Source organism: Sebastes fasciatus, chromosome 12, assembly GCF_043250625.1.
Source record: "Sebastes fasciatus isolate fSebFas1 chromosome 12, fSebFas1.pri, whole genome shotgun sequence".
Lineage (NCBI taxonomy): Eukaryota > Metazoa > Chordata > Actinopteri > Perciformes > Sebastidae > Sebastes > Sebastes fasciatus.
In genome coordinates, this window is record NC_133806.1 from 14,624,878 (window position 1) to 14,751,255 (window position 126,378).

Consider the following 126,378-nt stretch of genomic DNA (forward strand, 5'->3'; position numbering starts at 1 on the left):
TCCGCTCCTCCCTCTCCACCTCCCACTGCTCATATGAGTCACTACCTGCCTCATAATACCTCACAGTTAATATCCTGATCTTGGATCATGTCCGACTCTCTCTCTCTCTCTCTCTCTCTCTCTCTCTCTCTCTGGACACACTCATTTTCTCAACAAAGAAAAGTGGGAAGCCATTTGTACGCAAGGTAATGTTTTTAATTGCCCAAGTAAAAGCATTTTAAAGGCATAGATAACATGAGCATGGCAGAGTAGACTGTATAAAACAAATTGTTTGTGTTCTATCTGAGTAGTTAGAAATAATAACTTTGTATTGCTTTCCACTTTTCCTCTGTTGATATAATATGTTGCACCCACAAATCTTTTAACAATAAACAAAAAAATAAACACACACTGCTCCAGTCCCTTCCCATCCCAAACCTCCCATACACAAGGGTAACAAGAAAAGACACCACAAAGAACTACAAACTGAGGTTTTTCCAAGTTAAACAAAGATGGTTACATTTTTAAAGGTACAGTGTTTAGGATTTTGGCGGCATCTAGTGGTGTGGTTGCAGATGACAACCAACCGTGTACCCCTCCGCTCACTCCTTTACTTTCCAAGACTGTGGTAATGTGAGCCGCCGAGTGCAAAACTGTGGTAACGGCGTTCGTCTCGCTCAGAGGCCATCCTTACCATAATAACACTACTTTATCCATCCATCCATTATCTGTAATCGCATATCCTATTCAGGGTCGCAGGGGGCAGGAGCCGATCCCAGTTGACATTGAGTGAATACGGGGTACAGGACGCCATACTATCACAGGGCTGACACATAGAGACAGACAACCAGTCAACCTCACATTCACACCTACGGGCAATGTAGAGTCAACAATTAACCTGCATGTCTTTGGAAGCCGGAGAACCCGGAGAAATCCCTCTCCCTATGTAGATATGAAGGGCTCATTCTGAACTAACAAAAACACAATAATTCTTAGCTTCAGGTGATTATACACTAAAGAAAACATAGTGATGAATATTATATTCCTTTTCTGCTAATAGATCCCCTGAAGTGTTACACACTGTTAAACAAAGTCAAAAAACAATTCCAACACCGATACAGGGTTATATAAGGTCTTATATCCCTTTCTAAGACTGATTGTGATCTTTTCAAGGGAAACCCAGCTGTTCTTTTAGAAAATCATTTACAGAGAGGGGAGTCAGACTTCATCTCATTACTATATACATCCTGGTAACGCATACAGCTATTTAAAAAAAACTTTCTTGGATATTCTTTTAGATATAACCAAAATTCCCTCATCAACAAAGTTCTGCCTACATTCCTATGATTTTTGTGTGTTTTTCCATAAAGTGTGAACTTCAATACACCATCCAGGTGTGCAAGAAAGAGCTGTCGACAATTCCACATCTAAAAAACATATCTCTGATCATTTATGTTTAGGATGTGAGAATAAGGTTGATGAAGGAAGTTGTAATGTAACATGCACAAATCCTCTCCCACGTAGTATAAACATGATAAAATGTAGAAGGTGCAAAGGTAGATAGCGGTGCCCAGAAAGCAAAAACCATTAAGCCATCAAGAAGAAATTCCTGGCATACTTAAGACAGGATGAGCACCTGCATACTTGAGACAGAACATGGTCTCTTCACTCACTCAGCACCCTGAGGAAAAACCTCTCTGCTGCCAAACTGGCTCCCATTCAAAGCCAGTGTGAGACTGCAGTGCCCCACTTCCCCCAGCAGGTGTCAGGCTGATACACATTACTGTGGCAGTGCACGGCCAGACTTTAAAATGCCTCGAGGGAAGAAGATTCCCTCAGAATCTCTTGACAGCAATCAGCTAGAGATGTAATAAAGGACAGCAGGCTGTGTAGATAGTGACATGACTCTTAAAGAGACGGATAGGCTTGTTGAGGAGAATGGACACATGAGAAGCTGGACACAGCAGCATCACTGGGGATAAACAGAGCATCAGCAGCAGCGACGGGGGTGGTGATGGTGGTGGTCTAGACGAGGAGGGCTGTAGCGAGAGAGAATGTGGGGTGATGGCAGGAGAGCAGGAAGGAGAATTGTAAATAATAGAGGAGAGTTGGGAACTCCTCGTACGTAAGCTTTTGCCTTGTGTAAGAGCTGGAGTGCACAAACACACACACACACACACAGAGCACAGAGACTCCAGACCACCCACACACAAACACACAGATATATAACTGTGTGTGCTGAAGAGCTAGAAACAGTGAACTGCCAGCCCAAAGCATCAACTAATAATATACATAAACTCCATCTCCCACCGGCTAAAACAAAGGTAATCACATAAGCACGGTCATTAGAGAACACCTTATTAGAGGCTGCCTCTTTTTATAACAACATTTATGTCTCTCCCTCCTCCCGACCCGCCTCCTACGCCCCATCCCTCCTCAAAAACAAACCAGAGAGAATTCCCCTCGTCTTTCTCTCCATCCCTTCATCTTTTCCTCTCCTTTTCTCCCCCCCTAACCCCTTCAGTTCTCCGTCCCCACACATATTATCTCTCCTTCTTCATACATGAAACCCAATGCAGGCTGCCCGTCAGATACACACCCTCCCTTCCTCCTCGACACACACATACACACATTCTCGACTAACTAACTCGGTGGCTCCTTGAGGGCAGATGTGTTAACATGTGGTTCCAATTAACACATATAGTAACACATATAGTAACACACACCAACAGCAGTTAGGTTCAGCAGAGCTAGGAATGCACCGATCCGATTTTTTCAGTCCCGATACCTGAGCTTTGTGTATCAGCCGATACCGAGTACCGATCTGATACCAGTGTTTAATTAATAGGCTGTATGCCTCACTGTGTGGAAGTGACTGATCATTCCTTTAAGGCAACATCAGGCTTGACTTAAACATTGTATTCCTAACTTTGTAAAACAAAATGTGACCAATAAATACATAGATATAAATTTATCTTGTTCTTTATTATTAAAACAATAAATCTACACCACCAACTTGGTAAAAAATCTTCACAACTAACAGGAATTACAGTTGAAATGTAAACCTTTTTAATGCAGCAACAAATTGGTCAAAACTGAAACAGGAATTAAAATGACAGTATATAATGTATATAGTTTATAAACAGAAACTTGAATTAAATAAATATCCGATCCAGCTATTTCAATCAGTAGCGGCCCGATATCAGAGCCAGTATTGGTATCGGTGCATCCCTAAGCACAGCACAGAATAAAGATATAGAGAGGCAAACTGCATCTTTTAGATCAGCAGTGTTTCCCAAACTTTTTTCTGGGGATCCACTTTTTAAAAATGACAAACCATCACGACCCAATTCACAATAGTCTATAAATCAAATTTGTAAATGAATGTTCTTCACCGTTTCTACCGCCGTTTCCACATCAGCTTATATTATCTTGAGTAGGTAAACCAGCCATGTCGAAGAGATACGTTTGATAAATGAAATAAATGCATTTAGGTGGACTTAACAGGGTCTCGTGTTTTTCCTCTCATCAGTAAAACAAACAGTACATACACCAGCCTTTCATATTAGATTCAATGTTATAAGTAGGCTACAATTATCAGAACAATACGAACACTCAGGCTCCCTCATGTGGCTCATGTACTGCAGATAATATAAATCTTAAATGAAAGACTATGGAAGAAATTTTGCAAATTTATTGGGCGACCGTAATAAAATCTCCAGGGAAAGACTGTTTTAGGCCGTTGGAATGACTTTGTTAACGGGCTTTTCCATTCATCAGCACAGAACACGACTTGAAAGAGACAGTATCGAGGCTGTTATTCATTATCCTTGAAGTGCAACCTACAGAACAGCCAGGAGCTGATAGACAGATAGTGACAGGTACATGAAAGTCACTGATTACAGGAATGAGGTGTGTGTGTGGGTCCCCGAGATAATATTAAACAGGGACTGCCGCATTGGAATTCAGCGCAGCTTCATCACCCTAGATAGGAAAACAAGAGACGCGCTGACGGGAACACGATAGAAGTCGTCTGTGTCATGTGTTGCAAGGCGGTTTCATGTAGTTGCACATGCTTTGTTAGTGTAGAAATGTGTGTCTGTCAGAGTTAAAAAGGAGCAGACAAAGACGGTGACTGGCAGGCATCTTTGCGGACGGCCCATGTATCATGAGTGAGATTAGTGTCAAGAATGTCTTCCTCTCTGTGGTTGACCTTGTCCCGCATTGACGGTCCGTATCATAGATCACCACGTTGTCACAGGTGTTCTGTGTATGTATATATATACAGGATATGTGTGTGTGTGAAGCATGTGAGTGTGTGTGATCGGGCTACAACTAAGGTTTATTTTCATTATCTATTAATCCAAAGATTATGTCCTCAGTTAATCGACTAATGGCTTGGTCTATAAAACATCTGATAAACAGTGGGGTCATAAAAAAACACTGCTAAATAGAGCTGCAGTGATTAATCGATTAGTTGTCAACTATTAAATTAATCGGCAACTATTGTGATAATCAATTCAACAGTTTGAGTAATTTGAAAGAAAAGTCAATATTCTCTGATTCCAGCTTCTTAAATATGAATATTTTCTGGTTTCTTTACTCCTCTATGACAGTAAACTGAATATCTTTGAGTTGTGGACAAAACAAGACATTTGAGGACGTCATCTTGGGCTTTGGGAAACACTGATCGACATTTTTCAACATTTTCCGGGTCTATAGACCCAACAACTAGTTAAGTTAATCGAGAAAATAATCGCTAGATTAATCGTCAGTTGCAACGCTACTAGAGATCAAGATTACATCATAAAGTGTCTTGTATTGTTTGACCAACAGTCCAAAACCAAAAGATATTCAATTTATTGTGATGCAAAAGAAGGAAAAGCAGCAAAGTCTTCCATTTCAGAAGCTGAAGCTTGCTTACAAATTGACTTATACAGTTAATCGATTATCAAAATACTAGGGCTGTCCTCAAACAGAAATTCTTAGTCGACTAACACTCATACGATTTAAAAAAAATAATTACTGAATAAAATATACTGCCCACTGCCACTTTAATGAGTATTATACTGTATTGAACAAAGTCATTGATAAACTTGCATCATTTAATGGATCTGTTCAGTTGTACAGACTCTTTTTTGAAGGGCTGTCCTTGACCAAAGAAAATCGTGGTCGACTAACACTCATACGATTGTGTTGACTAATGATTCGTTGATTTAATCGACAGATCAGTGAAACTGAGTTTCTCCACAAAGAATCACACCAAAGCACCACTTTAAATCTTGTGTTTACCAGAGATGTGCTCATAAGTTTAAGAAATCTTAGTTGACTAAAACCAAAACAACCGATTAATTGACTAATCAACTAAGAGGGGGCAGTCGATTGACTAATCGATTAACTGACTAACTGTTGCAGCTCTGGCGTGCGAGTGTGTTTGGGTCTCAGAAGTCTGTCCCAGCTTGTGCACAGGGTGAAATACATCCTACCTTTGATAGAGAAGAATGTGCAAAGAAAACAAGCAAAAATCAGGATTTCCGCAAAAAGCAGGAATTGCCATGATGCGGTGCGAAGAGAGAGACTGATTGAAGGATTAGAGAGACTTGCAGACAGTGATTTACGCAGTGATGGGCAGATGGACGGGGAATCGAGAGCCAGAGAGGGAGACGGGGGTCGTAGACAATTTACTCAGTATACACCTTTTTTTTCTCCCCAACCAGGTTCAGCGTATGTGAACCAGCAGCCCTGAGTGAAGCTGACCCCTGCAGCAGCCTCATCTCCTCCGCTCCTGTGGGACACCAACACACATCTATATATAAACCCACAGTGCGGGGATTGGCTGGATTATGTATGATTTATTACGTCTGGCTTTACCTTTTATTGCTACATCACATCCGAGCCTCTGCATCTCCCTTTTTGCATCCTCTTAAACTGATTAGATAGTTGTCTTATTCCTCCGTCCACTCTGGAGTGCTAATTTATTTATTTTTATTTCACACAGCATCGTCTCCACACCTCTCCCTGCACATGACTCAACTGTTCTTTGCTTTCCGTCCCATCACTCCCCCCATCTGCCCATGTCTTTGTCTCTCTGTCCTTCCATCTGTCGTGCTCTCTTCCCTCTCTGTCTTCTTCGCCAAAGTCAACAAAACATGAGTGACCACGCATGCAGTCCCCCCCTACCCTCCACACACACACACACACACACACACACACACACACACACACACACACACACCTCTTCACTGTCCAGACTGCTCCTGCGTCATTTGCTGGACAAACACTTACAGAAACAGCACATATGAATTTGTAATGAGCAAAAAGAGAGAGAGGGGCAGGGGGGCTTCCCAGACAGAAGTAGAGGACGAAGAAGAAAGATAGGGAGGTAGGATAGAAAAGGAAAGTAAAGAAGAGAGCAAGTGTTGATATGAAACTGAAGCGAGACAAGGGGATTTAGAGCGAAGGTGTGGTGGTGTTACAGATATAGATGCAACTCAAATGAGAGCTGTAGATAAAAGGAGCCACTCCTCTCATTTGTTTCTCCAGGGAAAAGGGGGATTTGGGGGGGAGGAAATGAGGCAAGGGGAGCAAACACAAAAAGAGGGAATAGAGGAAGATGTTGGGATGTGAGTCAGAGTGAACAGAAATAGGAAGAAATAGGTGCAGAGATGACTGAGGGGCGGATCAATACAGAGAGACGACATAGAAAGAGGTGGAGACTCAGCAGCAGCGGCTCGACTGCGAAGGAAAACCCTCAGCTGTTTTTTCTTCTTCTCCAGGATTGTTTAATATCGGTGTACGTGCGATTGTGTGGTGTGCATTTTTTGTGTGATCAGTGTGAGGGAGGTAGGAGGAGGAGGAGGAAGAGGAGGAGGAGGTGATTGAGATGGAGATGGAGAGAGGAGAGAGGGAACCGCTGCAGTGCATTGTTAGGCTGAGTGCACACAGGAGAGGGAGACAGAGAGAGAATCCCCCATTTTAGCTCAACAATATTACGGCAGTGCAGAGATATCTACAACAATGGCAGCCCGGCCCTCTCGGCACACTGCTATTGATCTCATAGTGGCAACCCAATACACACACTGTCAATCTAATTGTTGTTTTAACCTCTCATTAGATTATGGTTGTTCTGATCTTTCTCGGTTACAAATTATCCAATCACATTGTCTTTGTCGGTCCCAATAACTTAGGTAAATGGGATAATGGCTGCAAATTGGATTGGATATCTCATATTAAAGGTAACATATTGGTGATATTGATACTTATTATTATTATTAAAAAAAAATCTGTTTAAATAATGCTAATAATGCCTCTTCTCATCTTTATTTAGTCCTAATCTATTTCCCTCAGGCATACTGACTTACTAACTGGATCTCTTCTAAGACACTGCACCGGAGAGAGAGAGAGCAGAAGAGAGAGAGAGCGAGAGAGAGAGGGAGAGAGAGAGAGAGAGAGAGAGGGAGAGAGAGAGGGAGAGAGAGAGTGATCGAGCAAGCGCAGGAGGGAGAGAGGAAAAAAGAGAGAGCACAGGAGAGCAAGAAAAAGAAGCGCTAGAGCCGAGAGAACGAGAGAGTCGCAGGAGGAAGAGGGAGAATGCACGGCGTCTGGGTAACACTTCCACGCTTGTATCCAGGGCCTTTGTGAATACACCATGGGATGCATCGGCTCCAGGACACTGAGTAAGCCCCGCTTCTCTTCCCTCTCTCGCTGCGGACTACAGGGGGGTTTGGGGGGGAGGAGGATGAGGAGGAGGAGGAGGAGGATGGGGGTCTTGCAGGAGCGAGGGAGACTATGTATAGACAGGCTTTGTATATGTGTGTGTGTGTGTGTGTGTGTGTGTGTGTGTGTGTGAGAGGTGTTTGCTTCTCTCTCTGTGCAGTGTAAGTTTTATGGTCACAGAAGCTGTGTAGGCTACACAGTATACAGGCAAGATGTCAGAGACAATATGTGTTAAAATGTGCTACTGTGTGTGTGTGGTTGCATCCCCCCCCACCTCCCTCCATCCCTTGATTTATGATGCTGTTTGGCAGTATGTGTATGTGTGTGAGTAGGAGGCAGAGAGGGATGGAGAGGAGAGAGAGGCGGGAGAGGGAAGCGCTGTGATAGTGCTTGTTTATAGGGCGGTATGGCTTTGGAGAAAGAGGAGAAAGAAACAAGGGATAATGCCATTGTCAGGGGCGTTTGTTATTATTTGCATGAGTAATAGGGATAGAGGGGGATAAATGAACGAGCAGCAAAGGAAGGATTTCAGTGCAGGCGGGCAGGGAGGGAGGAGGGGAGACGGACGGATGGTGATGGAGAGAGAGGGGGAGAGGGAGGGGCGAATACGTGCAGGCGAGGGTGTGTGGGATTGATGGTAGTTTCCAGGTGAGGACCCTCCTGGATAAACCCAGAGATGATATGTTAAGGACTGCTGCTAAGTGGGGAAAGACTGGGAGGGGTTGTATAAATTGTCTTTTTCTGCACGAGTATAGTTCAAATATGTTGCAGTGCAAAGTCAGGTCCCTTATGTCTTAGTATGTAGCATGACTCATGCTCAAAAGGTAAAAATAAACATTTCCTTTGGTGTTTAAATATGAATGAAGCACTAAGCACATCAGGCTCCTAAACATATTCGTGGTGAAGCATCGGTCTGAACGCATATTTTACTCTGAAAAGTGCATAACCTTTCCAGGGGTCATGAATGTCAAAGGCAGGTTACACACAGGAACTCCAGTGTGCTTGTGCACGTTTCCCCCCTTTTATTCAGGGATGTCCTCGACCAAAGCAATTCTTTGTCGAGGGATGCAATTAACGATTATTTTCATAGTCTATTAATCTGTCGATTATTTTCTCAGTTAGTTGTTTGGTCTATAAAATGTCAGAAAATGGGGGAAAATGTCGATCAGTGTTTCCTAAAGCCCAAGACGACGTCCTCAAACGTCTTGTTTTGTCCACAACTCAAAGATATTCAGTTTACTGTCATAGAGGAATAAAGAAACCAGAACATATTCACATTTAAGGAGCTGGAATCAGAGAATTTTGACTCTTTTTTCTTTTAAAAAAAATACTCAAACTGATTAATAAATTATCAAAATAGTTGGCGATTAATTTAATAGTTAACAACTAATCTATTAATCGTTGCAGCTCTATAGTCGACTAATCAATTAGTAGATGTAATCTCCACAACGTCTCACACAAAAGCACCACTTTAAATCTTGTGTTTAGCAGAGATGTGCTCATAAGTTTCTTGGAAATAAGTCATTCAGCATGAAAAAAGCATAAAAAACGACTAGTCGAATAAAGAAATCTTAGTCGACTAAGAGCAAAAAACGACCGATTAGTCGAATTCTAATTCTTGATGAAGAGGATTTAAAATATATCCAGAATAATGCAAGTGCAGAAGAAGGAGTACTACAGTATGTGACACAGTTAGGGATGCAGGTGTGAACTAAATACAGCAGGAACAGTGTTTTACAGCAGCTCAGGTCGTCCAGGTTACAGTATTTGACACAGTGCAGAGCAAGAGAGGAGGTTCGGATCCTCTGTCAACACTCAGGTCAAGACAGGAGACCTTACAAAGCCCAGAGACTCCAGCTGTTATAAGTAATGTGATTGAGGAGGGCAGAAGGCTTTGGAAAGGTGCCACATTAATCTGATTGTGAGCCACTTGAATACTGATGCTCCTTTTTTATACGAGTAATCACAGAAGCTTAAGATTTCAATAAGGCCGGTCCAGTAAAAGCAGTTTCTAATCAGGGATAAGTGATGAAGAGCTGTGATAAAGCAGAAGTACACTGTAGCCTGTCAGTCACATGTAATAGAGCTTGTACATCTACTTAAGGGAATACAAATGTTATGCTAAACTGTGTGCACTGTAATCTGACATGAATGTTTAAATAAACAGTACTTAAGAGAAGGGAAATCAGGCGTTTTCAAGCAGCTTGTGTGCCCGAGTCTGTGATTCTCTTGTAAGCATCCGAATCAGCAGCAGACTACAGGCGTGGTTGTGTTTATCCTAGGTGAGAATGGCTTTAGTATGCGTTATTGATCGGGCTTCTCAACTGCAGTCCACGCTGCCAAGCAGAGATCAACAGGAGGAGCAGTAGGACTGGATCTGTCTCTGTACGGGAGTAGCCCTGATGTATTCTGTCTGCCCTCCGGTAACACTATCTCTCCCAGCTCCATCATATCGGGGAGTGTGCTCCATGGTCGGGCCGTGATATCAGCTTGTACCCACACACTGGTGTAGTATGGCAAACATCATGCCTCTGTGTAATACGTCTGTACCCAGCAGGTTGAGGAAGTACTGCATAGTTTACTTTAGTTTGGATTAGGGGTGGTGAAAAGATCGATACAGCATAGTATCACTATATTTTTTATATAATTTTTTATATAATATTGTATCGATACAAGGACATCAAGTATCAATCTTTTATAGAGTGCTTTTTGTAGGCCAACCACGAAGTTAGCATTGCCCTGGTTCCCTCGACAAAAAGCCAATGGGATTTTTGAAGTGTGAATGCAATCGTCAGAAGTAAAAAGCTAACGTCAGGCTATAAACGACCTACACCACGGTCGCATGAGCGCGAGTATAAACAACAAGGATGTGAAGGCGGACGAGTTGACATTTAGTCTCATTTAGCCACTTGTTAGCAACCGCCATTTTTAAGACACGTAAAAGCTTCAAAATTCATGAGTGGGATTTAATGATGTATTTTATATAGTAGAACAAAACATTAAATTCTCTGCAGCTTGTGTTAACCACAGACCTTATTTCAGGCCTCTAACTAAAAACCCATTCAAAAAACCCATTGTCCTCCAGACAAGGGACCTGGAAGTGCTAAAATGATAACTCATGTCTTGATTTTAGGCCACATTCCTGTAACACTCTATTATATAAACTATTAATATTGCAAATACAAATTAAACTTTTTGCTAACAATTGCCTTTTCAGTCCAATAGATGGTGCTGTTTTTTCTTTCTGGTGCGGTCATGGGTAAAGTCAGCGGGATTGGCAGGAAGTTAATCAAAACAAAGATGGAGACTTCGGAGAGAGAAATCAGAAATGTGCCATCCGCGTTTCAATCAAATCTCTGGACTTATTTTGGATGTTTTAACAAGGAAGGGAAGATGGACATGGACATAACACATGCGATTTGCAAGGAGTGTAGTATGAAAATAAAATACTCTATGAATAAGAGGGCTCACCTCACACGTCACCATCCAGATAGCATTAACCGTTGACGGCTAAGCCAATGTTGACTGAACACACTTTGCTTGACAAAGCTAACTTCCAATTCTGTGCGAGAAAAGAAAATAATACAATCCATCACACTTCATGATCTGCGTCCATACAATGTTGTGGAAAACGAAGGCTTTTGTAACATAAATCACAATATATTTTATCGCAAAACGCATATCGCAAAATGTTTAAAATTGCAATGAGATCGTATCGTGACTTAAGTGTCGTGATAATATTGTATTGTGGGGCCTCGGGTGAATCCCACCCTATTTTGGATGTCATAGGGGATGTGACACATAAGAATCTATAATGGCATCTTTTTAGTAGTAGCAATACTCATAGAAACCTGCATTATCCCCTGTAGGGACAACTCTTTACCCTACATATCACTTGTTATTAGAGGTCTGGTGGTTTGAATTGATTTAAACAGAAAGCCCCAGACATAAAAAACTCTAGGCCAAAAAAGCAGCATCATGGCAAAATGTTGCAGACAGTGATACATGTAGGCAGTGAGGATTCATACTGTAGGTGTGTGTGAGTTTGCAGCTGTTAATTCAGACCCAGTTGGAAAATGAGGGCTGACATAAATACCAGGGTTGTTCACTTTCACCTTCAGCAGTATAAATCGGTTTCTCTGCCAATAAAAAGGTTCAGTCTACAAAGAATCAACTGAAAATACCTTCCTTATCATTTTGGGTTAAGTTTTAAAGTAGAGCTGTCCTCGACCAAAGAAATACTTCCTACGTCTAACACTCATACGATTTTGTCGACTAATCAATTAGTTCATTTAATCGACACCGAGACCAATATGGCCAAAATCTTCTATCACGATATATGTCATTTCATATCTTGATAACAATATATATCACAATATAGCATGTTGTTCTGGTAATTCAATAACAGTTTATATGACATAACCACATGGTAAAGCTTATTTTTGTATACTCCTGTGTGAATTAAATACTTAATAAATGAAAAGTACTGAGTATTTTCTAATTTTAAGAACTTGAGTGCCCAATGAACAAAACAATTTTACGTGAAATTATAGAGAAAAAACAAATAACTACAGGCCTATAATACAACAGACATATTTATATAGTTTTGACGATATATATCGTCATATTGCCCAGCCTCAATCAACAGATCTGTAAAACTGAGTTTCTCCACAAAGAATCACACAAAAGCACCACTTTAGATATTTTGTGTACTGGAAATGTGCTCATATGTTTCTTGGAAATAAGTCATTCAGCATGAAAAAAGCATAAAAAAATGACTAATTGACTGAAGAAATCTTAGTCGATGAAGACCAAAACGACTGATTAGTCGACTAAGCGACTAAAGGGTGCATCCCTGCTTTAAACTGACCGGTTTAACATTATGCTCTAGCCGAGCTGCCCCTCACCACCACTGTTACCAGTTCAGGTGAAGACACACAGTGATGTACAGCAGATGAGATGTCTGCATCCATCATCCCTTTCAGAGAGCAAAAGGCCTTGAGAGGCCGTCGATGGGGAGGTGCACATTATTCTTCTTCACGTCATCAGCGAGGAGAAGGCAGTGAGATCTACTGCAAAATAACTATAGACTGTATTTCTGTCAGTGACTCAGCTCGTGTGTATGCAGTACACAGCTTATGTATGCTTCACTGAGAGCAAATTTCCACCGCTGCACAGCTGTGTTGTTAAGTGTCAAACACAGTGTTCGTAATTCTGTTACAGAGACCATGATGCCGATCACATTTGTAGATGTAGTGTTGATAATGCTATTACCTATAATTGTGCTAAAAGCATACCTATCAGAAGCATTTTCTCTGTATCCAGTTACCAGGTCACACTTTACCTGCGAGTGCTGCTGGAATCATTAATCACTCTATAATTTAGGGCATTGTGTGCAGTGTGAAGATAACGGCTATGGGTCAGGCTGCAGTGGTGAAATTATAGATATGAATGTGGGACATCATGACAACTCTCACCTGTCTGTGCTGCCTCTAAGCAAACTCTCTTTTCACTTTCTTCAATTTAGATTTAAGTTTTAAGATGCCACACCACTGACTGGTTCAATAAGCACTATTATGTTTGTGTGTTTATGTGTTTACGTGTATCTACTGACTGAAATGTGTTTGTAGTACAGAGTATCTAAAGTATCTAGTGCTGAAAGCTGGCATCAAATGTTTGCTCATATTCATAATCTTGTTTGCTTGTTATTTGATCAGATAGTTCCTGACTTCAATCAAAATGTTGCCCATTAGGCTATGTAATATAGGTAATGTTATTGTAATTGTTAAATGAAAAAAGGGATTGTAGTAAATCATTATTTGAAGCAAATCATGTTTCTATTTCTCACAATATTGTAAAAAAAAAAAAAAAGGATCATTGTGGTATCATACAACTCATTTCAAAAGATCTCAAACAGTACCCAGCTTGAGTGTCTGTGTGTGTGTCTGTAGGCTCACGCTTGTATGTATGTGTTCATGCATGGATCTGTGAATGACCTCAAGTTTACATCCGCCTCTTATATGATCGCGCTCTTGCTGCTATATTTATATGTGCGTAGGCCCATGTGTGGGTGTGAATATAGGCTCATTCCAGATGAGCCAGGCTTCCGCAGAATCGATCACCAGCGATTAGTATCATGTTGTGCAATGAAGGTTTAATCTGTTGATAAACATATCTTGTGTGGTTGCAAAAAATTAGGGCTGTCGACGAAATCTTAGTCGACTAACACTCATACGATTTTATAAACTAATCGATTAGGTGATTTAATCGACAGATCTGTAAAACTGAGTTTCTCCATAAACAATCACACAAAAGCACCACTTTAAATCTGGTGTTTACCAGAGATGTGCTCATAAGTTTCTTGGAAATAAGTCATTCAGCAAGAAAAAAGCAAAAAAAAACAGACTGAAGAAATCTTAGTCGACTAAAGCTGGGGACACACCAACCAGACATCAGAGAACTAGCGGCAATGAAGGCCGCCTGTTGAGTCGCCTCACGTCGCCTTTGTTTTGGCCGACAAGCTGCATTTGAACACACCGCAAAGACTACAGCTGACGGCCAGTTAGCACGGATGTTCTGCGCCTGCGTGAGAGGAAATAACTCTCCACACCGGCAGGTGGCGGTAGTCTGTATTCGTCGATCAAAAAAGGAAACTAGAAGACTGAAGACTGAGGACGGTGGATATACAAGCTGTTGTTATGATACGTACATGAAACAAATCAGCGTTTGCCGACCGTTTTCACACCACTCTCACTCACCACTTAGCTTCATGCCAGATGGCCATGTCTTTGTTAAAACATCCGTGTATTTGAACGATCAGATGAGATGAAATGCAAAATGAAAAGAGCCTTCTGTGTTTTTCCTCTTGACTTTACTGTTGGTTTGCTTTCTTCACTTCTATTTCTCTTCTCGTGCACTGATTCGTTTAAGCTGAACAGCCAATCAGAGTGATTTCTCTCACAGACGGGTGCCGCTGCCGATTCAACATGCTGAATCGGCCGAAAAAACTAGGCAGACAAACGCTCACCGACGGCCCCAAACTGTCCGCCGGCCGACTGCCAGCTTGGTGTGTCACGGCCTTTAGTTTTGACAACAACCACCATGTTTTGCAGAAAATCCTAATTATCTGTGTAACAAATATAATTAATCTGAATGTGGTCCGCAAACTACAGGTAGCCTGAAGATGGATCTAACAGGATGTAACTATTTCTGTGACTTCCTGTGTATTCTTTCCCCGGCTGCTGCCGCCTGATCTCGTCTACTCTCCAGGCGCAGCCTGTAATACAGGCACCACTGTTGCTTCACCACTTTGGCCCATCACTCTGTTTTTGCTACTGCATTACAGAGAGGGATTACCCTGTCATTAAATTTAAAACATCCTACCCGCTAACACCATACAGACATTCAGCACACAACTGACATCGTGTCCTGCGTTTGCCAGTTTGCAGTGTGCCTGTAAACTGGTAAACCTGGCGGACTGAGGTGGAGGCTGATTGATTGGCTTCTGTCCAAGCTGAAAAGCCTTGCATACATGAACACATTCAAGGTGAATGACTCAGTGATGTAGTGCCTCAGAGACAAGGGTGGACCTGATGACCCTTACCTGTGTGGGTGTGTGTCAGCATATAGGCCTATGTGTGTAATATACACCCAAGGACTCCCATGTAGCATATATAGCAGCATAGGGTCTTTTAACTACAGATTTATGGGAGTGCCTCTCTCTACTGTGTGCTATTATGGTTTGCCTTGTCACTGGATGCCTGGTTACAAGCCATATGGGAGGGGAATTGATTAAAATGCATGTGTGTGTGTGTGTGTATACGTGTGTTCGCCCTTGTACATATCATTTTCAACCTGTACGTGAATGTGGCAGATCAGAAATCAGAGGCGTGTGTGTGGGCACATGATGGCAGGCGTTTCTGCAAACAATGTGACTCAGCCACAGTGTGTGTTATGAAATTGAAACATAATGCTGTGAAAGAGAGAATCTCATCTTTACAATTTGATCCATGTGTGTTTGTGTGAATTTATGTGCATTTTGTGGATGCACTCAGCATTAGTGCGCAACCACTAGCGCTGGTTGTCTCGGTGTTATCTGCAGCATGCTACTAACCACTTCAGTGCTGATAAAGAAATAAAGGCCATGTTCTCAAAGAGGGGAAGACTCCTTTGAATACCAAGGAGCAAGAAAATAAAGATGTCCTGCTGTATGCATAACTGGTTGATTACCTCCGCCTCTGCAGGTTTTCTTCCTTTCATCTAAACAGATTCGGATGACAGCATGTTTTCCGTTTCAGGTCCAAATATTCATTATATATTTAGCAGGCCATTAGGATGTTTATGGAAGTGATCAAGTTGATGATGCTGGGCTGCAGCTGCCTGTGCAAAGACGCTGTTGATTTTTTAGGTACCACAGTCAGAGCACCAATGACTGCTGTAACCTATTTACCCTGTATCAGTGATGGAGATCTGCACAGGATGGCAGCCACATTCATGCTTTAACAGATTAATGAGGCGTGCCGATGACAGGGGCATGTAGATCGGGAATGCCATTTCACCAGGCTAATAGCAGTAACTCATGCTGTGCTCGAGTGCCTGTTTAAGTGTATGTCAGAGCGCCTGCATGTGTGTGAAGATTACGTCCTAAGTAGTGCTTCGAAGCTTCGACCATTGCCATGGTATTCAACCTCTAAATCCGTATTTGAATATTTTGTTTTTTTTATTATACAAGTATGTAATAATAATGTATGAATCCCAAAATAGCCCATGAAATAATGAATAATCTCACAACATTATTCATTATTCATATTATTCATATATTATTCTCAGACGGATATCGCTAGTTGTGTGTAGAGGTGCATGTGTGTACAGTAGCGCGGCGGCAGCACTGTCCCGGGCACTGAAACAGGGGAGACGGAGACGGACAGACAGACAGACAGACAGACAGACAGACAGACAGAAGAACATGTCAGCCTGCTGAGCTGTGCCACGAAGCTTCGAATACCATCGAATATTTCTCACCGAAGCTTTGAAGCCCAAAAAATCGTATTCGGGACAGCCCTGGTCGTGAGACACACTCAGCTCAATTTTCCTCGACCAAGCTCTCCCAACCATCTGGGCTCTGGTGCTCAGCTGTGTTCCTGCTGAACTCTGAAGCTCAGTAACCCGACATCTGCACGTATCGCTGCAAGAGGGCTGCCATCCAAGCCGGTGCCCCATCGTGGCAACCAGCCCTACTGCAGCTGTCATGGTAAACAAGCACCAAGCCCCCCTGGTTCCTCTGCGTTATTGCCGCAGGGCACTGGGAGTACAAAAAAGACAGATGACTCTCAAATGCTTCCCCACTTCAGCGGGAGCCGTCAAGCCACTCCAGTCAGAGCTGGAGTTGACAGTGCAGCCGCTGCAGATCTGTGGTCGTTCGTTACGCACGGCCGGCAGCGCTGCTCCCTCTTTTTTTCTCCTCCATCTCCCCGCCCTTCCTCCCTCCCTGACTCCTTCTCGCTCCTTCTCCTCGGCTGAGCTAAGCCCGGCTCCCCTATGACCGCAGGGGGGTATCCAGCGCTGCACCGCTGTGTGTGTGCGGGGGAGGAGGGAGAGAGCCAGGGGAAGAAAAGCTGGCTCAGAGCTCTGGTCATGTGCTCTGTTGTTGTTGCTGCTTCCTCAAGGAGGGATCCTGCCTGCTTTCTCGCAAGCAGAATTACGCATTCGCTTACTGCGCTGCTGAGAGCTCAAGAGCATCACCTACCCGGGTGCAGAAACACACAGCATGCCATGGCTTAAGAAACCACTGAGATCCTGGCTAATGACCACTGACCCATCATCTATACACATATTCTGAGACCTATAAACAACTCTGACTAATATAGACATCCAAACCCTCGTGGCTCACTTCACAAATAGCACATGCTTTGATGTAATCTCATATGAGGCACTATTATATATACATACAGCTACGAAGGTACACACACTGTGCTGAATGTTTCTGGTCCATTGCTGTGTAAAGGCTGGAGGGCTTCCCAGTGGTAGTTTACTGCTGCAGTCCAGAAAACTCTTGAGCCATATTGTGATTGATGTGTGAGTGTGTGTGTGTGTGGGTGGGGGACTGCTAATCTACTGATTGGCCAAAGGAGGCTGAAGGATGCAGAGGGGAGAAAGCTAAAGAAAGCGAGAGAAACAGAGGAAGAGAGGGAGTGTCATTGTGTGTGTCCCTATTATACTGTATATGTTGCTGTAGGCCTGATGGATGTGTGTGTGCATATGTGATCATGTACAGTTTGTGTATGCAGGGCAGATTTTTAACCCAGATGGGGAAAGAAATCTGGGACACTCCCTCCCGCCCAGGCAGAAAACGAGACATCTCTCTGTCTAACTGATATCAGCCCATAAGTAACCACCTCACACCGCACTCCTCAGTGCCAAAAAATCAACCTCGCCTGACTAAATCCTTCTGAGGTCACACAGAGTTCATTTTTAATAGTGAAAGTAACGCTTGAATATAAATGTGTCCACCCTCTCTGACAATGACAAGTCCTGATGCAAAGTAGTTTCTTTATTTCTACAGTTTGGGTAAGGTGACCACCAGCTGATCCAGAGTAGTTCTGCTGCTTTCTTTTACAGGAACACTTTGTTCACGCTTATACAGTTTAATATCAAAAAGGTGGATTTGCAGCAGAGCAGGATGTACCGTCAACAGCTGCTGTTTGTGCCCTTAAACACCGCTTAGACTGTAAAAACAATAAATGGCAGTGTGGCTGGCATTTGTTGGAACTGGGGCTGTGATTTGCCCTTCAATGGTAGGTTGCTTGAAGTAAAGTAGCCTATATTATGTTTCCTAAATTGAATTTCACAGGAAGAAATATATTCAATATGAAACGCTGTTATTCTTTTGGTGCTTTCAAATGGGGTCGTGTTTACCGTGTTCACGAGAAGAGTTCATATGAACGCCCCCCTCTCGTGGTATTCACGACCTCGTAAGTGGAATGTTTCTGAAAGCTCAGAGTTCACGAGTTGTGAAGTGTTTGTTGACGATGTCAGAAATGGTTAAAAGTAAATTCTTCAGTGCATAATAAGTGAATATATTGTAATTTTAGTCATTTATTGTTTTTCTTCGTAATTGTATAATATGTCTGAGGAAAATGTTGATATTCCCAACAGCCTCATCTTTTTCCTCTGTCATTATGCCTTTGCATTTACCGCATTAGTTACCCACCTGACAGTAACGTTAATATTGTCTCTGCTTAGCAGCGGTGTTCTCATGACTTAACCACTTGAATGCCAAACATATTGAGTACACGACTTCCCATGTTGTAAACACAAACTCACGAGTTTCATTTGAAGGCCCATTTGCATATTTACCTGCATAGAAACCAGCTGTTTGCTCCTCCAATATCAATGGAAAAGACCCCAAATGCTAGTAGGCCTATGTGTAATGTTTTACTGTCAGGCCCTCAACATCAGGTTGGCTCACTATTTTACATCAGTCGAGCACTGAAAAACTGACACCTCTTGAAGCTGAGCGTCCCCGGGTAACGTTACCCGCAACGTTAACGTTAATGTGCAACAAACATGTTTAACATGTAGCAACATATACATCCTGCATATCCACATAACGGGAAGAGGCTCGGCTAAAAGCTCATGATAACCATTTTTATCCAAATGAAACACAATTCCAACACTAAGCAACAAACTGCAAAAACACGCCAACAGTGCATGCGCGCCTAGTGGTGCTAGAATAGCACTGCTAGTGAAGAAGAGAAAAAATAAACATCACTTTTTACAACCATAACCATAAGCTATGTCTTACGTTTGCTGTTTCGTGATCAAAAGTTGTATTCAAGGGCATTTCACTGCTACTCCAATGTCTCTGGATCATTTTTGTGTCGATTCCAGTCAGCCGTCTTCATGTATTCTAACATGGGGTCTATGGGGATTGACTCGCTTTTGGAGCCAGCCTCAAGTGGCCATTTGAGGAACTGCAGTTTTAGGCACCTCCGCGTTTGCCGCTTGGTGAAAACACAATCTATGTCTCCACCTGGTGGATGAATCGGGGTACTGTACTCATCTTCAAAGCAAAGCCAAAAACAGCTGTAGGCCGGCCTATTTAGATGGAATTAATACCTATGTGACATGTAAATGAAATGAAATGCTGAGAAAAATCCAAATGGCGCAGACTCTTCCTGTAAACGGTCATGTCTTAAACTCAACGGCAGTTACGCCACCAATTTGTAAGACAAGTTTTGTGTCTGTGACTAGGAAATTGACTTTGACATATAAAAACGGTGGAGTGTCCCTTTAAGGTAAATTTACCCTGCTGGTAATGTACAGCTATTTATACATGCAGGAACTTCATGTGCCTTCTGTGTGTGTCCAGAGGTATTTAGGGAAAAACAAGGAACACTAACTATAGTCGGACTACACAAAGTGGGTTGAGGGAAACTGGGTCGAGCTAACCAGGAAATAAAACACTCGATCACTCCTGGACGTTAACGCCAGATGTGTTAAAGATCACAGACTGATGATATATAATGGTACTTGTACAATCTTTACAACACTGAAATGAGGCGAGCCCTGGTTTAGGTACTCTATTAACTGTACAAATGAAGCGAGGTGGTCCTGATTTGTAGTTGGCACACCCTTCTCTGCATGCAAGTAAAGAGGGTCAATTTCTGGAATGAAGTCTGTCCCTCGTCTCCTGCCCTCGCAGTGATCTGATGCGACTGGATGGAGTTCAGAGGGAAGGGTAATATCTGAGAGCCCAACAGAGACAGAGTGGAGCTGATGTTTCTGAATCACTGGGTCAGTGGGTCACAGACATCACTGGACATCCAGAGAGCCAACAACTCTCTGTGTTTCCTCAGAGCTGCCGAGGAATCGCTCATGATTGCCAAATGCAGCTGTGAAAAACGTGATTGGCTCAGCAGCACCCATGCAAACACACAGAGACACGCAGAGTGCTGATGCAGGAGTGAGCCCCTCTGAGAGTTGCTCACTCAGACCCTCTGATACAGAGAGCAGGCACCTAGAGACCAAAGCTGTGTTTAAACTCCATTACCAGTACAGTCTCTCTAATTAAACCAGTGTTGTAATTAGGATTTGGACGGCCAGGAAAGAGGAGGGATAATAACGTTCATTTATCCAACAGAGAGCGTCTATTTCGGATGACTCCCATCTACAGCGTGCTGGCTGGATGGGTTCGTGTATGATCTGCCACTGACTCTTTGTAGTGCTTTATTAAGTGAAATGCAAGCGTCATTTACATGTAGAAGATGTTCATTAAGGAGAGAAAGACTTGAACTAGAGAACTAGACTCCATCGGAGAGATAGTAAAGCCTGCAGGTAGTTGATGGAAACTCTTTTGAATCTCCTGGACATCCTAGAGGTCATGGTGGTGATGGGGAAGTGGTGGGTTGGTGACCTTAGAACTGTGAATGTAAATAAATCAGAGTTAAAGCTGCAGTGGGTAGAATTGTTTTTATAAAACGGTTACGGGTAACTTGCTAGATTTAAAAAACCTGACCCAGTTTGGTCATTAGTTTGGTGTTTTTATTTTATTATTTTAGTTTTTATGCTGTTTTGTGTTTTTAGAGTGTGTTTACTGTTGTTGATGTATTTTTTTTAAATTTTTATTATGACTCGGCTACCCTATGAAACTATCTTAGTATAAATTATTGTTAAGGGGAGAGATAGTTTGTGTGTGTGTGTGTGTGTTTGCTGTTGTTTTCATGGGGAGTGTTGTTGAAATGTTTTTCAAAATAAAAGGGAAAAAAACAATCATGAATGTAGAGACTTTGACATTACGGGAAACGGAAAGTGCCACAAATGATGCACCTGTAGAAGACTACACATGAGAAAAGATCTTCCTGATTGAACTTTAGCCAAAGCTTTATGGATGATATGAATACTTAGTGAAGATTTAATGGAGTTAAATTAATTCCCCTCCTCTCTTCTCTCTCTCTCTGTTCTCTCTTCCTTTACCCTGCTCTCAGCGGGAGACGGTGGTGTGCCAATCCAGAAGGATGGCGAGCAGGTATGTCTCCAGCTGGCTCACCCCTCTAGTTGACTTCCTCTGACAGTGGACTGTTGCCACTCCACCTGAGGAACCAACATGGCTGCTGATATAAAAACCAGTTTCACAGGCAGCTACATGATGAGCTGCAGCAGCTCACCCCACTGGCTCTCTGTAACTCAAGGTGCTTCTGCTAGTAGATTTAGTTAAGTAGCCCACACACGTCAATGTCAGTCGCTGAACTTCTTCCACTACACCTCCCCGGCCATGAGACGGAGCGGCGTAGCTGGAAGACTGAACAATCATTGCTGTTGCTATATGACGTCTGTTGCTTGATGTCCATCAGACAGAGTCACTGCTCAGTGCTGGTTCAAAGCAAAACAGCAGAAGCATCACTCTCTCTTTCCCTGACTTCTTACACACCATTATGATATCCTTTTACCGCTCCTCTCCTGCTGCTTTACTGATCCCGTGCTCTAAAACTGATCCCTCTGAGACGGGACACAGCAGTGGGAACCATTTTGGACTAAAATGTGGAGAACTCTACTTCTTCACCAAATGCACTGTGGACTGATTCCATCATTTATTTATGCATCGAGACCCAGAATGCCCTTCAGTCCTACGGAGAGGAAAATAACAACCACCCTCCCCCTCACGCACGCACGCACGCACGCACACACACACACACACACACACACACACACACACACACACACACACACATCAGCGTTGTCAGGGCTATTGGAAGCAACATAGGGAAAGCTGCTTCTAGGGGCCCGGCTCTACCACTCAAGTGTGTTAAATCTCTCATCAGACCCAGATCCTGTGGAGGGAGAGGAAGCGAAAAGAGAAGGAGCAAAAGATAGAATTACAAGAAAAAGAAGGAGTGAAAAGAGGCTGATATCGATTAACATGAGCTATCTGGATACACGCTGCTGCATGATGGAGATAGTGAACACCACCCTGGTTGTCGCTTCCTCATTATGTCATTAAGCATTAAATATCCTGGTCTTTACATTCAACAGTCTGCTGACCAGCGGTGATAAGTAGGCTACATTGTTTTGAGGCACTGGTACTAATGTAGGGAGAGAAGGCATGAAGCTAGAGGAATAGTTTGACATTTTGGACAATACATTTATTCGCTTTATGCAAAGAATTAGATGGGAGAATTGATAGGTTACCACTCTCCGGTGAGCTAAGCTCAGCATAAAGACTGGAAACAGGGGGAAACAGCTAGCCTGGCTCTGTCCAAAGCGTGCAAAATCTGCCAACTATCTAAAGCTCACTAATTAACATGCTACAGTATATCTTGTTTGTTTAATCTGTACAAAAACTGAAGTGGAAAAACATTATGGTTTTACAGGGTTTAAATGCCAGACTTTTTGTGTTACACCGAAATCTCACCATTTCTGACGGCTGTTGTCAGAAAATGTGACCCCACTGTACCTGTGTAATAAATGAGGACAATACGTGACAGAAAACACATAAAACTAAATTGTTAAAAAACATAAATATATTTTAATATTGTTACTTTAAAGATATATTCACAAAACTCTAAAAGAAAAGCAAAAGATACAGTTTACAGTGGGATCACATCTCCTGACGACAGCCATCAGAAACGGTGACCTTGGGTGTTGCTGGCTCTCTGATGGGAGGCGGATTTTGTTAACTTTGGAGAGTCAGGCTAGCTGTTTCCCCCTGTTTCTAGTGTTTGTGCTGAGCTAAGCTAGCCAGCTGCTGGTTCCAGCTTTAAATTACAAACTAGAGTGATATATCATCCGATTCTAAGCAAGAAAGTAAATTAGCATATCTCCCAAAATGTCAAACTATTCCTTTATCGGAGTACTTCTTCCATCACTGCTGTTTACAATGCAGGGTTTCAAATACATAAGAATGGAGACGCAGCTAGGAAATATGATGAATTAATTCTAAGAAAAATAAAATTGGAAAGGATATCTGTGTTATAAATGTTTGAGACCAGTGAGATTTTTCCAGTTTTGTTTATTTACTAATTTATCTCTGCTCAACCTCGACTGTGCAGATGATCGACAGGAAGGTGAAAACATTTCAGCACAGCCACTAACCCACCAGTGTCTAGTTAGTGTCTGATAGAGAGGAATGGTGTGCTGCTTATCTGCTTTGTCCCCAGCATCTGCCCACACACACACACGCACACACACACACACACACCCTCCCCTCCCTCCCGATAGCCCCCCAGTCCCCTGTCTATCTGCAGCATCAGATACCGTTCTGACATCTCACTCACACTCCGCTGGCTTTCACTGTTTTTGGCAGCACATGTAACCAGAGAGGAGACCCATTCATCCGTAGCGTATTCACTCTGCTATACATAACTAAACAAATATACTGATCCCTGTTTAATCCCCTCCCTTCTCCCTGTCATTCCGGTCCTTGACTTTTTGCCTTCTTTGGAAAATCCTGTGTATCTGTCTCTCCCATCCCGTCTCTTAATTTCTCTTCCTCTGCATGTCCGATGTGCAATCCCTCCCTCTGTCTCTCCGTCTCTCCCATTTCCCCTCCCATGCACGTCAATGTTCCCTCTGTCCTGTCACTCTCTTACTCTTTCCCGCTCCTTCTTTCCCCATCTCTCCCTCCTCCTATTTCTCTTCCTCAGCATGGACCTTCAGAATTTTCATGGGAAGGAATCAATGTAAGTGTTGTGACACCATTCCTTCGTCTATACTACTTTTCTTCTTCCTCTATCTATTTGTTTCTTTCACCTGATTTGATTTAACTCACCCTTTAGCCATGAGCTCCTCACGACCCCCCTCCTCCACCTTCGGCCTGACAGTTGGTCTCTTTCGGTTTATGGTGCACGGTAGTGAGCACAAGCAGACCTATCGGTGCAGAATAATAAAAGTATACTTGGAATCAGGATGAATGCAGATTGTATTGTTTTGTATTAACCCAACATCTCCATCACTTCTCTCTACTCACCCCTCTCCAACACACACTGTCTCGGTGTCTTTGTGTGTCACACTTCCCATACTCCACCCTTTTTTCCTTCCTCCTCCATCCATCCCTCTTCTCCCCCTCTAGTTGTCTATGGAAGACACCACGTCAATCCTGCCTAGGCTCAAGAGGAACTCAAACGCCTACGGCATCGGGGCTCTGGCTAAGTCTTCTCTGTCAGGTGTGTCAGGTGTGTGTCTGTGCTGTAAAAACTGGTAAACCGACCCCATGTTGGCTCGGCCCTCAGCGGGCGCTGGAGTCAGCATGGTACCCGAAGCGGGTTCCCATGTATCACTTCCTTTCCACGCTGTGATAACACCCGTCAATGGCTCCTCCTGAGTCATTGATGGAATGAATTCAGCTGAACACACACAGACACACGCTCACATAGTGCATCATCACACAGCTTGTTGCTCTAAGAAAAGGTGAGTGGGAAGTGTAGTTTTCTGTGTTAAGTGTTGTCTTAAATAAGTATTAGTATGGATGGTTTAATCCAGCTGCAGTTTATTTGAGTGCAATGAGATGTAATACAGGGCAGTGAAGTGCAGTGCAGCAGTGGTACAGATTTGTCCTGTAATATATTCCTATAATTTATTCATTAATCTCATCTCCATGCGCCACCATCAGAGAGAATCAAACAACCAGGGATTTACAGTACGTGTCATCATGTGTGGGTCACATGAAATACGGAGCGCAGATATCAGCTGGTGTCAGCATGGTATAGCAGGAAATGAGGTTCTTCTTTAAAAGATGCTCTGCAAGTTCTCAGACAGACAGCGAAAGGAGAAAGAGAGCAGCTTTCTGCTTAGCCAGCGCAGCTTAGCAGAGGTGTGAAAGCTATTATGTCAACAAGCCAACCTCTCATTACTCATGCCACACAGCCACGTCACCCCTATTAACCTATTCCATCCCATGATGCACCTGTGTCAGATGAGACACATCCATTCCCTCCTCTCCTTCTCGTAGCCCGTACAGATGATGGCTTAGTCTCATTAAACACTTGAATGTCACCCCCACAACCCTTCGTCATTTAGCTATTCTCATAATCCATGTTCATGAAGACCCTCATTAAATTACAGGCATTTCCATAGTAGGATTGGACTGACAATGTGTTTCTATACTGGTGTGTCTTTGTTGAAGCTGCCAATATTCAATATTTTCAAAAAATGACCAATTCTGTGCTCCAAACATCCCAGAGATATTCGACAAAACTATCATCATAAATATTTATACAGTATATACTTAAAAGGTGCTAACTTCGATATCCAGAGCATTAATATAGCAGCAAACAACTATTTGCTATGTAAAGATATAGAGGAGTAATGTCTACCTGAGCAGAGAATGAAGCCCTCCCTCTGTGTGTGTTGTAATCTGAGCTTCTCTGTCCTTAGTTGACAGCCGTGGTGGCTGTGCGTGCTTTTAGTGCATGTTTGCGTATGTGAGCATGCCTCACTTGCTAACTCATGGGCCGCTGCTCTGTACTGCTCTCATTCGGCGGTCACAGCTGATAACGCCGTCACGACCGGCATCGTCATCGCAGAAGTGTAGCGCCCGGCTTCTGGTTCCCCCTCAGATAAACACTGTTAGCTCTGTCAGCACTTTTGCCGTTGTTTGCACTTTTAGCACTGCTAGCCACCGGCTCGTCGTCACCATATAGAGAGCCGTTGAGAGGCAATAGAAACGCTCCCAGTCCCGTATTCAGCACCTTTATTATTATTTAGCCAAATGCAAGAGTGGGAGCATTTTTATTGTGACGGCTAACACTGAAAACAACCTCAACACTAATGAAAGAGGTAACAGTGTTAACCTGGGGGGGAACCGGAGGGTGGGTGCTACGCTTCCACAGTGGGGCCGTTGGTCGGGATGGCGTCATCAGCTGTAACCACCGTAGAGCAGTGCAGGATGCAGCCGTGAGTTAGCCAATGGGGCACACACATATGCACAAACATGCACTAAAAGCACGTGCGGTCTGCCGGGGGATGTCAACACAGCAAGTAGAAGCTCCGATTACAAAATACACAGAGGGAGAGAGACTTCATCCTCTGCTCAGGTAGACATTACTCCTCTATATCTTTACATAGCAAATAGTTGTTTGCTGCTATATTAATGCTTTGAATATCTTATAGAGCATCTTTAACCACTTCCAGTCAGCCTCTATGGTAATTATCAATCATACAGTATAGATGAAATGAATACAATTTAAATATGATGATGAAATATTAAATAAATGGCATAATATTTGAGGAGACTGTCCAGTTACATCCTCCCACTCCAGTTCAGTCTAACCCTACTGGATATCCATAGTTTCATCAGTCATCACAGCATCCCTGACCATACAACAATAACACACTTGATGATAACACTGTTACCTTCTGTCTTTCTCTCCCCTTTCTTTCCGTTTGTCCATCTACCACTTCACCTCCAAACAACACACCTGCTGCTTCACTTCCTTCTCCAACTCCCCTCAACCCCTCTGCATCAACCTCCAATCCCATCCTCCCTCCCGCCTCTCTCCACTTCACAACAAGCAGTTAGTCGCACCATGAAGGAAAGAGTGACCAAACCAACAGGCATGGCCCAGGGTCGGGTCGCTCACATGATCGAATGGCAGAACTGGGGCATGACGACGGTGGGTTCGGGGGGACCCCAGCCCCGCATCACTACCCAGGAGCGGGAGAAGGAGCGGCGGCTGGAGAGCGACGCATACAGTGACCTTAGTGAGGGAGAGAAGGAGGCTCGTTTCACTGCAGGTTGGCAACACACACAGAGCCTGATAAACTGTCATCAGCAGAATTATTGTGGGATTTCGGGATATTCAGATAATGAAATATAATGCAGGTCCTCACAGTGATCCTGGCTTGTCCTTTGAATCCTGACCTCAGGTCTCCTGCAGCAGTTTGCGATCTCAGAGGCAACACTTATGGCCTGGACATCACTGGATGGAGATAGTCCGCGGTCGGGATCAAACATGGGCAGTGTGGCTCATCTGAGTGAGGTCAACCAGGAGAGCATCACCAGTCGAGGTAAAGGACTACAAAGGACTACAAATATGACTGCAGCTGAAACTCAAAGTAGCTTGTGTTGCAGAACAATCTCACATAAAAGCAAAGCTTGTGTGTAAGCTAGATGTTATTTTAAAAAAGGATTAACAATATATTACAAGAAAATTTGTCATACAGCAGTTGTGAAGGACGTATTAAGATGTTACTAAAGTAATTGTAACGGTGGTGAGCACTGTCGCCTCACAGCAAGAAGGTCACAGTTCGATCTCTGGTTTGGGCAGGGCCTTTCTGTGCGGAGTTTGCATGTTCTCCCTGGGTTCGGGTTTCCTCCGGGTTCTCGAGTTTCCTCCCACCACAAAAACATATATCCCCACTCCGGGTCCTGTGAATGGGAGGCTTGCATCAGGAAGGGAATCCAGCGTAAATCTATGCCAAATCAAATATGCGAATCATAAAATCAGATCTCAGATGACCCGCTGTGGCGACCCCTAACGGCAGCAGCTGAAAGACGAACACCAACAACTTAAAGGGACTGTTTGTAACGTCTTACACGTATATCCGGGTCGGTGTCCCATGCGCGCTCGCGTGTGGTTATGCTGTGCTTGCTCACATTCACGTAGCGCGTGCACACTGGCGAGCGCAAGCAACAAGACACTGACTTTCGTTGACTTAACGGCCACATGTGTCGCTGTTACAACCAATTTCTGATTCTTACAAACAGTCCCTTTAAGTAATTGTAAAAAATAATCAATTAAAAGTTAAAGTAAAGCAGTTTTATCAGCAAATGGTACTTAAAGTTCAAAGTATAGGTTGTGCTGCAGAATGACCCGTGTCAGTGTTATTATATTATATAAATATCACTTATGTACAGTGCTTGAGTAAATGTACTTACTTACTTTCCACCACTGGCATACAGGATATAATGTATATATTTAATGAAATAATGCATAATAGTGTATATTTAATATAGGTTATAATATAAGTCAGCAGGCAGCATTAAAACAGATGTGTGTCGATGTGAGTGTTTGTGTGGATGCAGGTAAGCAGCTCGCTGTATAACATGTGTCATGTTGCTTAGTAATGAGAACATACTGTTCGCTCTCCTCTCTCCAGGCTGGAGGGGAAGCTCATTATTAATTTCACATTTCCATCATGGACTGTTGGAAGGTAAACTCAGACACGCTGCATCTGTATAAATAAGGATTTAGGACATTTTATTCCACTTCTCATGAAGTGAGAGGTGCATTATAATGAGTGCGTTGTTGTTGTAAGATAAACCTCCTTAAGGATATGACGCTTCATTAATGCATTTGCATCAAATTGTCTATTTTTTTAGTCAAATAAACTCTTAGCACACGGTGAAAATGTGTTGCTGTGTTTACTCTTGGGCCCAATTTATAGCTTTCCTCTTGAGAGATAGATAAACTGCACAAAATCAAGAGTGCGTCTGCATTATACAGTTTGACACAAGCGATGAATCAACCGTGGACGGTGTGCCAGTGTTCAAACTGTATTCAGTACATCTAGGAGAGCTTCTGTCATAACACTTATTCAGCCAATGTGGAGATTTGTTCTGCAGTGAGTGAGTTTTTTTTATTTAGCTCCCAGTCAAACCTCCTTTTTCTGTTCAGCAGGCCAAATCAAAGCCAGAAAGCAAACTGATTTAGTCTGCTGCACTTCAAACTCTTCTTAATTGTATGATAACAGCTGGAACCAGATTACCGAAACTCAATTAAAGGTCCAATTGTTGTTCACTAGAGGAGGGATTTTTAGCAACTTAAGCTGAAATAAATGCTGATGTTTTACTATGATTTGTTTGGGGGTTAGTTCTTGCAAAGTTCCGAGTTAAAACCAAACAATCAGCAGCACATTTCTTGATGTTATGAAGATTATATGATCAGGATGATTCAGTCTATTGTGCTTTTTGCAACTATAAAATGTGACCAAAAACATGTCAAATGTTACCATTACCTCTAATAACAGCTGCTGCCTTTTTCATCCTTTCCAGATCAGATATTGCACCACTCCTCAGCAGAGGTGTGGCCTCACACATATGTCGCTCAGGGCCACTACTGCCTCTCCTCCTCTGATGCCTGGGAGCCCATCAACAACGATCTCTCCGGCGTGGCGTCTCCCCCTGCTGGCTCCTACATTATGGGGTCTGCTGATGGGTACGACGGACAGGCTCGCTTCCTGTCACAGCCGCAGCCGCAGCAGTACACTCTCCAGCAGCAGAATCAGCTACAGCAGCTGCAGCAGATCCAACAGATCCAGCACTACCAGCAACAGCAGCTCCTGCAGTATCAGCAGCAACAGGTGGAGTGACACTTCTGTGGGTGTAGCCCCTGTGAGATAGTAGATGGAGTTGAAGTTTAGTATGTGAGCATGTTTACTATTGCTCTAAGTCACTCCAATAATGCACAAACCTGAGCAGACCCAAAGAATCAGGAGTTTGTGTCAAAATATGGTCACTGTCAAATTTGGGTTATTTTCATTTTGCAACACATGATACTTTTTGTAAGATACGATACGACACGACACGACACGACACGACAAGATTGCGATATGATATGATATAAGATAAGATAAGGATACGATAACATTACGATATGATGCGATACGATACGATATGATACGATACGATAAGATAAGGATATGATAAAATTCCGATAAGATTACGATACGATACGATACGATACGATACGATACGATACGATACGATACGATCCAGGTCCATATTTTCTTATAATTTAATAGAAAGAAAGAAAATGTTACTCTAAACTAAAGGTGCTGTGTGTAGGATTCGGTGGCATCTAGTGGTGAGGTTGCCAATTGCAACCAACTGAAACCTCTCCATTGTGCCAAGCGTGTAGGACAACTACTGTGGCCGACGCTAAAATATGAATGTCCCTATCTAGAGCCAGTGTTTGGTTTGTCATTACTGCCAAGCAGGTGAAATATAGAGTGATATTGTGGTTTTAGCTGACGTGTGTTGAGCGATGCTCGTTCATGTCTATGTAGAGCGAGCACAAGCGCGAGCGCGAGCACAAGCGCGAGCGCGAGCGCGAGCAACAGGATGCTGACTTCGTTGACTTAACGGCCACAGGTGTTGCTGTAACAAGCATTTCTGATTCTAACAAACAGTCCCTTTAAATGGAGCATTGCTTTCCAGTAATTGATTTCGAGAGTAAATTATTTTTAGAAATCATAACTTCAGCACAACTATCAAAAACACTAGTTCTTGCTTTAAACTGCAAGTCGGAGGCAGAATGAAATGATAGGCCTGAATCTCTGTGCACAAAGAAAAGCAGTATTGATCCCTGTCATAGTCAGAAAGAGGAATACTGTAAACCGTTTGCTGTCTCGTCTTCCTAAACTATTTTCTTGGCTTTGTATATTTTCTCAAACTGCTCGATGCTGTGTCACCTCTGACATGGAGAGATCTCATCTCTGCCTCTAACTCTTCCCCCTCACCCTGTCTCTAGTCTCTGGAGCAACGGCTGCACAGCGCCAACCAGTCTTTGCATTCGACGCCCAACAGCACCATCCACAGCCTGGTCCATCCCGCTCACCCGCCGCTGGTGGATCTGTGGAACACGGGGCAGATGGAGGTCTATCAGACGGACATCGGAGGCTACATGGGTGTGGCGGCGGTGGTGGAGCCGAGCCTCTGTGTTCCCTCTGGAGAAGAGATGGGAACGGAGCACTCCCCGCTGCTGGAGCAGCAGGAGGAGGACGAGGTCAAGGTGAGGTGAACGCAGGGTTAGATTACATAAAATTATATCCTCAGGGTTTAATATTTGAAGCACTGTAAAAGATCAGTGCTTTTATTCTATTAACTACAAATCATGAATCATTCTTTATTTTTCAAATGACCTCACAAGTTTTACAGATTTATTTCTAATCATCGAAGCATGATTAGTTGATTAATTAATTAGTCAATCTCTATTTTCAGCTTCTCAAATGTGAGGAATTGGTGCTTTTTTCACACATTAATCACATAATCAAAGAGAGTACTAGATAAATCCATAATGTAAAAAGGTCGTTAGCTGCAGCAGTAGTAAGTGAGCAATCAGTCACCTTTACCTTTTGCGAAAAGTGACGTAATTGTCACGTAATAACAGGGACTGGTTTGAAAATCCTGTTTAATTGGTGTCTTGCAGGGAACTCTTGCTTCCAGAAACCTCTTTAAAGGGGCGCTCACTGTGTTATAACAGTTGGATAATGTCTTTTGTGGCTCTGGAGGGAGCTTTCCAAAGTACAGGAAATATAACCCAATTGTTAGCAGAAAGCCTGCTACAGGGTTTGAAAGAACAGGACATTTATGATAAATGCATTGCATTATGGGTATTGTAGGATAAAGAGTTTTTGGAGCTCGACCCGTACTAGGAACTAAACATCCAGCCCATTCTCGTTCCCAGGGAGTCAAATACAGACGCTTTGTCACGGCCATCAGCGTTCGATACCGCTGCACAAGGCACCCTATAGCGCCGGTATGAGACGCACAGGGTGTTCCATAAACTACAATATAAACCCATCCACGGCAACAGTAAACGCTCAGAGAAAGTGCTGTGGTGACGTAGTATAACGAGCGAAAGAGACACAACGGGCAGGTGGGAGGGGAGATGGACGGGTCCAACAACACAAAGCTTTCATCCAGGAGAACGCTGTTTGTTTCACTTTACAATCAGCTGTTCGTTGGTGTCCCGTGTTCACAACGTTAAGTTTCATTTTCGCTGTACAAACGTAGTCATTTTAAGTCCAACCATGTTGTTTTTTCCTAAACCTAACTGAGTGGTTTTGTTGCCTAAACCTAAGCAAGTGTTTTTGTTTAATTCACAACATTAATGGTATAATATGTAACCGTTGTCGGTTGCTGTTTGTCAACACACCGCATTCAAAGTTGGCCACCCCTATAGAGTGACTGAACAGAGAGAGCGGTGATAGTGAGAAAAAAGCTGCAAATCGGAGAAATGAAACGTTAAATTTTTTGATTGTTTCCCGCTGGCTACGTTCTAAAACACACAACTAACTGCACAACCCTGCGGGAAGGTGCCACGTTGTTGGAAATTGAATGAAAGCATGCAGGCTTCCTGGCTGTGGCTCAGTGATGCTCTCATCAAACTACAGACACACACTGATCATAGCTGCACTCACAGCCCAGAGAGGAGCAGGGGGAGCACTGTAACACATGCACATAATAACACAACCCATTCTCATCTGTGAAATAGGTCCGCTTTGTATCTAACAGATTAAAGGGGGAGGTTGTGCTTTGGTATCAGAAGCCGAGGAGCGTGACAAAGCAGCGATATTTGACCACCTGAACGGGCTGCATACCCTGCAGGCTGTTATTGGCTGGGGGTTTCACCCCCGCGTGGGGCCTAAAGGCTGTTTGCAGACGCCCAGCAGCGTCCAGAGTAGAGCAAAATAATAAGAAAAGAGAAAATACAGGCAGAGAGCAGGGTCTCTGCAGAAGCAGACACCGCCACACACTCCTAGTGGGGCCTGAGTGATGATTGAGAGGGATTATTTTTCTATCATTCTATACATTGATTTTAGTTAATTCTTGCATATTATACCTTTAAGCATGTGTTTACTGCAACAGTCAAGCATAGGGGTCTGACAAAGTGTCAGTATGTGACGAGTTGGGATGAGAACGTGTTGAAAAATCAGGATGTCTCAGACGTCTGTTGCTTCGATTATGACTGCTGTGATTGTGACTTTCTTTTTTTTTTTTAAACCTGTTTCTTGCGAGTCCCCCAACTTTATGGAAATGCATAAAGCTTTTAAACAGCTGGCTCAGCATCTTGAACGCTGAAGCTTCCTGCACGCACCAACAAGAAACAGTTTGTGACTATTTAACAACCCACAATAATAGCCTAAATTTCCATCATGGTCAACTAAATGTCCACTGTGACGGATTTACCATTTCAAGCAAATCTTTCACAGTTGGTCTTTATACTCTGCTGGTTGCCTGAAAGATGGGAAATCAGTCTTTAAATTGTTGGAAGTCAGTTGGCAGTAATATAAATCATATAAAACTTGCAGTTAATGGTAAAAATGTATGGACCATTACTGTTTACTGAACCTTCTGTGTGTCTCCGTCTGTCCTGGTCAGGAGGACGAGATGACACTGTGCATGGAGCCAGAGTTCGCCTCGTTGACTCCGCCCACGCAACAAGGGGATGCCTCTGGTGGCAGTAGTCCGGGGCAACCGCCGGCTGAGCCAATCACAGAGCGGAAGTCCTCCGATGTCACCTCCAGCTTCGTGCAGACGAGAGAGGAGAAGGAGGAGGAGGAGGGGCAGGGGCAGGGGCCAGCCGCTTCCATGGCAACCAACTGAGTACCTGGATGTCAAGAGACTCCTTATTACAAACTGACTGGGGAGTCAGCGAGGAAAGAACATAATAATACAATATATATCTATTAATCTGTTCCTTTTCAGGTATCAAAAACTTTTTGGTTGAGAGATGAACTCTACAAAAATGGTGAAAAACAGATTTGGAGGTGGACTCACAATGAGCTGATGCAACAAAGGACACCTATTTCTTTGTAAGCCTTACATCCCAAAGGTAACTGAAGAGGAGTGAGGACGGAGAAGCTGAAGAAGAGGAGGAGAAGGAGGAGACACTTTCACCAGGAAAATGACAACCACGTTGACATGAAGAGGAGGGGAAAGGAAACATGCATGCTTTTTATGAAGACAAGCAACTCGACCCTGTCATCGTCTTACAATAATAATGAAAATCTATCATAATAAAACATTATAATAAGAATAATTTTGTAATAAAGCAAAAAAAGGAACAAATCTATGTATAAGTGTATGATAAGATATAATGGTTTTCCTGTGGGAGAACTACTCTGTTTACAGCTGTTACTCAACATGTTAGATAGCGTTTAATCAGATTAATTTCCCTGTTGCATCAAACACATGCAGTAAACTTTAGGAAATGGCAACCCAGATAATTTCACGTGTAATTAAAAGTCAGCGTTTCAGTGAAATGCAGATTAACCCTCTAAAATAATGACGTTGTGGCACCAGGGTGCCCGAGGCACAACCCAGGGACAGGCCTGTCCTGCTGACTGCACACACTTCAAACTGCACAGATAAGGATTGTACTGTAAGATAGTGTGCTTCCTACTGTTTCTCTGTATGCATGTTTCTTCAGAGCACTATGGAGTACCTGTATCATACAGCACTGTATAGACTTTGCACTGAACCAGAGTATCCCAGGTGGGGCCGCAGTGGGCCTGCGGTGAGAGGAATAAAAGACAGAGCTGCATAAGCGAATCTCTTTTTGCACTGATGCAATCCAACAGATCAGAGGTTGCCTTTGAACTGTTGACGTTCCCACTCTGACAACCAAAACCGAGCCACTTGACAACACAAACCCTCAACTGCTTTTTTTTTTTTTTTTCATAGACGTAGTCGAGGATGATAACCACTATTTAAATGTACTGGAAGACGGATGGCAGTACATGAGCGTTTGTTTTGTTTTTGATGTGTCCTCGCGGTCCACGTGGAGAGAGAGTCTTTCTTAAGAAACAAAAGATAAACAAGTCTTTCAAAACGTGTGGGATGAAGCTGTTGGAAATGGATTCACTGCTGGCTCCACCACTACACACACATACACACACACACAGAAAACACACACACCCACACACAGAAAACACACAGATATCTAAATTGTAACCAGCAATAGACAGACAAAACACTGGCGTCCCAACAGACCAGTGTCCGCTCTGTCGTATAGATGTAAATAGTCTTGAGTATATATAAAAAAAATCGCCTCTCACTTACAGTCACAACTGTTCTAGTACAGTATGATTTCTTTATTTTTTTACACCTCTCAGTCCCACTTTATTTTGGGAAGCTTACAATTTTAGGCCTGAATTTAGTTTTTCGTACCGCTACACAAAGACAAATGAAACGGAGGAATGTTTGTGTTGTAAATAGAGCGATCACTCAAACTGGAGTGTTTTATCAGCGGGGGGAAAACGAAGACGAACAGTAGTAGGTCCGAGTTCAACGGGGGGGAAATTACAACCCGTGTGCTGCTCAATCAGCCAATCAGGGAATAGAACAGAAGACGAGGAGTGAACACTTGAGCCGACTAGATCAGTGTCTTCCTGCTCATCGTGATTACTGTGAAGCAGCTGCCTGGAGTGTGATAGTGAATCTAATGATGTTTGAGGAAGCATGTTTTCATTTGTTTTTTTCCCTTTCTTTCGCCTGAGGAAGAAGGAGTGTTTTCCAGTGAAGAGGTTAAACAGACAGTGAAGACTTTCTGTGCATGACGGACTTTACAACAACACACTGTTTCCATCTCTTTTCTCTCTGTTGGGGAGCACCTTCTCTCACTTTGATGATTGTGTGAGAAACTTTTAAGATAAACAACAACAACAAAAAACGGCGGTTTATTGACTTGAATGAGTTTATTTAACGATTGCTTCTTTATGCAATGTTGGGGACAATGTTTATTTTTCTACGGACTTGTTGAAATCCCTCCCAGTATAAGTTAGAATAGTTGTCATGGCTGTAAAGCCGTCCTGTTTCACTCTGGTTTTGAGCACTTTACACCAAGAAAAACACACCTTGTTATTAAGAGATTAGAGATGGATAGTTTGGCAGCTCTCAATTATTTTAACAAATCATTTTATTTCACTACAAGAATCCCTGTTTAGTGACTCGTAACAACAAGAGGGCTCAAAACTGCAAACAGAATGTCTTTACACAGTGGCACATATTCATTTATTTATTGAACAATTACTTGGTGGGGAGGAATAATGTGACAGCTTGTACAGAGTCTATGATTTCCATGTAGGCAACAACCCTTCTGGGAGCAGTATCTTTTTCTTTACGAGTCAGTTTTAAAGACATCACGTGGTGGAAAGACTATTGCTTTATATTTGTGCACCCGATTCGACTGTTACCGGGCCATTAAAATGCGTTATCGGTCGCTATAACCATCCAGCCCAGTCGCACAGGAGTTTCTGAAATACGCCCAAAATTTAATGATTTGTGTCTACACACACATTTGAACTGGGAAGTCGGAATTTCTGAGTTCGCAGTCGGAAATTTCAACTGGAACGCCTCCTGAAGTCGTACAAACCTCATCAACCCCAACCTCAAAATCCAAGATGGCACACAAAACAGTAAAAAAAGCTGTAGTAATATACAGTTTATAGCACTTATGTCTTACTTGTGTCTCATTAAATCAGCCGTACACACAGTACTGTTCAACTTCTATCTGTGAACATGTTGCTATGGTGTTTGTATGCACAAAATACCGGAGTAATGCATTGTTATCAACTGGTATAGCTAACAATGGCTAACCAAGCTGGAGCAAACCGCATTACATTTTCTAACTTGTACTGGAATGTGGTCGACTCTGGTGTGACATCATTCCCGGCTCTGACTTCCGATTTCCGAGGTAAATGGAACGCAGTATTAACCGCAGCGCCTGACTTCCGCTTCTGCTCCTGTCAGTATTACTACGGTCACTAGAGGTCGCTGTCGTGTTCTTTTATACCTTCTTTTGGAGATCTACCATGTGAATAGACAATAGAACCTACTAGTGGGTGTAGTTGGCCCCTATTGATCCACACCTATGGCGCTTATAGTGAATGCTAACGCTTATTTATTGGCCTGACAACAGTCTAATAGGCTGGTTTGTTGATGGCGAGAACTGAGAGGCTAATTTGGGTTTGACTATTTAAAAAAAGAGATATTAGTTTGTAATGCGTGGACTTGATGAAAAGACACTGCTTCAATTTGGGTTATTTTATTGCTTTTTTCTTTTTGTTTATCAAAATCTCAATGAATGATTAAACTAATAACAAGAAGCCAAATATATTTCTGTGGATGTTAAGGTTTACTGATCACATCTTTGTTAACCGACCGGTTTGCAATTGAGTTCCTCTTTTTGTATAATCCTACTGCCATCTTCCAAGAGTTTCAGTACCTTGTCTTCAGGCACGACGCTCAACATCTGCTTCTGGTCCTCTGCCTTTCTCCTTTTCTCTCTCTCTTTCTATCTCTTTGTATCTGTTCTGTATATTTGTGTCTGTCTGTATGTCTGTCTGTCTGTCTGTCTGTCTGTCTGTCTGTCTGTCGGTGTACAGTAAGTTGTCTTGTTGGAAGAATCACTGCCTGAAAAAAAAAGAAGAAAAAGAAGTTTTCACATCAACCAAAGGGGATTTGAGGCAATCAGACATGTAACATAGATATGATTTGGAAATGTGTGGCAAAAAAAGGTAACTGCTGTAAAAAACGCTGTAAAAAATTGGATGGCTTCTGTATAAAATTGGATTTATTTGTTTGAAATGAGGCAGTGTGATACCAGTGTACACTCACACCTATGCATGCTTGCTGGACGGTTGTCACAGGATGGTTCTTCCACGTGGTGCCCCTCTCTCTCTCTCTCTCTCTTTCTCTCTCTTTCTCTCTCTCTCTCTCTCTCCTCTTCTGTCAACAACTCTGTTTCTTCCTGTCTCTCTTCCTTTTTCCTCCACGACAGAACCTCCTACACCCCCTCCAGCTCCTCTACCTGTCTCCTCTTCTTTTCCTCTGGTGGAGAAAGAACAAATAAACAAACCAACAAATGGCTTTTCCTGTGCTCGTGTGTGGATATCTTTTCCAGGGTGTAAATAATTAGATTCTCACACTTTCACCTCATGTGATACGTCTTTTTTTATAACCACTTTTGGCAGCGGCCGGTGTCTCTGGCCAGCTCCTTGGTGCTTGTCAGACAAAACAGCAATCACCAAGGAAGTGGCAGCAGTGTAATCCAGCCTGTCATGCTTTTCCAAACACATTCCTCTCCAGTCCTTATCAGGGATTTTATGCCAGGAGAATATGAATGACAAATTCTCAGAGACAGGCCTCTGTGGGGACGAGCTGCTTATTTGTTCAAGCTCACATAGGAGACTGAAACACACTGTTGACCTTCACAGCACAAAGATGTTTGTATGCTCAGAGATATTCTCTTTACAAGCCTGAATGCTGCAATGCTGATAGTGATTTTTCCACCCACGCGGTCGGTCCACCACTTTGATCCAGACTGAAATATCTCAGCATGAATGGATTGAAATTTGGTGCACACATCGGACTTAAAACAGCCGTGCATTAAAACAAGGCAAGGGGCTGCATGGGTGAGGGGTGTTGCTTCACGCACAGGTGAGATATCTTTGATTAACAGATACGTGAGTCTGAAGACTCAGCAGACGCCAGTTGCTAATCTTTTGCCTCGAGCTAAACAGCAGATATAGAGCGTTCATGTTAGAAATTAATCTACAAGGAATGTGTGCTTGCATGTATTTGATTGGCCACTAAAAAGCCTTGCCGGATGACGTTGAGGTCACGCAATCGAGCCAGGTTAAACTTTTTTGACTCTGTGTTGTGTTTTTTTGCTGGAGCCCGGTGTTTGTACCCTCACTGCGTCGCCGGACTCATTTTTCGTTTTGTCTGAACACAGCTACTTGCAAAACTCACATTCCCATCAGTCTCAGCTGTGTTGTGCTAATTAGCAAATGTTAGGATGCTAATATGCTAAACTTTAATTGTGAACATGGTAAACATTATACCTACTAAACATCGGCATGTTTTTAGCATGCAGAGTCGCTAACGTGACTGTAGTTTTTCTTCTAATCGCCATTTTTATTGTTGTAGATACGTAAAATATGCTAGTAGGCAATTTTAAAATTTATTATCTTTAAAAATTACAGACTGGTAATAATGATTTGAGTATTTACAATACAGCAAATATCTGATTAATTTAAAATTAACCTCAATCAGTAAACTTTAAATGCATGATCTCTTTGACCTCTGGGTCAAATTCATTAAGTCTTCATCAATATAATATGTCATTATCATACAGTTCATTGCTGTCAGTTAATGTTTGTTCAAAGGTGAAATTAACAGACACCGATATATGATGTGCAGCTGCATTCAACATTTCTAAGATATGGATGGACATTGATCATTCATGATATGTCGGACTGAGCGTGTTTGTCCGTCTGCAGTTCAAAAGACACAGGAAGGCACCTGAGTGAAAAAGTGAGACTGTTGTAAGAGTAGAAAAAAGAGTTCCAGGAGCTTTGTATGCACAAGCTTGTCCTGCTCGCTGAGAGCTGAATGTCTATAGTATAGTTTATAAGGCTACAGGTGAGCCTGACTCCTCCACCCAGACAGCAGCTCTGTCTCTGGGGGGAAAGGAGTGAAATCAAAGGAAGGTAAAAGTCTCTTCTCTTAAGCCCAGTCTATATGGGCTCATCTGACTCCTCGCTCTCCCGGTCCTCCTCCTGCAGGGAGGATAGTGTGTGGACGGGGCTGGTGGGTGACACAGGGGAGGCAGGAGGTGAAGGTGAGGTAGGGGACGAGGTAGAAGGGGACGTTGGCTCCTGTGTAGCACCGTCAGCTCCTCCCGTGGGGGCAGAGCTGCTGCTGGTGCTCCCCACGCCGCCAGGGGACGAAGGATCAGTGTCACAACCGGGAGCGTCCCTGGAGGACGACGCCTTCTCTTGGGAATCCTCCTTGGACTCCTTCCTCACCGGTTCACCCTCCATCCTGCTACCCTCCCCCCACAGGTCTTTGTCCCGAGTGGGGGAGGACGGGGTGGATGAGGGAGGTTGATGCTTCTTGGCTTTCCTGCTGGCGTCTCTGAAGCTGGCCAGAGGGGGACGAAGCCTCACCCCGCTGCGAGTCGAGCCCTCTATAGCTTTCTGTAACTGTTAGAGGAGAGAAAGAGGTTTAAACACATAAAGCAAAGAAAACGTGTGTTGAAATGACAATTACTGAAGTGAACATCCGGGGAGATGAGTTGAGTGAATCAGAGCGTAAAGCATGATGCACCCTGTGACAGAACAACTGCCCACAACATCACAGCTCGCTGTCCTGCTGCGTTACAGGATCAAACCAAGAGAGGTGACAGAAAACGTGCAGATAAAGAAAAAAATGGATAGAAAAAATATGACTTTACCTCTTTCAGTGCTACGACACCGACCAGCTTTCCAATACTGGTGACATAGGCATGACTGAGACCCAGCAGAGAGAACAGAGTGTGGGTCTGAGTAATGAGAGAGAGGAGGACATGATCCAGTCAGTGTTACATGTGTTGTTGTGTAGCAGTGCTCTGCTTGCATGGCTGCACTGTTCCTCGTAAACAACTTGTCCCACAAGTTAAAGAGAAAATATCTATAGAAATATAGCACAGGTTACAGCATAAAATTCAAGATTCAGGATTCAAAGGACATAAACAAAAAAAACTTAAATGAGTGCTCTAGCAATTTAGTACTGCATTTCCATAAGTTGGGGGATTCACGAGAGACAGAATTAAAAAAAATGGTCAAAATCGCTGCAGCAGAGGCTGAAACATCCTGACTTTTACTGTCTAGTATGGATCAAGTTCCAAAATCACTGGATCCTACATTTCCCATGATGCACATCTTTCATAATATGTATTAATTTTGTCATATGAATTGTCTATGTTGTAATTTCATTATGTCGTTACTCTGAACACACAACATTTATTGCACGTCTGTCTGTCCTTGGAGAGGAAAGAGGAATCCCTCCTCAGTTGCTCTTCCTCCATTTTTTTCCCCCATTAAAGGTTACCTTTTTTTTGGTTAAGTTGTTCCTCCACTGCGAGGGTCATAAAGAACAGAGGGTGTCGTATGCTGTGCAGATTGTAAAGCCCCCTGAGGTAAATTTGTGATATTGGACCATATAAACAAAATTGACTTGACTTGACATTAAGACCCTCACTGCACAAACTCCCTCTAGAGCCATACAAGATATTATTCAACTGTTTCAACAGGCTGAACTTGATAATATAATAATACAAACAGAACAAAGAAGTAATGAGACACTTTAGGAATAACTAGAATTACTGCCTTGCGGTTGTATGGCTCTGCCAACCAGTCAAAATGCAGTTTACATCCATGTCTGTCCAGATGTCATCACTTAATTTGTGGGAAATTGTCATAATTATACATTCTTGAGTTAAGGCCAAAAACGTGTTTCGTGAGGTCCTGGTGACCTTTGACCTTTGACCACCTAATTATAATCAGTTCATCTTTGAGTCCAAGTGGACGTTCATGTCAAATTTGAAGAAATTCGTGCGTAAGGACAACCCGCAAAAATAATGCCTCCGACCACGGCTGTCGACGGCGGAGGCATAAAAATAAACAAGTATAAAAGTGAAGATTGACTTGTGTTTTAATGGAATAGTTTGACATTTTGGGAGATACTTTTATTCGCCATCTTGCCGGGAGTTTGATGAAAAGATTGAGACCACTCTCATGCCTGTATGCTGAATATGAAACGATACGAAAAGGCCAGGAGCCACTTAGCTTAGCTTAGCATAAAGAATTGAAATAGGGGGAAACAGCTGTCCAAAGCTATTCAAATCCACCTATCAGCACCTCTAAGTAGGGATTCAGACCAAAAGTAGCGCAGGGGGCTGCGTTTGTGGGAAAGTGTTGTGAAACAATGAAATACAATCCACGAAATCAAGCTGGAGTAACTGATTAGTGCGTTGAAAGGCTTATCAGATGCCAAAACATTGCATACGTACGGTTTGTAATACTCAGAGACAAGATTTTATAACTCCTGTTTGTTTAAACTGTAGTATAAAACATAAAGTATTTCCCAAAATGTCAAAGTATTCCTTTAAAATCAGCTGCTTTGAAATATGAAATGGTAATTGTCCGTGACTGCATAATCAGTGTCTGTACATGAGACAAAATGTCACGCAGGTGTTGCTGTGGTCACCTTGTGAAGAGAAGTCCTTTCCACCAGCTGAAACGGGGAGGGGTCTATACGTATCTGCTCCATATCGATTGGTTTATCCAGCTCTTCCTCTTCCCAGGCTTTGATCTGCATCAGCCAATCATAAGGCAGAGAGATAGACTCAGAGTACACAGAGTGTCTAATTATTGATTTGGATGGTTTGGTTGTCTCACTGTTGAATGAGTGGACGGTGAATCAATAAGGTACAGTACCTCCTCTGGGGACATGGTGTCCGTCAGCGGAGGAGGTGTGGTCTCCTGAGGAAAGAGCGAGGCACAGACGGATGGGCTGTCAGTTTGAAAAGCTACACAGATGAAGATAAGACGACCCCTGGTGGTTTTACGGCATCACCCACTGCACAACATGTCAACTCCTTTATGTATGCATCATGTCATTCCCCTCCCGTCACATTAGTGATGTTGGCTGGAGCTGCCATGTTGGACTGATGCCCCTTTGTCTAAGCCGTCGCTGCCAACTGGACAGCAGATCAGTGATGCGCAGCTCCTTTGAGCTTCAGGGGTCAAACATGAGGAGTATGTGAAGTTGATCTTACCTGAGTTTCAATCTGGCCCGACAAAGACGTAGAGGAGAAGAGTCTCTGAAGGGCCCCCCTGACAGATGGCAGCTTGCGCTTGTCTGTGGATGGTATGGCAACACATGTGAGAGGAGAGAGGAAGCAACATTTGATGGATGGACTTGTCTTTATGTACAGAGGAAACGCCATGTTACCTGAGCCTGTGTGGTTGATGGAGGGCTCCTGAGGTCTGGGGGACGGGATGGGCCCGTTACATTCTTCCTGTACCGGAGCAGTCTGCGGGCAGAACATGGTTAGTAACGGCATCATCATTTTATTTAAAGCTAAACTACTTCATGCAAGTTAATTTATGGTGAGTTTTTTCCACCATGTCTGCGCTCTCCTCTCCGCCCTCCTCGTCTACGAAGCCGAAGGACTCCCAGCTGACTTTGGAGCCCTGGCCTGGCGAGATCTGACCTTGTTCAAAGACTCGCCTCTCTGGTGAGAGCCACCAGTCAAAGACGGCTTGAAGCTCCGTCCTCTCGATGGAGCCCAGAAGAATCATGGATTCTGCAGAGAGAAGTGTTAAAGGAAGAGTTCAACATTTTGGGAATGTTAATTACTCATTTGCTTTCTTGCTGGGAGTTAGATAAGAAGATTGATACCACTCACGTGTCTGTACGCTGAATAAGAAGCTACGGCCAACAGGGGTTTAGCTTAGCATAAAGTGGGAACAGGGGGAAGGACTCGGCCCTGTCCAAAACCTACCAGCACCACTGAAGCTCACTAAGGCCTAGTCCACACTTACAGGACACAGGTATTTTTGTCAACGGCATTTTTCCTCCTTCGTTCTCAAAAAAAATCTCCGTCCACACAAGCAGGGTCTGTTTCGTGTCATGTTGCATTGGATAAGTAGAAGTGACCTCTGTAGCTCATTCTGACGCCTCTGTTCCTCAATATAGTTTTTACACCTGTACATTATGAGGCCACGTCTGCCACGCATCGTCTCATTAGTGACACCTCACAAAGGAGATAACGGGTACACTCTAACGTTACAAGCCAGAAACACTGTTTTCCCAGTCTACACATCAACACTGAAAACAGAGTTTCTGAAAATCTTCACCCTGTTTTACAAAAACTTCTCAAAAACTTCTCAGTAATCTAAAAGGCTGTTTGGGTTGGGACGAAAGCCCAAAACGCATAGAGAAATCTGTTTACAAAAATACGTGTGGACAGGTGATCTCCTTTGTTACATCCGTACAAAAACAGAAGTTAAAAAAACGACAATTTGTGGTTTGATATTCTTTCAATATTTTCTTGTGTGAGACTATTTCTTGGCTGAGAGCAGTGATTTCCTGGAGTCCTTAATGTGTTAATCAGTGAGCTTTAGTGGTGGTGGTGACAATATTGAACTATTCCTTTAACACTAAGCATCTATAGCACAAGATAGAAGTATTAAGTCTCAATATGATGATGTGAGTCACTCCACCTCTAGAGTCGACCAGAGGGATGGTTTTCAGACTTGAGGTCTCCAGCAGATTGTTCAGTTCCCGATAGGTGGAATGAGAAGACAGGAACTTCACTCTGCGCACCATGATGTCCTCCACAAAGATGTTATACTTGCTGGGGACGCACAGATACTACAATAAATACCCTTTGTCTAACAATGACAGCTGTATGGAAAACATAAACACACAAAAAAAAGGTGTCTTTAACTTTACCTGATGTGCCCGAGGGCCAGCTCAGGCAGGTAGGGCAGCTTCTTCACCTGGATGATGGAGTCGTAGAGAGAAGGCTGCAGACCCTGAGCCACCATGTTGGCTAGGATGACCGCCACCATCATGGGCAGGATGTGCGAGATTTGACCGGTCAGCTCGAAGCAGATTACTGCAGTGGAAACCGTGTGAGTGACGGCTCCCGTCATCGCTGCCGCACCTGGTAGAAAGCAGAGGAGAGGATATGTGGTAGGGGTGAAGTATTATCCCTCTATTATTATTCCAACATCTGATTCCTCTGTACCTGACAAACATCCAATTTGGGCTTGAAACGCTATACTTTTTATAATGTGGTAAAATATCAATTTTAAAGGGAGAGTTTAATAATGTTGGGAGTCCTTGGAAGGCAGAAATCAAAGTGTTAAGTATTAAAAATATCCATCTATCACATCCATTTATTTCTAACCTGAGTTGGACATCAAATTCAAGAGTTTTTCAATGACTTTAAAGGTTTAATTTGTGGAAATTCAGATGTTTTTGGGTAAGATTAAAGAAGTCACATTCAAGATTACACAATATAGAGGCCTCATTTTGACCGAAGTTGCTACCAAGTCAAGTGAAAATGGTGAAATTGTTTCTAAACGGATGCTAAATCAACATTTTTGAACTGGAGGATGTTTAAATGTCAGGACAGACGGAGGTCCAGAACGGTAAATTTGGGTGCCATATTTAAAGGTCCTGACACACGAGTCGACAGTCGGCCGCCGGCCAATTTCGAGCCAAGTTTTTTCGGTGTGTCCCCCACCTTCAGCTCTATCTGCCCGTATCGGTGGCATTTTGGCTGATTCAGCACGTTGAATCGCCAGTGGAGCCGATCGGTGAGAGAAATCTCTCTTATTGGCTGTTCAGCTTAAGCGAATCAGTGCACGAGAAAGTGGAAACGGAAGTGTGGAAAGCAAGCCAATGAGAAGTAAATAGTAAGTCAAGAGGACACACACATTTTCATCTTCATCACATCTGATCATTCCATACACAGACATTTTCACAGCGACATGGCCAACTAGAATGAAGCTAAGTGGTGAGTGATGTGAAAATGTTCGGCAAACGCTGCTTTATTTCATGTACGTATCATAACAACGGCTTGTATATCCGCCGTCCTCGGTCTTCCTGTTTCCTTTTTTGAATGAAAAATACAGACTACAGCTCCCTGCTGGTAGGGAGAGTTATATCATCTCACGGAGGTGCAGGACGTAGGTGGTAGTCGGCCGTTGGCTTTAGTCTTTGCGGTGTGTTTGAGTGCAACTTTTTGGCCAAGACACAGGCGACGTGAGGCGACGCAACAGTCGGCCTTCATCGCCACTAGTTCTTTGATGTTGGTTTTGTGTGTCCGGGCCTTAAATGTTTAAAAACAGCACTTTCAAAGTCATTCATTCAAAGTCAAAGTCATTCATTCAAGGTCTTCAATAAGTCTCAAGGTCTATGGGACCCTGAGCACAGCACTAAGGTTAGCAGACTGACCAATGACGGCGTAACCTCCCGGCAGGATGCGGTAGACTATCCCATCAAACAGGATTCCATTTGGGAAAAGAGTGGCCATGATCTCCCCTACGAGGCGGCCGAAAGCAGCTCCTTGAGGAGAGAGATAAGACACGCTGGTAAAGACAAATTGAACTGAAGCTCAGAAGGCGATACTGCGCTCGCATTACAAAATCCTCTTACCTAATATGAACACTGGCATAAAGGCGCCCGAGGGGATGGGCATCGTGGTGGAAACTGCTGACATCCAGAACTGCCACACAAAAACAGGATCAAGGTGGGATCGAGACCAGTCCCAGAGGTTTTCCATGCTATCACATCACATACACAGTATATTCAAAGGGAAAGATACCTTCATGACGCAGAAGAGGAGGAGGATGACAAAGACGCTAACGTGAGGATGAATCCACGCAGACGAGCTACCCAGGCCGGGCGGAAGAGTGTCTGAGATTTTGGTCCAGGTGAAATTATCAAACAGGGAGTTGATGCACTCTCTGGGCATCAGCTGCCAGAAGGGACAGACACAGATTTTCCCATTATTGTTTTCAAAAATGCAGCTGTGTGCACATCACATCCTATAATAAAACATAAATCAAGTAAAACCACACAGCCAAAACAATGAATAAAAGTCAGACTCAAACCCAAAGAGCGTCTATTTGCACCCAGGTGAGAATAGTTACGCGGCAGCTATTCGGCTATTTACATCCGCTAAGAGTAGTAGTAATATAAAGAGGAGTACAAAGTACATGAGAGGAGTAGGTTTTGGTGGATGAATGGGTCAAACTCAGGATTACCACCCTAGAAACCAGGGTTCGAGTCACGTGAGACCTATTATTTTCTGTTTTCTAAATTATTATTTTCAGTTTTCAGTTGCAGTTTGGTTAGGTTTAGGCACCAAAACTATTTGGTTAGGTTTAGGAAAAATATACATACAGTAAATATACACATACAGTATATAATGTATGCCCGGGTCGGGTGCAAAAAGCATTGTTGGCTTCTGACAACTGGTTGCTCATAGCATCTGCATAAATAAAATTTGCTCTTGGGCTCTGTTAACAAAAACGTGCAATGTCTGCACAATGCCCACGTCTTATAATGGTAGCGAATAGCCTGATATTTATTCTGGCATCATGTTGCCGAAAATGTTGTCTTACGTAAACAAACACGTACATAAACATGACAGGCAATGTCGAGGTCAGCAAAAATTATTGGGGTCATGTCTATATATTGTACGATAAGTCGATAAAAATATATCATAAATATTAATGAACACATGAAAAAGAAGTCAGAGAGTGTGAGAGTGATGCGGTCTAACCTCTCCAGCCATAAACTGTCCAAATCCGGGTGGAAATGTTAAGGTGGCGATAATCAGCGTCACTGCACCTGGATAGATCAACCGACTGAGCGTAAACACAAACACAAACACAAACAAACACAGTCATTAGCAGGAATGTATTCTTAGACACTAACAACATGGCAAAATAAGTGATGCTTGTAACAGAAACTGAGGGTGTACCGCCACTGATTGTACGGCTCTCCTGGCGCCGCTGCTCGCCTCTCTCTAATGGCGGAGAGTAATGTTCCCTGACTGTTGAGTCTCAGAGGATAAGTGAATCTCCACATTGAGTGAATAACTGGCTGAAAGGTTGTTAAGGCTTTGCTGCTGTCCTGGCCAGTGTTGTGAGACTGATGAGTTCGGAGAGTGGAGCTGAGATACATTAAGAGGAATTGGATTTGAATGCGCAAATGGTTTGAGTTCATGGGAACAGTGTCTGCTACCAGAATCACTGTGGTTTAAGAGGCGAGTGCCACATTAATCCACAGCAGCAGGGAGCGCATGGCCCTGTTTGTGTGTGTGTGTGTGTGTGTGTGTGTGTGTTGGGATCTCACTGTTTGGTTAGGAAGCGTGTGAGCGCTGTCGGTCTCCTCATGAAGAGAACCACCTGTCTGTTCAGGTAGACGAAGAACGCCCCCATGAAGCCACACGAGATCCTGAAACATGAGAAAAAACATATTCTTCCTGTTCCCCTGCACATCAACCATTAGATACTCTACTAATACTACTACTATGGATATGCACTGGGGAGAATACATGATTGGTATGACTATTTCTATATACACACTCTTGTATTCACCCTATTATTGCAAATGCAGGCAGCTCCTGCAGGTCAAAGGGGAAGTCCATCCGGAAGTTCGTTTTGAAGAGAGCTGTGATTGTGACTGAGAGAAAAATAAATGCAACAAAGAAAAATTATAAACATCAAACAAACACGTGATCCCAATCTCCTATTTCTGTGCTCAGTATCTAAAGTTTTAGTTTAATTTATCTGCACAAGAAGAGGAAAAATTACTTTTACCTAAATATTATTAAACAATATTCACAATGTCAAAACATGAAAATAATATAATTATAGGTTTAAATATTTTTAAAATCATGTTTTGTTTGAACCGGAAAATATTAATATAAGAAGATGAACTTGATAATGGACCTCTGCTTGAAAGACGTTTGGGAAGATGAATATTAAATGACTCTCTGGTTTGAGTGAGAGTTGTGGATTTGTTTTAATATAAAACATCTGAAAGACTTCTCTCTTTGAGTTGAATCTGGTATATAAAACTTAATATTCAGAAAACATTATTATAAACTGTAAGAAGTTGACATAATAAAAGGAAATAAAGGCAGAGATAGGGTGCAGGGATTTAAATGCAAGTTGTGAGTTTTTAATTCTATGGTGCTGCTGGATTGTGAATATACTGCAGGTGATGACTTGAAACATTTCTGGTTTATCTAAAGAAGCAAATATTACTTAGCTGTCATATTCAGCTACTTTCCATAAAATGCCAGCTCAGCAGTCTTTTACAAAAGTGTGTGTGTGTGTGTGTGTGTGTGTGTGTGTGTATGTATGTGTGTGTGTGTGTGTGTGTGTGTGTGTCTGTGTGTGTGTGTGTTCTGCTTCTCACCAGCATCCTTGTTCCAGACAGAGAGCACCCTGAATATGAAGGCGCTGAATGTGGCGGCAAAATATCCTCGCCAGTAATTCCTCACCGCAAAGTAGGTAGACGTGACCTCAATACTGAACAACACCCCTGGTGGTGGTGAGGGGGGAGAGAGAGAGAGGGGAGGAAGGACAGAGGGAGAGGAGGGTTTAAAAGAGGAGAGGAAAAATGAGGATGGATAGTGTGAGAAATGAGAGAAACAAGGAAGAGGGAGACAGAAATTAGTTAAATAAGCAGAATGAGTCCAAAAACACTTAAAGCCGAGGGTGTAATTATACACAACAGGAGAACCACAGGGAGCGAACACACACACACACACACACACACACACACACACACACACACACTCCGACACACACACAGGGACATAATCAGCGTGACAAGTAATAAAATAAACATCAGAAACATAATTGTGAGCAAGACGAAAATAGCTGAACGGAAGACGAGCGTGGAAATAATTATATTTAAGGCCTAACAATATGTCATTAGTGTATTTGTTCTTTCTATGGCGATTAAAAACTAGGTTAATAATACTATTTTTTGGCTTATGTTTGTATATTGAAGGATATTTTGTAGACTTTTGTGCATTGACAGATTTTGAGTAGAGCTGCAACTAACAATTATTATCAATTAATCTGCCAATTCTTTTCAGGATTAATCAATTAACCCCTCATTCTACCAACGGGGGACCCCGCAGACCCCAGAGGTCTACTTTTGTCATATATCTCACATGTGCTTTATTCTATCATTGCAATTTTTCATGACTTTGTCAATCAATTTGTTCGATTTCATATTGTTTTCTGTTTCTGTTTTATTGTTTTCTGTCTGTTCTGTAATTAGTGCTTTCTGAAAACACCAATGTATTGCGGTCCTAGGGGACCCCAGTCTAAAGCATCCAGTCTATGCAGTTTCAATATATAAAATAGAATACATAGATAACATATTTGCCATGGGTCCTAATTGAAAGTATCACACACTATCAGGATGGTAGGGGCACTCTGTCAGTCATTTTGAAGGAGACAAAAAACGATTTCCTCATGAGCTCTGTCTATATTCGTTTTACTCAATATGCAAAATTAAGGGGCTGCACGGTGTTGCAGTTGTTAGCACTGTCGCCTCACAGCAAGAAGGTCGCAGGTTCAAACCAGGGGCCCTTCTGTATGGCGTTAACATGTTCTCCCCGTGTTAGCGGGGGTTTTCTCCGGGTTCTCCGGTTTCCTCCCACAGTCCAAAGACATGCAGGTTCATTGTTGACTCTAAATAGCCCGTAGGTGTGAATGGTTGTCTGTCTCTACGTGTCAGCCCTGTGACAGTCTGGCGACCTGTCCACCAAGTAGGGGTTAGATTAATAGTTGTAAACTGTTATAATTTTCCTATAGTAGGGATTAAATGCACCTGCTGCTAATTAATGTGATGCTCAGTCGAGGCTCGTTATTGTTGTTTGATTAGTACAAATATTGAACAAATACTGTTTTCAACACCTAATTTATGTTATTTTTTGCCCTTATCTTAAATAGACCCAGCTGATATATTGATGACTTACTTTGGACATTCTGGTATCAGAGTAAATGTCAGCAAATAAGTGACAAGAAATTGCATTACAGAAATACAGAATATATGTGTGAAGTAATTTATAAAGCATAAGTATCGCCATTAGAGTTTTCTCCACCAGAGAGCACTAACAAATTATTTTTCAACTGTAAAACGTCTTGGTTCAGTATTTATCTTGGTCACAAAGGAACGAATAATTAAAAATGTATGGGATGCTCATCAAAAAAGTTTGTCTATGTTATGCCTTTATGTAAATAAATGATTATTAGCTGATATAACCTTATGAATTGGGCCGCATGTTGTCTTGAGATAAGCAGCTACACAAGATCTTTGCCTCAATAAAATACAAAATTCTAAATTAAATTAGGAAATATCTTAACAAAGAATTAGTACACAAGACTAAGAATCTGCCAACTTTTGATACTGGCTTGTGTTGGATACCCTGTGCTACTGACACATTTCAGTACAGTATTGATTAGTAGTACAAGGGGATGTTAGGTGCATTAGATTTGGTTGTATGAGGCAGTGTGCAAGTTGTACAGTACCTCCAAGTGGAGTGCCGAAACAGCATCCCACCCCCACGGCACAGCCAACAGTCAGAATATCTGTGTAACCATAAGGGTTCTACTGACACAGAAAACAGAGAGGGAGAAAACAAGAGGGAAATAAAGAGTTGAGAGAGACAATGAGGGATGAAAGGCGTAAGATGATGAAGGGGGAAAGTGAAAATGACGAGGAACGAGAGCGCAGACAGAAAGACAGGAGAGTGAGTTGGAGAAAGAGAGAATAAATGATCAAGGTGGAGAGGACAGCACGGGGAGCCACGGGGGGAGAATTGACAGAGGGGAGGCAAAATGGAATAAAGTGAATAAATAATGCTCCCTGGAGTGTGGTTAAAAAAAAGTGATAAAGAAGAGGAAGAAAACACATCAAGAGAATATAAAGCAGAGGACGCACATGCCATCAAGAGTAATCAGACTTAGAGGACGCAATTAAGCAATCAGGAAACAAACCAAGTGGTCACATCATCCTTAGAGACAAATCCCTGCAACTGATTGCAGACCACAAATCAATGGCAGCAGGAATGAAATATTTCCATTGATTATTTATGACCTTGACTTATTAGGTTCTATGTAACTTTTTTAAAAAATCACAATTTGAGTTAGAGAGTGTCTTTTATGATCAATTTTTTTAGAAGAATATACATATTTTTAATCTGTGATTTACCGAAAAGGGGTTGGGACGCAGAAAAATCCTGATGACAGAAAGAACCGTATGATTCAAGACTCACGTTGGACGCTGGCCTGAGGTCAGTTTCAAGGGAATAGTTTGGGAAATACATTTATTTGTTTTCCTGTCAAGAATTAGATGACAAGATTGATAGGCCCAATGTCACAATATTTAGCTATCGCCAGGAGTAACACTTTATAGCACCCCTCATTAATAAATGGTAAATTGATAGTTTGTTAAACTTCATTTAATAGTTATTTTACTGTTAATTTAACGAACAATTAAATGATAATTAATAATGTTTACTAATTATTAGTAATGCTATAATTTACGTCATTTTAACAGTTTATTGTTGCACACATTATAAAATTGTATTTGTTATATTAAGTATTTTTTAACGATTACCAAATGATTTTTAAACCTTTAAGAAATTGTTTGTAAAAAACACTTTGTTAATGGTTAATATTTGGTTTGTAAACTACCTATAAATATTATTTGGATGGCTATTATAAAGTAGCATTTGATGATTATAATACCTTGTTAAATGGTTAATAAATACTTTGAAAAGCATCTATAAACATTATTTAGATAGATAGTTAATAGTTTATCAATGATTAATAATTGGTTTGTGGTCAATCTATCTATGTAATGTTTATATATGTTTTACAAACTATTTTTTAATCGTTTTAAATAATTTGGTAATCATTAACAAATACTTATAGTATATCAAATGTTATAATGTTTGTAACAATTAACTGTTAATAAATAGTTTACTAATGAAATGTGAATGTATATGTTAACGTCTCTTAACAGCTATGATACAATATATAATTTATAAAGTATGTATTTCATATTACACAAACTAATGATAAAATATATATATAATACTCAGTAAAAATGATTAATTATAATTTAATTATATATTTAATTTTAATATATTTAATTATATAAATAATTGTAACACTAAAAAAGTTTAATGAACTATCAATTTCAATAATGATATAAAGTGTTACCAAAAAGGGTTAACCAGCACCTCTAAAGCTCACTAAATCATAAATTATGACTAAGTAGTTTAATCCATCCAAAAACAGAAATGTAAAATCTCCATGTTGTGGTTTTACTGTGCTGGAACTCGTGGCCACGTCTCTAGGCAACAGGTCTCTGCTGCCTAGCAACCTCACAGCCTAGCCTTAGTCACACCAGATAAATAGACAAAATTAGCTCTTCTTGTTGTGTGACATATTGGTAGTGAATCATTAACGAGTGAATGCAGATACAAACCTTGTACAGCTGAATTGATTCTACTTGTGTTTTATGATAATAATATTATAGATGTAAGTGCCAGCGATGGGGGCTCTGCAGCCATGTTTCCAGCAGTTTGTTGACACTTTGTCGTTCGAAATGGGAGATATTATAGTTGTTAGAAATCCCTTATACTGTATCTCTGACTCTCGGAGGCTGACGTGAACATTTTTCCCCACATGACAACACATAATTACTTTACAGATAATTATAATTATCTGAACAATATGACATGAACGCAGCATTAAAGCTGCAGTAGGCAGTATATTTTTAACATCATTGGGCAAAAATTCCATAATAACCTTTCAGCATATTGTAATTCAAGTGTTTTGAGAGAAAACTAGACTTCTGCTCCTCCTCATGAATCTGTTTTCAGGCTTTAAAACATCTAGCCCGTGACGGGAGACTTTGACCAATCACAGGTCATTTTATTGAGAGAGCGTTCCTATTGGCTGTGCTCCGGTCATGTGACTGGAACTTGGCGTTCCTTCACCAGATTTCACAATGGTGGCGGCGTCACAAATTTTCTAATTTTACAGCTAAACAGTACACTACAAGATGATTCTGAAAACATTTGAGGTGAGAAATAGGCATTACAGTAATATAATATTGATTCATATTTGATCAGCGCGGCCTAGTTTGACCGTTTGGTCGGAGTTCGCGAGTGATTGACAGCCGGCTCTCATAGACGGCAGCTGGACAGCAGACCACAGATCAGCTCTTACTGCTTGTTTTCCTCCGGTATGTGAAATCTTGCAGATGCCGTTAGGAGCACCGGAGGACACAGAGGCACATGATTTTTGTTTCATGTACTACTGTCTTTTTTTTAATCATATTTGCTCCAATCTCGCCCACTTCTGCTTTAACTAATTAGAGAGCTTTAAAGGTGCTGGTCGGTGGATTTATTACCTTTGGAAAGCGCCAGGCTAACTGCTTTCCTCCTGATTTCAGTCTTTATGCTAAGCTAAGTGCTTGCTGGCTCTAGTTTGGGATTTAGGAAAGCAAATACAATAAGTGTATTTCCCACAATGTTGAACTATTCCTTTAAAATAGACAGAACCAAACCAACCCCAGGCTCAGCAACAGTATTACTGACAAGCTAATCTGCATGTTTAAATATTCATTCAGTTTTATTCATCACTTAATAATGCAGGGCACTGGTCTGAGGTCAGATTTAACCTCCACGTTTGTGTTGCTGAGGTTATAAAGGAGGATAAAGCTGACCGTAGACCTGTACCAGAGCAAGTCTGGGGGGGTTAGAGAGATGAGGGCTGGACTTGCCTCCCACGGGGGCAGCGAAACAGGTGGCCACTCCCACGGCACACGCACACACCAACAGGTCCTGGTTATGGGTGCCATTCTGGGGTTAAGGGTCACAGACGAGCAGGGATGAATGAGAAAGCAGAGGGGAGGTGGAGATAGAGAGAGCAGGGAAAGAGGGAGACAGGGATATGGGAGGTCACTGTTAATACACATGCCAGACATTACCATCACACTATTAATACAGAGAGACACAAACACAGACGAGGTGCGAGGGGGCGAGCCAAAACAAAGCCACAAGAGAAACAGGGAGGGGAGGGGCGTGAGATGGGCGGGAGGGAGACAGATGGGAGAGGACAACAGTCGCAGGGTTCCCATTTTCTCTTCATCATCAAATTAAAGGACCTTTCAATGTACTTCAAGGACTCAAACACTATAGAGGCATCATTTGTAATTATAAAATGATGGTAGACTCATTTACAGAGCGTTGCTAGAACAGAAGAACCATGTATGATATTTTCAAGGTCATCCAATGATTTTCAAAAATAAGAGTAAGAGTCTGCAGCCACCAAGCAGCTCTGTGAGACTGAGTACATAGCAGTGGTGCTTTGAGCTGAATGCTTACATCAGCACGCTAACCTGTTGATGATTGGCAGGTCTGTGGTTGCAATTTTCATCATCTTAGTTTAGTTTAGAGTCTGCTGAAATAATGTCAGATACTATTAGCTGTAGCTGGCTAGTGAAAGCAAATGCTGACACTAAAACTCTGTGAATTGAGAGGCAGTCCCTACTCTTCCGGTGGACCACCATGGGACCTTATTTCAGAAACAATATGAACGGTAGTCAAAGATATTTTTTTAATCCCGTTTGAATTGCCTCACAAACCACACATATAATGTTTGTCAATTTAAAACATAATTTTACAAGCCAAGAAAGTCGCAAAGTTGTAAAAACTGTTGAAGTATAAGACGGTGAAAATACGTAATTATGAAGACTACACACCCAAAAGTCGCGTAAGTGACGTCTCTCTCACTGAAATTACGATGCCTGTGTGTTTTCCACTGGGATGTACTCACACCAGCAACGGGTCTCGCTCGTTCTTTCGCTTCCTGGCTAATAAAAAGATCAGTAGTCGTTGGATAAAACACATCAGATAAGATGACGTTTCATTTGTACGTGGAACATAGCTAAGTTAGCTAGCTAGTGTTGGTGACGTATATTGTGCAAAATATTTTGTTTCACACAAAACTGATGATACTACAACAAACCTACAACAAACAGCGACTTTCTTGACTTGCAAAATTATGTTTTAAATTGACCAACATCATATGTGTGATTCATGGCGCAATTCAAACAGGATCAAAAAAATTATTTATCTCTCTCCGTTGACTACCGTACATATTTTTTCCGAAATAAGGTCCCAAGGGCGGATTTTTGAGGGCCGTGGGAACCCTGTTATTACACCAACAACAACAACAACAACAACGAAGCAAGTTAACATTGGATAACTATATGTCACATCTTCATTAAGTGCATTAACTGTGGTCAGTAAGGACATGAGGCTTGTGGGTCATGTAGTCCGTTTTGGTCAGGGCCTCGGCTTACCTCATAGACTCCAGAGAAGATGGACATGAATCGACTCAGCACTGCGGCACAGATACTGGCGATGTGGACGAAAGGACCCTGGAGGTGACACGTGATGACACAGATGAGCGACACGTAATGTTACATACACAGACACTGGCTATTGTCTGTAAAACAGGGAGTGTACACTGGGACATGTTGTATCAGAACAGATAAATCACTGTATAATTGCTGGATGTGACAGTCGCCCTGCTACTGTAATGAGGAAAATGAATGTGCTCCTTTGCTGAGGAATAATTTGCTTCAATCCTGTGAGAGGAGGGCGAGAGGAAAAAACATGACAGGATGATTTATTATCCTCCGAGCTTGGATGAAGAGCAGATAGAACGAAGGAGAAAGAAAACAAAATATGATGGTAGTGATGCTGGATCAATGGATGGTGATAGATACAGAGAAAATCAGATAGTAAAGAGATGAAAAGGGGGGTTTGTTTACCTCTTTGCCCACTGGCATCCCACTGCCCAGGCCTGCAGTCAGCCCGACGACTTTAGCTACGAAGGCTTTGAGGGTCAGATACTCCTTCAGGACTACACCTCTCAGGATGGTTTTCAGCTCAGGGATACCAGAACCTGAAAAAAGCAAAGAGAGGAAGATGAGAGAGTAAAGGGTGATGGGTGCAGTAAATAAAGAAAAAGTGGTCATAATGCCACTATCCTACAACAGGAAAAGACAAAAGCAGGTGCATAGAGGAAAAAACAGGTGCTGGGAGAGGATAAGAGAAGCTGACAGGTGATGGAGAGCTTACCGATGGCCTGCGGGGAAACCAGGTGACAAAAGAGCGAGGCGAACATGACAAGGATCATGGGATAGGAAACCCAGGCGAGGTACTGGAGTGGCACATTGCCCTTAAGCTCCCCATGCATCCACTTATAGGCTGAAAAACAACAGAGACACAAAGAGAAAAGTGCATTACAGACAGGAGTATAAATGGAATAATTACAGACAAAATCTTGTGTTAATAAACTGCAGATTTGACAGTTATTATCTCTATGGCCTTGGCCCTGTGGTACCTTGCAGGCTCTTGGCGCTGGCGTAGTCCATGCTCCAGCTGACCAGAGCCATAGTCAGCCCCAGAAGAACCAGGAATATCCAGTCTTCCCCCATCTTGGTCACTATGTACCGCCGCACACGAGCGAAACAATCTGGGACAGAGAGATCAAATTAATGATTCACCTCGAACCCATTTATCACTTGATTTAATTACTGACAGTTAGTTATGTAACACTGGGAGTCATTCAGTGTGAATTTGGCTACAGTGATGAGTTCATCAGAACAGAGCATGTAATGTCAGTACAGAGTGATCTGAATGGTTTGTGCTTTTTTGACATTTACAAATGGATATGTGTGCATTCTTTGGGAAAAGTTTTCTTCAAAGTAAAACCATAGACTGTATAGAAGAAGTGAACGTAATCACCGTGACGTCACCTTTTGGTTTGTGGACTGCTGTCTTGAAGCCTCAAGTTCTGCATTTTGGCCGCTGCCATCTTAGTATTTGGCATGTTGTTTTTTGGCAACCAGAAGTGACACGAGAGGGTGGAGCTCAGTACGTAAAAAAAACTTTTCTCATACCATCTGTGCCGCAGCACCTCTTTTCATCCTCTGTCTGAAACGCTCTTTTTGAGCCCCCCAGTCTGCTCTGATTGGTCAGCTGGCCCACTCTGTTGTGATTCGTCAACCGAACCAAACTCCTAGGACTACTCTCCAGCTCCGCTCTTACTAGCTTTGTTTGAGGGCATACCAAACTAGCTGCTAGGCAGGTATTATGCAAATGGGTTACTTGGTGACATCATCATGATACGAAAGAAAAGGTGGGACTTCAAGAGAGGTGTTTCAGGCCTTTCAGGAGCAGTGTTTCTGTGGGGGAGAGTAACCTCGGCTTTGACTTTGTAACTTTGCAGACCTTTTACATGCACAAAGAACTATATAACACACTAAGGGGAAGGGAAAAAAGCACAAAAGCATAATAGGTCCTCTTTAAAACAGAAATCACTGGCTAGTACACTGGTAGTGGAGAGATATATGGGTTTAAATCATTTACGGAGGTAAAAGCCCCCTCGTATGGGTCAACCTCAATAATTCTGGATCCTACTCTCCCATCCACTAAAATCACGTCTTTTGTTAGACTTCCCTGTCTTTGACTTTCAAACTTCCCCCAGTTAATAATACAGGCCTTGTTGTCTAGAAGGTCAATATTTTGATACTGAATATGTGCCTCTGCAGAGAGCAAATTACTTAAGTGGTATCAGTTGAGTAATTTTCTCACACTTGACAAAGTTCAACCAGAGCGACAACAGACATTATCGAACGCCTCCACAGGCTTTTTAGTACTCCCTGTGACAAATCAGTGGAGTGCCCCTTTAGGTATACCTGTATAATGTAATTCAATCCATCTTCAAACAAGGTACCAGTAACTCAATGAGTTCATGGCGTGGGTAACAAAATAGCATGAACACCAGAGTTGAATCAACTTCTATCTGACAGTGTCAACATAAATGAGACAACATATAATGTTAGGCTTGCATTAGACTTTACACAATATTAGGTTCATCTTTTAGTAATTAACAACAGCAAGTACTCATGCTAAAGGCCAGCCCATTTCCAGAGTGTTAACTTACTGGTGCATTAATATAGATGAGGAACTAAACAATGTTTTATTGTTGTTGTTGTCGTTGTCAAGGCAGGGTTGTAATTACCACTGAGGACACTGAGGTCAGTGGTGAAGGATGTATTCAGAGCAGTAGACGCAGCAATACAACACTGTGAAAATACTCTATTAAAAGTAAAAGTTCTGCATTGACAATGCAGCAAAAAGTAAGTGAGTATTATCAGGAAAAATAAGTATTGAAAGTAAAAGTACACAATGCAGAAAATGGCCCAATGTGAGTTATATTATTAAAATATAATTTGATTCTTATTGGTCAAGCATTAATGTACCTGTTGGTGGGTGGTTAAATCTATAACAATGCATCATATTCTATAAACGTATAATATGTTTTATGTAAAATCTTAATCTGAGAGGTTACTTTAGCCGTCAAATAAATAGAGTGGAGTGAAAAGTACATTATTTCCCTCTAAAATGTAGTGGAGTATAAACTAACATGAAATACAAATACTCAAGTAAAGTACCTTAAATTTAGAGTACTTGAGTAAATGTACTTGTTACATGTTATATCCCGAATCTGACTGAGGTCATGTCAACTGTTGTTCTTTCTACTCTACAATTAAAATACATGATGGGAATTTTATATACAGACTTCAGTATGTTTTAAACTCAACACATTCAAATTTGATTACTTCTAAACTGACAAAAATACATATTTTTACAAAATAATTTTTATTCCAGCAGGGTGGAGAAGGCTTTGAAACAGCATTTAGAGCTTCGCGTTGGGGAATAAAATTTACAGAAAATGTAATTGAACATTTAAATGATGAATACAATATGAAAAATCCAAACAACACATTTTAATTTTTTTAGGTATGGGTGGGGTATATTTAGGCAGTGGTTCTCAACCAGGGGTCCTTGAGGGAGTTCCAGGGGGTCCCCAAAAAAATGGGGAATAGTTTATTTTCACTATTTAATTCATTATAGAAATGAGCCCAATGTGATTAGGAGTCATAAGAGTGACTATTCTGATCATATGTTTCATTTTCTCCACAGTTAACTGTAGTTTACAACTGTTGAATTGTGGTCTTAATCATATCTAACAACCAAAATCTTTTCAGATGGAGGTCCCTGAAGCGAAATCTTATCAATGGGGGTCTGTGACCTAATGTGTATCAATTAAAGGGTCCTTGACACGAAAAAGGTTCAGAGCCACTAACGGACTCATGACCTCAATATGTCTAAAGTCTAAGTCCAACGGCCTAATGTTCTGTGTGGCAGCCTAATTAAACTAAAGCAGTGCATCATATTTTATGAGCTCATCATCGTGTTGCATGTAAAATCATAATGTGCAAAGTAACCAGTAACTGAAGCCATCAGATAAATGCTGCTCTCTCTCTAGACGGTGCTTTGATAGAAGTTTCACAAAAAAATAAGAACTGAAGTGCCGGTACCTCAAAATTGTATTCAGTGAAGGTATTTTGTTGGTTTCCACCTCAGTTTTCTACATGAGGTGTCATAAAGCACGACCATGGAAGCTATCACCACAGTTTGCATCTTTATAGAAAACTATTTGTAAAGTGTTTGAATGTGTGTGTTTGAACAGTAATCGTTCCTGCTGGGTCACCTTGGCATTTGGAGTAGGGGCGAGGCTTCTGGGTGGAAGAGGCGTGGCTGTGATACGACTCCAGGGACGCAGGGTGCTGATGGTGCTGATGCCGCCGGCCGTGCCCCCTGCGGCCAGCGGTGTTTTCCCCTGCCCGTCTCTTGCATTGTCTCTCTGTCAGCAAACGGGCAGCCTCCCGTCTGGCAAAGCTTCCCAGCTGCTCCCTGTACTCACCGTACAGCTGAAACCGAGGGGAAACACTGACAATCACTATGACACAAATAAAGTCACGTATTTCTTGGCTGTCTCGGGACTGCAGAGAAGGAAAACAAGATGCAAGATATAAGAGAGGAGGTGGAGAAGGGAAAAGAAGAGTGAAGAAGAGAAGGAGAAATACCCCCTGACAACTGAGACTTGGAAGAAGGATAAAACTAGATCCAGTGCGAGGAGTCTTGAGATAACGAGAAAGAGATGGGGAATGTGCGACGTGTGTGTAAGGGATACACACCAACCTGAATACCCTGGCAGACAGAAATAGACAAAACGGGCATAGAGATCGGAAAAACCCCTCCCTGAGAGGAGGCAGGGGCTGGAGAGGAGCCAGAGGAGATCCTGGAAGAGAGGAGGGCATTCCACATCTTCCCCTTCCGACTATGTGTGCGCTTTACACCTACAACCACACACACACAATGACACACACGCACACACTTGGTGGGATACATAACACGTTATAATCCAGTGCGATCAGTTTGCACTGCACTCGTTAAAACCACAGAAGCTGTAAAATACTGCAGATCCAGGTGTAGCTGCGTCCTGCAACTGAAACCTACAGATCACATGCATCCCACCTCACAGCAGAGCAAGGAGCTAAATCATAAGGAGGGCTGGCTGCCACGCATTACTGTCTCATGTTCACACAGGAAAGGAGAGCTGACACATCCAACCATGAGGCACAGGACCAGATTACCAGAACGAAAGCTCAGCCAAGTGCCCATAACTACATCCAACAATAATAAAATAAAGGTTGTCTCACCTCATTTTAAAATATTCACATAATTACAGTATGACGAGGAAGAGTTAGTGCAATCTGTCTTTTGCAGAAGTACTCAGATCTTATACTTAAGTAAATGTACAAATACCACAGTCTAAAAATACTCCATTACAAGTAAAAGTCCTGAATTCAGATTGTTACTTAGATAAAAGTACAGAGGTATTATCAGCAAAATGTACTGAAAGTATCAAAATTAAAAGTATGCACCTTTCAAAGTGTTATATGCTCATAGAATTATATTATTCTGTTTTTATCACTAACATATACATTTTAATGTTGTCGTTCTTTAATTTGGAGTCAATTTATTTACTACTGGGTAGATTAGTATCACTATACTGCATCATATCACAAAAGCATATCATGTTTTTTATGTAACAACCAACTAGTAGCTAAAGTGTCAAATAAATAAAGTGGAGTAAAAAGTACAATATTTCCCTCTGAGATGTGGAGTAGAAGTATAAAGTATAAAGTAGAAAATGGAAATACTCAAGTAAAGTACAAGTACCTCAAAATTGTACTGAAGTATGTGAGCAAAAGTACTTGGTTTCATTCCACCGCTGGTATTTTGTTGAGATTTTCTGCACAAAAACGGATTTACACAACCAGTCCTCTATAATACATGAGTCACTACAACCACATGAGTGACTGATATAGAAGTTTATAATTAATACTCCACATAGCAGGTGGCCAGCTGTTACACTGTTAAAGGCTCTTGAAAACATCTGACATCCCTAAATCGTCAAGCAAGTTATTTTAAACCTCACTAAACACCACAAACCACAAACTGTTATTCAGAACAATAATGCTCCGGCTCACGGCCCGAGCTAACAGGAGACCAGTGATGAGATCTACAAATAAACACAAACCACTATATTCAATTTTAATTGTTTGGCATTATGCAAAGACCTGGTTGAATATTACTTTCATTAATCATTTGTTTGTTTTAAACTTGGTTTGCTGCCAAAATGATGGAGTTTGCAACTAATGGCAAGACAATGATGTGGGAAAGTTTATCAGGAAAACATTAAAAGTCAGTTAAGGATATTTGTTTTAATAGAAAACTCACCGTCATAACCTGAGTCGCCAAATGTTTAAACACGACACTTTGGTTATTCCTCACAAATTATATTAATTATTTGCAAAAAGTGTGAGCGACAAAAGTCTGGTTCTCGTGTGTAATATGTACTATTACTATGGATAACATATCAGAATTTCAATCTCTCATTATGATTTCTTTATATAATACTGGATCCATTTAAATGTAATCTCACATTAACCTCTCACCTGCTGCAAAACAGCCGACCCCCAAACACATAATTTAAATTTGAGCTATGACTCAGAAGTTAAAAGATTTGTGTTTTTCAAAAATTCAAAGACCACAACAATTGAATACATTGATTTGTGGAATGTCTCGTTGCGTTTTAAGCAAATTAAATCATATGTGACACAAATTATAATAAAGTCCTCAACTGCTTTGGAGTTGGAATTAATTAAAAAATATTTATCCAGGAATGAAATGAAGTTTTGTTGGTCTACACAATATTTAGGTAGAATCCTATTTAAGTAAATTTTATAGAAATATAACAGTACACGTAATACTCTGTTTACTCTGTACACTATAATCATTCATATTCTTATAATAGATATCGATCCCCACCTAATGTGTGAGTCACAAACAACAAATTAAAGCTATAAGTGTAAAAGAGAAGTCAATGAAAATATGTAATCAGATCCACTAAAGTAACTTTTGATTAAAGAAGACAGAAGAACACTGATTGTGTCATTAACTCACTAACAGCAGAGAATAAAAACTAAAAATCCCCCTCCACCATCTGAGCAGATGAAGCCTTTGGTCGTCAGGTCTTTACCTGTTCCTCATCAGTTGTCTTTAGCATGATGTGGTAGCAGCTCTGTTCCTGTTCTGTCTCCTGTCCTACACTGAAGACAACCACCACCACCACCGCTCTACACATTAACACAGGAGCACTAATCCATCAACATCATCAAACAGGCGCCATCAAAGCCAAGGACGGTAACAAGAGGAACCTGTGCACTGCTCACATTTGTTACTTAAACATTTTCTCATATCACATCCTGCCAAACGGACAACCACAAGATTACAGTCAAAGAACAGCTAAATCGTTATTTCAACAAACTATATTCTCTATTAAACTGCTAAACAACAGCATCTCCTGTGTTTTTTGTTTTGTAGATGACTTGTTTGTGCATTTCTGCATTATCAGGCATCTCTTTTATTTTACCATCATGATCCTGGAGTTGCTTTTCCATTAATTTGGATGTAAATTTTGTTTTACAACATGAACATCAAATCATCAGCACTTATATATATATATATATGGCAAGAGAATAGCATTGTTTATAGCATTTAGTTTGAACCTAGTGTCTTTATTTGATCGTGTAAAGCTGCATTATATGTTGATGGATATTTCTTTGGACATCAATAAACATTGACTGGCTAACTTAGGTTGTTAAACAAAGGTCATGATTACTATTTTAGATGGCATTTGTGAATGGACTCCGTTAAAAGAGCACTGAACCAATTTAGCTTTGTACTCATATAACATTGTTGGACTCACGATGGAGAGTTCATTTTTAATCCACATATTCTTCTTCCTTATCAAAACCTAGCGCCTATGTTTCCCACAATGCAACTCTATCTGCCAACAGTTTGGTTGGAGATTCAGGTGTGCTATAGCAGCGGCTAATGTAGCCTGAAGCAGAGATGAGGAGCGGGCTACAGAGGTCTAGTAAGCTTTCTAACTCTGCACTGTTTTGTTTCTAAAATGTTTATGAGATTTTACTCATTTATTCAATCAATAATCTGAATTTAAAACATTTTTCTTTTAACACTAGGACCACGTTTTTTTAGTGTGTTTGTTTGTCTGTTTATTTTTGTTTGTAATATTTTATGTAGGTACATATTAATTTATTTTATCATCACTAGAATTTTGGACATACAACTGTGAGTAAAATAAAAATTATTAACCACAAAAAATACTCAAAAAATACTATTTTATTAATAATAATAATAATAATAATAATAATAATAATAATAAAACAATATATATATATAAAATTATTATTTATAATTATTTATAAATACATAAATATATATTAAATGTATTACAGTACTATGAAGATTTTCTGAAAATAAATCACCAACTATTCTAATAATCAATTAATCATTTAAGTATTTTATCCACCGAACATGTAAAAGATTCAATAACTCCAGTTTCTCAAATTTGAGGATTCACTGCATTTCATCATCGTAATTAAAAAAAATATTTTTTTTTTGAGGGGGTGGGTTTGAACCGTTTGGCGTCCGGGAAACTGTGATGGACTTTTTAAAATTTCTCACAACAATCTAACTAAGCTGCAGCTCTGATGTATTACCAACGAATGTCATTGAATTGTCAAAAAGGAAATAAATCTTAAAGAGGGAGACAAAAAGAGACAAACGACTGACAGCGTGAGAGAGACATTGAAAGCTGTGATTTATTCATGTCAGATGACTTTGCTGTCTCCATCTCTCGACCTTGTGTTTATCTTTGTGTCACTGTGTAACTTTGTGCATCCAATGACATCATTTCCCACCACGTTCACATGCTTTTCAACATCGTTGCTGCCGCTGTCTGACTCTCCAACTGTGGAATGACCTTCCCACTCCAAGCCAAGACAACAGAGGACATACAGTATCGCCCTCTCCCTACCCCTCTAGTCGACACTACTTACTCTCAGCAAGATTACCTCGCCCTCCCCCCATTGCTCTTGTCATTTTCCTGCACTTTTCTGTCTCTACGGACACATGAAAGTAGTCAGGCGTTACTGTACAGCTCTGACACTCTCACCCCTCATTATTAGTTTCTTGTGCTCTACTATAAGAGCTCAAGCTCTAATGTTGTTCTCATTGCAAGTCTCTCAGAATGAAGAAAATAGAGAAATGTGAACCATTCCTCCCATGGCTTCATTAGGAACACAAAGCCTGAGTTAAATTACGCTTGTGCTGCTGTCAAGAGCTTTGAATTCATTCATGGATCTGCCCTTCACGAGCCGGCTTCAAAAGGATGATACTACTGTAAAAACACGAGAAACTCATGTGTAAATAATAACGGAGAGAAGCTTGCAGAGAGAGAAGGAGAGCTTCAGTCTTAGTGAGAGCTGCTAATAGACGCCGAGGTTGAAGGGCAGGGCGACATTGAGAGTTAATTAAAAAAATAACAGCACATTCCTGCGTCCCTCATGAGAGAGAGTCAGCGCTGCATATTCATAAATATCCGTGTGTGTTTGTGCGGGTTCGTAAGCATGCTAAGTTTGTGTTTGTGTGTGTTTATGAATGTGTTAAATTAATCGTTGTGTGTGTGTGTGTATGTATGTGTATGTGTGTGTGAGGCCTTACAACAATATAGCCCTGTCCCATAGCACAAGGTTAATGATAAAATCTGACCCGCTTACTGACAGACAGATCGGGAGATTAACCCCCCTGAAACACACACACACACACACACACACGATCCTTCCCACCCAAACACACACACACACGCACACGCACACACACGATCCTTCCCACCCAAACACACACACGCATGTCTCCATATGCATACACTAATTAACCAGTACAATAACATCTCCATGGCTCGTCCAAACACTGTTCAAGCTGTCATGTTCTAATTACGGCGTGTCGGCGAGGCCAAAAGAGAAAAATAAACTGTAAAATGTGTTGTGCATGAGCCCACAGTTCAACTTTACACCGAGTAATCCAGGAACTGTAGAGGCCCTTTTATCCTCTATAAAACTGGTTTACATGTAATAAGTTATGTCACGAGTCATGACGTGAAATTTAAATTTAAAGTGAATATAGGAGACAGTACAAAAGTGGCTTTCTTATACTCAGGATGCAACGATATCAATATCGAAAATGCTGAATAATGCTCAAAATGCTGGATCATGTATCGGTGACAATGGGGCCGATCTATTCAATTCAATCCTATGTTTATATAATATATACGTTATATAGTGGAATTTAAATTACGGTTTAAGTTTTGACCAATTTGTTGCTGCATTAAAAAGGATTACACTTCAATTGTAATTCCTGTTAATATTAAATGTTTTTTACCAAGTTGCTGGTGTACAATTTATTATTCTAATAACAATTCAGTAAATTAATATCTATATATTTATATGTTATATTTTGTTTTACAAAGTAAGGAGAGCGATGTTTAAGTCAAGCCTGATGTTGCCTTACACATAAAAGAATGACCCCAGTCACATCCACACAGTGAGGCATACAGCTTATTAATTAAACACTGGTATCGGATCGGTACTCGGTATCGGACGATACCCAAAGCTCTGCAGGTATCGCTATTAGGAATGAAAAAGTCAGATCAGTGCATCCCTAACTTCTACCTCTAATTTAAGTCATAAATGCATCCATCTTTGCACAAACTTTAGCTAGAAAACACATCAATATACAAGATAATACATCTTACCAGAAATTGATCGATATTCAGAACTGTCTCAAAAGTGTTGATCCGCTCCCTCATCTTATCGGCCGTTCCTCCTGCAGGTTGCTGCTCACTTTCTTGTGTGTCTTTAATATACTGTAATTCCCTCTCTGGATATCTTTGTCTTACATCTGTCCTTTCCTTTTCCTGTCTTTGCCAATTTGACGGACACACACCGTACCTGCTACCTGGCTCCATACAGTATGGAGCCCAGTGACTGACAGGTATGGCCGGTGCAACACACACACACACACACACACAGAGTGGAGGAAGCAGTAGAGGTTAACACAGACACTTGAGGCTTGACAATAAATTGTCAGCAGCTCTTAATTCCGAGGGTTAGATTCTCAGTCAGGCGGCCGATCCAGCAGATTCCTGCAGCCGGGTCATAAATGATACCAGGCAGGCCGGACACAAGCTTAAGGTATGAAAATAATACCTGCTGACTGAGTGGAGACCTTAACATTATTAACATTGTGTGGGATAGGGTGGATAATACTTCACTGTACTTTAAGTGCCTTCAATATAGATGACAGGCTTTACTAAAGCCTGACAAACATGTTGTTGGCAGTGATTGCTCAATTTTAGTTATTAAAGAGTTCAACTTGTGACAAAAATATGTACTGAGGCAAGATACTTTACAGTTGAAAGATGACAGTAAATTTTAAACATTAAACTTACTTCAAAACTATGAATAAAAAGACAAACATTAAAGTCTTTGACTATGAAAAATAAGGTCCAAAATACATTAAAAAAATGCCGCCTATAAAGCATTTCTATGCTAATGAAGAGACCATTACTGAATTATTTTGGATAAGCCGGTATCAGCTGGCTCTTACATCAATCGGGCTCTATTCTTTACCTTTATTTAGTCTAGTCGTTCTCCAACTGTGGGACCTAAAATGGGTCACTGACTGCTCTGTTGTGACCCAGTAGTTCTCACATGGTTTCTGGGTCTTTGGGGACCAGAGTGCTGCCGGTTTTTCTGTCTCACCAGGTTGTGTTTGCATTTATCTGGCGAAAAACAGCAGAGTTCAGAGAGTTTAGTAGACTGCAGTGTTTTATTTAACTTTGAGTTGGATTGGATACTTTATCACCTGCAACTGCCATTGGCTCTGAATGTGGAGAGCTGCTGTCAGCTTGAAAATAATACTAATTTCAACACTATGGAGGGAAATTGAGTGTTAACATGTTTCATTTTGCCTACAATAGATTGTTAGGGCTGGGCAATATATCGATATGAGACTAGATATTGTCTTCGATTTTGGATATCGTAATATGGCAGTACAATACAGTAAAGTGATGTAATTTTCTGAATTTACCAGACTGTTCAAACTGTTCTATTATTTGTCTTCACCCACTTAGACATTATATCCACATTACTGATGATTATTTATCAAAAGTCTCATTGTATATAAACTGGAAAAACAAAGTTCGGAAACTTGTGTTTGGTGGATTATTTCTCCGTTGTTACAATGCTAATGGTCATTGTACTTTACATCGTTGGAAAGCCTGTTTATTTACCTTCACAATGATGTCCAACTTGTAAGGATCATGCATTTGTGGGATGAGCAGCACAGCTGATTATGTGGGTAGCGCCCAAGAAAAATTTGCCAAAATGCTCCGTCAATGGTAAACAGTGTATTCTCCTGTTGGTGTTGACTCTTGTTTTGAGTTGTTTGGTGGATTGGATGATTGAACTCTCTATCAGTAACAAGGAACAAACAAGACATATTGGCAATTATACACTTTATTCATTTAATACAATATGTCAGGAGCCTCAGTAGCGGTTAGAAGATCCATACTCAGCCACAACAGCCTGGTACCTCCTCCTCATGCTGGTCACCAAACTGGTCACACGTTGCTGTGGGATGGCGTTCCATTCCTCAACCAGGATTCATTGCAGGTCAGCCAGCGTGGTTGTGTTGGTCACTCTAACACGTACAAGTTGATCCCACATGTTGAATTGGGTTGAGGTCTGGACTCTTGGCAGGTCGTTCCATTCTCTCTACTCCCACATTGTGGAGGTAGTCTGTGATAACCCTGGCTCTGTGGGGGTGAGCATTGTTTCTTGGAGGATGAAGTTAGGTCCCAGATTGTGGAGATATGGGATCGCCACTGGCTGCAGAATCTCATCCCGATATCTCACTGCATTGAGATGGCCTTCAGTGATGACAAGCCTTGTTTTGCCAGTGAGGGAGATGCCGCCCCACACCGTGACACTGCCCCCACCAAAAGCTGTTACTCCCTCGGTGCAACAATCAGCATAGCGTTCTCCACGTCGTCTCCATACTTTGACCCTGCCATCCAACTTTGGCAGACAGAACCTGGACTCATCACTGAACATGACATTCCCCCACATGTTCAGGTTCCATTGTCTGTGTTGTCGAGACCAGCGCAAACGGGCCTGACGGTGAAGGGCAGTCATTGCAGGCTTCCTGGTAGCCTTATGAGAACACACTTTTTACCATTGGCAGAGCATTTTGGCAAATTTTTCTTGGGCGCTACCCACATAATCAGCTGTGCTGCTCATCCCACAAATACATGATCCTTACAAGTTGGACATCATTGCGAAGGTAAATAAACAGGCTTTCCAACGATGTAAAATACATGCCAATTAGCATTGTAACAACAGAGAAATAATCCACCAAACACAAGTTTCCAAACTTTGTTTTTCCAGTATATATTTTGCAAAAGCACCAATCGTCAACCCTACAACATCGTCGCAATATGGATATTGAGGTATTTGGTAAAAAATAATGTGATATTGATTTTCTCCATATCGCCCAGCACTACGTTCTGTGCAGGGTACTTTTCCTGTCTTTTACCTGATGCATGTTGCACTCCAACAACCTATTAATAACCTGAGCAGGTAGAAAATGGATGGATGGAAGCAGCTTTCAGTTTATGTGCAGGAAGAAAGTGGAACTTTCCAAACCTGACTGAATTTAATCCAGTTTTTTATTTTTTAAACGATTTTTTGTTGTGGCTTTTTTGCCTTTATTTGACAGTGATAGTGATAGTCATGGAAGGGGGTAGAGAGAGGGGATGACGTGCAGCAAAGGTCCGCGGGTTGGATTCGAACCCCGGGGGTTTCCATTTAATCCAGTTGTAAAACGGTTCTCCCTCTTATAGCCTACCTATAACATTAAGGGCCGCTCTGTTCCAGTAAGCAAAGCCTGTGAGGCAACATACACAAAACCAGGACCCTGAAACCTGCACAGCTAAATGGAATCCAGCCATCATTAATGTAAATAATTAGACCTGTGCTTTTTCTGCTATGACATGACAAAATGTCTGTGGTGAAAATGGTGAATTACACGGTCAGCAACTTAAACCCCCAGACCACCAGGGCAGCTCTGATATTATCAGCTTTTAATTCTTGCATTATTGTTATTTAACTCTAATATTATCACATTTTTTAAAGTGTCATGATCATGGTGATTACTTTCTTGCAATGACAATTTAAATTTAATTTCAATGCAACATACACTTTAAAAAAAAAATCAAATCTAATAAATGCATTAGCTGAATTAAAGACTTAATGTCCTGTTCAATTTAATTTAAGTTTCTGTAAATAAATATCACCGTAGCCTTGATATGCTTTTGGGAAATTAAACATGGTTTATATTCAGTATGGTGTTTTGTTTGTTTTCCCAATAGCACAACTCTGTAAGCTACAAATTAGAAATCAGATTTGTCAGTCCTCCAATGCCACAAACTGATTTCCTTGTACTTTCTTTTCCGTCTCACCTACGACTGAACTCTTGTGTTTAGCCTTTCACCTTTTCTCCCTCCCTCTTCCCCCTGAAACTTTCCCTCTCACCACCCCTTGTCCCCATCCATCCAGCCCCCACCCCTGAGGTGAAACCTTACTCGTGGATAAATTTAGCAGCAGTGTGACCCAATGTTCACTGACACACTTCTCCGCACTTCTCATGCTGTTTGTCTATCTGTACCCATCTCTCCCATGAGGCCTGTTGTACAGACGGATGCAGGGCTTTAGACTTTACACAAAAACAGTCACACCTTATTGACACCATTTCGCAAACTTCAACATGGCGTTTCATCTTGTGACTGCTGATAATAGTTAATTACGCTAATAGTTTAATTATTACATTAGAGCCACCTCTAGTTGAAAAGACACATCGAGTGACTGCGATATCATATGATATTTAATGGCTTAATCGTCTACATCCCAGTCATTCCAGTCTGCAGGACATTTGGCTGGAAGGTGAACATTATCCCTTTTAGTAGCCTGTAACATTTGAGACTTATAAGATCTATTTCACTGCTGTTGACATTCTCACAGATTGAGACTCGTCTCCTCACATAACCTCATTTTTAGCCACATCCATCAATTAATTGTAACACACGACCAGCCGTATCAAAGCAAGCTCAAACATACAGCGTGTCTCACACACACACACACACACACCACCCTGCTGGCGTGTGTCAGTCAGTGTGTCACAAGTCAACAGAGGGTGCTTCCTCTTTGTAAAGGTCAAGGGTCAACAACAGCTGTGTGACTTGGAAGTAATTAACACAACTTTACAAACCAAGCGAGCAATAATTTGGTGCTTTGCAGGTCAAAAGACGTCGAAGGTTAAAACTGTGTTAACGTCTTGTTTAGTGTTTTTCTGTAACGCTTTATTTCATGGGTCTGTAATTTCTGGATAATTTCTTAATCATTTCCGAAAAGTTTCCTGGAAAGAACTATGCAATTAGGTTCTAATTACGGGAGAACATGTTGAATTTTCACACACTGTCAACACCAAGTTTATTACAAATTAACCAAAGTTAGAAGCTTTAAGTCCATGACCGAAATGTTGCACCTCTGTACCCGGTGGTTAGATAATATAAGAAAAAGGGACAACAGAGGCAGTGTTAAATTGGTACACTTCAAATTATCTGATTACAATTAATTACCAGTGAAATCTTCTTTTATTCAGTGTACAGCAGACAAAATACAATTCAGCACACACAGGAAATAAAGTTTCAAATAATAAATTAATAATAATTTGGATTTAAATGGTTTTTCTTTCACGGAAATGTTCTATTTTCCGTATAATTACTTAGAAATTACGTAGCTCTTTCCAGGAAACGATCTAGAAAATTATTAGGAAATTACAGGCCAATAAAGCGTTGCATGTTTTTTGTTTTTTTTAAACCAAATTGTGTTATCTATTTTTACTTATACGTATTCAATTCTTATTTCATTTCTTCATTTAATTATTTATATAACAGCATGCAATTGTTCAATCCTGTAAAGTATAATGATGGTAAGAACTTAATGTTAAAGGCCTATATTTCAGTGTGAAGCAGATACTTACTATGAGCTGAAACATGGTTATTTAAAAGCAGTTGAAACAACAGTTATACATAACCTAAACACCTAAAACACCTTCAACCTAACCAAGTTTTAACCTCAACAAATACTGGAAACACTAATAATACTGACATATATTGCAACCTCACAGCCTCAGTGTGCATCTGTGAAGATTTAGCCGGCTAAACCATCATTCTGAAAATATACTCAGCCATATCCTGCTGCTAATCAATAAATAAATCATATTAGGAGAATCTATTAACAGCTCTACACATAAACTCCTCCAATCCTTCAAGGCTCTAATTTCCTCTCTCTCACACACACACAGACGCCATCACAGCTTTCACACCTGAGAGATGTGAGACTCCTCAGAGCGACTATAAGCCTGTAAATAGTGTGATTAACTGAGATTTCTTATTTATATCTGACCTGCGGGGCCCCTGAGGGGCTCCACAAGGGCCGGCGGGAACTAGAGGTTTGCTTTGGGCAATCGTCCATCGTCTCAGAGGAGAAGAGGAAGAGGAGACAGAAAAGAGGAACAACACTTTGTCAGGCTGCTCTAACACATTTATAAACACCCCAGCTGCTCCGACCTCCGTTGCTCATGTATCCGTCATTCTCTCGTCTTATAACTCACATTCACCTCTGCAGAAAAAATGACCTTTAAAAACACAATGCTTCAAATCAATCGCTGAAAAAAACAATCTGACGCTGTGAGTCATTTATGTCCACAGAGCAGGTGTGACTGGATGAAAACAAATATGAGTCAATGGTAGATACGATGCTCCTGGGAGGAATGACCATGATTCTGGATGAGCATTTAAACAGATGAACTGGAGGATATGGTGACATGACTTCATCTCAACACGTACATCTAACCTGTCTGCTCAGGTTTCCTGTATATAGGTATTTATATCCACCAACACATGAAAACAGCAATGACTTTACAAGGCTGCAGCTTGGGAAGGCGTAGAAGAAGATAGACGGGGTCACAAAGAAGATATAATCTGGGTAATGCAAAACAAAATTGCAAGAGATCAAGTGAGAGATCGAAATAAAAAAATAAAATAAAATCCTTGATTTTTTGCAGGGATGACTTTCCAGTTATCGCCTTCACTCAGTGTTTGGTAGCGTGGGCGGTGTGAAACCAGCGGAGACTGTGAATGTGTTTGAAGGCTGTACAAATAAAGTTGACATTAAGTTGCAGAAATCTTGCTCAAGAAGTAAAGAGAACGTAGGAGGAGGAGGATGATAGTTGAGATGAGGAGTATTGATTCAAGAGAGGGGCATTAGGAGAAGTTTATGCAACGCAGTAGAGCACTGCTGGTGGACCAGAACGGATGCAGCATGGAGACGAAAAACAAATGACCAGGAGGTGGTTGTGGAAGAAAAGTATTTAAAAGGTAGGGGTGAAATAAATGAGTGAGGAACAGCAAAGGATGGTTGGAAAGTGACAGGTGGGTAGATAGGAGAGATGAGGGAGAAGCAGGTGGAGGGGATTGAAATGAGTTGAAAGGAATAGACATTTTTAAACACAGCAGACAGGCAGGTAAAGGAAGATTTGGGAAAGACCTACCAGGGTCTGTTGGTATCTCAGAGCCTTCCTTTGCGACGCATCTGCAGCCATTGACACGCTGTCACTGATCCAAAAATAACCTCGCTGGACACCCCAGCATTTCCAATGGCGTGGGCAACACCATACACACACACACTCTCGCTCTTATAAATACACACTTTACACCAGGTCAAATAAACACACAAACATCTTCTTAAGTTTCTCACTCTCCTATAAACTCATTCTCAAACACACTCGTTACACAGAGGAGGTCAAAAAACGCAGATGACGTCCTTCCCGGGCGCGCTCTTCTCCAGATGATCCAGAGGCTGTGAGCCATCCAGCTCCACTGCAGACCTGACAGACACACGGACAGAAATCAGAGCAAAGCCATCTGATGAGGCGGTGAGGGACGCAGCGCTTTCCTATATTAGAACTGCAGACACCTAATAACACACACGCACACAACTTGTTGCCCTTAGCAGCACCCTCCCTGCCAGCCGGCCATTAGGTGTGTGTGCGTTTGGATGGACTGTTCTTGTTTGGACAGGGGTGGTGGGGGTTGGAAGGGCACCCCCCATAGGGCTGCCCCTGCAACGTGAGCAGGAAAAGTGCACACGACACCCCTGTGACAGCTCACACCTAATCAGCCAATGATGCAAGGCAATCCCCATAACACTCACATGCTATGGTTGTCCTCCTTAAGGGGGGAAAAAAATCACCCTGAATGCGCCCTCTCACTGTAAAATACACCCCCCAAAATGCTTGTAGGACCCTCCGCAGAGCTCGGTAAAGTGATCTCCATATTGCTTAACCTCTCCAGCAGGTTCACATATCCAGAGGAGCTAATACAGGAAGGCAGCTATGTGCCGCACATCATTCGCTAAAAGCTGAAAAGCCCACAGGCCATCGGGGTAGACCACCACCACTCAGCATCCCGTTGAGACAACATCCCACTCACGTTAATCTAAACTAACTCGTCCTCTGGTTCCTCCTCTCAGGCTGATGAGACAGGCGGCCATTATGACAACCGCAAAGACACACAGACACACACAGATCCCCCTTAACCCCGCCCCGCTTTGTGGTCCACACGCCAGCGCATAACAGCCTAATCTCACACAGCTACACCGGAGGCCAGCGAGAAATGTGTTACTCTGACCGCCGGTGTGTGTGTGTGTGTGTGTTTATGTGTGTGTCAGGGGAGAATGACTGTGGACAGCTGGCTGGGCCTCTATCTGATACACTAAGAACATTATCACTGGGCGGCAGGCAGTGTGAGAGATACATGCGTCCTGTCACAGTCACAGCATGGAGAGGCCTGAGCGCAGCGGAATAGTGGGGAGCCAGTTATACTATACCTGTGAACATAGAGGACAGGCTGTACGCCGGGAACAACACGCACAAACACAGCAACAAGGAGGATTGAATAAAGTGGAGCATGCACAGGAGTGTACATTCGTGCAGAGGCCTCACGCTCGCGGCGCAGGATTCAGCTTAAACCAAACATATGCAAATAAAAACGCAGATACACTCGCATGCACATGCAGCTGTAAGAAAACAACAACAATTTGTCTCGTTTAAAAACCACGGCTTGTTTATTGTATAGAACATTTGGCAGTCATTGGTATTGACAAAAATAAAATCTCTCTCCAGCCCCCTAAACTCTGCACCTCAGCAGAGCTTGGCAACAACCTTCAACACGTCTCGACCCAGGAGCGTAACCCTTTTATACTACTCCAATGTTTGTGTTTCAATAATTACAAGAACCAAAAGGATAAGAAAGGTGAGCAACTTCCAGACCAGGGTAAATTCTACCCCCTAGCACCTCACATGCAGCTTAGAAGCCTCCTTGTTTACAGATGGTTAACAATCAATACTGTTTCAACCATATACTCCGTTTCCTTCACTACAACACTGTTGTAACAAAACACACTTTGCCTGATCAGGGCTTTTCTGGGAAACATCAATACTCACACAGCCTTGAGAAATTGATTTCTCTGTGTGTGTGTGTGTGCCAAAGAGATACAATATACTGTGAAAGCTCCATGGTCATAAATTCATCTAATAGATCATCCTCACATGGCACAGGCTGCTGTAGAAAACTGCATATCGTTTACGGAAGACATGTGAAATACACGTTTTATCTTTACTGTATCAGCTACAGTAAAACCACAAAAACAGTAGGGGGACTAACTAGACGTGCAGCTCCCACACAGAGGGAGAAACACTATTAGGAGTCAGGGTTAGCGTAAAGGTCAGAGTTCACACTGAAGGTGGAAGACCCCACAAGTAGCACCACATTCCCCTGGCAGCCCACCACCCTGACAGGGACACATCTACAGTAACACAGCTGATATTTACAGTGGGTGCTCTTTATGAAAAGCTGAATTTTCCTGATTGAACATCCACAAACAAAAGCGAAAGAAAATAAAAAATAAAAAATGAAACAATTCAAGGTATTGTTTTGAAGCTGCCCTGTAGGTTAATTTCCTCTTCATAAGAAAACTATGTGAGAAAAAAATAGTGAACTTCTCTGACGAGAGCAGGTCAAAAACCTGTTGCAGAGACTTTACCGTTTAATCATCACCGTAGCCGACTATACTTAAAATGAAAGCTGTCTGCAATCATGACAGTAAAGACTATTTTGAACTGGAAATATGAATGATATTGATGCAAGACAGACGATGAAATGCATTTATCTCTGCTGTGCTGCCCCCTGCCTGTCACTATGCTAAAAACAAGAAATGGTCACAACTCATAACAAACATTATATACAGATAAAGCGAATGGGCTTAAAAAATCCATATAAAAACAATTCCATACAAAATAAAGCCACGAAAATAGATCTGTGTACAAAATACATTTTAAAAAGAGAGAGTGAAACCTCAAAGTAGCTGTGCGGTAAGAAAACGAACAAAATTCGATTCTGTCTGACTAAAAAGGATTATAAACTTATCCCTCTAACTGGCATAGACGCAGACACACAGAGACACGAGTAAATTGTATGCTAATACGTTGCCCATTTCGGAGTACATGTAGATTAACATAAGCTCGCTCCTTTTTTTCTTTCCAAGATTTGTGCGAATATACAGTATGCATGCATGTGTGTTCGTGCATGTCTGAGGAGGCAGTATTTACACAGAAAATACAAATGAATAAATCCTCTGTTTGGTCATGAAGTTGTAACAGAGGAATGTGTGAATGTGTGGCAGTAATTGGAGTGGAATGAACAGTCGTTTGCCCTTACTGAGTGGCTTCAATGCAAGGAATGGTCTGCGTGTGTTTATCTGTGTATGTGCATATTTGCTTATCAATACTGGGGTTGGTACTTGGGGAAAAGGTAGAGGTCTTTGCACAATGAGCTGGTGAACTCCGACATCTCTTTGCAGCGATGGTGGGCGGTGCCAGGAGCGTAACCCTCCCGCTCCTTAATACGTCTGTTGACCTGGAGACAGACAGGAGACAAAAAAAGAAAGGATTACAGTGATGTCCTAAACAAGAAAGCATATTTTACACTGTGCATGTAAATATGTGGGTATAGGATATTTATGTTCACCTGCACCATGATGTCTGCAAGGTGTGTGTCTCTGGAGTGGAGGCGCAGCATTGTGTTAAGTTCCTGGATAAACCAGGATCCTCTCTTGGTGTTCCGCATCGCCGCTGTGCCTTCAGGAGGGAGAGATCACACAATAAAAGGCATTACATCGAGATGAGATACAGGGAGACAGAGCCAAGGTGGTGTAACAGGCTCAGGTTTAGAGCTACAGTGAAGGCTCTGGTACCACATGAAAATAGAAAACCTAAGCATGTCATGGCTTTCCTAGGTAGATTCACAATGAGGGGGTTTCTCAGCAGTTCCCCGAACAGAAGGGCACGCCATCCAATTGCCGAAAAATAAAATGTCCAAATGTTTTTGATTACAAATCACAACATGGCTTTTTCTATGGTGTTCTTCAAGGTCTTGGTGTCTTAATGTGGTATTTTGGAGGGATTTTTGATCATTTTTATCAATTCTCAAGTGGTAAAAAATGGTTAAATTTAGCACCAAGTCTGTTTAACAAATGGTATCAACCCAAAACGTGTTGCAACAACTTATGAGACATAATAGAGCATGGAAATGGCCATCATATATTTATATCATAATGTTCTTAGACCTTATACACTTTCACAATTTATTTTAATTAATTAATTTGTGTTTACTTCTGATTTATGACTAGAAAGGCTTGACACACAGTGCTGAGCTGCATCTCAAATTAATCTTCAGGTTCCCAGCTTTTAGATGATGTACACCACTTCTATGTGGCATCTACTGCTGACCTGCTATCTACCTCTAAACATCCCCTGCCCAGAGCCAGAGATATTGTCTTTCAGACTTACAAATTTTCTGACCTTTGAGAGATGCAAAGCCACAGATCATGTCAGACCGCTGGGGCAGTTTAATCCTGGGCCTCCCCATGTCCCCTCCGTGTCTGGAGTTTGCATCCCCCTGTTCTTCCCTCCCAGCATCCCGCTGTTCACAGCCTGGTGAGCAGGTCCTCGCTGGCCCATCGATCTGCTCCACTCCACAGTCCATCTCCTCTGGAAGACAACAAAGTTTCTATTTAGCTAACATCTAACAGTGTATATTTTTACATTTTTGTTAAGTCTTGAGACATTATTTTCTATTGTCTCATACTTGTATTGTTTTTGTGGGTGTTTTGACTCTGATTTGTCTCGGCCTCACTTACTACAGTCTTTGGTTGAAATTTAAAGAGGGAAAGACCCCGCACTGTTGGCAAAAGAGCCGGTCAATGTGATTACTCTGAGCAGCACCCATGGTAATGAATTACAATACAATGTTTTTGAATATATTTCCTGCTTTTTCACTGAGGGTCTGAATAAGTCGCTAAATTTGGGGTTGGTCGCTTTTTAGAAATAAAGTCGCTAAGAAGGTCTAAAAAGTCGCCAAATCTAGCTAGAAAGTGTGCCGCTGTGTGTGCGACATGAACCATCATGCGGCACATGCGTGTAAATTTGACCGGCACAGAATCTGCTATATCTGAGACTGATCGGCTGGTCACCGGTCTTGGCTGATCAAGCTGAAAATCAGCCGATTCTGGTCACCAACTGATCGAGCGGTGCATCTCTACTGAACACAATTAATAAAATTGGTTTTCACTTTTCAGCTATTTGTAGAGGCAGTGGCCCAACACATCTAATGGCCTTTCAGCAGCACACCTGTGGTTGGCTCTGTGGTGGAGCGAGGGAGTGTGTGACAGTAATTAGGATTGCTCCGGAGGGGTCTGAGGATTTGTCGAGGGCGTCATCAGCCGTATAATCAGACCATAACCTCCATCACGGAGACAGACTAATTAGCTGGGTTAAGTCTGGTTAAGTCACAGATTAATTAATGTTTACGGACTATTATTGCACTTCTATTGTATTACGTTTATTCAAGTCTACAACAGAACATTAAAATATGACGTATTCTGACACAATCCACAGCATCTGGAGCTGTGTGGCTGATGAATAGCTGTGTCTGACACCCAGGTTGCCTGTCCCAGTGGCCAGGAAGGTGACAGAAGACAACATCTGGATATGTGGAGGGACAGGCTGGCATCTGCCTTTTCTCTTGCAGTAAATGGTTGTATTATGTTGCAGGGATCTAACTGTTGAAACGTAGGTTGTCTTAACACGTTGTAAGACATTAATATATTTGGATATTTATATTTGTGTATCATGATCTCTCTTATGGGTCTGCACCAGTGTCTCCTCACAAACGCACATGCCCTGAATACTTCCACTGGGAGGCACCCGAGAGGCGACCTCAGCAGAGGCCTGGAACATCTCATCTGGCTTCTTCACATGTGTAGGCTGAGCTCTGAAATCCTCCTGGATGTCTAAACGTCTCACTCTATGGGTGAGCTCAGGTGAGCCCAAACACCCAGTAAAGGAAACTTATTTTAGTCACTTGTATTCATGATGATGTCACTATTGAAAGCTTGTGACTGATACATTTCTTGATATATAGATTTGCATGCATGGCTATTAGAGTAGCCTACATAGGTTTAGATATGTATTGATACATAGATTTTCCTAATTACATTGTATATCAATAATTAATGATGATGATGAGGTGATCAAGAGCCTTACCTCCTCTGCACGCTTGGATGAAAAACATCTTCGGCTTGTTCTGTAGCAGGGGACAGCGCGCATTGTCAAAGGACTCAAACACCCAGTCCAGCTGAAAATTAAACAAGTGACCAAGTTACATGTCTGAAAACCGGCTGTATCTTTACCTTTGAAAGACATCATATACAGAAACTAAGAACACACCGGCAGGAGCTGTCCGTCTGTACCATATATAGCTCCTTCCACTCCATGGGAGAGCAGACACACCACACTGCTGTCCCCTGTCCGGTGGTCTGTCCGACGGCAAAAGTTCTCGATGCACGTCCTCATGCCCTACACAAAGAATAAGGAATCAGGAAAACCAGTTAACACAGTTTGTTGCATTTTAAATACTGAACAGATTGGTAAGGCAGTCATGTGGTTACATAGATCATTTTGGGTTTGAGTGGTAAATCTATTTAAAGTCAATGGTCTCCCCACTCCCACAGCCAAAACCCACACTTTGCAAAGTGTCTTTGAGCAAGACACTATCAGCCAACATGCTTACTCATGCCAAGTTTCTTAAAATAAGCTAAATGACTCAAATGTAAAGTGTGTTTGCTTTGTGATAACACTGCCACACTTAACACGGGAACTGAGCTAAACAAACCTGCCAAACTATTTTTTTTCCTACAAACACCAGCTAAGTGACTTTCACAAAAGTTGTTCCTTTTCTTTTTACAACTTCCTTTTTCTAGCGATCTCAACCAAATAAAATGAATGGTTTGTGTTTCAAATAACATCCTGTATATACATATAGAGACTGCGTCTGTGTTTGTTACCTGAGCAGTGAGGTCTCTGTGGACTGTAACCACGTAGTCCAGCTCTGTGAAAACCTTCCGGAGGACCTCGTCATCCACCTCACCTCCCTTCCTCGGGTCAAGGTCGGGTGCAGCACAAGGATCAAAGGTCACATTACTGATCACCAAAGCAAAACCACGAGGGGATGATTTCATTCTGTAAGACTGGAGTGAGAGAGAAAAAACAAAAAAAGCATGGTAAAGAAATGGAAAGGGAAAGAAGGGAACAATTAGTCCAAATAATGACAAAGCATTGCAAAAATTATGTTTCTAAGACTGCATTCACACCAAATCAGGCGTTGCAGTGATTCGGCGCAGGGTTGTGCGGCAGTGTGGGAGCGTCAATTTAATGGCCCATTGACTGCGACGATTAACGTCTTTTGTTCCCTCATGGCTGGGTTGTAAAACTCTGGATCACCGGTTACGTGATTGGCCTCCGCAGCGTGACGTCGGGTTGCGTTTCTCCAAAAGTTGATTCTGTTTCTACTTTTCCACTGCACCCCCTGCGGCCGCTGCCCAAGCGCACTACCCCCATTCAAAATAAAAGGGAGGACTTGCATTTTCGTCGCACCGCTGGATCTGGTGTGAATGCAGCCTAAGCAGCTTTAACACTTTGCCTGTTATTTTATTCTATTATTACTTTTTACAAATTAATACATTTTACAATCAATATATTTTATGCATCTCTCCATTTAATGCTCTATATTGACTCATATCCAGATAGATGGTGTAACACTGAAGACAAGCAACTCCCAAAAGGTAATAGGTAAAACATAACAGAGGAAGTTACTGCAAACCTGTTGATCTGACCTGGTGAAGAGAAGTATTTTACCTGCTGGTAGTGAGAGAGGTAAAAGTCAGGAGTGCACGGGAGCACAGGAGTGTTGATGGGACTATCTGCATCCAGACTGAACTCCATGGACTCTGCTGCACACACAAACACAGACACAAAAGATCACAAGCTCTAGTTGTTACAAGTTCTGATGACAAGTTTACACATCTTTGTGTGCTCCCGCTGGCAGCTGTGTGCTCCTGCCAGCGGCTATGTGACAACAAACTTTGTACTACAATGCTGTGAATGAGTCACTCTTTGGGCGTGGCGGCTGTAGGTACAGACAGTAGCTGAACGCTACAGCAACCACACTCTTACACTTTCAAATTCAATTACTTATCTATTTAAACTAGTCAACAGATGAACATTTTCTCCAAACACCCCTCCTTGTCTCCATGGAAACAGAAAAATATTGACATGGGACAAAGCAAAACCTATTTGAACCTGAATGCAGGTTAGACTGCAACACCACTCACCATATGTCTTTGCTCTCTTGGCAGCAATTTCTTCTTGGGTAGGAAGTGGCAGGGGAGAATCCACAAACCTCTGAAATTCAAAATCATGCACAATTTATTAAAGACAAAACATCAGCTGTTTAACACAAACAAAAGAAGACAGATAATGAAGGATTTTGCTGTGGAAGCAGCGGTTGCTTGGTATGTGAAAATGACAACTGCCTTCCTAACTTCCCTATCAGGGAATCTCCTGCCTGCTTTCTGACTACCTCAGCAGGCCATCTAACATAAGGTGGCTGTGGTTTGTGATTCTCACATCTGTCATCTTATCTCTTCCTCTTTTCTTCATCCTCTGTCTCTCTGTCTTCCTGTCTTCCTCCCTGACTGGGACCAATCCTCTGAATGGTGACTCTGACCGCAGACAGCTGACTGAGGCTCGGACTGAGCATGATGAGGTGCTGCTCACTTCGCTCTCTTCTTCTCTGTCTACTGAGGATGTCTGCAGAAGACCATTTAACTGGAGCATACTGTTATCAGAGATGTGTAACTTTCTTCAAACTGTAAGCGTGTATTATTGAGCTGACAATTATAAAACCTCATTAAAAGACATATTCAATGATACAAAGCTCTCTGGACATTAGCTTTTGTTCCGTCTAAGTATTGAAAATGACCCAACAGTGAAAATGAAGACAATCCTGGTTGAGGGACTATAAGCACCCCGCTCACCTCTCTCTTCTTTTCAGTTGTCTGTCTGTCTAGTCGCCTTGCATTTCCCTCTGGCTCTTCCTCAGGCTGTATACTCTGTGAGCAGAAAACAGACTAAAAATTACACTAAGTCTAGTAAGAATCTGCTGTGTAAACTGTAGCTTTGTGTTGTGTGATGTTTGATGGAGTACACACTCACCTCTACAGGTGTCTCTTTGCCATCTTTTTCTGGTGATTGTATGAGCAAGTCATACAGGTGCTGCTGCTCAGTTTCCCGCAGAACTGAGCAGAAGCTGCTAAAGGCTCTGGGCCCCCGCTTTGGTAAGAGTAGTAATAAGCGCCAGCTTCGTTTCTGAGATGTTTGCTCAGCCTAGAATAGAGGAGATCAGACCAGAAAACTAAACATCACTAGCAAATATGAAATATAATAGTACATTTAATTTACCGTTTTTTTACACTCCTAATATCATGACATTTTGTTTTCTAACCATTGCCCACTGTTGACGCTCTGTAGTTGACCGTCACCAAGGTCTGTCTAACAAGAAAATGGCATGCATTCAACCAGACACTGGTTGTTTAAAGGGGGCATCTCAGGTTGTAACCAGTAATGTCAGCCAGGGAGAAACCCATGTTTTTACATGAAATTGTATCAAAACTGTAGGCTTTGTGTTTGGCAATCTTTTATTTTGGCCTTTGTGTAACTTCAGAATTAAAACAGATAGATCTGCACACCAAATAGCTCCTGTTAGAAGGATTTTTATTGCTGTAACGTTTCGAGCACCAGGCTAAGAGCAGCGGTGTGAAGATCGATCTATTTTAATTCTGCTAGATATTTCTTTTTATATTTCTTTGATATTTCTTTTACAGTGGACACTATCCTATCGGTGAGTCTGAACTTCAAACTCATCCAAAATACACCTCTTACTTTAAAAGTTCTCTGAAGGGCATGACCTGGATCCCAACCTATTTGGCTAGTGACCCCTTCAATTTAAACAATGTCTTGTGACCTCTTATCAAAAGTTAAGTCTTTTGTCTGTCCTTAGTAAACATTTTGCCAAAGTGGTTTTGATTCATTTAAAACATATCCAAAGAAGTGAAAGTATCCGGTACTTTACAAAATGAATAATAATGATGGAAGAAATGTTCCTCGTTATCATCTTTTGACCCCACAGGTTTATCATGGAACCCATTAGGGGTTCTGACTTCCACGTTGGGAAACACAGCTTTCACCTATGGGCCTAAACTTGGCCATAACCTTTACCTTAGCTGGCAGGCAAGCAACAACCTATTGACAGTAGTGTTAGGCAATATAGCGATATTATAACAATATTGTGATACGAGACTAGATATCGTCTTTGATTTTGGATATTGTAATATGGCATAAATGTTTCCTGGTTTTAAAGGCTGAAATACAGTAAAGTGACGTAATTTTCTGAACTTACCAGACTGCTCTAGTTGTTCTTTTATTTGCCTTTACCCACTTTGTCATTACATCCACATTACTAATGATTATTTATCGAAAATCTCATTGTGTAAATATTTTGTAAAAGCACCAATAATCAACCCTATAATATCGTTGCAATATTGATATCAAGGTATTTGGTAAAAAAATATCGTGACATTTCATTTTCTCCATATCACCCAGTCCTAAATGACAACAATGTAAGCAGGTGTACCAAACATTCAAGGTGTAGATAGATAGATAGATAGATAGATAGATAGATAGATAGATAGATAGATAGATAGATAGTAACTTTATTGATCCGGAGGGAAATTCAAGTTTCCTGCATCACAGTTCCATAGTGCAAAACATGTTAGTAAAAAGGCAGTAAAAAAGTTAGTAGTGCAAAGTACAAAAGAATATACCAGATATAAAAATACAAGGAAATGAAGAAAACTGTTTGAACTGAAAAAAAGTAGTGCAGAGTAACAGCTGTGATACACGACTATTAAAAAAGTGAATATAGTGCAGAAGAGACTGTTAAAAATGAGTACAGTGCAGGGTAACTCCAGTAGCTTAGTCTATGAAAGTGCACTGTGTGCATTATTATCTGCTGATAGGTTACAGTTGAACACATATTGACAGTAGAGTTGAGTCCTAAATGAAAAGATATTAATTTATTATCACATACCATGATGCTCTCTGCCATGCTCTCGGTTAGGATGTCTTCAGCCTGTAAGGACTGAATGAGCAGCTCGTCCACCACCAGCTGTTTGCAGAGAATAGCAGAGCGTCTCCTCAGAGCCCGTCTGTCCTGCTCCAGCATGCCACACTCCAACATGTTGCTCCAACAGACTGGGTACAAGGCAAGGTAAACAAGACACATGAACCTCCAACACAATAAGACAGGAAGTTAAACAACAGTATAATGAAGTGATATGAGAGGCAATGTCAACAACTCCAGGGTACTTTACTGCACCACATAACGTTACTGGGTGGTCGTTGATATGTATTGCTTCAGATAGACAGTATCACTTCACTGTTGCTGGGCTCCCTCAATCAGACATTATATTATACATTATACATCTGTTAGGCAGCATCATCACAACATATCGATTAGCTATTAGTAATCATATACGCTAGCTGATGCAGGTGTATAACGTTACAGAGGTAATTCATGAGTTTGCGAAGACAATAACTAAATGTATAGCTATGTATAATCATATTAACAAAACGTCCCCATGCAGGAGACTGTAGTGAAGTTAAACTGACAGTTAGTAACCGTCCATGGCTAGTTACCGGCCGTTAGTAACCGTCCATGGCTAGTTACCGATGCTAACTAGCTGGCTAGCTCACTTCGCATAACCCCTCCTTTTTCTTGCATAAAAGTTGGTAAAATGTAATTTCTTCTTTCTTCTTACCGTTCCTCCGTTTTTGCAGCAGAATTTAAAACCCGTCCAGGTAAAAAACTCGACGTGCTTTAACACTATTTCACGCAAATTGACAACATCCCGTCCGCCTCTCTACTCTCCACAAACCAACTTCCGCGGGGTCTATGCAGCACTAGGAGGGGGCGGGGCTACGGAGTGGTTGTTTGGGGATTCTGACCAATGAGAGCAGAGTATATTGTGAGTGGCGTTTCAAGTGTCCAATCACCGGGTGTTTAACCTGGCGCCGCCCACTGTGAAGCTATACTCAAAGATAGGGGGCTTCATGGGATTTTGAATTTGAATGTGTTTTCTGTCAATAAGTAGCCAATTGATAAGAAGCTCTTTGATGATAAGCACAAACAGTTAACTAATAGAGAGCCATCTTATCTTGAAGAGGATGGACTTATATTGGCTGAAAAGACAGATATGGAATGGGATTCAAAATAAAGAGATTTCCAAGAATTATAATAGCAGTATAAAAAACAACATTTAACTGTAATTAACAGTGGTGGAATGTATCATGATATTTTACTGAAATACTTCACGTAAAGGTCCCATATTATAAAAAAATTTAGATTTTCATGTTTTTTTTAATTTTTTATTATAAAGCAGGTTTAAGTTCAATATAAATACTGTGAAAGTATCGAAACACTCAATTCACAGGGAAATACACACAGCCCGTATTCAGAAACTCTGCATTTGAAACAAGCTGTCAGGATTTCTGCTCATTTGTGATGTCACGAATATACAATATTTAGACCCTTGACATAATTTTAAAACATAAACATTCTAAATGTGTCCCAGTTTATTTCCTGGTACAGTGTATGTGAATGTCATCAGCTGACAGGAAGTACACATGGACCCAAGCTGTTGCCTAGCAACGCAATTCTGTTGCAATTCCGTCAAAATGCGCTAAAACGGAGCGTTTCAGACAGAGGGTAAATACAGGCATATTCAGGCAGACAGTATGAGGAAAATAAAGGTTTTTTTGAACATTGCAGCATGTAAACATATTCTAGTAGAACACACACAAAAAACAAGTATGAACCTGAAAATGAGCATGATATGGGACCTTTAAGTAAAGTCTGTGGGTACTTGTTCTATTCACCAATATTTCTATTCTATGCAATTCTATACTTCTAATTCAGATAAATCGTGCATTTCTGCTATTTTACAGATATCTTGTTTGTTACAATGTTACAGATTAAAATAACCAACGGTATAGAAAGTAGTTAAAATTATCTCCAACTTAAAGCATCAGCTATAATAATCCAATATTATATATTATTGTTATTTTTTACATCTTCTTTAACATTCTCCTGTATGTGATTCTTCTTTTTAAAAAAGTGTATTTTGTGTGAAATCTTAAATATCTCCTATAGAAATGAACGTAAAAAAGCAGCTTCCAACCATATAAATACGGACGGAAATTAGTGGAAATGGAAACAGAAAATAAACCAAATTGGAGCAGAGAGGGACTGCTACTGATAGACCAGATACATCAAAGAAAAGGGGAACAAAGTGGTTGAAAGTGGTGTAGCATCTTATCATTGGATATAATAGTTTACAAGAAAGGAACAGCTGCCACTGTTGAGGAATACAACTTCCTAATTCTAAATTAAAGCCATTATCTTAAATAGATCATTCATCATGACTAATAATATATTAGTAGTCATTACAAAACTTGTGACGGGAAGTGCAACAACACTCTTAACCAATTTAGAGACCACTGGGACTCTTTTAAACTTCCAGTAAAAAGCAGTAATGGAAAGTAACTAAATACATTTACTTAAGTAGCCTATTGTACTTGAGCACAAATTTGAGATACTTGTATAGGAGTATTCCTTCTTAATACTACCTTATACTAGTGTTGCAAAAAACATCGAAGCATCGATACATATCAATACTGAATATTTGAAATGGTTTCAATACTCATTTTCCACAGTATCGATACACGGGTACCAGCTGAGCTTTCTTCTCTTCGACAGCGAGTTGACACACACACACACACACGCACGCACGCACGCACGCACGCACGCACGCACGCACGCACGCACACACACACACACACACACACACACACACACACACATGCTATTTATCTTCTAATAATCTAACATTTTATGCCGGCAATGTTGGCAAAATGGTATAGAATATTGATATTTTTCAAGGTATTGTGTCGAAGTTAGAAATGACAGCAGCACTACTTTATACTTCTACATACGAGGAAATATTTTACTTTTTATACTACATTTACATGACAACTTACTGTTCAGAGTAAGATTTTACATCAAAAACATTGGATAAGCTTGTAAAATAGAATGCATTGTTATATATTAAACCAGTTGTTCCCCTCACATGGGGTCCTTGTCAAGTGTTTTAGATGACTATGAGTTCTTAAAATTTCCACCAAAGAGACATTTATCCTTTAAACTTCTCTCATGGTTTCATTTAAATGCCTGTTTGAAGCTCAAATTATCTAATATTTCATAAAAATGCACAAATAAAACAAACAGCAGAACTTTTTTCTTATTTCCTGCCCCATTAATCATCTGACGACCCTTTAGACTTATCTGGTGATCCTGTACATGAAGTGTAAACTGTGATGTAAGTAAATGTAATTTAAACCATTTAAATGTGCACACCTCATCTGTCTCTGTGTCTCTCTCCTCAGGCTTACTTCACCCTCCCCTGCTGTCTATCTCCTCACCCTCCCTGTGTGTGCTGTCAATAATTGATGATCCTTACAGACTCAAAGGGTAACAGGTCCGGGAGAAAATGTCTCACCCATTTCTTTATTTATTCACAAATCTATCTTTAAGTTCAGTCAGGCTGACAAACCAACACAACTGTTTATTAAAGCAGGAGGATCGATGGCATGAAGTAGCCCGAGTGTGTCCGTTTTATAGTTTGAAGCAGCTGCTTGCACCTGCGACCATGAGCGGGTTAACGCTGCTGAATGTCTGGCTGACAGCAGGACAGAGGGAGGAAAGGGAAGCTTAAATGAGTGAGAGGCAGGGGGCAGAGAGGAGGAGGAGGAGTGACAGGATGATAGAGTGAATTAATTCAACCATAGCCAGCCCTGATTGACTCGGTAGCAAACTGGCATGTACAAACATCCACAGTGACACCAAAGCCATGGAGAGAGAAAAGAGGAATGACATGTCTTTCTCCAGAAAGAGAAGTTTCACTTTTGGGGCATATGGAGGGTGAGTAAAGACACTGTTTGTCTCAAATTAGGACTGACATTTTCAAGTCAATTGAGTAGCTGCACTTACTGAATGATAAATGACATTATTTTTTAGATATAAGTATGTTTAGTAGTACGTTTTTCTTGTCCGAGTAGTTCTCACTTCCTTGTTTACAGTGTGGACAGATTCACATGTGCGGATGAGACGAGGTGAGGTTGTATTTTCTTTTCTTGTTGCAGCTATTTCTAGCTATAACATTCCAGCTTTATTGTGTAAATTAAGAACTGAATGAGAAGTGATGAATTGTGCTGTGAATGAACCTGTTGCTGCAGACCTGAATCTGCAGAGGACAAAATACTGGACATCCTGGACTCTCCCGCCAGTGACAGAAAGCCTTTCCTCTCTGCCAGCAGCAACCAGAGGGTGATATCATTTTCATGTTCAGCGTGCACCGTCCCGTCTTATTTTAATGTATCCTGCATTTCTGAGAAGTTTACATTCGTAACTGAACTATTTTTCATGTTCCTCTTTCTCCCCACGTTTCTCCTTCCCTTTCTCTCCGTCTGCATTTGTGTCTGACATCTGCTGCCTGTTGTTGGTATCAGGACACAGAGCTGTTTGAAATCATTGAGAAGCTGCAGGTGAGTTACAGCACCATTGATCTTGTGTAGTGTTCATTGGTGTCTGAGCAAGAGAAGTTTCTTATCATCTTATCAATACTCCCCTCGTCCATCAGGGCAGCAGGATCGATGAGCAGCGGTGTGAATTCCCTCTTCCTCTAAAGGTTAGTCTTCAATCTGAGGATAAAAAAACACAGCACTGACTCTTTATGCGGGTTTGATCCTGTGTGAGTGTGTGTTGACACAATGACCTTTCTATGAACGCCATGACATTTGTTTCCCCAAACAGCAGAAAACAACAGACCCTCATCATCATCAGGTGCTCCTTTGTGTCTATTTTAGTGTCAGCTTTTAACAATAGGTGGAGAGCTGCCGCTCATCCTCCCTCCGGAGCTGGGGGGCTACTGGATAGACCCCCCTCTGGAGAGGCTTGTAGACATGAGTCCCACCTGCTCCCAATATGGCCTCGATCCAGAGAGCTACGACATCATGGAGAGAGATGGGGAGGCCAAAATCTACCACGAGTTCTTCCGCTCACGAGTAAGCAGACTTTATCTAAAGTCTCAAGGAATGTGTTATCTTTCCTGGACTTGTGTTTTATCATCTTTTGTTCCCTTTAGTACCATCACTCCTTCACAGCAGTGGATCCATGTTTGGGGCCTCTGGTTCTCTCTGTGTGTCTGGAGGAAGAGGAGAGCAAGCTGCGGGTGATACTAAGGTTGAGATCTTAACCCATTTTAGCCAACTATGAGACCGTTTTTGTATAATCCAAGCTGCAATACAAGCAGAAGCGTTTCCCAGAGAACCATACTTTTCCTTAAAGTCCCCCTCAACTCAACGCATTCAGTTGTGACAACATTATAGAAGGGACCCTACAGAGAAATAAAACATTTGTCTTACCTTTTGCTTGATCCAGTCTGTTTGTTATTGTGTCCAAGTCCCGCTCAAGGAGAAGTCTCGTTGTGAAATATGGATATCCGTATACTCTGGCTCAAATAAGTACAACCTCATCCACATTGTCGAAATCATCTAGATATTCAGCCATGACAATGAACATATTTTAGATAACACTAAGCTACGCTTTCTGTACTACAATGCAAAAACTCTGCCCGGCTGGCACTCACGTTTCCACCATGGATGTATTCCTCCGTTGTCTTCCGGCAACACATCACCTCGCCGGATTTCAGAACGAGACATCTCCTTGAGCGAGACTCTTTCCATAATGTCGGACACTTATAATAACAATCAGAGTCGGTCAAGGCAAAAACAAGCACTTTTAGTGGACGTAAATGACGGTGCCAGCTTGCCCCAATAGCACCATATTGCACCCCGTGGGCAGCTGCCGTTTGCAGCGCTCTACCTCAATACTGGACCAATTTCAGAAATCGTTGTCACTGTTAGTCAGTTAGACACAAAAACATGGGGAAATACGGTCCAGGTTGAAAAATACTGAAGGTACCCTTTAATTCCAAGCAATCCTGCATCAGAGATGATAATACTGTGATTGTGTTTCTTGTCTCACAGAATGAAGGAGTGCTCTCTGCATGGAGTTTTCTCTGACTCTCTTTTCCCCAACATCCCATCTGCTGTTGAACTAGCAAAGGTATCGACTACTACTTATTCGGAAAGGAGGAAGTATTCATGTCCATTCAAAGCCGAAGTAGGCAAGATTGGAGCAAATATGATTAAAAAAAGTTATTTTTATAAAACGGTTGCTATATCGTGACGGTAGTACATGAAACAGGTAACCTGAAAAAAAATGTGCATGTAGAATTTGTATGTAAAAAAATATCTATAATGCCAAATAAATGTAAGGGAGTAAAAAGACATCTGAAACACAGGGAAATAGAAGTATAAAGTAGCATAAAATAGAAATACTCAAGAAAAATCCCTCAGAATTGTACTTCAGCACAGTGTTTGATAAATGTAATTAGTTATTAAGTCTGTAAAATGACTCATCCTCTCTGTAGATGCTCTGTGACAGAGTGACTGTCTCAAAGTTTGAAGTGGTCAGCTACCTCAAGGTAATGCTCTAAAAATGACCAATAACTGAAAATAAAAGACCACTTATTTTAAATCCTCTCAAAGATTAATTCCTCCCTCTCACTCATCCCTCAGGCTCCAGAACTCATAACTACATTTGATGAACACAGAGTGTCTCCGAATTTCAAGTTTGGCATTTTGTACCAAAAGGATGGGCAGGTAAGAAAGTGTGCAGGAAATGTTGATTAAACTGATGTCAGGTTATTAAATAGGTGTTATTGGTCGCTGTAAGCACCATAGATGTGGGTCGATAGGTGCCTACTACACCCACTAGTAGGTTTTATCATCTAGTCACATGGTCGATAACTGAAAGAAGGTATAAAAGAACCTAAACCCAGAAAGAACCCAGCAACCTCCAGGGGCCGTAGTAATTATGACAGGAGCAGAAGCCGAAATCAGGGACTGTAGTATAACAGCGTGAAACCAGGAGACCGGGGTTCGCATCCCGTGAGAAAGTTGTCTTTGTGTTCACAAATGTTAAGTTTCATTTTAACTTCTGAAATGTAGTTATTTTATGCCAAAACACAATGTTTTTCCCTTAACTTAACAAAGTGTTTTTGTTGCCTAATCCTAAAGAAGTTGTAGTTTTGTTGCCTAAACCTAACAAAGCCTTTTTGTTTGTGTTCAAAACGTAACATGTCATTCAGTTTTACAATGTGTTGCTTTAGCATTCAGTTTTACAACGTAGTAGGCGTAGTAGGCCCCTACTGACCCATATCTACAGTATGGTGCTTATAGCAACCGATAACGCCTTTTTAATGGCCTGATAACAGTCGAATCAGGTGCAACATTCATAGGAAATGAGTGAAATATGGCACCATATCATAACCACTCAGACAACATCCGTCTCTCTCTAGTTCACTGAGGAAGACATACTTGGGAACAATGAGGAAAGTGAAGAGTTCAAAGAGTTCCTTTCTATTTTGGGAGAGACGATTCAACTGCAAGGCTTCACCGGGTAAAGTACACTATGTTGACGTTGTTTAGCCGGACGAATGACACATACAGTGTGTAACATCACATGATTTCTTTCTTTTCGCTCTGTTTTCTCAGGTTCCGAGGAGGACTGGATGTGTGTCATGGCCAGACAGGAAGTGAAGCGGTCTTCACTTCCTTTCACGGGAGAGAAATCATGTTCCATGTCGCAACTAAACTGCCCTTCACAGACGGCGACCCGCAGCAGGTTGGTTACTGTATCATCAGCCTGATGATTCACATGCAGGACAGTATCTAAGGGTATTTATCGAACTAGTTACAGACTAGACACTGACACACTTTTTTCTCTCCCTACACAGTTACAAAGAAAAAGACACATTGGTAATGACATAGTAGCGTTGGTCTACCAGGAGGGCCAAACCCCGTTTTTATCTGACGTCATCAAGTCTCACTTCCTGCACTGTTTCCTGGTGGTCCGGAGGATTCAGGGTCCAGAGGAGGCCGGTGAAACTGCATACCAGGTGAGTTAAAAAAACAAGCACGGTTGAATCTATCATTAGTGTTGGGCGATAAATCAATATGAAAATCTATCATCTTTCAATAGAATGGTATCGGCATGAAATCATATATTGAGATATCGTGATACACAGTTTATGATATTTTGAGGGAATATAATTTGAAGATTGCGGTTTAGTTTTTACATCACACTTTACATTACCACTCAGTTCAATGCGATTAACAACCTGTGCATATATGGAAATATTTATTTATTATTTACTTTTTCTCTATAATTTCACTTGAAACCGTTATGTTCCTTTTGCACTAAGGTTCTTAATTTAATGAGAAAATACTCCGTACTTTTCATTTGTCAAGTATTCAATTCAAACCGGAGTATACAAAAATAGGATTTACCATGTGATTATTTCATATAGACAATTTATTTACTGAATTACCAGATAACATGCTATATCATAAATACATATATCATTATTGAGATATGAAAAGACCTATATCATGATAAAAGATTTTGGCCATATTGCCCAGCCCTTTCTATCATCCCTATCAATAAAACTGGAGTGCATCTTGTTTTAACAGATTTGCCCTTATATTAAAAAGCATACTGTATTTTGTGGAGCCCGACCATTGCTGGATTTGTTAGGCTGATACCGATGTTACTATTTGAGAGTTTTAAAAGAAGTCTAAAATGTCAGCTGATATTAATTTGTTTATCATAAACAGTTAACGTAAAAAACATTTTTTAATAAAGATATCTTAAATTTGTAATTTTGATCGATGTTGGGACATTTTACATTAGAAAAATAAACTTGTCACTGCTCTCTGGTGGACAAACTATGCAATTCTTAACAACTTTGGTATTGCTGTGCTGCTTATCAGTAGAGATATAGATTAATGCATCTGTTATCAGCTAATATCAACAAGTAATTTTAGCCAGGCCGGTTTATCAGTCCATTTCTAATATTTGTTCCTCTTCTCAGGTGTCCGTCACAGCCAGAGAGGATGTTCCTCCCTTTGGTCCGGTCCTCTCGGACCCTCCCACCTTCACAGATGTAAGAAACAATACAAAGGTCAACAAGCTGTTTTCATTTCTCTAAAATACAGTACTTCAAGAAATATATGTAGCAGCAACAGACAAATCATAATTTTCATAATTTTTAGTTGTTGTCAGTCTACCAGTGACACTTCACAAATATAGACATCAAAATGTTTTTCCAAAGATTTAATTCTTGTTTATTTTTTCCATAATTTTTGGAGTAGTTTCACCACCATCCACAACTTATTTAAATTCTTCCAGCTGTGAGCAGCTCCCTCATTTCTTTTGTGCAATGCATTCTGGGAGAATAGTTTATTAATAGAATATGTATGCTGTCTGCTTTGATTATAATTTAATTTGTGTCATTAGTGTGAACACACTATATACTCAAAACCCTCTTAGAACAGTCTGTAGTATAGAATTGGGACACGGTCCTGTCCGCCTTATAGTTTTTGGTCCTTATTTGCCTGTTTTAACATTTGCCTGCCTAGGCCTGTTGTCTTGTTAACAAACCTTGCTTTGATCATCCACCCAGTAAACTTTATTACTCCACCTGTCCACAACTTGCTTACCTGAATCACTACAGTACACAATACTTATTGAGATACTTCACAAGTCTTGGGTTTCTTCTGTCCTGACTTTTAGCGCTCCCTGCTGAGAGAATTCCTTCTGACTAAACTCATCAATGCAGAGATTTCCTGCTATAAAGCTCAACGATTCAGCACACTAGAGGTAGAGTGAAAAATGCTTAATTTCATTTCAAAACTGTACTTAATGCTTGGGAATACACCTTGGAATTATGAACGTAACTTCTTTATTTATTTATTTTTTGTTAGTGCAATGGGACAAAAAAGGGACAAATTAGACAGACACAAGTGTAACAATGTCCCTTAACTGTTAAATACTGTAACAGTAAGACATAATAAATATAAGTTATAATTTGAATTTGGCACAAAATTGTAATTGTTTTTGATAGTTTCATATGTTAGTTTCTCAGCATATATGAAAGTGTGGGACTCTAAGGGAGGGGGGGATTTATTATTATTAATAATAATATATTAATATTAATATTAATATTAATATTAATATTAATAATAATAATAATAATAATAATAATAATAACAATAATAATATTTTATCTCTGCTTTGTGCTCTCCTGTCTGACCTCTCTTATGCAGCTCCGCACTCGTTCCTTGCTCCTGGAGAGCCTGCAGGCTGAACTCTCCACCCGTTCCCAGTGCATGATGGGGGATCCATCACTGTCTGCTCTCCCAACTTCTGAGGGTGCACGGGGGTCATCTGAGGGGAGTGGAGGATTCATTGAAAACTTTAAGGTAAATGTTGGCCTCAAATTTCAGATACTCTCTCGTACTTGACTTTACTATTTTCACTTAATCATTTTCCCTCTGAATCTCTGTCATCAGAGAGCCATACGAGTGCGGAGTCACTCTTTTGAGACTCTCGGGGTACCCAGGAAGGTTGGTGGCAGCAGTGCTTCACAGAAGCCTAAGGTACAACATTCACAATGTGATTGAATGTGACTGAATAAATACTTATTGAAAGGTTTGAACTAATATTCTCTCCTAATTTCCTTTACAGACAGAGAAAGATGGAGAGAGGTACGACTTGTGAAAATGTGAAAATGTTATCTTTTTGTATGAGTTGAGTTAGAAATACTATTTTTTTTTTCCTGCTTTTCAGTGACAAATCTCCAGGACCTGCTGACAGTTTGGGGCCGGCTGAACTCAAAGATCAAGCAAGTCCTCAAGAAGAGACATAAAAGGAAATATGAATTTGTAGATTTTAATTGTTAATATATAGACATTGCTAGCCTATATGGTTACTACTTTATTATCCTGCTGGATGGCTTAATTGTAAATAGAGTGTAAAAGTAAATAGAATTTCTGAGAATATAAATATTTGACTGTCATAGCAGCAATATTCTACATAAATGAAAAGCTTAACATTGTATTTCAGTGAAATGTTAAAGATATAAAAAACTGCCAGGAAAGGCTGAAATGTTTTGAGTTTGCACGTGTGTGTTTTTATTGTCAATAAAAAATGTTTTACTTCAGTGAGGGATGCAAAAAGAGGAAGAGGAGAGGAGACAGCGTTGAGGAACAGCAGAGGAAATGATTGATGATGATTAGTACAATAAGCACAAAATGAAGAATGATTGTTTTGATGATGACGATGGGTATAATGATACCAGTAAAACATGATTATTGAAAAGACAGATGATGTTGGCAATTTAAGAAACAAACATGTTACACTGAATGTAACAATAAGCAGAAGAGAGGAGGAAGAATATACTGTGATGGAAGAACTTTTACATTTATAAAAAATACTTTGAGCGAAAGTCTGCATTGAAATGTTAATAAGTAAGACTAAAAACACATTACGAGCTAAATGTACTATATGACATAATTAGAATTATTATTACTGATGCTGTAATGTGTAAACATTTTAGGTTTTTCTGTGTAAAATCTTAATCTGCAAAGTAACTAGTAGCTGTAAAATAAATGTTGTGAAATATTCTAAATAAATTATAAAGTGAAATATTTTCCTCTTAAATATAGAGTAGTAGAAGCATAAAGTAGAAGAACCTCAAAACTGTACTTAATTCTTGGGAATACATCTTGGAATTATGAACGTAACTTCTTTATTTATTTATTTATTTTTTGTTAGTGCAATGGACAAAAAAGTGACAAATTAGACAAACACAAGTGTAACAATGTCCCGTAACTGTTGAATACTGTAACAGAAAGACATAATAAATAGAAGTTATAATTTGAATGTGACGCATAATTTTAGTTGTTTTTTGTTAGTTTCATATTTGTATGTTTCTCAGCAAATATGAAAGTGTAATTTATTATTATTATTAATAATAATAATAATAATAATAATAATAATAATAATAATAATAATAATAATAATAATAATAATAATAATAATAAATTACACAATTACAGGATAGGATAGGATAGCACTTTATTTATCCCCGTGGGGAAATTGCAGTTGCACAGCAGCACAGATTCTAACAGAAGAAGTAAGAATTTACTACTCAGGTGTAATTCTCACTGTGCAATATTTTCCACTTGTGCAATTTTGTAAATAGTCTGTTTATTGTCAATACTGTATATACTGCTCCTATTTCTATACTTCCTTCTATTTAAATGGTTCATATTTTGTTACACTTTGTTTAGTTCTTTTTTTTTTTTTTACTGTGTTAGCTGATGCATCTTGTTTTTTGCACTATCCCCTTTGCTGCTGTACACTGCAAATTCCCCACTGTGGGACTAATAAAGGAATATCTTATCTTATATTATCTTATCTTATAATAAGACAGGGCATGCAATAAATAAGAGAAAAAAATACCCAAGCAAAAAAGCACATATAGTACATACTGTATATATATAGTATATATATATATATATACTATATATATACTATATATATACTTTAAGAAGTTTAAACATGCACTATCTGCCTTTAAACATGCACTATCTGCAACCATCTTGGACTCTAACCACTGGCGCACTTTACACTTACTTACACTATACATCCTATATACCACTTTATAGACTGCACACATGTACATATTACATTTATTTATTGCACATACTACATTTATTTATTGACGGACTGTACACACTATGTGCACCCATTCACTCTGTATCTTTTATATCTCTATTATTGTTTTTATATTTTTTGTATACCTTTACCTCTCCTGTGTTTCACTCTGTTTGCTGATGTTGCTGCTTTGACACCTGAATTTCCGGGGATTAATAAAGGTTCATCTTATCTTATCTTATATATATTTTTTAATATCTACTTAATTATCTACTTAAAAGAAACAAGTTTATTAGAGAAACTGTAGTATTGAAGAAGAAGGAGAAGAAGAAGAAGAAGAAGAAGAAGAAGAAGAAGAAGAAGAAGAAGAGCTAAACAAAGTGTAACAAAATATTAACCATTTAAATAGAAGGAAGTATTAAAATAGGAGCAGTATATACAATAAACAGACTATTAACAAAATTGCACAAGTGGAAAATTATATTGCACAGTGATAATGAATGAATGAATGAAATTCCACCTGAAAATATCAGGTTATTGTCAGTTTTTGGTGTGTAAGTGTAAGTGGTCTACTGGGAGCACAGATCTGTGATATACTGTATTTTACATCAGTAAAGGCTGTTGGGAATGACTATAAACAATGAAAAAAATATATATTACCATGTAATCAATTTATATCTATATAATATATAGATATAATGTATATTTTCTAGTAAGTATATTATGAGTATATAACATACATGTATAATAAATTGTAATTGTTTTATTCATCTTAAGTGTATAAACCAATCCTTTGGTCAATAATTGTATTGTAGTGTAGTATTATATAATATAATAATGGCAGGAGGGGTAATATTAGTGTTCTTTGTCACTTTTGGAAAGTGGCATTGGTTTAACCCAGGGGTGCCCAATACGTCGATCGCGATCTACCGGTCGATCGCAAAGGTAGTGTGGGTAGATCGCATGGCATTAAAAAAAAAATAAAAAAAAAAATAGAGACGTCAGCCAACAAATTGCAACACTGTTTCACCTGAACTCATCTGGAGTGGAGGATGAGATTTTGACACTACAAGCTGACATTCAGCTTAAGTCCAGGGCTCATGGACAGTTCTGGAACTTACTCACAGAGGAAAAGTACCTCAACATGAGGAAATGTGCTACCTCCTTGACTGCATTATTCGGCTCCACTTATTTATGCGAGTCAGCCTTTTCCCACATGAAGATTATTAAGTCCAAATACCGTTCCACCTTGACTGATGATCATTTGGAAGTGTGCTTGAGGCTGGCTATCAGCAGCTACTGTCCGGACTATGCATCCCTGGCTGATTCCATTCAGTGCAAGTCATCAGAGTAAGGTAATGACAAAAAATGTACAGAGTTATATTGTACAATATGGGTTCATGCAGTTATGCAAGGTACACCAACATATATTGTACATATAAAGAATACTCAATATATTTATAAATAAATATATGTTTTGCATTTTTATAGTAGGTAGATCATTTTGACTTGGTCATTTTATAAGTAGCTCGCATGCTGAAAAAGTGTGGGCACTCCTGGTTTAACCAGTGAAGATCTGAACCACTTCATGAACCAGTGACGTCATCAATGACGTCATCCATATAAAACTATACACGCCTAAATGCGCGCATCGCGGAAAACTTCCTGGATTAGACACACGCCCCGAAGCTTCACCACAGCACGTAACATCACGTAACATCACTAACTGCACCCTGAGACAGATCTGAAAGCAGACGCTCTCTGTTAACTCTAATTTACATGTAATCTACTCACAGTTTTAGTAGAACAACAGTTAAAGAGCCACTGATCTCTGCAGACCTGAAGATGACATCCAAGAAAGTGATCGAGTTATACTACGATGTGGTTTCTCCGTACTGTTGGCTTGGCTTCGAGGTTTGTTTCTTTTCTTTTTTGGGGGGTCTAGCTCATGGACTGTCTGCTTCAATAACACAGACTTGTTTAAAACATGAAGCTTTTACACGGACTGTTTGTGTTTACAGGTGATGTGCCGCTACAGACATGTGTGGAATATAGAGCTCAGACTGCGTCCTGCATTATTGGGTGGTGTCATGAAAGGATCAGGTGAATAAACACCTGGGAAAGTAACTAACTACATTCACTCAACTACTGTAGGTGAAAGTAACTCATTACGTTTACTCAACTACTGCTGTAGCCTGCTGAAGCACAATGTTTGAGGTGCTTGTACCTTACTACGTTTTAACTTTAGTTACTTTGCAGATTCAGATCAATTATACCAAAATATAATCAACAAATAAAATATTATATTAAAGGTTGAGATCAAATAAGGGAGATGATTCACAATTTAGCAGTATATAAAGTAAAACTAGCTCCACCTTTACCAGCTGCAACATTAAAATGACATTAAAGGGACTGTTTGTAAGAATGAGAAAGTTGTAACAGCGACACCTCTGGCCGTTAAGTCAACGAAAGTCTGTTGCTCACGCTTGCCCGTGTGCACGCGCTACCTGAATGTGAGCGAGCATCCGTCAAAACAGTGAGGCGACACACACATCAGCTAAAACCACAATATCACTCTATATTTCACCTGCTTGGCAGTAATGTTAGCTGACCAGACGAAGGTCTCTCCATGAATCACTGCTGATCCTGGATTTGGCTTTTCCTGCCTCAGCCTCCCAACCGCGGCCAGAGGGAGACACCGGCACCTGGTCGGAGACGATAACGTTTCTCACTGCGGAGCCCCGTCACTTCACAAGACACGGAAAACCTCTGTTGGTCTGGAGGAGCTGCAGCATTTATTTCTGCACAAATTCACTAGATATTAGAGCTACGAAGTCTTCTGCAGTGTGTAGTGTGCGCGCATGCACGTGAGGTGGAGCGAGCTGTGAGTGAAGGCAAGCAGAGGAGCAGAGTACAGCAGAGACTCCGGCCCTGGAGACCAAAGTTACGGTCTCCCCCGCGTCCTCCGACCACGGCCAACACTGTTTTGCAAGACGGGCTTCACTAGATATAACTTTGCGGTTTTGGTGCTTCCGTGTAGTTTGTGTTGGAGTCTGAGTCTGAACAGCGTAGCCACACGCGAGCGCGCATGGGACACCGACCCGCAATGATTTATACGTGTAAGAAGTTACAAACAGTCCCTTTAAATTGTGTCACAATTAGGGGGGGATCCATTGGCAGAAATGGAATATGATATGAATAAGAATGTTTTCTTTAGTGTATAATCACCTGAAAATAAGAACTGTTGTGTTTTCGTTACCTAAGAAAGAGCTGTTTATATCATATATCGCCATGTTGCACCGCCATGTTTCTACAGTAGCCCAGAACGGACAAACCAAACTGTTAACTTTTCCTGCTTGGGCCGAACATTATACATCACACACACACACACACACACACACACACTCTACGCACTGGCTCTGCTCCAAATGGCTCTGGAGAGGGCCATTCACATTTTCACGTAGCTCTCAAACACGCTTGGCACACGACAGAGGCTTCAGTTGGTTGCAATATCCTCACCTCACTGCTAGATACCGCCAGATCCTACACACTGGATATGTTACATCCACAAGAGCTTTTAGAAAGGTGCTGAATAAAAATATGTCTTTTCCTAGGAAAACTTATGATTGTGAATTAATCATTAAAAATGTTTTGAATGTTTTGTTTTTCTCTTTGGAAGATATGACATTTGGTTCCCACTTCTAACTAGGCTTGTCAGCCAACAGTAAAACAACGTCCTTATCATGTGGTATTTCTGTGTCGTCAGTTAGTGTGGGGAAAAAAACTGGCTGAGTTTGACAGTTAGTGACTTGCAACGACTTGTTATGAAGTGAATGCAATGGAACGGGGGCGGGAGAATGCAACTCCTAGTGGCTGAATGTTATCAATAACACCTTTAAGTAAAACTGTTGGATTCAGGACCTTTACCCATACCTGTGTATACACTGTTGGTACTTTTATATTTCATACAATAGTTATCTTTCATGACAGGCAACAAGCCCCCTGGTCTGCTTCCAGACAAATTGCTGTACATGACCAAGGATCTGACGCGCTCGTCACAGTATTTTGGTATTCCCATGCAGGCTCGAACTGACCCCTATGAGGCCACGTTCCAAAAAGGTACATACAAGCAGGATCTGATGGGGTCAGAGCTGTGATGTGTATTCACAAAACAGTGGTGGCACTATTTCTTTATTGAGCAAAGCTAATAGTGCAGCGCGTTTCAGGTCTTCTTCTGTTTTTCTTCTCCTAGGCTCTTTGTCTGCAATGCGATTTGTGGCAGCAGTACAAGAGCGGGAGAAGGGTGGAGACAAAAAGGTGGAGCAGGTGTCCAGGGAGCTTTGGAAAAGGATCTGGAGCGAGGACAAAGACATCACAGAACCTGCATCCTTGTCTGAGGTACCAGCTTATCAAGCCTGGTCGTGTTTGAGAAGATTAAGAAGCACTGTTTAGCGTTTGTCACATTTTTGCACATGTCTGTGCAGGCGGCGATGAAAGCAGGACTGTCTGACAGGGAGATTAAAGAAGTACTGGAGATGTCCACCTCAAAGGCGATCAAAGACAAGCTGAAAAGCTCAACACAGGAAGCACTTGATCACGGGGTCAGTTGTCCTTCAGTTCTTCTTGTAGATTCAGAGAGACGAGACATTACAGGGAAATTACCAAAATTCTCTCCTATTGCGTCTTCCCAGGCATTTGGCTTCCCTCTTGTGGTGTGTCACGTCAACGGAAAGCCACAGATGTTTTTTGGATCTGACAGATTTGAGCTCATGGCGCACTGCATTGGTGAGAAACTGTTCATTCATGAACACACATAATGGAAAAGAGACAATAGAAGTATATATGACACTTGACACTTGCCTCAATCTACTGTTGCACATACTGCAAGTCACCTCTGATAATATACACAGTTTTATATAGGAATAGGTTTTATTTTGGGACTGACAAACATTTGACAACATTACAAATTGTGTTTCAGCTTTTCTTTATTTCTGTGGTTTGTGCAAAGTTCAGCATCTCATTAGCAGTTCAAGCTGAAGCTCTCATTTTGTTCTGTGTTGCAGGGGAGAAGTGGCTGGGACCTCAGCCCGACAAATCAGCTGCCAAGCTGTGAGGTACAAAGCTGCCTTCAAACACTCTTCGTCTGCTCACGGATTTTCATTTTAATAAGGTCTTTTGATTTTTTTTTTAATTCTTCAAATGTCATGTTTTCTGTGCCTTCTGATACCAAGCAGTGTGTTTCAAATAAACCTTAATAACAAACAGTAGTGTGCAAAAAGTAATACATTGTACTGTTAATTATATGCTTAATAAAAAGTCAAAGTATAGTATGTAAAAAAGTGATAGTATAGGATGCCGAATAAAATGTAAAAAAAAGTCATAGTATACTATATTGAAAAAAGTCCTATAGTTTGTTGAAATTGTATTTTAAAAGTCATAGTATAGTATGTTGAAAAAAAGTCATGACTTTTTGCGGCATTATACTATAACTTTTTTTATTTCTTCGACATACTTTACTATGACTCTTTTACTACATTTATTTATTGACGGACTGCACGGGCGGCTTTGGCTCAGAGGGTAGAGCAGGTTGTCCACCAATCGGAAGGTCGGTGGTTTGATCCCCGGCTGCTCCGGGTCACATGTGGATGTGTCTTTGAGCAAGACACTTAACCCCAAATTGCTCCCGAAGGCATAGCCATCGGTGTATGAATGAGTATTTAGAATAGATCCTGATGGGCAAAGTTGGCACCATAGTAGCCTCTGTCATCAGTGTATGAATGAATGGGTGAATGCTGACATGTAGTGTAAAGCGCTTTGAGTGGTTGGAAGACTAGAAAAGTGCTATATAAGTCCAAGTCCAAGTCCACACACTATGCTCACCCATTCATTCTGTATCTTTTATATCTCTATTATTGTTTTTATATTTTTTGTATACCTTTACCTCTCCTGTGTTTCTCTCTGTTTGCTGATATTGCTGCTTTGACACCTGAATTTCCCTCCGGGGATTAATAAAGCTTCATCTTATCTCATCTTATATATATTTTAAAATATCTACTTAAAAGAAACAAGTTTATTATGGAAACTGTAGTATTGTTTTACTGCTCGTGTCCATTAGGTGGCGGTGACGTACCAATCCGTTGTCTTGCCAATCGCCAATAAATTCAAAGAAGAAGAGGAAACAGAAGAAACAGCAGCCTGAGTGGAAGAAGAAGAAAATGAAGGTCGGCTAATCGACTTCAATTTGCTCCAGAGGAGGGCAGTAATGTGGTGGTTTGCTTGAAATCGATTCATATTCCATAATCCTTGCAGTCAGACCAACATGTCCGTGTTGTTTGTAGCTCTAGCTATCTGTAACTAACGCCTAGTTCAACAAATGGTGACAAGTCCAAGCTCTTTCTCTGCTAATGCGTCTGTGAGAGTTAAACTGCGTCTGTGAGAGTTTAACTGCGTCTGGTTAACTCAGTTGCACTTTGACACACTGCTGCACACTGACACAGACCTGCAAGCAGACGCTCTCTGTTAACTCTAACTTACATTTAATCTCCTCACAGTGTTACTACTAACAACAGTTAAAGAGCCACTGATCTCTGCACACCTGAAGATGACATCTAAGAAAGTGATCGAGTTGTTCTACGACGTGGTTTCTCCCTACTCCTGGCTTGGCTTCGAGGTTTGTTGCTTTTCTTTCTTTATGTCATAGTCCATGAGCCAGGTGGTTGGTCGTGCCACCCTGGAGGGACCAGGTCTCATAGTGGTTTGTTTAAAAGGTCTATGTCTCTAGTGTTGGGAAATGCATGATAGCATTGCAGCAGTAGTTGCTTTCTATGTGCTATCACTCCTTTCTCATCCGAAAGCTTTATTGTCATTGTATTAAATACAACGAGATTCACAGTTTGCCACTTCTGGTCAGTGCTTTAAAACAAATATTTGACAAGACTAAACGAGGCTGATAAAACATAACAGGTAAAACACACACAGTTATATAAAGCAAACAAAACAGGTAAAGTAGATGTAATAAATATAAACAGAAGTGTTACACTAGAGTATAAAATATAAAAATAGATGTTATGTAAACAGAGGTAATTGCACTTGTGAAATCGGTAGGGTAGATGTAATAAATAAAATGTAAACAAGTTGCACTTGGGGTGTATATTGCATCAAGGATATATTGCACAGATGGAGGTATTCACATTCAGTGTATTAATATTGCACAGATTTATTGTTTGTTCGGTGTCCGTATGGCCCAGGGAAAGAAACTACACATAGATCCAGCATAAAAGAGGGAAACCAACACACAATATCATGAAGTTATATATCGTTGTAAAGCTCAGACTATATAATCTAATGCTGCAATGGGGCAAATTCTGAATGCAACTCCAAATGCCCTTATAACTAACTCCATATTGATCTGATGTGCCCATGGATAGTTCCAGCATAAAGAGCACAAACAGTTTTAAAATGATATATTATATGACTAACAACAATAACAACATTTCTTATCAGAATAAATGTAACTGCAGTTTGTATCTGATAGGATGTTCAGAACTTTGCATTGGATTCTGTTATTGGGGCCGTTTGTAAATGGCTTTCTAAGCAGCAGAAACACAAAATAATACAAAAACTCTAAAAACTTTCCTAAGAAATTAATTCTCTATCCATTATTTTATGTTTTTCTCACTCTTACCTCATTGTCAATATAAACATCTTCCAACTGATGAGGCCCTGACTCAGTGGCAATGGGTTATATTCCAGGTGAAATGTGAAAATGATGTTCACTTTTTTATAAAGGCATGAAACTTGAACAGTTTGGAGCCCTAAACATTTTGAGATATGGAGCCATCGCAACCAAAATTACCATAACCAAATTAAGTATTTTGTATCATATCTGCATGATAACATGACACATCAAAGGTGATGTCTATCCCTTTGTTTGGATGGCCAACATATACAATGATACCATTCACAATATCATAAACTGTTCAGGTGAATAATTAATGGTGAATTCAGTGATGTTGTATGAAGCAAATCACACTATCAGTTTCAATAACACAGACTTGTTTAAAACATGAAGCTTTTACACGGATTGTTTGTGTTTACAGGTGATGTGCCGCTACAGACATGTGTGGAATATAGAGCTCAGACTGCGTCCTGCATTTCTGGGAGGCGTCATGCAGGGATCAGGTAAATAAACACCTGTGAAAGTAACTAACTACATTCACTCGACTACTGTAGTCTACTGAAGCACAATTTTTGAGGTGCTTGCTCTTTACTACGTTTTAACTTTAGTTACTTTGCGGATTCAGATCAATGATACAAAATATAATCAACAAATAAAATATATTAAAGGTTAAGAAAAAATAAGGGAGATGATTCACAATTTATCAGTATATAAAGTAAAACTAGCTCCACCTTTTAACAGCTGCAACATTAAAATGACAATGCATCAATAAGTAACCCAATAATATATATTATTCTGAAATGGGCCCTTCTGCATAATGAATACTTTTACTTGAGGTACTTTAAAGAGACTGTTTGTAAGAATCAGAAATTGGTTGTAACAGTGACACCTGTGGCTGTTAAGTCAACGAAAGTCTGTTGCTCGCGCTTGCCCGTGTGCACACGCTACCTGAATGTGAGCAAGCATCGCTCAAAACAGTGAGGCGACACACACATCAGCTAAAACCACAATATCACTCTATATTTCACCTGCTTGGCAGTAATGTTAGCTGACCAGACGAAGGTCTCTCCATGAATCAATGCTGATCCTAGTGTTGGCTTTTCCTGCCTCAGCCTCCCGACCGCGGTCGGAGCTAAACTAACTCTTCTGCAGTGTGTAGTGTGCCCGCATACACGTGTGGAGCGAAATAGCGAGAACGAGAGCGGTGTGTGAAGGCAGGCAGGCAGAGCCAAAGCTACGGCCTCCCACGCGTCCTCCGACCGCGGCCAACACTGTTTTGCAAGACGGGCTTCACTAGATATAACTTTGCGGTTTTGGTGCTTCCGTGTAGTTTGAGTTGGAGTTTGATATTGAACAGCGTAGCCACACATGAGCGCGCATGGGACACTGACCCACAATGATTTATACGTGTAATAAGTTACAAACAGTCCCTTTTAAGTAAAACTGTCAAATTCAGGACTTTTACCCATACCTGTGTAGACACTGTTGGTACTTTTATATTTCATACAATATTTATCTTTCATGACAGGCAACAAGCCCCCTGGTCTGCTTCCAAGCAGAATGCTGTATATGGACAAGGATCTGAATCGCGCGTCACAGTATTTTGGTATTCCCTTGAAGGCTCCAGCTGACCCCTTTGAGGCCATGTTCCAAAAAGGTACATACAAGCAGGATCTGATGGGGTCAGAGCTGTGATGTGTATTCACAAAACAGTGGTGGCACTATTTCTTTATTGAGCAAAGCTAATAGTGCAGCGCGTTTCAGGTCTTCTTCTGTTTTTCTTCTCCTAGGCTCTTTGTCTGCAATGCGATTTGTGGCAGCAGTACAAGAGAGGGAGAAGGATGGAGACAAAAAGGTGGAGCAGGTGTCCAGGGAGCTTTGGAAAAGGATCTGGAGCGAGGACAAAGACATCACAGAACCTGCATCCTTGTCTGAGGTACCAGCTTATCAAGCCTGGTCGTGTTTGAGAAGATTAAGAAGCACTGTTTAGCGTTTGTCACATTTTTTTTGTCTGTGCAGGCGGCGATGAAAGCAGGACTGTCTGACAGGGAGATTAAAGAAGTACTGGAGATGTCCACCTCAAAGGCGATCAAAGACAAGCTGAAAAGCTCAACACAGGAAGCACTTGATCACGGGGTCAGTTGTCCTTCAGTTCTTCTTGTAGATTCAGAGAGACGAGACATTACAGGGAAATTACCAAAATTCTCTCCTATTGCGTCTTCCCAGGCATTTGGCTTCCCTCTTGTGGTGTGTCACGTCAACGGAAAGCCAGAGATGTTTTTTGGATCTGACAGATTTGAGCTCATGGCGCACTGCATTGGTGAGAAACTGTTCATTCACGAACACACATAATGGAAAAGAGACAATAGAAGTATAAATGACACTTGCCTCAATCTACTGTTGCAAACACTGCAAGTCACCTCTGATAATATACACAGTTTTATATAGGAATAGGTTTTATTTTGGGACTGACAAACATTTGACAACATTACAAATTGTGTTTCAGCTTTTCTTCGTTTCTGTGGTTTGTGCAAAGTTCAGCATCTCATTAGCAATTCAAGCTGAAGCTCTCATTTTGTTCTGTGTTGCAGGGGAGAAGTGGCTGGGACCTCAGCCCGACAAATCAGCTGCCAAGCTGTGAGGTACAAAGCTGCCTTCAAACACTCTTCGTCTGCTCACAGATTTTCATTTTAATAAGGTCTTTTGATTTTTTTTTTAATTCTTCAAATGTCATGTTTTCTGTGCCTTCTGATACCAAGCAGTGTGTTTCAAATAAACCTTAATAACAAACAGTAGCGTGCAAAAATGAATACATTGTACTGTTAATTATGTGCTCAATAAAAAGAACACTGATAACTTCCAGATGATGAAGCTGGTTTTGTTTTCTATCGAAATACAAAAAGGTATGAAAACGATGCAATTGTGTATTTGTTGCATTATGTAACATGCTAAGGTGACCAAGGGCTGGAGACTCTGGACATTTAAGTAATGGATGTGAGGCAACCAGAATTAGGGAGAGAGAGACACAGGAAATTCCACCCTAAAGGGACTTTATTTAGAGGAGTTCCCCTTTAACTTCATCACGTGGTTTATCTGCGTTAATACATAAACAAAGGAAGATGCATGACATAAACTACATTGCATGTGCATTTACTCAACACAATCATAATGAACTGAAATCCAGATAATGTCTAATCAAACAATATATCAGTTAAACAATGTTCTTTTGCACTTTGTCACAATGTTTTTGACTGTTTATGTAAAGCACTTTGAATTGCCCTGTTGCTGAAATGTGCTCTACAAATAAAGCTGCCTTTGCTTTGCCTTGCCTTCACACAGGCAGTCATAAAGTGAACACAAAGGCATGAACTCACTTTAGAAGATGCACTTGAAGGCGGGTGATCAGGTCTGGCTGGTAGCATGCAGGGCAAACAGAGAAATGTTCTTCTCCTCCTCCCCTCCTACTTATAGGAGTCCTGATTGTCTTCTGATTGGGCTCACCTGTGGCAAGATGACTCTGAACAGCACAGGTGAGCCTGTGGCTCCTCTCAGAGCTCATCAGGATTAAGGCGGACATGAAACAATTTAACACACACAGTTTAATATTTTTTATCGTGCTAGTGTCGTGGCTCTACGGGTGGTGGGACGGTCGGTCCAACTCTTTGGTCCAGACTGAAATATCTCAAAAACTACGACAGTCAACAACATTCATGGTCCCAACAGGATGAATCCTAATGACTTCTGTTCCTCTAAGCACCAACATGAGGTTGACATTTGTAGTTGTGGTGAAATGTCTCCATAACTACTGAATAGATAGCCAAGACATTTAGTGTAGACATTCATGTCCCCCTCAGGATGAATTGTAATAACTGGTAATCCTTTAACTTTCCATCTAGCACCATCGGGTTCAATTTTTAATTTTCATCCCCATCAGCCTCAGCTGTTCTGTGTTGTTAAATGCGAATTAGCAACTGCTAACATGCTAAAATAAGATGGTAAACATTCCACTGCTTAACATCGGCATGTTGTCATTGTCAGTATGCATGTTAGCATGCTGATGTTAGCCTTTAACTCAAAGCATCGCTGTGCTGAAGTACAACCTTACAGCTGCTAAGACCCCATGTTGTGTGTGACAGTTCACATGTTCTATACAAAATGTAAGGCCTAGGTTCTTTGTCACCGCAATCATTTTATCATTGTTATTCATAAATTCTAAGTCTTTGTAAACCATCATTGGAACATATTGATATTACTTTGATCGTAAATCTCTTGTTGGCTCAGTGTTTCTTCACAGAAAGGAGGTCCTGAGTTTAAACACATGTACGCTGGACGGGTTTCCTCCGACAGTCCAAATATGTGCAGGTTAGGTGGATTGAAACTAAATTTCACATAGGTGTTAATGTTAGTGTGTACGGGGCTCTCTGTATGTGTGTGCTTTGTGGTAGACTGAGGAACTGTGTGGGCGTAACCGCCCTCTTTACACTCCACCCTCTCAACAGGATGTGGTTATAGATGATGGATAGATGGAAATAAATTTTTGTTATGAAATAAATGTGTCACTACATGGGTGATACATATACTACATATAGATTTTTCAGCTATATGTCAGTCAGATGTAGAAGCTCAACTATACCGATCAGATTATACAGAAATCAGATCAATAATACATCACAATGATCCATTCTGGGTAAAAAATGTGCGGTTGGTTCTACTGACACTAATCACTACAATCGAATTACACTAATCAGCTGCCATTTGGGAATTTTGCTTTAATCAGATTTACGACTGTCTCTTTAGAAACTTCCATTTTTTTTTTTAAACAGTTTATTTAAAAATGTTGTTAATACAACTCTGACAATCCATTGCATGTTCGGACTGATAGATATCACACCCACCCACCACCCATGACAATACCCAGAGGGCACTCAAAAAAAACAAGTGTACAAAAATTAAAATAAATAAATAGATAAATAATAAAATAAAATTAAAATTAAAATTAAAATTAAATTAAAATTAAAATTAAAATTAAAATTAAAATTAAAATTAAAATTAAATAAAATTAAATAAGATAAAATTAAAATTAAATAAAATAAAATAAACATAAATAATGATGAATTGTTAGAGGTTTAGGACAGTACACCCTATCATCTAGGGCACTGACATGCATAAAACAAGCACAGGAGTCAAGCCGAAGAGTTGAACACAAAGATAACTAAAAAGAGAAACTAAAAAGAAACTTCCATTTTAAGTCCAAATATTTATAGGCGTGGAGTTATTTCTATTTTTACTTGATTTTATTCATTTGTGTCCAAGAAACATCTGTTATATGTCGTAATAATGCAGCATTGGAAAGTAACTAAGTACATTTACTCAAGCACTGCACTTAGATACAAGTTTATAGTAGTTGAACTTGAATATTTCCATTTCATACAACTTTATATTTTCAGATAGAAATGTTGTTGTTTTTATTTTTGACAGCTACAGATACTATTTCACATTAAGACTTTGCATAAAAAACATGATAAAATCATAAAAATATAAGTGTTTTTGAGGCTCAAAGACGTAAAATGATCCAATATTTCACAAAAACAAGTAAAACTACAACAGTAAAATGTTACTTATGTATTCATGCATTAGTATTAACAACCTAATAATGTAATATATAATAATGTATCGCTTACATGGGCCATTTTCTGCTGAATGAATACTTTATTTTGATACTTTATGTACATTTTGTTGATAAAACTTCTGTACTTTTACTACAGTAGATTTTTGAATGCAGTATTTTTACTAATTGAGTAATGCTACATTGTTGTAATGAAGGATTTGAGTACTTCTTCCACCACTGTAATAATGCTTTATCTTAATTGACAGTACTCTGTTTATATATTTTTCAAGATGTGGGATTATTGATCCACATTTGACGCCTGTACCCGGAAAGAAATGCAGTTTATTATTGTTGACTAAAAACTCCAGAGCAGGCGAAGCTTGTCATACGAGTTCCAGTGCAATGGAGGACAAACATGCTTAACAAAAGGCCTACAAATAACAAAGAGTGGCAGGACCAGTTTACCCAGACAAAGTGGAGAGAGGCAGGGCCACAAGCAGCTGACATTATGCATGTTCAGAGAAAAAGCTAATTGCAGAATGTGGTCGAGCAAACTCTGAAAGAAAGGCAGGGCTGGACTGTGGATCTCCATAAACCAGACTATGTGGCAGGAGTGTGGCAGAAAGGAGGAAGGAGGAAGAGGTAAATAGAAGAGAAGAGCGAGAAGGTGGAGGTGAGGAGGGTGGAGTTAATGAAACAAGGCGGAACATAGACAAACAGAGAGCAGTGCATTGATCCCCTGAGCCGGATAAATCACCTGAGAACAACAAAACAATGAAGATCTGAGCAGCACAGCTGAACCCGGACGACTCATTCAGCTGGGAGGATGTATGAAAAGTGTCTGACAGAGTGAAGGAGGGAAACATGAGCCTGAAATAACAAGAGTGAACATCTTCTTTTGGGATATAAGACACAACTGAAGGAGCTGAGGTAAGGATTGGATATCTTTTCTATTACACTGTTCTTTAAGTCATGTGATGTATTGTCAAGGTAGCTCTGAGGTATAGAGTGAGATCATGTGAATGCATGATAAGCTTTAACGCAGTCTTTCTGTGATGATTGTGACATATTCTATCAGTTTTGTGAGTGCAAGCCGGTGCTTCGTTTGCCCTTTGGGTGTGTAGTACACGCAACACTAGCAATTATGGGTAAAATAAGAATGCAGATGAACAGGTTTAGAGATCTTGGATCTCACGTAGAAGTATGATCATGTGGTGGAAGATTTCCTCTGTGTAGCTACAGAGTGGTTTATGTTCCTGAATTCAGATAAGATAAGATATACATTATTGACCCAAGCGGGAATTTTGATTGGGCAATAGTGCATTAAGATTCCTCAGTTAGAGATGATACATTTTATTTATATAGCTTTGGTGAAGCTCATATATTTCATCCTAAGATTGACCAACGATTGAGGTCTGTGCTGTAAGACCAAAAGGATCAAAGTTTTGTGTTACAAAAGTGGATGAATTAAACAACAGCAATCAGGTGAGGTGTGTCAGAGTCCTTACTCTGATTGCCAGTCTCGTCAGTGGCTGGAAGAAACAGTTTGGCAGACCTCAGAGACAGTGATACAACATGTGAAGCTCCTAGTCTCAGTTACACGTTCGCTCAGACACCTTCTCGCACTGGACACCTGCAAGAGTCATGTTACTCTCCACAGATTCAGCCCCAGAGACAAAATGGGTTTCTTTAGGTCACTTTAGGTGATGTTTTAGTAAATGGAAATTATCCTGACGTGATTACATAACAGCTGTAAACATATAGAAGTACTAGAAACCTAGTGAACATGAAGTTCAGTGTATAAGAAATGGACAAAAGTGATTAAAACATTTTCTTTAATTATATCTTTTTTATGTTTGATAGGATGTCTTCAGTATCAGACGCAGACTTCCGCTGCAAGCATGGAGATACTATCTGTGGTAAGTTTAATCAGCAGATACTTGAAGAATTTGACCCCTATAACCTGGTGTGTCAGATGTTAAGTTGACAGATGAACAGATGACATACCAGCACAGACTGCACTTTTGACTTGCTGAGTGATGCTGACGTCTCCTTGTGTCTGCTCCCGTCTGCAGAGATCCGAGTGTACGAGCAGGAGGTGATCATCGTGCCCATCCTGCTGCTGGCCAGCTTCATCGTCACTCTGGTCTTCATTCTCCTGCTGCGCTATTGTCCAGAGAAAGTCGACCGCATCCGTCCTCAGTCCTTAAAGTCAAAGTCAAAGTCGGGCACCAGGAGAATTCTGCATGGCATCGATGGTGAGATACTGGAATAGACACAAGTTTGTTAGTGTTGATTTAAATAAATGAAATCACAGTATTACATAAATTAAATTAGATTTATACACAGTCAGCATGCTGATTCCATATGTGTATTTTTGTGTTTCGCTTTTTTTCCAGGAGTTGTAGTTAACCCCAGTCCAGGTTCATTTTGCTTAATTATAACCTTTTTAGAGTAAACTGTCCCTACCCTGGTTTCATGGTGTTTTTGTTTTTTCAGCACAAACTCAGCTATAAGTCTGACATTTTATCAATTAAACAAAGTATAAAGCAGCCAGGAACCCAAAATACAAGAAAAATTACACAGGCATCTATAAAAAATATAGACATCTGTTGTGATTATCACTCAACATGTTATTATAGAATCATTCAAGGCTGTAAAAAAAAAATACTGTTTCACTTTTTATAGACCCAAATACAGCAGAAACATGTAGGAAATAAAACTATACAGCCTATTTACATGTAAAGTGATTTTATCTCAACTTGTTCGTGCCTGTAATTTACTGACAGATGCCGTGTGAAAGCTCCACATCAGCACTTTCAACTGGTTTCTAGTTATGTTACTATAAATAAAACCTGCTCAGTGCATTCTCAGTTTAATAGACAGACTCCAGAGCGTTAAATATGTACAGTTGACAGTAGAACCAGACGCCTTACCACAGTGTTTTACACTATTTTCTGTGCTACAGAATCATTTGAAAGTGTCAATACTTTATGTACATTTTGTTGATAAAACTTCTGTACTTTTACTTCAGTAGATTTTTTAATGCAGTATTTTTACTAATTGAGTAATGCTACATTGTTGTAATAGTACTTTTGCTTAAATGAAGGATGTGAGTACTTCTTCCACCACTGTAATAATGCTTTATCTTAATTGACAGTACTCTGTTTATATATTTTTCAAGATGTGGGATTATTGATCTACATTTGACGCCTGTACCCGGAAAGAAATGCAGTTTATTATTGTTGACTAAAAACTCCAGAGCAGGCGAAGCTTGTCATATGAGTTCCAGTGCAATGGAGGACAATCATGTGATTTTTGTCTTTCTGAATCATTTTTCCATTACGTTAACTTTGAGGCAAACTTTTACTTTTTATGTTGCAGCTGGGGTATGCACATTTGAATTGTCCTTTTTTTAACCACCATACATCTTTATATTATTGGAATCAATGTTTTATTTAGTGTTTGTACAGATCAATCAATTGTGGAGTAATCATGGCTTCCTTTGTATAACCTACATTAAACTGCATAACAGCATTCTTGGTTTTTCATAAAGCAAGGGCATGATGAAGTTTCAGTTTTCCCGCATTATACAAAGATAAATAGTCCTATTTTCCTCCTGTCATGTAAATCCTTGCCCATATCTCTAATGATAATTATTCTCTTTCTCCCCCTCTATCTCTCTGTCCATAGCTCCACTAGGTATCAGAGAGCATGTCCTGGAGCATGAAAGCATCGCCCTGGACTTGCCCAGTTCCTACTCCACCTTCACCCCCCCGTACCCTTACGTCTCCAAACCCCTCTCCAGATCTGTCTCCACAATCTCTGTCCCGCCCAGCCCTACACAGCCCCCACCACAGCCTGAATTCAACCACATTTTCACTCCCATCGTCCAACCCAGAGAGTTGCCCCGCCAGAGGCTGCCCGAGTCCTTCAACCTGGTCACCCCTCTGCCTGTCGCCTTCTCCCTGCGCTCCGACTCCTCCGTGTCCCTCTACAGGGCCCGCATGGAAAACAGGAATGTGGTGCTGCGAGTCCTAAATGGTGAGCTGGTTCAACTTGAATTTAATGGGAGCTCTTAATTGTTTAATTGATTTTCATGACCTGGTTTCTGTAACTACTGCAGTGTTCCTCTTTCACTCTCACCTCCCTCTCATTCTTGCCCTTTACAGACACTGCTGATGCCACAGAAAGACACAGCTTCCTGGGCTTTGCGTCGTTCCTGGCCCAGCTGGGACCACATCCCTTCCTGCCAGAGCTTCTTGGTGTGGTCTCACTTCGAGCTCCTCTGGTTACAGTTGTGGAAGAGCTGGAGAACAGAGACCTGCTCAGCTTCCTGTGGCGATGCAGACAGGTATATTGCTGCAATGTGTGGCAATTCACTTTGGTAGCATCTAGTTGTGTGGTTGCAAATTGCAACCAGTTGAGTACCCCTCTGCTCACTCCTCCCTATCCAAGACTGCGGTAACGTGAGCCACCGACTCGCCTCAATCAGAGGCCATTCTTACCATAACACTAGAAGCAACGAAAGTCAGATGGCGGTCGTAGATATGAAGGGCTCATTCTAAGCTAACAAAAACACAGCGATGAAAACATAGTTATGAATATTATATTCCATTTCTACTCCTCCAAAAATGTTACACACTGTTCCTTTAAGCATCAAACCATATATTTAAAGCAAAGAAGGATTCATAATGAGCAAAAGAATGATTGTGTCATCTTCCAAATGTTAAAGTAACTTTGTGTTTTCTTTCCAGGAAAATGTGGATTCTCCATGTGAGTTGAATGAGAGACGAATATTTACCATGGCCAAACAGGTGGCCTCTGCACTGGTTAGTATGCTAACATATGACCTCACGTTTTTAGACCACTTTGACTTTCAAATCAGCGACGTACACTAACCCTGTCCTGACCTCAGCATTGACTTGCTGGCAGGGTTTCCCTCCACTCCTCCTTCATCATACCATTCACCTACCTGACAATCCCAAAGAGGACTACAATGCAATTTCCTTGTGTTTTTGTATCATTGTCTCATTACTTTTACTTTGTGAAAAATTGAGAAATGTATTAATCTACAGTGGGGTTGCAACTAGTGATTATTTCCATTGTTGATTAATCTGTCAATTATTCTCTCGATTAACTGATTAGTTGTTTGGTCTATAAAAATGTCCCAAAATGGTGAAAATGTCGATCAGTGTTTCCCAAAGCCCAAGATGACGTCAAAGATATTCAGTTTACTGTCATAGAGGAGTAAAGAAATCAGAAAATATTCACATTTAAGAAGCTGGAATCAGAGAATTTAGACTTTTTTTTCTTAAAAAATTACCCAAACCGATTAATCGATTATCATAATAGTTGGCGATTAATTTAATAGTTGGCAACTAATCGATTAATCTATGATGTACTTTCACACAGTGGTGCTTTAAACTAAATGCCGACATCAGCGTGCTATCATTCTAACAGTGATAATGTCAACATGCTGATAATACTTGTGTACATGTTCACCACCTTAGTTAGATATTTGCTAATTAGCTTTACACAGTATATATATCGTATAACAACAGTAGCTATATATACACAGTATAGCTGAGGCGGATCGGAATATCATTTCTTTTGGCTGGTATTTGGTCATAAAAGTATTTATAAAAAGGAAATGTATTCAAATTTGAACCTGATGATGGCCCGATCGATTAAAAGTTGGAGGATCGCCAAAGTTATTTCATTTCAACCTGATGGGAACATGAATGTCCTGGTAATCCATCGTATAGTTGTTGAGACATTTCATTCAAAACCACAATGTGAACCTCCTGGTGGCGCTACAGGAACAAAACGGGATCACTAGGATTCATCCTCTGGGGACCATGAATCTATACAATGGAAATCCATCCAATAGAATATTTCAGTTTGGATCAAAGTGGTGGACAGACCCATCGACAGACCAACAGACCGGAATTGCCATTTCTAAAGCCACTAGCATGGTTACAAAATATACATATATGTGCAATACCAATATAGCCTTCTCTACTGTCTGAAATGCTCTAAAAACGCTGTATCTGTGAGGTTTTAGGAAGACCCTTACATATTTACTTCATGTCAACAGTGATGACTGAACTGAAATCAACTGTTTGTATGTTTAATCCTGAGATGCCTCTTGTCTTGTTGCCCAATCAGGAGTTCCTTCACAGCAAAGATCTTCTGCATGGAAACATTCGTGCCCGCAGCGTACTGGTCACCAAGGAGTACACGGCCAAGCTTTGGGGCCTGCATGGGGTCTACACGAGGAAGAACCAAGAAGTCACTCAGAGAGACGAATCCTGCATGAAGAAGTGGAAAGCACCAGAGCTGTTAGCCAGAAGACCCCCCAGTCAGAGCAGTGACATGTGAGTGCTTCTGTTTTCTATCTGTTTACAATCTCCAATGATGCTGATGCTGCTGCAGCATAAAAATATATATATATATTTATTAAATGCTGTATATTATTAAGAGCATTACTGAATGGAAGAGTCTAACCACCTCTGTGTGTCCCTCTCAAGCTGGTCATTTGGCATCTTACTGTATGAAATGGCCACATTGGGTAAGTTGAATTTAAATTTTTGGGAACATATAGGTCATAAATAAACTTTAAAAAATGCATTTATGAAATGTGTAGGTAGGACAACCTACTAGTTGGGTTGACAATGTATATATTTCTCAACTGTCAGAAATCTTCCCATACCATTTATACCGCATTATCTATCACTTTAATATTGTATCTATTGAAGATGGAACCTGCCAAAATAAAATTGATTAATAAATGATAAATGATAAATGATAAATAAATAAATACATAAATATGCCAATAAATGAACAAACAATTATATTAGAAATAATTGTAGGCATTAATTAATTGATAAAATGTGAAATAAATGTATATTTCTGTTTTAAATAGCTTATTTATTTATCTTTGGATTACTTCCCCTATCTATCCACACTTCTATTTAATTTTATTTAATCTTTTATTTTTTATCTATTTATTTATTTATTTATTCATTATTAAATGTATGTATTTATTTATGCATGATTTTCCCTTTGCATGTCCCCCTCTATTTATTTCCCCAAACGTATTTATTTCTATATTCTTTTTTTACATTTTACATAAATAAATGCAAACCTATAAACAGGACTACTTGTAGCAATATTGTATTTTAATATGATTTCTTCACCAATGTGATGAAGTAATCTGCAAAGTATTTCTTTTACTGGATTAGCCAAAAAACAGACATCCATAAACAGCTTCTATATTGATTTTCCAGAAAAGTTACTATATAACAGAATATATTGATATCACAATGTAAAAGTACATACACCTTGATATCATAACTCCCACTCCTAACTACAACATTTACTCTGTTCTCTCCAGGTGAAGCTCCATTTGCAGAAATCCCAGTTACTGAGCTTCTACAGTTTCATCAACGAGGGAAAAGTCTGAAAAAACCTTCCAACTGTTCCAACTCGCTGTAAGTATCCACTGCATGCTCCAGATAACACAACCTGAAGCAGTTTCCCTCTTTAACAACATGCTCTGTGAATCTCTCTCTCTCAGATACTCCGTCATTAAGGGTTGCTGCCAGTGGAAGGACCAAGATCGACCCTCTCTGGCTGAGGTCAGCCGCAAGATTGTCTCAGGAGAGAAAAGTGCCTCTGACAAAGTCCTCAAGGTGTCTGGGACAGTGAATATTGAGCAGTACCTACACGAAGCAGGATACGGGGAAGCCAACAGCTACACTGTTTTCTGATCAATGACTGTGCAGGCAAAATGAATTGCACTATTCTTCTCAGTGGTACCCCGATGGTGCACTTCTACAAAACTTTCAGGTCAATAAAAGTGTTCCAAACTTTGTGTTCGAGAGCTTTGGGCACTGCAATTGTTCTTTTATTTTATGTATTCTTCTACTTCAGGTTCAAAAACTAGATAAACTGTATGCTAAATAAGATGTTTACTTTTGGGAACCAATCATTTTCATTGAAGTAAGACCTCAATCATGTGTGTCTTCGTCTGTCCGTGCAATACCTAAATCGTTGAGGTTCAGTTGGGGATACAGCCAGTCATTTTGTAGTAGTACACTTGAAGATATGTAAACTTGACCGATGCACAGCCGCTGCATCCTGAACTTGTAGTCGTTTCTGTCAACTTATGACGGTTTACAGATCTGGTTCATAAAGCCAATGTATATTAGCAGATGTAATTTATGTTATTGTCACATTTTTGTATGATTCTATATTTGTCAGTGGTGGAAATGAAGGGCACATAAATGTATTTATTACACTCACAGTCTTCTCTACAAGCTCAGTTCATGTCTACGAGCAGGAACTGAGCTTTAACTGTTTACACACATTTTAAATGTGAATAAAAATGTTACTGCAAGTTCTACAATGATCTTTTTCATTTTCAAGCATACGCACGTTTACTTATGTCACTTTTTACATAGACTTTCTGTGCGTTCCAATGCCCATACTACCATACTATTTAGTATGCCAGAAAACGTTTTAGTATGTCCCAATACATAGTATGTCAAAAGCAGTATGTCAAAAATACCAGATTATGTCTTAATAAGGGCTGTCGGAGTTAACGCGATAACGTGTTAGCGCAAATTTGTTTGAACACATGCCCACTTTATGATAATCACATGCAGTTTGGGGCAAATCATAGTCAAGTCAGCACACTGACACACTGACAGCTGTTGTTGCCTATTGGACTTGAGTTTGCCATGTTATGATTTGAGCATATTTTTTATGCTAAATGCAGTACCTGTGAGGGTTTCTGGACAATATTTGTCATTGATTTGTGTTGTTAATTGATTTCCAGTAATAAATATATACGTACATTTTCATAAAGAAAGCATATTTGCCCACTCCCATGTTGATAAGAGTATTAAATACTTGATAAATCTCCCTTTAAGGTACATTTTGAACAGATAAAAATGATTAATTTGCTATTAATCATGATTAACTATGGACAATCATACGATTAATCGCCATTAAATCTTTTAATCGATTGACAGCCCTAGTCCTAATACATCCAGTCGCATTTTGCAGTATGCAAGCCAGCATGCGTTTCTGACCCACAATCCTCTGCACAGTGGATATTTGAACAAGAGGGTCAAAGTTCAAGGCGCAATATGACGAAGAAATATGTCCCAATTTGTAAGGGCAGCTGCAGTGTGTACTAAAAGTAAAAAGAAAAAATATTTGATTCGGAACGCAGCCTTTTATTCATTTCCAGGAGACTTAATCTTAACCTTAGTCTAACCCTAACCACTGACCCAAAAATCAGCTTTTTCCCAAATAGGGACACTGGTCTTTAGCCTGAAATGTGTCCCTACAGGTGGCCTAAGTTAGGAACACACACACACACACAGAGGTCCAGTAACAGGTATTGTTTATTGGTTGTACTGCATACATGTACACAGAGCACTTCCACTCAGCCCTTGAGAGAGCAAACCAAGAGGAATACCTATTTTCAGGTAGTTAAGTTGATTAAAGCTACTAAAACTATATCATATCCATGAAAAAATAACTTTGATTGTAGTACAAAATGGAAAAGATACAAAACTAAACTTTTAATAACTGGTATAGTAAACTAAGTAAAACACCAGGCTTTTTGAGTGTCCTTCGCTCGATGTGATTGGAGCCTGGATTGAACATCTACGGTAAATAAACCAATAACTACTAAAAAGACTGAAATATATAAATGAAGTGGACTGATGTTGACATCACTCCAAATCATTTCACTAAAGTTAAAGCACCGTTTGAAATACAGCAAGAAGGCAACGTTTCTTTTCTTTTTTTTAGCCCAACAGGTGAACTGTCCTAGTTAGAAGACCTAGCACCGGTTACTGCAGGCTGGCACAGTTTTATTAGAGTTTACATACAAAAGGCTTCTAAACAGACAGAAAAACAACTGACAAACACTACTGACATGGATGCTTCAGACTGTCCATGCTCACCACTCACACATAACAGCATACATAGAATCCCACATTCAACGTCCAGAAAGTAAACTGTCTCCACATGACGGATGGTGCACCATTGTTTTGTAAAAAAAATACATCCTCACTGTCCCCAAGTCCCTTTGACTTCTTACTGAAAGAGGAGCAGGTCCAAGTATTGATTCCAGTGAGAAATCATCAATGAGAAAACGATCCTGTGTCCCTCTGAAGAACTCGCTGCATCACTCACGCAGGGTGTTGATGGAGGCACAGATCTTGAGAGCGGGACCCAGCTTGATATTCATGGTGGAGATGAGATGGTCCTCTCGCAGGAGCATCAGAGCCTGCCCGTCTATTTCCTGTGACAGAAACTGGGCGGCCAACTCTTCACAGCCTGGACACCACCCGATGGGAAGACAGAATTAGTACAAAAAGAGGACAGGAGACGTGGCTACTTACAAAACTGTGGTCTTATAATTGAACACCAACCTTGAAGTGAAGAGATAAACCTGCAGACTTCTTCCACGCTCCACTGAGCAGGAGTTGCTGAGAGAAAGTGTGCCCCTTCTAGTGGGAGGCTACCTGGAGCTGAGCTGTCAGACGGAGGTGCACTGCGCTCAGCTCTGGAGCAGGAGTGTGAAGAGCTCGGGGACAGTGAAAGAGAATCGTCCTCCTCTTCTTCCCCGTCGCTGGATACGTCCTCCGAGCGACTGGACTCAGAGTGAAACTACGCCCAAAAGAGAGGAGATACAAAAGCCAATGATGAAACTTCAGAGAGTAAGCTGCATTTGTTGATAAGCCAACCACATGATATATATGAAGCATAAGGCACTGATCAGACAGAGCGTGTTTTGCAGGTGGAAAACGTCTTTCTGTTTTTTTTTTTATTGTTGCTCGTCAACCACCAAATGAGTGCTAACGTATGCTTACCACAAGCCAAGAACTGTACGCTACGTAATAGTTAATAGTACAGTTTAAATAAACCAAAAAAACACACACGAAATCTCAAGTACCGCACCATTCGCTTCCAGGCCTGCTGTTTTCTGTTTAGATTATGGTAACTACAATTGGTCAACGACATCAGGCTTTAGATACACTGGCTATACGTGTTAGTAAGATGAATTCATTGATGGTTTTAATTTGTTTTAATGGGATTTGTTAACTATTAGACAAATCTAGATTATCACCAGTCTCCTCCTTTGAACTGCAGATCTTACCTTAACAGGTAGATGCCTGCTTGATATTTTATTACAGGTGATATTAGAGCTGCTCCTACGAGAGGGGCCCCTTCGCCTAGCAGCGCTGTCAGTGGGTGCTGGAGGTGGTGCCAGCCCTGCACCACTCCTCCCTCTGCTGGTCTTGAAATGTTGGCTGCAGCTCACGTTATACCTGCGGATCCAGGAGCACAGTCAAAACTCAGGAGGACATTTCTTAGATTTGTATGTTCTCTTGTAGTTTTGACTCCAGTGAAATCCCCTGGTATAGTCTTTGGATAGTTCCCTTATTACGACTGTTACCTATCCTTGATGTAAAACACAGTAGAATTTTTGGAGGTATGTACGACATCATCAGACAACAAACCAAAATATAAACAATGCCGACATTAGAAGCTAAATTAAATCATACCTCTTTGCACACGTATTTGAACAGAACCTCTTTGATCCTCTGAACTGGCTTGCTGGAGCGAGGCTTCCACAGTACTCGCACTTTAACACTGAGGAGGAAAAGGAACGGATAAAACTATGTTACACATTTAGGAAATACTGATCATGCACGCATAGAGTCATGGTATCATACTTGAGCATTAAAAAAAGTTATTCCACCACTTACATGGAGGTCCATTCTCTGAGCGGCCAACCAGGGCATAATCTCTGTCTTTGAGGAGTCCAGCAACCTGTCACAGCAAATATAAGCCCGACAGTAAGGAACTTCTTCACACGGAGAAGTGCATAGCCAGCGTATTTCAAATAAGAGATTTGATTTAATGTGTAAATCTATGTTATCGCAGCAGAGCACACTTACCGGGAAGGGCTCAGCTCCCTCCTGGATGACAAAGCCCTCTATGAGGTGGGTGAGGACTTGAGGTTTGACCACTGCCTGGGGAACAGGCGCTCTGTCTTTGTCCCCATGCCCGACTCTTGACAACGGCAGAGGCAAGGACAGGGTGGGGGGAGATGAGAATGCAGCAGCAACAGGAAGAGCTGGACAGGATCGAAAGAAACAGGGAAGATAATGAGCTTTCAATCAGACTTCTAGACTTAAAGTTACGATTCTTATTGCAAAGTATGGCTGCTACTAATAATCCAGCTTGATTTGGAGATGACAAATTGACATACCTAAGTCCTTTGTTGGGGCAGGGGATAAGGGAGGAGCAGAATCTTTCATGGGTGTGGAGTCTGACAATTCTGTCGCCATCTCATTTGGGGCATCATAGTCAGATTTTCTCTTCAGAGAACCAATGGCAGGCTTTATCTAATGGTATGAGGGGGAAAGACTGTGACTATTCCATGCACACTGATAGTTATCCCTACCCCTAACCAAAAAAACAGACTGTTCTCATACAACTTTCGTAGTTATACCTACGAAAAGTTAATGAACTGTAATTTGAGTAATATCCATGAAATAAATTTGTATGTAATACACATAATGGTTAACCAGGAAGTATACAGAGCGACAAACGCCGCGTAGGGAGAAGGTCAGTGTGGATGGGTGGGTAAAAAAACACCGGTCTTTTGCCCAGGAGACTGTTGTTTGCACTCCGTGTGAAACCAGAGGTCAACGTTGATTTATTCGTCATTTAACCTCCGTACTTAAATTACACCCCTTCTGAAGTTATTTTAAGCCAAACCACAATCTTTTCCAAAACCTAAGTAGTTTTGTTGCCTAAATGAAGGCGGAAGTTTAGTTTGAAAAGACTGTATGCATGTAACAAGCGGATATTGACACGTGCTTCATGTGCTGCTGGACAAACGAAGGAAAACGCACGAAAAATTAGGAATAACTTTTCATAAGATATCATATGAACTGTTGTATGAAGATATGTTGAAAGAAGTGTCATTGTCACTAAGTACGTCCTTTCAGTGGTTGATCTTACCATAGCACTGTTGCTGTAGACCATGTTAACATTCCCACCAGCTGTACCTTCCTGGGCCGTGCTGTTTCGTGCCTGTGCCAGGGCCAAAGCCTGTGCGTTTCCCGCTAAGCCCTGCCTGGCTCCAACAAGCTGCACTGGGATGTGGGGACTGTTGTGCTGGCTGTTGCTAGGTGGCGCTGGGAGAATGTGAGGTGGGTGTCGAGGAGGCAGCTGCACAGGTAAGCGGTGTCCCTGAGCCATCTTGGGCTGGATTGGCACAGGTCCCTTTTCTGCAGCAGTGCTGGCCTGTTGCAGGGGCTGCACCACCAGAGTCTGCGTGTTAACGTTGGCTTTTGTGGTCACTGAGCCAATGGAGTAGCCCTGGGTGGTGGTTGTAACGCTCGAGGTGGGCACCAGGATCACGGGGGCAGAAGAGGAGGACAGGAGGAGCTGGGAGAGAGGGAGTGCTTGAGATGAGGTGGAGGAAGGAGCTACAGAAGCAGCAGGAGTACCCGTCTTTACAGTCATAGTGTTGGCGGCGGACTGCTGAGTGAAGTTGGGTTTGGCCATTTGTTGCTGCTGATGCGGTTGCACATGCTGCTGCTGAGCTGTCGGGGCGAAAGTCTGCTGATGCTGCTGGCCGAGAGGAAAGCCGGCAACATCTTTCCTCTCTGGAAGCTCAGACTTGACACTAACCGCTCTGGGAGTGGAAATGCAGTGTAGGGCCAGATTCTGCACCTGGAAGATAAAGAAAGGAGTAGGTTGTGGTGAAATACATTAGAGAAAAGTAGCAGGAGTGTGATAATAGCCCTCTGAAAACACATATTTAAGACTGTACGACTTTAATTAGCTCAGACTTCACATTACAGGTAGGTAATGGTACTCAAACCTGATCATTATCACACTGTGCACTGGCAGCGGTAAGAGCGACTTCATGCTGTTGCTGTTGCTGTTGCTGCTGCTGCTGCTGGGGCTGTGTCTGGGTAACTGTTGCTACAGTTGCTGTTGCTGTACCACCAGGCATAAAGATGAGCTGAGAGGCAAGGGGAGCCCTGAGAGAGCGGTTGACCTATGTGAGGAGCAAGACAGATGGTCAACCTTGTAAATAGCAAGTATTTCAGTGAGTGACTCCTTAACTACACGAGATGCTTACAGATTTGCCAACATGTTAGGTGCTAATTTTTAAGGCTATTCCAAGTGATTATGCACCTCTAGATTTTCTGTTGATGGAGTTCAGTTTATGTAGATTGAATTCATCATAATTGGTGACACAGACATGCCCAATATACATTTAATTGATTATTACTCAATAATTGATTATTACACAGCACACAATATGTTTTAACACAGTACGTTTTAACTCACCCTAAGATACATCTGACCCTGTCCTGCAGAGTTTCCACCCAGCAGCACTGACTGGTTGAGAGCTGTTGTTGTTGCAGTGGTGGCCGGACCGTGGGGACGGGGATTGGTCATGGTACCTCCCGCAGATGTGGTGCTTAAGTTGACCTGGGAGGAACAGAAAATTGTACATTGCCTTATTATTTCAAAAACTAGCTGTGTAATTCATAATTCAAACAACTTGCAACAAAACTTACAGTGGTCGCCTGGGACATGTTGTTACTTGGGGTATTGGACTGACGACTAGCTGCAAGCGTGGCCTGGTTTAAGGAGAGAAATTAAAGGGATGGGGTGTAATGCTTCCGCTTACCATATTTTTGTACTGACTGCATTTTCCTGTCATAACTCTGGTTACCTGTTGCACGGCGGCCAGGTTGTGGAGTTGGGCACTATTGATCTGCTGCTGCAGCATGAGCTGCTGGAAGTACTGAGCTGCATTTGGCTGCCTTTGCAGTGCTTGGAGAGCCTAAACAAACAAACACACATACAGATACATGTTGTTTTAATCCAAAAGCCTTTATATTTATATATTATTATCAATTCAAGATAACAAACATTAGTCTATTAAATCACATCTGTGCAGTTGTTTATGCACACCTGTACAGCCTGTCTCTCATACAGAGACATGTGGGCTATCTGGGGTGCACGAGAGTTTCCGTTTGTCTGAGGAGTCCCATTGGTGGTGCCTGTGTTTTGGTCTTCACCTGCATCCATGTTTGCTGCTCAAAACACAGAAACACTTTTGTTGTATACACAATAAATATTTCTATTAATTGTAAAACTTCTTAACTGTAAATATCTTAGCATGAAGACTTGTTCAGCATGCAATTTAGCAACTTTTTACTGGGGACACTGGGGATATCTTTAATACATGCACATATATAATAATAATAAAAAAGCTTTGATACATGCACATATATAATAATAATTAAAAAAAAATTAATACATGCACATATATAATAATAATAAAAAAATATTTAATACATGCACATATATAATAATAATAAAAAAGCACATATGAAAACTAGTTAAGTACAAGACA

General features: G+C 40.9%; 8 protein-coding genes across 31 annotated transcripts in view; 5 read left to right on the forward strand and 3 right to left on the reverse strand.

The window, feature by feature from the left end:
• The first annotated feature begins 7,432 nt into the window (after window positions 1-7,432).
• Window positions 7,433-35,323, forward strand: fam131bb (family with sequence similarity 131 member Bb). 4 transcript variants are annotated; one of them, XM_074653350.1, is made up of 9 exons: window positions 7,433-7,655; window positions 21,681-21,721; window positions 24,336-24,371; window positions 24,761-24,854; window positions 27,205-27,423; window positions 27,556-27,696; window positions 29,684-29,991; window positions 31,161-31,421; window positions 33,794-35,323. In XM_074653350.1, the coding sequence occupies exons 1-9, from the start codon at window positions 7,628-7,630 to the stop codon at window positions 34,016-34,018; spliced, it is 1,353 nt and encodes a 450-aa protein (XP_074509451.1). In that variant the 5' UTR covers window positions 7,433-7,627; the 3' UTR covers window positions 34,019-35,323. The 4 variants fall into 4 exon arrangements, with proteins under 4 accessions (XP_074509451.1, XP_074509453.1, XP_074509449.1 ...); XM_074653348.1 differs by having other exon boundaries at window positions 7,435-7,655; window positions 24,761-24,863; XM_074653352.1 differs by lacking the exon at window positions 24,336-24,371 and having other exon boundaries at window positions 7,434-7,655.
• Window positions 35,324-38,891: 3,568 nt separating this feature from the next.
• Window positions 38,892-75,303, reverse strand: LOC141778834 (chloride channel protein 1-like). Of its 2 annotated transcripts, XM_074653312.1 has the most exons (23): window positions 73,902-75,303; window positions 60,445-60,664; window positions 57,226-57,357; window positions 56,961-57,089; window positions 56,651-56,784; window positions 56,177-56,254; window positions 51,325-51,403; window positions 49,193-49,318; window positions 48,367-48,451; window positions 48,122-48,223; window positions 47,547-47,631; window positions 46,584-46,736; window positions 46,415-46,484; window positions 46,214-46,324; window positions 44,702-44,915; window positions 44,470-44,603; window positions 43,369-43,550; window positions 43,196-43,277; window positions 43,020-43,102; window positions 42,679-42,723; window positions 42,449-42,553; window positions 40,656-40,742; window positions 38,893-40,404 (listed from the first exon to the last, which is right to left on the reverse strand). In XM_074653312.1, exons 1-23 carry the CDS (start codon window positions 73,950-73,952, stop codon window positions 39,937-39,939), a joined length of 2,955 nt encoding a protein of 984 aa, XP_074509413.1. In that variant the 5' UTR covers window positions 73,953-75,303; the 3' UTR covers window positions 38,893-39,936. The 2 variants fall into 2 exon arrangements, with proteins under 2 accessions (XP_074509412.1, XP_074509413.1); XM_074653311.1 differs by lacking the exon at window positions 73,902-75,303 and having other exon boundaries at window positions 38,892-40,404; window positions 60,445-61,694.
• A 152-nt stretch (window positions 75,304-75,455) lies between these two features.
• Window positions 75,456-85,828, reverse strand: casp2 (caspase 2, apoptosis-related cysteine peptidase). Of its 19 annotated transcripts, none has more exons than XM_074653332.1 (13): window positions 85,685-85,816; window positions 84,955-85,118; window positions 83,022-83,192; window positions 82,844-82,918; window positions 82,434-82,616; window positions 82,139-82,208; window positions 81,663-81,757; window positions 80,813-80,995; window positions 80,196-80,324; window positions 80,013-80,103; window positions 78,258-78,458; window positions 77,437-77,546; window positions 75,456-77,325 (listed from the first exon to the last, which is right to left on the reverse strand). In XM_074653332.1, exons 2-13 carry the CDS (start codon window positions 85,102-85,104, stop codon window positions 77,191-77,193), a joined length of 1,593 nt encoding a protein of 530 aa, XP_074509433.1. In that variant the 5' UTR covers window positions 85,105-85,118; window positions 85,685-85,816; the 3' UTR covers window positions 75,456-77,190. The 19 variants fall into 19 exon arrangements, with proteins under 19 accessions (XP_074509433.1, XP_074509432.1, XP_074509431.1 ...); XM_074653331.1 differs by having other exon boundaries at window positions 82,844-82,936; XM_074653330.1 differs by having other exon boundaries at window positions 84,955-85,153.
• A 2,839-nt stretch (window positions 85,829-88,667) lies between these two features.
• On the forward strand, window positions 88,668-96,399 carry rap1gapl (RAP1 GTPase activating protein-like). Its single transcript, XM_074653308.1, has 19 exons — window positions 88,668-88,902; window positions 89,061-89,093; window positions 89,217-89,307; window positions 89,490-89,525; window positions 89,621-89,668; window positions 89,847-90,044; window positions 90,125-90,222; window positions 91,029-91,107; window positions 91,475-91,528; window positions 91,623-91,706; window positions 92,405-92,505; window positions 92,601-92,730; window positions 92,843-93,004; window positions 93,980-94,051; window positions 94,681-94,767; window positions 95,214-95,369; window positions 95,460-95,546; window positions 95,635-95,654; window positions 95,737-96,399. Exons 1-19 carry the CDS (start codon window positions 88,832-88,834, stop codon window positions 95,813-95,815), a joined length of 1,686 nt encoding a protein of 561 aa, XP_074509409.1. The 5' UTR covers window positions 88,668-88,831; the 3' UTR covers window positions 95,816-96,399.
• Window positions 96,400-99,295: 2,896 nt separating this feature from the next.
• On the forward strand, window positions 99,296-102,890 carry LOC141778833 (glutathione S-transferase kappa 1-like). Its single transcript, XM_074653310.1, has 7 exons — window positions 99,296-99,522; window positions 99,630-99,711; window positions 101,599-101,727; window positions 101,861-102,006; window positions 102,093-102,209; window positions 102,300-102,393; window positions 102,672-102,890. Exons 1-7 carry the CDS (start codon window positions 99,454-99,456, stop codon window positions 102,719-102,721), a joined length of 687 nt encoding a protein of 228 aa, XP_074509411.1. The 5' UTR covers window positions 99,296-99,453; the 3' UTR covers window positions 102,722-102,890.
• Window positions 102,891-103,668: 778 nt separating this feature from the next.
• LOC141778832 (glutathione S-transferase kappa 1-like) lies at window positions 103,669-108,148 on the forward strand. Its single transcript, XM_074653309.1, has 8 exons — window positions 103,669-103,829; window positions 104,160-104,278; window positions 105,708-105,789; window positions 106,815-106,943; window positions 107,077-107,222; window positions 107,306-107,422; window positions 107,513-107,606; window positions 107,878-108,148. The coding sequence occupies exons 2-8, from the start codon at window positions 104,210-104,212 to the stop codon at window positions 107,925-107,927; spliced, it is 687 nt and encodes a 228-aa protein (XP_074509410.1). The 5' UTR covers window positions 103,669-103,829; window positions 104,160-104,209; the 3' UTR covers window positions 107,928-108,148.
• A 3,310-nt stretch (window positions 108,149-111,458) lies between these two features.
• styk1b (serine/threonine/tyrosine kinase 1b) lies at window positions 111,459-119,298 on the forward strand. Its single transcript, XM_074653347.1, has 10 exons — window positions 111,459-111,824; window positions 112,758-112,813; window positions 112,970-113,152; window positions 114,588-114,938; window positions 115,067-115,248; window positions 115,652-115,726; window positions 117,066-117,274; window positions 117,428-117,468; window positions 118,294-118,390; window positions 118,477-119,298. Exons 2-10 carry the CDS (start codon window positions 112,759-112,761, stop codon window positions 118,667-118,669), a joined length of 1,386 nt encoding a protein of 461 aa, XP_074509448.1. The 5' UTR covers window positions 111,459-111,824; window position 112,758; the 3' UTR covers window positions 118,670-119,298.
• A 997-nt stretch (window positions 119,299-120,295) lies between these two features.
• Window positions 120,296-126,378, reverse strand: part of phc1 (polyhomeotic homolog 1) — a 7,291-nt gene continuing 1,208 nt past the window's right edge. The window contains exons 2-14 of one of the 2 annotated variants that reach the window (XM_074653317.1): window positions 125,934-126,055; window positions 125,692-125,802; window positions 125,534-125,596; window positions 125,301-125,444; window positions 124,825-125,004; window positions 123,957-124,673; window positions 123,199-123,334; window positions 122,885-123,063; window positions 122,693-122,756; window positions 122,489-122,576; window positions 122,080-122,251; window positions 121,352-121,589; window positions 120,296-121,256 (exon numbers count right to left, since the gene is read on the reverse strand). In XM_074653317.1, the coding sequence (XP_074509418.1) occupies window positions 121,105-121,256; window positions 121,352-121,589; window positions 122,080-122,251; window positions 122,489-122,576; window positions 122,693-122,756; window positions 122,885-123,063; window positions 123,199-123,334; window positions 123,957-124,673; window positions 124,825-125,004; window positions 125,301-125,444; window positions 125,534-125,596; window positions 125,692-125,802; window positions 125,934-126,050 (2,361 nt within the window). In that variant the 5' untranslated portion in view covers window positions 126,051-126,055 and the 3' untranslated portion in view covers window positions 120,296-121,104. The remainder of the gene's footprint in view (window positions 121,257-121,351; window positions 121,590-122,079; window positions 122,252-122,488; window positions 122,577-122,692; window positions 122,757-122,884; window positions 123,064-123,198; window positions 123,335-123,956; window positions 124,674-124,824; window positions 125,005-125,300; window positions 125,445-125,533; window positions 125,597-125,691; window positions 125,803-125,933; window positions 126,056-126,378) is intronic. The other variant, XM_074653318.1, reaches the window with a different exon arrangement.

Bases quoted from the DNA above. Each gene is read 5' to 3' on its own strand.
- fam131bb (XM_074653348.1), top strand. From the start codon at position 7,628: ATGGGATGCATCGGCTCCAGGACACTGA. The intron at 27,424-27,555 runs GTTGGCAACACA...TCCTGACCTCAG, and splicing joins GGAGGCTCGTTTCACTGCAG to GTCTCCTGCAGCAGTTTGCG. The intron at 27,697-29,683 runs GTAAAGGACTAC...CATCCTTTCCAG, and splicing joins GGAGAGCATCACCAGTCGAG to ATCAGATATTGCACCACTCC.
- LOC141778834 (XM_074653311.1), bottom strand. From the start codon at position 61,054: ATGCCCTCCTCTCTTCCAGGATCTCCTCTGGCTCCTCTCCAGCCCCTG. The intron at 56,255-56,650 runs GTAAACAAACCC...TGTCACCTCCAG, and splicing joins GGATGCCAGTGGGCAAAGAG to GGTCCTTTCGTCCACATCGC. The intron at 49,319-51,324 runs GTACTGTACAAC...CACCACCACCAG, and splicing joins TTTCGGCACTCCACTTGGAG to GGGTGTTGTTCAGTATTGAG.
- casp2 (XM_074653326.1), bottom strand. From the start codon at position 85,149: ATGTGTCTTGTTTACCTTGCCTTGTACCCAGTCTGTTGGAGCAACATG. The intron at 80,325-80,812 runs GTAACAAACACA...TTCTTTGTGTAG, and splicing joins ACAGAGACCTCACTGCTCAG to GGCATGAGGACGTGCATCGA. The intron at 78,459-80,012 runs GTAAGGCTCTTG...GTTGTCTTCCAG, and splicing joins CATCCAAGCGTGCAGAGGAG to AGGAGATGGACTGTGGAGTG.
- rap1gapl (XM_074653308.1), top strand. From the start codon at position 88,832: ATGGAGAGAGAAAAGAGGAATGACATGTCTTTCTCCAGAAAGAGAAGT. The intron at 91,529-91,622 runs GTAATGCTCTAA...CTCATCCCTCAG, and splicing joins AAGTGGTCAGCTACCTCAAG to GCTCCAGAACTCATAACTAC. The intron at 94,768-95,213 runs GTAGAGTGAAAA...TCTCTTATGCAG, and splicing joins AACGATTCAGCACACTAGAG to CTCCGCACTCGTTCCTTGCT.
- LOC141778833 (XM_074653310.1), top strand. From the start codon at position 99,454: ATGACATCCAAGAAAGTGATCGAGTTATACTACGATGTGGTTTCTCCG. The intron at 102,007-102,092 runs GTACCAGCTTAT...ATGTCTGTGCAG, and splicing joins AACCTGCATCCTTGTCTGAG to GCGGCGATGAAAGCAGGACT. The intron at 102,394-102,671 runs GTGAGAAACTGT...TCTGTGTTGCAG, and splicing joins GCTCATGGCGCACTGCATTG to GGGAGAAGTGGCTGGGACCT.
- LOC141778832 (XM_074653309.1), top strand. From the start codon at position 104,210: ATGACATCTAAGAAAGTGATCGAGTTGTTCTACGACGTGGTTTCTCCC. The intron at 104,279-105,707 runs GTTTGTTGCTTT...TTGTGTTTACAG, and splicing joins ACTCCTGGCTTGGCTTCGAG to GTGATGTGCCGCTACAGACA. The intron at 107,607-107,877 runs GTGAGAAACTGT...TCTGTGTTGCAG, and splicing joins GCTCATGGCGCACTGCATTG to GGGAGAAGTGGCTGGGACCT.
- styk1b (XM_074653347.1), top strand. From the start codon at position 112,759: ATGTCTTCAGTATCAGACGCAGACTTCCGCTGCAAGCATGGAGATACT. The intron at 114,939-115,066 runs GTGAGCTGGTTC...TGCCCTTTACAG, and splicing joins GGTGCTGCGAGTCCTAAATG to ACACTGCTGATGCCACAGAA. The intron at 118,391-118,476 runs GTAAGTATCCAC...TCTCTCTCTCAG, and splicing joins TCCAACTGTTCCAACTCGCT to ATACTCCGTCATTAAGGGTT.